Source organism: Caenorhabditis remanei, chromosome IV, assembly GCF_010183535.1.
Source record: "Caenorhabditis remanei strain PX506 chromosome IV, whole genome shotgun sequence".
Classification (NCBI taxonomy): Eukaryota; Metazoa; Nematoda; class Chromadorea; order Rhabditida; family Rhabditidae; genus Caenorhabditis; species Caenorhabditis remanei.
This window is the reverse complement of record NC_071331.1, coordinates 7,449,306-7,550,493: the sequence shown is the minus strand read 5'-3', so window position 1 is coordinate 7,550,493 and position 101,188 is coordinate 7,449,306. Positions and strand designations below refer to the sequence as shown.

At 38.3% G+C, this 101,188-nt stretch overlaps 16 protein-coding genes across 16 annotated transcripts; 9 read left to right on the top strand and 7 right to left on the bottom strand.

The window, feature by feature from the left end:
* Positions 1-793: 793 nt before the first annotated feature.
* GCK72_012744 (uncharacterized protein) lies at positions 794-6,335 on the bottom strand (the record flags this gene model as incomplete). Its single annotated transcript, XM_053729365.1, has 5 exons — positions 794-844; positions 939-1,151; positions 4,056-4,181; positions 4,230-4,474; positions 5,990-6,335. The coding sequence occupies 5 exons, from the start codon at positions 6,333-6,335 to the stop codon at positions 794-796; spliced, it is 981 nt and encodes a 326-aa protein (XP_053584137.1).
* An 11,815-nt stretch (positions 6,336-18,150) lies between these two features.
* On the bottom strand, positions 18,151-19,854 carry GCK72_012743 (uncharacterized protein; the record flags this gene model as incomplete). Its single annotated transcript, XM_053729364.1, has 3 exons — positions 18,151-18,347; positions 18,396-19,285; positions 19,778-19,854. The coding sequence occupies 3 exons, from the start codon at positions 19,852-19,854 to the stop codon at positions 18,151-18,153; spliced, it is 1,164 nt and encodes a 387-aa protein (XP_053584136.1).
* Positions 19,855-29,411: 9,557 nt separating this feature from the next.
* Positions 29,412-35,537, bottom strand: GCK72_012742 (uncharacterized protein; the record flags this gene model as incomplete). The annotated part of the gene is made up of 5 exons (XM_053729363.1): positions 29,412-29,456; positions 29,556-29,768; positions 31,724-31,849; positions 31,898-32,142; positions 35,192-35,537. The coding sequence occupies 5 exons, from the start codon at positions 35,535-35,537 to the stop codon at positions 29,412-29,414; spliced, it is 975 nt and encodes a 324-aa protein (XP_053584135.1).
* A 5,202-nt stretch (positions 35,538-40,739) lies between these two features.
* GCK72_012741 (uncharacterized protein) lies at positions 40,740-41,307 on the bottom strand (the record flags this gene model as incomplete). Its single annotated transcript, XM_053729362.1, has 2 exons — positions 40,740-40,801; positions 40,962-41,307. 2 exons carry the CDS (start codon positions 41,305-41,307, stop codon positions 40,740-40,742), a joined length of 408 nt encoding a protein of 135 aa, XP_053584134.1.
* Positions 41,308-44,724: 3,417 nt separating this feature from the next.
* GCK72_012740 (uncharacterized protein) lies at positions 44,725-45,504 on the bottom strand (the record flags this gene model as incomplete). The annotated part of the gene is made up of 1 exon (XM_003096042.2): positions 44,725-45,504. One exon carries the CDS (start codon positions 45,502-45,504, stop codon positions 44,725-44,727), a length of 780 nt encoding a protein of 259 aa, XP_003096090.2.
* Positions 45,505-51,595: 6,091 nt separating this feature from the next.
* Positions 51,596-55,632, top strand: GCK72_012739 (uncharacterized protein; the record flags this gene model as incomplete). The annotated part of the gene is made up of 4 exons (XM_003097383.2): positions 51,596-51,661; positions 51,834-52,093; positions 52,228-52,336; positions 55,075-55,632. 4 exons carry the CDS (start codon positions 51,596-51,598, stop codon positions 55,630-55,632), a joined length of 993 nt encoding a protein of 330 aa, XP_003097431.2.
* A 3,163-nt stretch (positions 55,633-58,795) lies between these two features.
* Positions 58,796-59,182, top strand: GCK72_012738 (uncharacterized protein; the record flags this gene model as incomplete). Its single annotated transcript, XM_053729361.1, has 1 exon — positions 58,796-59,182. One exon carries the CDS (start codon positions 58,796-58,798, stop codon positions 59,180-59,182), a length of 387 nt encoding a protein of 128 aa, XP_053584133.1.
* A 2,305-nt stretch (positions 59,183-61,487) lies between these two features.
* Positions 61,488-62,912, top strand: GCK72_012737 (uncharacterized protein; the record flags this gene model as incomplete). The annotated part of the gene is made up of 3 exons (XM_053729360.1): positions 61,488-61,520; positions 62,663-62,805; positions 62,849-62,912. The coding sequence occupies 3 exons, from the start codon at positions 61,488-61,490 to the stop codon at positions 62,910-62,912; spliced, it is 240 nt and encodes a 79-aa protein (XP_053584132.1).
* Positions 62,913-63,147: 235 nt separating this feature from the next.
* GCK72_012736 (uncharacterized protein) lies at positions 63,148-68,147 on the top strand (the record flags this gene model as incomplete). Its single annotated transcript, XM_053729359.1, has 7 exons — positions 63,148-63,309; positions 63,362-63,463; positions 66,759-66,924; positions 66,973-67,167; positions 67,219-67,343; positions 67,882-68,021; positions 68,069-68,147. The coding sequence occupies 7 exons, from the start codon at positions 63,148-63,150 to the stop codon at positions 68,145-68,147; spliced, it is 969 nt and encodes a 322-aa protein (XP_053584131.1).
* A 292-nt stretch (positions 68,148-68,439) lies between these two features.
* Positions 68,440-70,262, top strand: GCK72_012735 (uncharacterized protein; the record flags this gene model as incomplete). Its single annotated transcript, XM_053729358.1, has 6 exons — positions 68,440-68,565; positions 69,091-69,279; positions 69,565-69,709; positions 69,756-69,874; positions 70,010-70,152; positions 70,199-70,262. 6 exons carry the CDS (start codon positions 68,440-68,442, stop codon positions 70,260-70,262), a joined length of 786 nt encoding a protein of 261 aa, XP_053584130.1.
* Positions 70,263-71,868: 1,606 nt separating this feature from the next.
* GCK72_012734 (uncharacterized protein) lies at positions 71,869-74,723 on the top strand (the record flags this gene model as incomplete). Its single annotated transcript, XM_053729357.1, has 6 exons — positions 71,869-71,940; positions 73,169-73,220; positions 73,305-73,393; positions 74,041-74,350; positions 74,407-74,525; positions 74,577-74,723. The coding sequence occupies 6 exons, from the start codon at positions 71,869-71,871 to the stop codon at positions 74,721-74,723; spliced, it is 789 nt and encodes a 262-aa protein (XP_053584129.1).
* Positions 74,724-78,379: 3,656 nt separating this feature from the next.
* Positions 78,380-82,276, top strand: GCK72_012733 (uncharacterized protein; the record flags this gene model as incomplete). Its single annotated transcript, XM_003097415.2, has 7 exons — positions 78,380-78,640; positions 79,430-79,575; positions 79,627-79,708; positions 80,832-81,028; positions 81,736-81,860; positions 81,973-82,043; positions 82,118-82,276. The coding sequence occupies 7 exons, from the start codon at positions 78,380-78,382 to the stop codon at positions 82,274-82,276; spliced, it is 1,041 nt and encodes a 346-aa protein (XP_003097463.2).
* Positions 82,277-84,052: 1,776 nt separating this feature from the next.
* GCK72_012732 (uncharacterized protein) lies at positions 84,053-84,963 on the top strand (the record flags this gene model as incomplete). The annotated part of the gene is made up of 2 exons (XM_003097373.2): positions 84,053-84,531; positions 84,858-84,963. The coding sequence occupies 2 exons, from the start codon at positions 84,053-84,055 to the stop codon at positions 84,961-84,963; spliced, it is 585 nt and encodes a 194-aa protein (XP_003097421.2).
* A 1,055-nt stretch (positions 84,964-86,018) lies between these two features.
* GCK72_012731 (uncharacterized protein) lies at positions 86,019-86,536 on the top strand (the record flags this gene model as incomplete). Its single annotated transcript, XM_053729356.1, has 2 exons — positions 86,019-86,383; positions 86,440-86,536. 2 exons carry the CDS (start codon positions 86,019-86,021, stop codon positions 86,534-86,536), a joined length of 462 nt encoding a protein of 153 aa, XP_053584128.1.
* Positions 86,537-86,598: 62 nt separating this feature from the next.
* On the bottom strand, positions 86,599-88,274 carry GCK72_012730 (uncharacterized protein; the record flags this gene model as incomplete). Its single annotated transcript, XM_053729355.1, has 3 exons — positions 86,599-86,874; positions 87,424-87,907; positions 88,231-88,274. The coding sequence occupies 3 exons, from the start codon at positions 88,272-88,274 to the stop codon at positions 86,599-86,601; spliced, it is 804 nt and encodes a 267-aa protein (XP_053584127.1).
* A 2,605-nt stretch (positions 88,275-90,879) lies between these two features.
* Positions 90,880-94,263, bottom strand: GCK72_012729 (uncharacterized protein; the record flags this gene model as incomplete). Its single annotated transcript, XM_053729354.1, has 5 exons — positions 90,880-91,025; positions 91,080-91,257; positions 93,708-93,777; positions 93,893-94,030; positions 94,211-94,263. 5 exons carry the CDS (start codon positions 94,261-94,263, stop codon positions 90,880-90,882), a joined length of 585 nt encoding a protein of 194 aa, XP_053584126.1.
* Between the last annotated feature and the right edge of the window lie 6,925 nt (positions 94,264-101,188).

Sequence of the window (101,188 nt, the reverse complement as noted above, 5' to 3'; positions counted from 1 at the left end):
GAGAAGTAATATTTATTCATCTGTTTAAGGCTTCCATTCGGTTCAATTTTGGCATATTCGACGACAATTTTTTGAAAAAGACGTCGGCTGAAAATTGACACTTTTCCAGACGAAAATGATAAAAATGAAAGAAATTAGGAATAATTGAAACAGAGTTAGTACTTCCAAAAATTCTTGATACCAAGTTTTGCTCATAGTGCAATTTTCGTATGACATAGCGCACTTTTCACAAATTGAATTTCTAACGTAAACCGTTTCTGGCATAATTGTTTGTTCGATGTAGTAATAATTGTCAGTTATTGAATTACTGTTTTCCTAATCAATTAAATGTTTATAAATCTCTCAAAAAACACTGAACAGAAATACAAGTCTTGTTATTTCGATTTTCAAAAATCACGGGAAATCAGTCAAATTTTTCATAATGAATCATGTTTTGACCTCATTTTTATTGCACTTTTCACAAATTGAAATGCGTACCGGTCGGCTCGGTCGGTCGGCGGTCGGGCCCATCCCGGCCGAACCGAATATATGCCGTGGTCCCGTTAGAATATATTCATGTCCCCTAAGATTTTTTGGTTCCTAATGGTAACTGTACTGATGTGAGACAATGTCACTTGTACGAGAGCAACATGAAACCACGTCCAATAACTTGTTATGCATTAAAGTTTATTAGTGAAAGAAGCGAAACATAATTTTTGTGAAATAAGTTCAACTGTTACAGTAAAAACTTTTATTAATTGAATGCAAAGCAAAAGTAGTTCATTTATTGGGATCGGTAAAAATTGCAACTGAATCAGATTCTTGATTGTGAAACAGTTTTGACGGTGCTGCCATCTTCGACTTTCTGAAAAGCGGCAAACATTAGGATACTATTGAATTGAAACATTTCTCAGTTAGTTTATGAATTTATCGAAACAGTAAATTTTCCTCTCACTCACCTGTGACAATACTCCAAACACAATCTTCTTGTATTCCCTTCTGATTGTGCTATTCATTGTCATATAAATGACAGCTGGACATGCGTGATTAAATGCCCAACATATTTGTGCGAATATGAGAACTGGTGGGGACGGGGTGACATAGACAAGAGCATTGTAGACAAGAGCAACTCCCGTATTCCAGAAACAGATGATAGAGCATTGAATGAAGATCTGAAAGTATGTAGGTTAAAATTTTTTCGGGGTTTCAAAAAAAAAACTAGAAACTGAGCTACCTCCAGTTTTTTTGTGCTATTACGGAAGTAGGACTAATTCGATGTTTAATAAATTTGTCAACTATACAAGTCATTACTGTTCCAGTAAGATGAGATTCAGAAATTGATTGACATTTATTCTAGTGGCCCAATTTTTATAATTTGTATTCTAGCTAATATTTAGTTTTCATTTTTCAATGGAAAAAGAGCGCAGAATTAACCAACTGACTATTTAACACATCTATATTTTATATAAATCGAAAACAGAAAAAATCGATTATATCTTGAAGCTGTAAATTTTCGCTAATTATCTGTTCCCATTAAAATAACAATTTTTAAATCAAAAGATAGGTCCTCTGTCGTTCATATTACTAATATCCAGCAAATTCAGCTTCAAATGAAACATATCTGATACAGTAAATTTTATTGATAATGAGCATAGTTAAAATAATTTTCACTCGTCAGTTATTATTCCCAACAGAAAGAATTTCCAACAATCAATCTCTGCGAAAATTCTACTCTACGTGAATATCAGAATAGTGAAATTACGAGAAACTGACCTACCTCATTTTTTTGTCGATATTTGGAAGAAGGAAAAACTCGGTATTTCAATGGACAACAGAGTGTTCATGACACCAATTTTGGGCATCGTACAAAACATTACTGTTTCAGTAAGATGAGATTCTTTCGACACTTCGTAATTGATTGGTACGTTTCTTTATTCATCTACATAAATCGAAAACAGAAAAAAAGGTTACATATTGATGCTCTCAATTTCAGAAAATCACATGTTTCCATCAAAAAAAAATTTTTATACCAAAATATATGTATGTTCTCTGGAGTCTAATGTCATATAAAAAAATCTGTTTCAAAAAAAAATTTTCTGTTACATTTTTTTTCTGTTTTTCCAATTAGATCACACTTAGGGTAGTGAAATTCTACTTAAATTTTTGGTGTTCTTATTCGCGGCACTATTGTTTCAGTCAGCACAATGACGTGTTTTACCATAGTTACGTAGCAGTATTTGTTGGTTATAGTTTCAATACAGTGTTAACGACACTCGAAATATTTAGTTACTGTGAAAAAATAAAGTTTGGCCAAGGATTTTCAACTTTAGGCATGACAAGTATTAGGGTCACCTCACTATTTGGAAAAGAGAATTAAATAAATTTGTGAACTACTAGTTTTTTTCAGTAAGAAGAGATTCTGCCGCGACTCCGTTACAGAAGTTGATAGGAGCAAACAGGCAAAACCCGATTTCCATAATTTGCATTCTAGCTGATAGTTACCATTTTTTAATGAGAGGGATCACAGAATTAACCAATTGACGATTTAACACATCTCTATTTCATCTGAATCGAAAACAGAAACAATCGACTACATCTGTCAATTTCAGAGCACTTCAAAATAACAATTTTTAATGCCACACAATTGGTCCTATGTCATACTAATGTCAAGCAAATTCAGCTTTTTAAAAAACTTTTCTGCTACAGTGAATTTTAATTTGATAATGATTATAGCTAAAATAATTTTCAATGGCCACCAGAACGAATTCCCAACAATCAATATGTGTTACATGTTTAACTGTCATTAAGTTTCATATAAAACACTAGTTAGATCAGTGAAATTCTATTTAATTTTTTGAAGTTTTTTACTAAGCATTACTGTTTCAGTCAGCACAATGATGTGATTTCCATTGTTACGTAGCAGTATTTGTTGATTACAGTTCAGTGATAATGCTACTGGAAATATTTAGTTAACATTCAACGAAGGCGGAACGTTTAGAGACATTTTTATAAGACAATTTTATTTAAAATTTCGCTGTTAAGAGCTTCGAAAATGGTTATGCTTGCGTTAAACTTTGTTGTTTTTTTAAATGAGACTGATAGCTTTGCTGAAAAAAAACTTCAACAACTATCAATAAATTCGAGACGGCGAGCGAACAAATTTTTCAAGCTGATATATTAGACGAGCAAATTCGTTACAACTGCGCCCCGCCGCAAACGAGAGAGTATCGGCGAGAGACGCAGATTTTTTTCTCGCGCCAACAATTATTTTCACAGTTTTTGACCTATTTTCATTATTTTTCGAAAGTTTTTATGTAATTTGTTCTTAAAAACAGCGAAAATAGGTCAAAAATGGTAAAAAAATTTGTTCGCGCGAGAAAAAATTCTGCGTCTCTCACCGATACTCTCTCGTTTGCGGTGGGGCGCAGTTGTAAGAGGGGGTGGGCCGCTAATACTCTAGACAGAAAGAGGAAGGCGGAATAAAAATTTTTCAGCGGAAAGTGGAAGGTGAAATTTAGGATTAACCAACAACACTTGTCATTTTTATCTAAATCGAAAACAGAAAAAAACCGATATTACATCTTGAAGCTGTCAATTTCAGCGAATTACGTGTTTCCGTCAAAATAACAAGTTTCAATTCCAGAGGATAGATTCTCTATGGACTAAGGTCGTACTAATGTCAAGCAAAATCAGTTTTTCAAATAAAACATTTCTGCTACAGTAAATTTTCATTTGATAAGAATCATAGTTGAAATAATTGTCGTTGGTCAGCTGTATTAATTAATTACTTCCAATAGAAAGACATGTTTGACAGACATTCAGTTCCAAAAACACTAGTTAGATTAGTGAAATTCTACTCGATTTTTTGAAGTTTTTTACTCGCAGTAAAAATGTTTCAGTCAGCACAATGACGTGTTTTACCGTAGTTACGTAGCAGTATTTATTAGTTACAGTTTCAATACAGTGATAATGCTACTCGAATTATTATGTTACCATTAGACATGCTACAGTGTCATGTATGTATACTCCTTGACACTTTTCCCCAATAGAATCTGTTTCCGCCAGAATGCACTCACCGCTCTCGATGCCTTTGATTTTTGTCCTTGTGCCAATTTTTTGACCATGAAGAAATAAATAGAGAACAATGTGAAAATACAAGCAAGGAAGATCCAGTTATTATAGGATTGGATTGGGTTCTCGTACTGAAATCTAGGTATTTAATTTCTGATGAAAGGTAACCAATGTTTTACCATTTTATCCGCTGCTGTACTTGGAAATTCCTCCGACAAAGGACTTGCGATCCATGCCATTATAGCAGAATTGTAGCATACTGTCGGTGTGAAAACATACATAAAAGATCCATAAGAGAAAATGAAGACGATGGAGGAGTAGGCGAGTTTCTTCTCGATAGCATCTGCATACTCACGGAATGCAATACTTATGACACGGTTGGCAAACAGGGATACGGTAGCGGCACACGCCATGCACCATGTTACTGGAAAATACGGGTACAGTAACGTTTCATATAACGTTATTTCCGGAAAACAGTACTATAATAACTAGATGTTTATCAGATATGACACTAAAGTTTTAGGGTGAGTTAGAAACCAATGATATTTTTAAATACAGTTTCAAAATAATATCAAAAAGGGACATGAAATGATGTTCTTCAATGTTGATGAAGCCGATATTTTTTCCAAATCAAATGAGTTTTACATAGTCATGATGTATCATTTTGGTCCTAGCACTTACACCTTACACAAACATTTCCGCTGAACATGTATGCACAGGTGAGGACTGAAATTAAACGCGCTCCGCTCGACTTGGAGGCAAATTCAAATTTTAATCTTTTCAATTCGCAGTTTCGTTGTGACATTTTGATACGCGGCTTAATCGACTTCTGTTTTAACATATTTATGTCAGTTTTCTCGCATTATTGGTTAGTGTCGTGGGTCTTTCAAAGATCAATTTCACAAAAAAAGATTAAAGTTTTTAAATACATAGATTATTTTTAAATTTACGCTAAAATTTTTACTGATTTGAGCAGAGCGCGGTTGATTTTAGTACTACCTGTCAGAACCATGTTCCAGAGTTGCATGGAAGTAAACTCGGAAGTTAGACGGAAGTGAGTTTTATTTCGACAATATTAAACGAACAGCAAAAATATGAAGTGAATGCGATGATGGCATTACTACCTTTCGAGCATAGAAAATTCCAACATTTTACTTATCCCCTACCAGTAGACCTGAAAAAGTCTTCACTTCCGACTTCCGACTTCCGAGATATTCCGGGTTTCAAAATCAGCTCTTTTTTCAAGTCTACTGGTAGGGAATAAGTAAAATGTTGAAATTTTTAATGCTCGAAGGGTAGTAATACCATCAATACAACGTATTCACTTCATATTTTTGCAGTTCGTTTTATATTGTCGACTTCCGAGTTTAATTCCATTCAACTCTGCCATGTACGTAGTGAGCCACACGAAAAGAAAATGTATTTAAGGTAGAGATGAAACACTGTTTTGAAACAAGGTAATTATCACAAAGTTTTTAGCATTTGCTGCGTTTGCTAATATCGGTAGTTCGCAAATAGGAAGTAAATTTTTTCGCAAGTATTCAAAAACTCAAAAAGGAAAGATTGTAAAGTTCACGGAAATCAGAGGAAATCAGATTTTGGCCTATTTTCTGTCGTTCTAGACCATTTTTTCATATATTTCTGTAATATATCTCTTCATAAATTTCACAGTTATGGAATGGCGTAAGTAGGAAGTAACTTTCCCTCTCCAGATGTCGGAAGTTGGAGTTTGGATGCCGGAATTCCATGCAACTTTGGTACACACAGGTACTTCCAAAGTGAGAAGTGGTTTGGTGCGTTATAAAATTTCAACGCCTGTCAATTGTCAGTACTTTGTCAATATACAAATTTTCCGCTGTTTCATGTTTTCTTTAATCGTATCACAATTTTTAACTGACATTTCCCACAATTCCCAGAAGAAGTCCATTTCGTCACTTACCCAGCGCAATCCCACCAGCCAAATAAGTGAACGTCGGGTACATACAGAAAACCGATCCAAGAATAAGCAGTGGTCCAGTAATCAAACAACTGCAACACGTGGCACTCATATCAATTGAGATGAGTACGACAATGATTTTATAGCAGGCATGTTTGATTAAGTTGGTCTTGAAAATGATGTAGACAATAGGCAAGTAGATCAACTCAATGCAAGTTCCAAAAATAAGCAATGGGTTTCCAAGCCATGGACGTTTGACTCCAGTTGCCTCCCATTCTTCGAAGGACTTCCAGGAGCAATTGTAGTATGGAATAGCCTCGACACTACCGTACTCGATGAGACGATTCATTGCATTCTTTTTTTGGAGAAAAGAGAGTTTTATATGTATTCTGATGTGCGTCAACACCTCACTCGTCATCTTTTTCTAGACAATTGTTTCTTTGTTTTATTGTCTTAATGTTAGGTAATGTTTTTTGCTAGAAACGGCATCGGATTAGGTTTTAGGAATGCGGGGATTAGGTTGGATTTCTTATAAAGCATAGACAAATGATGATTTCTGGTTAGGAGGGGGTATAGAATAAAAGGCAATACAGTATGAACATAACACAATTCGAAGTAAAGAATTCTTATTTTTTATTTTTCATTCTGAGGATTAGCCGTCATGTTTATATTGAGTTATAATTTTTTTAGGTAATCCGTTTGTTTTATTTTGGGTTTGTATATCAGGATTCGAAGATGCTCTAGGTGAAGGGGAATTTTTTGATTTTACATGTCAATCAAATTTTGTATTAAAAAATTTCTGAAATATTTGAAAAAGAAATTCTGCAAATCCTATTACATATATTATTTCCCAACTTGATCCGAATGTTTCAACATTATCATAAAACATATGTTTTTTCGAACAGTTGATATTTGAACAAAACCATTTTTTAAGCTTGAGGGAAAACGCCTTCCGCTTTCCTCCGAAAAGTTTTATTCCTTCCGCCATTTCAAAAACTACATTCCGCTCAATTCTGATCAAAAATCAAATATGATACTCTAAAACTGAATTCCAATGAGTGCTCAAGATGAAGGTGAACGTATTGATGCATTCCATCCAAAGTTTGTATGAATAAATTTCTGAAGAGAAACAACCAATGCTATTATTTCACAACTTGCTCAGAATGTTTCACCATTATCATGAAACCGAATAATTTTTTCGAATAGTTGATTCGACGTACTCTCACGTACGTATTTTAAATAAATAAATAAATAAATGTCAGAAAACATTTTTAAAGTATACCAACTGTTCCAGTTAATGCGTTCCGGGTTGAGCGAAATACCGCGTTCCACCGAAAAATTTTTTGATCCGTTTTCCCATACTTGAAACAAGCCGGGCCATGAAGAAAATTTTCAAGGCTTTTTTCGTGTTTTTATTCTGGGGATTTGTCGTCATTTTTATATTGAGATATAATTTTCTTTGGAAAATCCGTTTTCGTGTCTGTATATCTCGAATCGGAGATGCTCAAGAGGAACTTTGATATACTGATGCATGCCATCCAAGTTTTGTATTAAAACATTTCTGAAATGGAAAGCAGTTATTTCCCGACTAGTTCCTAATGTTTCAACATTATCATAAAACCGAATACTTTTCCAAACAGTTGATTTGAGGGTAGAACTTAATGAATTCTTTCGTTTTCAAGTATATCAATAGTTTCAGTTATTCCGTTCAGGGTTGAGCGGGATGTTCAAAGTGAGGGGAACTTATTAAAGGTGGACTAAGGTCAACTCTGATATTTTCATAGAATAATGTATGAGTACCTGTGAGTTCATTTTCATACCGAAAGAATTTAAAAAATCGGTCTGGAGCCCGCTGAGAGCGATCGCCGGTGAGTTTGGGCATTTCGGTGGCCTAGAAATTCGACTTCGGCCATGTTGAATTTTTCAAATTTTATCGCTATTTTTGGTCATTTTTGTTGTTTTCTTTCAATAATTTCGAAAGTGAACGGCAAAAATTGATAGAATTATTACAAAAATGTTAGAAAAAACGAAGAAAACTCGAAAAAACAACATTTTCGAAAAAGTTCTAGAATGTTCCATGGCCACAGAAATGCCCAAACTGTTTTGCCGCTCGTTCTCCGCGGGGAATGAACCGAATTGAAAAATTCTTGAAATATGAAGATGAACTCAATGAAATGAACAAATGAACATACGACTGAACTCGAATTGCTGAGCCATACCGCCAATTTTCACCGGCCAGCGAAATGCCCAAACTCACCGGCGATCGCTCTCAGCGGGTTCCAGACCGATTTTAAAAAATTTTTCGGTATGAAAATGAGCTTACAGGTACTCATACATTATTCTATGAAAATATCAGAGTTGACCTTAGTCCACCTTTAATACATGCCAACCAAATTTTGTATAAATAAATTTCTGAAGAGGGAAATCAAATCACATCAATTCACAACTTGCTATTATTTTAATCCGTTTTCCACTTTCCGTCTTCCGCCATTTCAAAAATACCGCATTCCGCTCAACTCTGATCAAAAATCGAAGATGATACTCTGAAATTAAATTCCAATGAGTGCTCAAGGTAAAGCTGAACTTATTGATCTATGCCAACTAAATTTTGTATTTAATAAATTTTTGAAGAGGGAAATTGAAACCTATTATTTCACAACTTGTTCTCAATGTTTCAACATTATCCTGAAACCGAATACTTTTACGAACTTTTACCAGTTAATGCGTTACGGGTTGAGCGAAATACCGCGTTCCACCGAAAATTTTTTAAAGCCGTTTTCCCATACTTGAAACTGGCCGGGCCATGAAGAAAATTTTGTGATTAGCAAGGAAGTATAAATTCCCCTACTAATTACAAGTCAAGCGTGTTAGATTACTAGAGTGAGAGAGAGTGAGTGACGAGAGGAATAGAGACGAAAGAAAGACGAGGCAAGAATGAACGGAAGGAAAAAACCGAGGAAGACGACGAGGACGAACCGAGGAGTCGACGAAGACAGAACGGAGAGAATAAAGAAGAATAAATGTGAATAAATGATGTAATTTTAGTTGGGCCTAAACTGTGAGAGAAGACCTTTAAACGACGGAAGGAACCTGAAATGAGAGAACAGAAGAAAACAAAAGATAGGGTGACTATAAGATTTATTGAAGGTTAAAGATTTAGACAACCAATTGGTTGCCGGGATTATGGTGAAATTGGTGTAATTTTAGGGACAGTCATTTGCCACTGTTTTTAGTGGACTTGTGATATTTCTAATGAGGCAGGGGAAGGGAATTACAGAGAGAGTGGGTGAAAATAAAGTGAATTATATTAAAGCAAAAAAGGATGGATAAATCATGAGGAAAAAGGACCGGAAACCAAGTCCTTGCCGCAACGCCATCATTTCGAAAATCCCTCGCAGTCGAACGCTCCACATGGAGAGAGTGAGGAGACGGCAGACAAAACGAGCGCAGCAGAGCGCGGATGCAGCAGACGGAGACGAAACCAGGGAAAGGGACGACGGGGAATCTGAAAGGGGGATTAGAAGAATAGAGACTTTGCTCTTTTATGTTTTCAGATAGATTATAGTGTTTAAGAGATATTACGTTAGATTCCGACTTGTGGAATCAATAGATTTCACAACACTCCCCGCCCCGGGAAAAGTTCCGAGTAACTGTGTTAGTCGGAACTCGAGTCGTGACGGTAACGTTTCACTCCTTCCTTCGCTTTTCTTGAAGGCATGATCCGAGTGGTCTTGGGGTTATTGGTCCTTGAGGACTTGACGGTAGATTCCTTTGGATCTGGGATGCTGGTAGGTTCTGTTTGTGTGTCTGTGTCGTCTTCGATTTCTAGCGGAATCAGTTGGTTGACAGCTCTGTCTTTGTTGGACCCGTTTACAGACACAGTGACTGAGCGAATGTTGGGATGTTCGCCTTTTATGGCTGTAATTCGACCGAGAGGCCATCTGTGTCTTGGGATGAAGTCTTCATTAATGAGCACGATTTGTCCGATTTTTGGGGGGGTGATACTGTATCGGTTCTTTTTTGTTGCACTCTCACGCAGGAGTAATAGATATGATGAAGACCAGATTTTCCATAGTTTATTCAGAGTTTCGTCTAGTTTCAGAAGGTGTTGGCGGGTTTCAGCTTCTGTAGTGGTCATGGTTGGGTCGTAGACGGGGTCTCCGTTATTATTATCGGTGTCGTTTGGGACATCTAAGAGAACTGATGGTAGAAGAAAGTCGATCGGGCGAAGCACCGGTACGTCATCTTTTTCGGATGGGTTTCTGATCAAGGGGCGAGAGTTTATGACTCCTTCTACTCGTTTCAAAGTGTAATGGAGTTCTGGGAACGTGTAGGTTAGTTTTCCCAGTACTTTTCTGAATTGGCTTTTTGCGGTTCCGACTACTCGTTCATAGATTCCACCCATCCATGGTGATAGTGGTGTAATATGCTTGAACGAGATGTCGTGTCTAGCTAGAAAGCAGATCATTTCAGGGTCAGCGGAAAAATCCTGCATATCTTTCTCGAGGATGTTTTGTCCCAGTTTGAACGCTTGAGCGTTATCAGAATATAGATAGTTTGGGACTCCACGTTGTCCGAAAATGGCTTTAAGCGCCCCGATATAACTTCTGGTTGAGCTATCTGCGCAAAGTTCGAGGTGTGTGCACCTAGTCGTTAGACATGTGTAAATGAGTACATAAGCTTTCTCCTGTGTATCAAATTGGGAGATTTTGTACTTTAATGGACCAAAATAGTCGAGTCCCACTTTTGAGAATGGTGTTGATGGCATCGTTCTGTTCTTGTTGAGAGTGGATGTGTATGGATAGTGGAAAGGGAGTCCTTTGACCTTTTTGCAGGATACGCATTTGGAGATAACTGTTCTGGCCAGTCTTCCGTCCGATCTAATCCAGTATTTGGTTCTGATCGCCATCTGTAGATATTGTGTTGGTAAGTGTGCGTTTTGAAGGTGAATTTCCTGTGCGAGTAGTGTAGCTAGTTTATGCTCGGAATGAACCAGGATCGGTTGGCTGGCTTCCATAGGAATGTTCGGAGAGGAGAAATGTCTCTGTGTTCTCCATAAACCGTCTTGAGACTGGAACGGTTTTAGATTATCTTTGAATCTCCAGTTTCTGCTTTTGGCTTCCTTGTAGTGTTCTTGGAAGATGGCTAGTCTTGCGATTCTTCGTCTTTGCACTTCTCTTTCGGTTCTGTTTACGATGTTATCGCAATCTTTGTATTCTCTGAGGAGTGGGTTCTCTGGTGTCTTTGTGTTGAGAGATTTCGTAATGAACTTCAGGATAGTATTCGTGATGTTTGTCAGCGAACTGAGCGAGTTTGTATAATCGTAAGGTACGAAAGACTGATAGTTTGTTGTCACATTTGTACTCTTCTTCTCCTGAATAGTTACCATGAATACTTCGGTTTCCGTCATAATTATATTTTGAGCGACTTTGTTCATTTTTTCTTTCTTTTTCCTTCTGATGGTCGTATTTTTTGGTTTTGGTTTCAGTTCTTTTTCGAACATTTCTTCAGCGTCGGATGAGTATTGCAATTCTCCTTCTAGCTGAGTTTCCCACGTGGTTCTGTCTTCTTTCAGAAGGGTTGGTCCCGTGAACCATAGTGTGGAATTTTGCAGATCTGTGGTGTTCATTCCCCGTGTGGCTAGATCTGCTGGGTTTTGGTCGGTTGCTACGTGATGAAAGGAGACTTCGATCTTCATTTCTTTGAGTTCGGCTTCGATCATATGCACTGAGGTTACGCGATTATGTACCCACTGTTTAATCTGTTCCTTTGTTAGGATCCATGACAACGCGATTGTGGAGTCGCTGAAAACGTCTAGTTTTGACGGTTTTTCGTCGTCTGATAGCTCTTTGATAAGACTCAGGGAATGTTTCATTCCGATTTCCACTGCTAGTGTTTCTAGTCGTGGGATTGTCCATTCAGATCCGCTACTCGGTCTTACTTTTGACTTTGCACCGATTAGAGTGGATTCGGCACTTCCATTTTCCGATCGGTATAGCAGATATACTGCGTTTCCGTAAGTGTGTTTCGACGCGTCACAGAACACTGCCATTTCTGGTTTCTGATTTGGGGAGTAGTTGCTTCTCAATTGTCTTGGAATTTCGATGGTTTTGTGTTTGTATAGTTCTTTGATTTTACGCCATTCGATATTGAGTTTGTCGGAAAGAGATTCTTTCCAGTCGAGTCCGTCATTCCAGATGAGCTGTACAAATCTCTTTATTTGGACTTGTAGTGGGGCAGTGTAACCCATGGGGTCGTAGAGTTTTGCGAGAAACGACGCGACGTCTCGTTTTGTCATTTTCTTTTCTGGTGGTTCTGGGATTAGGATATTAATCGTGTCCGTCTCTAAATTCCAGATGTATCCTAGGAATTTGACTTTGTTTGATTCGGCTCGATCAGCTTCCGGAATTTCTTGCATTGTTGGGTAGTGATTCGTTGCGATTTCTCGTACGTGCATTCCCATCTCCCGGAATTGCTTTTGTACTGCAAGCACTTTTGGTAGTACTTCATCTGGATTATTTGTGGTGATCATCAGATTATCGACATATAAATTTTGCTCGATTTCTTTGCTGAGTATCGTAGCTGCTAGGAGCAGATAATGACGGATTGTGGCTGCCAGGAGAAAGGGTGAGCATTTCATCCCGAATGGAATTCTAGTGAATCTGAATTCTACCAGATTGTCTCCTGATGGCGGTTTATTGATATCCTTGATCCATAGCCATTTTGTGGCGTTACGGTCTTTCTCTTGTAACCTGATCTGGTGGAAAGCACGAGCGATATCTCCGACTGCCGGGTATTTCTTTTCTCGGTGACGTAATAAAATACCAGGAGCGGTTTTCAACATATTAGGTCCTTCGTAGAGGCAGTCGTTTAGCGACAGTGTGTCTCGTTGTTTCGAGCTCGAGTCACCGACGATTCTGACTTTGGTGTTGGTCGAGTTTTCCTTGAACACCGCGTTTTGTGGGGCAAAGTACTCCGGACCCTGACTCTTCATCTCTGGAGTTACTTTTTCGATAATTCCAGCTTCGAGCTGTTCTTCGATGATTCGATGGTATGCTTTTAATAATTCTGGATTTCGTCTCAACTTCTCGATAAGACAGGTTAGTCTTTTGTAAGCGAGAGATTTGTTGTTTCCCATGCGGTCTTGTTTACCGTTCCATGGTAAGGCGACGTATAGTAATCCGTCTTCTCCGATGATGATTTCTTTCTCGAAGAGTTGTAAGAGGTATTCTTGTGTGAGATACTCTGATTCGAGCATCGTGGCTGATTCGATCCCACAGTTCTCTGTTTGCCAGAGCTGAAGAATAAGATTTGTGAGTTCGTCATCGCTGTCCGTTCCGTATTTTTGACTCATTAGAACATTGATTGAAGGTGGATGTGAATCTTCGAGAGTTGACACTCCAGTCGGTATCATATTTTGATCCATTACTGGGCAGTGTTTGGCATTTGGGAATGTCATGGAAGCGAACGGACCAAGTTCGATGTATTTGCCTGATGGTAGGCAGATTCTTTGGGAACCGCGGATAAAGTGTGGTAAAATATCATTTCCGAGGATCATATCCATTCGAGTGTTATCGTAATCTTCGTTTGGAGTTACGTGTTTGTAGTTGATTTTCATATTTCTCAGAGTCTGTTTATCAGCTGTGGAAAAATTCGGTTTGCGATATTTTGTGTTGGGTAGGTTTGGGATTCCTGCTACGTAGGTGTTAAACTCGATGGAATCACCGACAAATGTAATTTGATAAATGTTACAGGGACTGTTTGAAGAGCCTGTTACTCCGGCTAGTGATAGTTGGATGTTTTGGACTGTTTTAAGTCCGAGTCGTTTTGCAGATCTTTCAGAGATTAGAGAAATGGCTGCACCGGTATCGACGAGTGCCAGAATTTTCTCATTTTCAGTTGTAGATAAGAGGGTGAAGGGTAGTCTGATGTCCTGTGACGAGGACGGTAAATTTGTTGGATGGAAGGTTTTGTTTTGTATTGTTTCGACAATATGGTTGATGGCTACTGTGGCATCTGTCTCTTCATAGTTGTCATAGAGGTTTAGTAATGAGAAATTTTCTTGGGTGTTTGATTCTGGTGTGTTAGTCTTGTCTTCTTCTTTTTCTGACTCGTCTGCTGTTTCTGAGTCATAGTCTTCATCTGATTCTGAATCCGAAGAGTTTGGTTGCGATGAGTTTTGGTTTGACGGTGTATTTTCTGTTTCAGATTCTGATGTGGATGTTTCTAGTGTTAATAGTTTATTGACTTTAGCTGACAGGCATGATATGGTTGAGTTGTGAGTTTGTGGCTCTTCTTTCGGTTTTTGGGGTGATATGGGTGATGCGATTTGTATTATTTGTTGATTTTGATTGATTTGGGTGGAGGATGTAAAGTTACTGTGAAACGAATTATTGTTGTTGTTGACTAAGAAAAAACTGGATATCGATGGGTTTTGGGGCGTTTGTTGGGAAATTGCGGTAGTCTCGGAAGAACTCTTTCAGCTTGCACGCTGCTGTGTTGTGTCGTCCGTTACAGTAGTAACAGCTTGTCTCGGATCTACAGTAATTGAGAGAATGTTTTCCTCTACAATTGGTGCACAATCGGTTCTCTTCCAGGTATTTCCTGACGTTAGAGCTGCTCTTAGGGCACTGCAGTAGACGGTGACCGGGGCCACAGAGTGGGCACACGTGATCAGTTGCATAAGATTTTGGGAACGTGTATCTGATCTTTTCGATGTTTGGTCCGTTTCCGATGTTAAAAAGGTATGGTTTTTTTGAATTCTCGATGCGTGTGTTTAGCGCTTCATCGATTGTCATTTGATGTTCTTCGGAGTGCCCTGGGCAGTCTGGTGTTCCGTCTGGGATGAAGGTTGGTTTATCCGAGTCTTGTTGACTTCTTGGTCCTTGACTGGGGGCACCGTTCATGTCAAATTTTTTGAACCGAGTACTGTTTTCTGGATCCGGCTTATGAGTCGGGGCCGTATGTTGAGACTGGTTCTGAGTGTATGGGTTTACGTTTATATCGGCATTTTTGTTCTGTGTATACGGAGATTGAAATTTTTTATTTTGATGACTCGCGGATCCATTTTGACTCTGATTTTGAGACGAGTTCTTGAATGGACTGTTTCCGTATGCTTTGTGGTTAGTGTTATGTGTTTTTTCTCTTTTGCCGTTAAAGGCGAAGACATCTGATTCCTGGGTGTCAGCTTCGTGTTCCTGGGAACTATCAATAGCATCGTCATCTGATTCGGTTACTGTGGATACTGTATTAATGCTTATTTTTTCTGTATGAAGTTTCGGTTTTGTTTCTGGACAGAGTCCTGTCAGTTCTTCATCAGCTAGCATTTCACTGAGAAACGAATCTGCTTTTTCGAACACGTATTCAGGTGTGATCGTTCTATTTTCTCTTCTTACTGCGCATCGTTGTCGTACTGGGTACGGCATCTTTGCCAGCAGGGATAATGTGTGGTGGTATGTGAAGAAGTCTGGGTCGGCTTCGTGAATGCGATCGTAAAGTTGCCTCGCTACGCAGAGGTGGTGGGTGAAGTTCGCTGAACTGTCCGATGGTACTCTCACGTTTTCGAGTTCTCTTGCGAGACTGGTGACGCTCACCTGATCCATGTAAAATTTGTCTAAGCTCTGGAATGTCGCTCGGATTGCTTTTGTTGCATCCGTTACGAGAGACCGATGTACAGCGGCTTGTCCAGTAACCTTTTCGAGTAGAATGTCTCTGGCAATATCGAGATCGGTGTCTCCTAGCGTTACTATTTTGTTGAATAGTGTTCGGAATTTGGGGTAATATGACTTGTCTCCAGAGAATGGTGTGCAGCGTCGGAAATGGTCGAGCAGTTGTAAACTCTGTGCGCTGCTCATGTATCTTGGAGCTCTGTTTCGTTCTTCTTGAACGGATTCTTCATCGGAATCTTTTCTGTGTCTTTGGTTTTCGTTCGGTTTGTATTGTGATGGTTTCTTCTTTGGTTCCGGTAGGAAGCTCTCGTGTAATGACTGAGCTCTTTCCGGTTTTGGAGTTGATGTCGCGGTTGGAGTGTGATTTTCCGCTGAATTGGAGTTCATGTGTAGTCTCAGTTCCATTTCTTTCTCCCGTAGTTGCCTTTCGGCCTCTTCATTTTTTAACTGACGGAGAGGACAGTTGTGATAGGTGTGAAGGAGGGATGTGCACTCCATGCACCTGTTTGTGTTCACACAGTATCTTCTGAGTGTGTCCTTATCCACCGTGCAGGTGGAGAGATGATGTCTTCCTTCACAGAGTTCGCACGTGGTTGGTCTCTGTTGTCTTATTGCTGCTTCAATGTTTTTGTTCACTTCCGAGTCTACCTGTTGGTTTGACTCACTAGAGAAACGTTGAGAGCTTTGGGGAATTTGTTGTTGATTTGGGTAATACTCATTATTATAATTTCTTGATCGTGATAGATTGTTTTCTGTATTCTGAGTCTTCCGAGCATCTTGAGAGTTTCCTCTGTATGCCGCGTGCTCAGGATGTTGAGCATATTCGGTGGTGTTTGGATATCTTGGTGCTTGGTGTGATTGATGGGTATTGTAGTTTGTAGTGTTATCGAAAAGGTGTTGTACTTGTGGATTGCGGAAGTTTGTATTGAAGTACGTGTCCGAGATTTTTTCGGATGCTCTGATATTTCCTTGGTTATGGATGTTTCCTTCCGTATTCATAAGTATTGGTGTTTCTGGTATCTGGTGTGGCTGAGTGTGGGTCGAATTATACCCCTTATGGGTATTTGGTTCTGGTTGTGGTGTATGGTTTGGGTGATTAGGTGGGCTGGTGATATGGTGAGTAGGTGGGCTGGTGGATGGTGTGGGTGATACAGAGCTAAGAGGTTGTGATACCTCTTCCTCCTCTTCTTGGAGTGTGGACTCCTCGAAGGAACGTTCCATCTCTTCCAGAATTTCTTCTGTTGAAGGTGGAACGCTGACATTCAGTTGATATGTTACAAGATAGTCAGTCAGGATTGTAAGAAGATCGACTACGATTCCTTTCTTTTCGTGTAAGATTGGAGCGTAGCTCTCGACTAGTGCTAATCCTAACGATTCGACTTCTTTCGGGTCGGTTCCCGACTCGGAAGCTGCCGACTTAGCCTTAGTGACCTTATTTCCTAAGAGAACTGGGAGCTCACCGATCTGTTGCAGCATCCTTTGCAGGGAATCCGCGATACGAGGCGCATGGACGTGATCGACGGCGTGCTGTTGGCAGTTTTCTGACGCTTCTTGGTCGCGAATGACTTTCTGATCTCGTTGCCATAGACGTGCGCCATTGATGACCGTGTCGAGTTGTTTGTCGAAGGAGGTTACATAACTCTGGATCGTTCCGATCCTCTGTCTCGCGGAGCGAGGAGGAGGGGCGGAGCGATTGGGAGCCATGATGGAGAGAGAGCACGAAAAAACTGTTGAGATTCTGAAAATATATAGATTAGAAGGGAGGGAGGTCTTGACGACCGAACGAGAAGAGGGAGAAGAGAAAAGGGAGAAAACGAAACACAGCGGTGTAGAGACATAGAGGTTTTGCATCACAGAGTAGCAGTCGTCAGGTATCAACAGTTCGTATCTCGAGTTACGGTGGATTGTGTCAAGATTTATCCCTTCTGCGCAGAAGGGCTAATGAGAGAGAGTTGCCTAAGGTTTCGTGGCGTCGACTCCACAAACCCTTGTCTCTCTGCATAGTGTATCTTGTTGGTGTTATCCTTTAACTATTGGTAGCTGATTCTACTTTTTACCGGGGGGCGTCCATGGGCGGGAGAGGCCCAAGCATATAAAAATTAGACATCCTTTGCAGGAGCGGTCTAGTGAACCATAAGAAAAAAAAACTTGTTGACGAAGTGTTCAACTTTTTGAGTTTATTTCTAAACCTCGACATAATAATATAACATAAAGTTAGTAGTCCCTCAGGGAGGTTGAGCCTCATACGGTGATCTACTAACAGTATTAACAGGTTTGAGTGGATATGAGTGGGGGATGACACATAGTATGTTACCGGTACTGGTATATGAGATACTAGAAGGGGGGAGGGGAAGATGAAGAATGATTTAGAGGGAGAGAGAAATAAGAATAAGAAGATAGTTAACTAAGGAGAAGGACTGAACATATTAAACTAAAGATAAAAGGGATAAGTTAAAGGATAGATGGGAAGATGTGAAGGGTAACTAGGGAGTAGATTTAATATTGGGTGTAACATCCGTACGGCTGCTGGGGAGTTGGATTGAATCCTTGTGGATTCGGTTGCTGGAATTGTTGATGATGTTGTTGTTGATACATCATCGGTTGTGGCATCATTTGCTGCTGTGGTACTCGAGGCATGGCGAAGACCGGTTGAGCAGGTTGATGTGGCTGTTGGTAGTATTGTTGGCTTGGAGCTGAAATTGTATCTATGTTTTTTCTGATTTGTTATTTAACTCGTTTACCTTGGAATTGCGGAAGTTGTTGCTGTTGTTGCATCTGCTGTTGTGGTTGCTGTTGTTGATGCATCTGCTGCGGGGCAGTTTGTTGTTGTTGCACTTGCTGAGATGGTTGAGGTTGCTCTGACTTCGCCGGTGTTTCCATCATTTTTGCTCGTCGCTCCCTCTCCTTTTTGTCTCTCTGTCTCTTGACAAAGATTTCATCGTAGAGACATACGATCGGTAGATGGTAGCATGATGGTGGGCTCTGCCGGTCCTGACATTTTGTACATGTCTTGACTGAGTTAGGGCATTGACTTCTTCCAGAGCATCCCAGCTGTGCACATTTGAGACACCGTCCCTTTTTTTTGAACTCGTTGAGCTTGCTCAGTGCAGTCGGGAAGAGGGCGCAGTCGTTCATGACGTGGGCACCGTCACATAGGGTACAGATGGTAGAGTCTTCTGGTCTCGATGCTGGTTTGACTCCAGTTTCAGAAGGTGACATGCTTTTGGCGATCTTTGACGGTCCAGCTCCTTCTTGAAGAGGCGGTTTGCGTTTGAGAGAAGCCAACATAATCTCGATGTGACTGATTCTTGTCAATACCAGTGCGTGATTGGCTGCGGTGATGGTATCCGTTCGCACTCGAGTTTCCAGAATTTCCACATCTTCTTTTAAGCTGGCGATCTCTTCCTCTGACTGAGCAAGACGTGCCGTGACCTCATCGACTGTAGACGCCGTGAGGGACAGAGCGCCTTCGATCGACTTGATGTGTGTTCCATGATTATCGAGTTGCTTCGACATCTTGGCGACTTCATCTTGTCGTTTCTTATCCTTTTTGCTCAGTTTTGGAGTCACTTCGGTGTCTGTCGAAGCGTTCTTTGGCTCCTCCTTGGACTCATCGGTTTTGGATGGGCTTCTGTAAATCAAGGTGGTTTGATTATGTATGATTTGGTGAATGCTGCTGTGCTCTTTATCAGCAGTTATGTACGATTGAGGTTATAAGTAACTAAGACACATAGAGAGAAAGAGAAACTAAGAGAGTACAGACATAAAGAGATAATGAGAGGGACTAAGAGAGTATAGGGAAAAGGAGGGTAGACTGAAACTGGTGTAACATAGTTTTAAGCTATTCTGAGAGTAAGCACCTGTCTGGTGTGTATGTATGTGAATAATATTTAGAAGGATGTGATATATGGTTAATGATATGATTTAAGTAATGAATTACTTGGGTTGTTGCGTTGTGATCGTCAGGTTTTAGTATTATACGTCACTAGTAAGTGATGTGATTCAACGATAACTAGATTTACGAGTCTATCTTATCATTATCTAGCCGATTATGTGATTATTTATTATTTCTATTATACTGGTTACAGTATTTATATTTCTAGTACCGAAATGAAATACTTACATTTCAGCATTTTCCTTTTCGGCTTGATGCTGTTCGGTTTCCGGTTTCACCGGTGATGATGTCGTTGACGTTGACATTGTCCGAAGATGTTGAATAGGAAGTACGAATATAAGCAGTGAGAAGCGGATTGGGGAGGAACGACGAGAAAACGAGTCGTATAGATGATGAGAATTCTCTGTAAAGAGAAAAAAGGAATATGAAATGTTTTTTGACCTTCGAAATTGGTGCGAAATTTTAGGATTTGAGCGCCTTACTGTACGGGTCTCGCCGCGAAATGTTAATGCCGCATGACTATAGGGCGTGCGCCTTTGAAGAGGAGTTGCGTGTTTTGTACACTTGTGCGTCGATCGTGGTAATGAGGAGCGTGTGGGCCACGCACCGATATCATCCGAATTATTGATTAATAAACAAGGCGAAGGAATGTCTTACATCTTAATGTAAGACTTAGGTATATAACTCGCGATACGAGATAAGTAAATAAATATAAATATAACACTGGCTTATAGCCTTTATTATTCTGAATATAAATCAAATTACGAACTGTTAAAATGAAATGAAGTCATGAGTGCTTAAGGTGAAGGCTATAAAGGAAACGAGATAGATAAGATTCGAATATGATGAATTTTGGGTATAATTTAGTATGTATAATGAAAGTTCAGCGTTAATCAAGATGACAAAGTTAAATTAGACAGATTTAGATATTGTTCGCCTTTCCATTTCTTGTTGCCGATGTTTCGTCGTACGGTTGATACACCGGTTTGTGCCCGTTATACGGCGGCAATGCTTGCCGGATCATCACTTTCCTTCCTTCCATGTCTATAACGTATTGTGCTTGGAGTGCTGCTCTTTGGCTCTCTCGGTTTTTGTATGTAATAAACATAAAATCAGGAGTTGGGAATCTTGCAGACGGACGGTGATGATAACCGACAATTTCTCCGAATTCCGAGAGTATTGATATGATTTTACTCACTTCGAGATTCGTACGTACGTGTACTGGGAAGGTTTCACTATCGATTCGGTGAATCTGGATTCTTTTGATCGCTCCTGTTTTCATTTCGATGATTTGTTTTTTTGATCTCTTCTCCGTTTTCAGTCGCGTTCCGAATCTTTTCTCGTTTCTTACTAAGTTTTCCAGATGTGCTTGGAGAATTTCTGCGAATTCATACCATTTTGAGTATTTGGTTTTAGGTCTCTCGAGGAATTCGAAGAATTGGCGTAGTCGGAACGTATTTCCCGTTGTTTTAGTCTGTAATTACTAGTTATTTTGGATGAAAACACTCGGTATGTTTACCTGGAATTGCGCCTCTGATGCCATCGCCAAGTCGTACTTTTGCATCGTTACACGGAAGATCGCACTTTCCAATTCTGTTTGTGGAATCCAGGTTGATTGTGGCACCGGCTCATTGTACGCTAGTCCGAAGCGGAAGAATCTGGCAAGCCATTGGATTCTTTCTTCGACGAATTCTTCTCTCTTTATTTTTTCGTCGCACGACATTGCTAGTCCTTCTAAGCCATAACGAATCGCTTCGTCTTTTATCGTTTTGATGTCATCCGTCGCTTGTGGTAGGTCTACGAAACCGTTTCGATGGTAATTTAGAATCAGTTGAAATTTATCCGGATTACCTCCTGGGATATCGAGGATCATCGTTTCACATCTTGTTTCGTCGTTGACTTCGATGAGCCTCTTTAAGACTCCTTCTTGTCGCAACAAGTATTCCTTTTTCGTGGTGAAAGTTCTCTTATCGATTAGCAGTCGCATTTCATCAGTACGACGGTCGTGATATGTTTCGACTTTCATTTTGAGTTCTGATGCGAGACGGTGCTTTCGGCTCACTTGTCGATGATTCGTCGCTCGGACGATTTCGTTTCCTTCCTTGGTTCTTGATTTATCGAAGGTTTTGTGATGGTGATCCCAAGTGGTATTTGTTGTCGAGGGCGTGATGATTCAATCCGTTGCTAATGTAGCTTTCCGTATGGCACCAACGATGAGTGATTCGATTTGCAGAATCTTCGAGGACCGGGAATGAAATTCGGATTTTGTCACGAACGTAGCCGAGAACTGATGTCGATTTATCGCCTGAATAAGAGAAATTGTCTTTCAACACGTCAGCTTGCTCATAACATAACGGTAAATTTTTTCTAATAGTGCTTACCCTGAGTACGATTCCTTTTTTGGTGCTTTCAGACTTCTTGAGTTTTGACTTCTCTTGTTGTCTATGTGTTCGACATCGACTCGAGTTGTTGCCTGAAATATTGTTCGTATATCTAGATATATTATCTTCGATTATTTGCTAATAAACGTAGCGGAAGGATATGTAACGGTAGTATGATTGCGAGAAACAGAGAGATTTTAGGTGAAGGTAACGTTTTAACGCGATGGTGATGATGAAGTATCGATTTTTTGCGATGATGCAATTTTTTCGTTTAAAGGTGGTTTTCGTCGGTGAGGACGGTTCAGTGGTTATTTCGGGTTCGTAATAAAGGAGATGCACCATTTTGTGATTAGCAAGGAAGTATAAATTCCCATACTAATTACAAGTCAAGCGTGTTAGATTACTAGAGTGAGAGAGAGTGAGTGACGAGAGGAATAGAGACGAAAGAAAGACGAGGCAAGAATGAACGGAAGGAAAAAACCGAGGAAGACGACGAGGACGAACCGAGGAGTCGACGAAGACAGAACGGAGAGAATAAAGAAGAATAAATGTGAATAAATGATGTAATTTTAGTTGGGCCTAAACTGTGAGAGAAGACCTTTAAACGACGGAAGGAACCTGAAATGAGAGAACAGAAGAAAACAAAAGATAGCGTGACTATAAGATTTATTGAAGGTTAAAGATTTAGACAACCAATTGGTTGCCGGGATTATGGTGAAATTGGTGTAATTTTAGGGACAGTCATTTGCCACTGTTTTTAGTGGACTTGTGATATTTCTAATGAGGCAGGGGAAGGGAATTACAGAGAGAGTGGGTGAAAATAAAGTGAATTATATTAAAGCAAAAAAGGATGGATAAATCATGAGGAAAAAGGACCGGAAACCAAGTCCTTGCCGCAACGCCATCATTTCGAAAATCCCTCGCAGTCGAACGCTCCACATGGAGAGAGTGAGGAGACGGCAGACAAAACGAGCGCAGCAGAGCGCGGATGCAGCAGACGGAGACGAAACCAGGGAAAGGGACGACGGGGAATCTGAAAGGGGGATTAGAAGAATAGAGACTTTGCTCTTTTATGTTTTCAGATAGATTATAGTGTTTAAGAGATATTACGTTAGATTCCGACTTGTGGAATCAATAGATTTCACAACAAGGCCCTTTTCGTGTTTTTATTCTGGGGATTTGCCGTCATGTTTTTATTTTTAGGTACATTTTTTAGGTAATCCGTTTGTTTTATTTTGGGTTTGTATGTCAGGAATCGAAGATGGTTAAGGGTGAAATGATTATACTGATGCATGCCATCCAAATTTTGTATTAAAACATTTCTGAAATGGAATTATTTTTATTCAAGAAAACCAATTGTATTATTACACAACTTGCATCTGATGTTTCAACATTATCATAAGACCGAATACTTTTTCGAGCAGTTCTTTCTGCGCCAGAACGAAATTACGCCATCCGCTACCACCGAAAATTATTTATTCCGCTTTTTGTTTTCCGCCTTCCGACATTTCAAAAAAACCGCGTTCCGCTCAACTCTGATCAAAAATCGAAGATGATACTCTGAAATTCAATTCCAATGATTGCTCAATTTGAAGGTGAATGTATTGAAGTCAACCAAAATTGAATAAAAACCATCTGAAGTCTGAAGAGAAACCTCCAATGGTATCATTTTATATTTTGTTCCTAACGTTTCAAGATTATTATAAAATCGAATAGTTTTTCAAAAAGTTGATCCAGCGGTTGCCATAAACCCTCTCTTTTTCAAGTATACCAACAGTTTCAGTTATTCCGTTCAGAGTTGAGCGAAATTCTGTCTTCCGCTTTCCGCTTTCCGCCATTTCAAAAACCGCATTTCGCTCAATTCTGAACAAAAATCGAAGATGATACTCTGAAATTAAATTCCAATGAGTGCTCAAGATGAAGGTGAACTTATTGACCTATGCCAACTAAATGTTGTATTAAATAAATTTCTGAAAAGAGAAGTCCAAAACTATTATTTCACAACTTGTTCCGAGTGTTTCAACATTATCCTGAAACCGAATACTTTTAAGAACAGTTGATTCGATGTCAGAAAACATTTTAAAAGTATACCAACTATTCCAGTTAATGCGTTCCGGGTTGAGCGAAATACCGTGTCCCACCGAAAAATGTTTCGATCCGTTTTTCCATACTTGAAACAAGCCGGGCCATGAAGAAAATTTTCAAGGCCCTTTTCGTGCTTTTATACTGAGGATTTGTCGTCTTGTTTTTATTTAGGTATATTTTTTAGGTAATCCGTTCCATTTATTTTGGTGTTTTGTATGTCAGGAATCGAAGATGTTTAAGGATAAAATGAATATACTGATGCATGTCATCCAAGTTTTGTATTAAACCATTTCTGAAAAGGAAAGCTATTATTTCCCGACTAATTCCTAATGTTTCAACATTATTGTGAAACCTAATACTTTTTAGAGCAGTTGATTCTGCAGTTACCATGAACTCATTCTTCTTCAAGTATACCAACAGCTTCAATTAATGCGTTCAGGGTTGAACGAAATTTACGCCTTCTGCCTTCCGCTTTCCACCGAAAACTTTTCTATTTCGTTTCCGCAATTTCAAAAACCGCATTCCGCCTAATGTTTCAACATTATCATGAAACCGAATACTTTTCAAACAGTTGATTCTGCGCCAATTTCCATTAGTGTTCAAGATGAATGTGAACGTATTTATGAATGCCAACCAAATATTGTATGAAAAACTCTGAATTTCCCAACTTGTTCCTAATGTTTCAACATTATCATAAAACCGAATACTTTTCCAAACAGTTGATTGAAAGGTAGACCGGAATTTTTTCGTTTTCAAGTATACCAATAGTTTCAGTTATTCCGTTCAGGGTTGAGCGGGATGTTCAAGGTGAGGGGAACTTATGATCGAAGATGATACTATGAAATTGAAATTCAATGAATGTTCAAGGTGAAGGCGAATGTATTAATTTAAAAATTTCTGACATGGAAAAATATTATTTCACAACTTGTTCCGAATGTTTCAACATTATCATAAAACCAAACATCTTTTCGAACAGCGGAAGACAGAAATCTTTATTTTTAAAGTATATCAACAGTTCTAATTATTGCGTTCTGGGTTGAGCGGGATTGCGCTTTCCGCTGTTTCAAAAACCGCATTCCGCTCAATTCTGATCAAAAACCGAAGATGGTACTCTGAAATCGAAATTCAGTGGGTGCTCAAATTGAAGCTGCATGACATCCAAATTTTGTATTAAAAATTTCTGAAAATTAGAGAAAGAATTCTGACGATTTTATTATTTCAAAACTAATTCCTAATGTTTCATCATTATTGTGAAACATAATACTTTTTCGAACAGTTGATTCACAGTTTACCACGAACAGTTTCTTTCTTTTTCTTTTTCAAGTACACCAACAGTTCCAGTTATTGCGTTCAGGGTTGAGCAAAATTCCGTCGAAAAAAATTAAATTTCATTCCATCTTCCGAGATTGCAAAAACCGGATCCCTGCTTTCATTAGCCTTGAAACAGTTATTCCAGTTCTGAAAACCGTTATCTTTCTTTTCTTTTTCCCACAGATTATTTGAAAACATAGTCACTGATCAAGTAGTGAATGTTAAAAACTTGAATTTCAATTTTAGTGTTATTGACTTCATTAGAAAACCCTACAAATACATAAATTTGATATTCTTTGTCTGTTTCAATTACTACATAAAAAATTTACCAAAATTTTAAAAATTACTGCTGAACTGAGTTCAAATTCCACGTTTTTTTCAGTAACTTTCAATACAAACCGCGACGCGGACGCAATGCGACTCGAAAAATTCAAATCTTTTCGTTATGAACCTTACGCCTTGCACTGCTGTGATTCTGTAATACGATAATTGAATACATAAATAAACTATTAAACCACATCATCACTCCAGAAATTACACATATGACTACTAAAACTGATATGAAACATAATTTGATAACTGAATATTTGGTTTATCACAGAAGGAGTAATTACTTATATTGCACGCTCACACAATTTCATGGAAAATCTGTAACAGTAACAAACGAAATATCAATATTTTTCAGTAAGAATTTTGAATGTTTCAACTGATTTATGAATTGAGTGAAGAATAGGATCGGATTATTACAATGTCCATTCTCAAATTAAAGAAAGTTTACGAAAAAATTTAATATGTGTACTGTGTAGTTATCAACTTCACAATTGTATCTCTCAAATTCACACATCTCGGCTACTTTCCGCTACAGTTGTGCAGCATTAACGCAGCAGTTATTCGTAGAGTTTACTCCTGCTGCGTCAGAGGCGCGCAAGTGTTGCATGAATGCTGCACAGTTGATGCATCAGTGCTGCCGGCGTGCTGCATGCGCTCATTACTTCTCGTTTCTAATCAGTATAGTTAATTTGTGAACAGAATAACAGAAATAACTATTAATATTTATTTTAAGAATATAAAATTTAAAAAAATAAAAGCAAAAACAAAAAACTTAGAAACGTCATTGAAATTCCATGTTGACCGACAGTCGGTGAAGTTTCCAAGTTCCTTATATCTGTAGACGTCCGGTGCCCCAAGCTCATCGACTCTAGAACTGAAAAAGAATATTTCAATGAAATTCGGTTGGGAAACAACTCACATTTTTATATCATCTCTTACTGAAAACGCATCGAAAGTCCAAGTTTTTTATCGAATAGGCGAATTATGTCGATCAGCTGCTCTCTCTGAATCGTTTCTGCCATCCAGAGACATTCTTCTTCTGAAAAATAATATTTTCAAAAAATAGAGTAAAAATAAGTCGGAAAAATGATAAAACTTGTCAAATAGACAATAAATAATCATTGGAAAAAATGGAAAAATGCAGCCAAACTCCAATTTGCATTGGAGCAAATATACAGTTGCTGCGCGACTGCTGTGAGATTGTTGCACAACTGTTGCATGCCCCAAAAACAAGGGAACCATCAGTCGCAACGACGTGAAAGCTGTGTAACTGTTGCATATGTTCTGATTTTTCCTAATTGCTGTGGAACTGTTGCAATCTTGTCGCGTAACTGTTGCAAAAGCTGTAAATGCTGCGTAACTGTTGCAGGAAGTAGCCGAGTGGTAAGAACATTTATTAAAACGAACAATTTTTCAGATTCAAACATAATGAATTGGTTCGAATACTGTTTGTAATGTGCAAATATTTTGTTGTTTTGGTAAACAGTAATTCAAAAACTAACAATGATTACTATATTGAAAAATCGATTCTACCATAAACGGTTTCCGTCTCCTTAAAATAAGAAGTCAGAGATCATTAAATGAACCACTGCAGCATTAATTCATTATCATTACCATATGAAACCGTTAAAAAAGGAGACCATTTCAAAATTGGATCCGAAACTTGAATAACAATACTCGGAATACTGTTTCTGCCTTTCCATTAATACTGTTGGTACTCTGATCTCACTATTTGGTAGTACAAATGATTTTAGTCAGACTGGTGTACACGAGTTTCTGAAATATACTGTTTCTGACTCCCAACTTTTGGAAGAATGGATTGTAGATAATGTTAATAAAAAAATTCTCTTTTATGAATTTATTCTAGACAATTTGATTTTTTTCAATAAAAATGGAAAAATGACACCGTTTTCAAGTATTTTTATTTGGATGAACAGATATAAACGTAGTCCCAACAATTATTTTACGATTAGTGAACAATCTCACTAAAAATTACGAGAATTTCGCTTTGACTCCTCTCAAATATTTTTTAGAATTTTTCATTTCTATTCATTTCTTCTACTTTTCAAATTTTAATAAATACTCAACCAAGTATGGTTCCTCAACGTGACCTCTTCCTATCTCCCATTTTTTGAATTTCATGAAACTTTAAATTTCCAACACCAACTTGACACGTTCCCGATTAAAACTAAACCAGAGCAAAAATCAAAATAGAGATTAGAATCGACGAATACATAGAATCAGTTCTCAATTCTATGAGTTTTAAAATTGGTCGTTCAATTTCCCAATAGCGCAATATATGGTGAGTTCCTGGAGAACCATGGGAGTTTTGTTCAAAGTACATAGAGCAGTGTACGGAGATGAACTTCAGAAGATAATCTCAGAAAATAACTCATTCTGCCAATTTCAGGTATAGTGGCTAATGGTCAGAGGTGTCGGGAAGAAACAATTCCTTATCCGGAAGTCAAAAGTCGGAGGTCGGAATTCCCAACAACACTGCGTTGTTGGGAATTTCGACCTCCGACTCACAGCTTGAATCATGGTACCTAGTACGTAGATCACGCATATGACGTGCTCTCGTTTCAGAGAATTTCTACTTATAATTGAAGGACCACATTCTTAAAAATAACGTTTCAGCTCATGCTTAATACATTTTAATATTTTCTTTCAGTAATCCATTATCGATTACAAGTGGATATGTTGCAGTATAAACTTTTGAAACGGTAAGATTTTCGCTACGATTGTTAACAGTATCTGCTTCATCAGGCTCTGATTTTAATCATACAGTCATCTCTACAAATATGTATGTACTTTTTATTTTTTCGAAGCTGGAAAAGAGACGTGGTTTTTTCAAATGAGATATCGAGCTCCTGTTCGAGCCCCTCACATTCGTTTCTCATTTCCATCTAGATATAGAAAATTGAGAAATACTGTTTCTGTTTTTCTAAAATGACGAGAATGAAAGAAATTAGGAATAAATGGAACAGAGTTAGTACTTCCAACGATTCTTGATATCAAGTTTCGGTTATAGTGCAATTTTCGCATGGCATAATTTTCAACGCACTTTTCACAAGTTGAAATTTGTGAAAAAATAAAATAAATTTAAACTTCCGTCGATAAATACGCAAACACTACAAGCACAAATGCGGTCCTCGGTCGGACGGCGCGCGGCGATCTCTAAATTTTTATTTCAAAGAGACATAAACCGTTTCTGGCATAATTGTTTGTTCGATATAGTAATGATTGTCAGTCATTGAATTACTGTTTTCCTAATCAATTAAATTTTTATAAATCTCTCAAAAAACACTGAACAGAAATACAAGTCTAGTTATTTCGGAGAATACAATTCTTGTTATTTCGATTTTCAAAAATCACGCGAAATCCGTCAAAATTTTCATAATGAATCATGTTTTGACCTCATTTTTATTGCACTTTTGACAAATTGAAACGCGCACCGGTCGGCTCGGTCGGTCGGCGGTCGGACCCATACCGACCGGACCGTATATTAGCCTTGGTCCCGTTAGAATATATTTTTGTCCCCTGATATTTTTTTTTCGTTCTTGACCCTACTGCTGTGAGACAAAATCACTTGCACAGTTGCAATTGGTGCAGTTCCAATAACTTGTTATGCATTAAAGTTTATTTGTGATAGAAACGAAATATAATTTTTGTGAAATAAGTTCAGCTGTTACACTAAAAACTTTTATTAATTGTATGCAATGCAAAATAGTTTGTGCAGTGAAAACACGAGGGGTTCAGATTCTTGAAACAGTTTTCACGGTGCTGCTATCCTCGACTTTCTGAAAAAAAACAGAATACAATTGCAATTGAACTGAAACACTTCTCAATTGATTTATTAATTTATCAAAACAATAAATTTTCATCTATCCCCCACTCACCTGTGACAATACTCCAAACACAATCTTCTTGTATTCCCTTCTGATTGTGCTATTCATTGTCATATAAATGACAGCTGGACATGCGTGATTAAATGCCCAACATATTTGTGCGAATATGAGAACTGGTGGGGACGGGGTAACATAGACAAGAGCATTGTAGACGAGAGCAACTCCCGTGTTCCAGAAACAGATGATCGAGCATTGAATGAAGATCTGAAAGTATGTAGGTTAAAATTTTTTCGGGGTTTCGAAAAAAACTAGAAACTGATAGTGAGCTACCTCAATTTTTGTGCTATTATGGAAGAAGGAATAATTCGGTATTTCAGTACCTATTAGAGTGACACTATTTGAAGGAGACAACTCAATAAATATTGTCAACTATACAAGTCATTACTGCTCCAGTAAGATGAGATTCTGGAAACGGAAATTAATATAATCCGATTCCCATAATTTGCATTCCGGCTGCGTTCAATTTTTTTTTCTTAGAGGGATTATAATATTAATCAACTGACAAACACATTCCTTATTCATCAAAATCGAAAAAAGAAAAAACGGTTACATCTTGAACCTGTCAATGTCAGACAACCACTTGTTTCCGTCAAAAAACAATATTTAAAGCCAAAAGATATGTACATAGATACTCTGTGGTCTAAATGATCGTACTAATATCCCTTTGAAAAAAAACATTTCTGCTACAGTTAATTTTCATTTGATACGGATCATATTTGAATTGCATGTATCGCAGGAGCCAGTTATTACTTTTTTTACATGTTTGTTTCAAATAAAACACTAGCTAGATTAGTGAAATTCTACTTAATTTTTTGATGTTTTTACTCCCAGTACAAATGTTTCAGTCAGCACAATGACGTGTTTTACCATAGTTACGTAGCAGTATTTGTTGGTTACAGTTTCAGTACAGTGTTAATGACACTCGAAATATTTCGTTATTGTGAAAAAAATAAAGTTTGGCCAAGGATTTTCAACTTTAGCCACGACAAGTATTAGGGTCACCTCACTATTTGCTAAGGAAATTAAATAAATTTGTGAACTACGAGTTATTTCAGTAAGAAGAGATTCTGCCGCGACTCCGTTACAGAAGTTGATAGGAGCAAACAGGCAAAACCCGATTCCCATAATTTGCATTCTAGCTGATAGTTTTCATTGGGGTGATAATATAATTAGCCAACTGACTAACACATCTCTTTTTTCATCTAATTGTAAATCTAGAACCGAAAAAAGGTAACATCTTGATGCTGCCATTTTTAATGCCAAACAATTTGACCATACTAATGTGAAGCAAATTCAGCTTCAAATGGAACATTTCTGCTACAGTAAATTTTCAGTTGATCATGATCATAGTTGAAATAATCCGCATTTGTCGGTAGGAGACAGTAATTATTCCTATTAGGAAAAATTTCTAACAATCAATCTGTGTTAAATGTTTGACTCATATTAAGTTTCCAATAAACACTAGTTAGAATAACGAAATTTTTAAGGCCACTGTAATGCCAGCCCAATGACGTGTCTTACGATAATTACGTAGCAGTATTTATTGATTACACTTTCAATACAGAGATAATGCTACTGGAAATATTTAGTTATCATTCAACGACGGCACTTTTAGAGGCATTATTATAAGACGATTAAAAAAAAATTCGCTAAGAAGTTAAGAGCTCCGAAAATGGTTATGCTAGCGTTAAACTTCGTTGTTTTTGAAATGAAACTGATAGCTTTGCTGAAAAAAAACTTCAACAACTATCAGTAAATTCGAGTAGGCGAACAAATTTTTCTTTTTCATCTAAACATAAAACAGAAAAAAATCGATTACATCCTGATGCTGCCAATGTCAGAGAACCACTTGTTTCCGTCAAAAAACAATATTTAAAGCCAAAAGATATGTAGATACTCTGTGGTCTGAAAAAAACATTTCTGCTACAGTAAATGTTCATTTGATACGGATCATAGTTGAAATAATTTGCATGTGTCGGCAGGAGTCAGTTATTACTTTCTTTTTACGTTTGACTGACATTAAGTTTCAAATAAGACAATAGCTAGATTAGTGAAGTTCTATTTAATTTTTTAAAGTATTTTACTCGCAGTAAAAATGTTTCAGTCAGCACAATGACACTTTTCCCCAATAGAATCTGTTTCCGCCAGAATACACTCACCGCTCTCGATGCCTTTGATTTTTGTCCTTGTGCCAATTTTTTGACCATGAAGAAATAAATAGAGAACAATGTGAAAATACAAGCAAGGAAGATCCAGTTATTATAGGATTGGATTGGGTTCTCGTACTGAAATCTAGGTATTTATATTCTGATAAAAGTCAACTAATGTTTTACCATTTTGTCTGCTGCTGCACTTGGAAATTCCTCCGACAAAGGATTTGCGATCCATGCCATTATAGCAGAATTGTAGCATACTGTCGGTGTGAAAACATACATGAAAGCTCCATAAGAGAAGATGAAGACTATGGAGGAGTAGGCGAGTTTCTTCTCGATAGCATCTGCATACTCACGGAATGCAATACTTATGACACGGTTGGCGAACAGGGATACGGTAGCGGCACACGCCATGCACCATGTTACTGAAAAATGGAGGATGGAGGAGAGTGTATTAGAATACGGTTACAGTTACATTTCATAAAATTTTATTTGCGGAAAACAGTGTTTGTAGATTTGTGTCAAATGAGAAGACTAGTTTCTCAACCACACAGGGTCATAGAAAGTCCAAATGAAGCATCTGCGCTACAGTAAAAATTATCGCGAAATTAAAAAAGAATGTTAACTCTTTTTTTTGTGCGAAGTTTAATCTAAAATAACAAGACAGTTTTCAAAATTTGAAAAATTTAACTCCCTGTTGTTCGTAAACGTTATAAAACGAGACTATCCTGCCAAGAGGTGTGCAAACGCGTTTCATTTGACTTACGGTTTTGCCGGAAACTAATTTGAATTTGTATTGACCACCCTATGGAATGAATCAGATAGGACATTAACATTTTGGGATGAATCAGAAACCGAAGATATTTTCAATCACACTTTCAATATAATATCAAAAAGTGACTTCAAATGATGTTCTTCAATGAAAGGAGGATTGATGCTCCCATTTGGACCAGTTTTCGACCGACCCGGCCGATCGCCGACCTGCGCAATTCTTTCTGTCTGCATGCGCCATATTCAACGACAATTTTTGAAAAAGAAATCGGCTGAAAACTGACAGAAATTCTGAAATTTGTGAAAAAACTAAAATTCACGCACAAATGCGGACCTCGGTCTGCTCGGTGGTCGGTCGGCGATCGGACATGTTCCGACCGGCCCAAATGGAAGCCTTGGTGAAGACACCTGGTTATATTTTTCTACAAACGTTCAAGCTTCCCTTTTTTCAATAAACATTATTAGAACATCTAGGATATTTCAATTTCATCAGTTGTCATTAGCATGTTCTTCACGTTTTGTAAACGAACAGAGCGTACTTATTTGTTAGTGAACTACACAATAAGAAAATCTAGTTATGGTATAGATGAAACACTGTTTCAAAACTAATCAGATACTTATTCGTATGTTTGCTAACTGGAAAATTAGCATTTATTGAAAGGAAAACACATGTATTACCCATTTGGTGGCTGACCGCTCAAAGTTTGGCCCGAGGACGCTTGTGAAGTACGGTTTTGCTGTTTCATGTTTTCTTTAATAGTGTCACAAATTTTAGAACTGACAATAATACAAGTATCAGAGCTACTCCATATTCCACTTACCCAGCACAATTCCACTAGTCAAATAACCTATATATTTTACTAGATTATCTATTTTGTAATTTTTATTTACCAGTCGGTTCACGTCGCCTAACGGCGACTAAACCTCCTTTTCTACACCACCCTTCTGGGTGTTACAGCGCCTATGGAACTTCTCAAACGGTTGAGACTATCGAAGTCTAAGAATCTCTGCTTTTCTGGAACGATTTCGATTCATTACTCTTTTTCTTTTTCTAAATCTGGGGGAGAGAATTTTTTTTCATGTCCTCGAATGGGTTCGAACAAACTAACTACAGACAACATTGCCTAACTTGTCAGATCTTGCCGGATCTTTCCTGAACGCGAAGAGCTTCTTGGCGTGTCGACTTCCGAATGAGGGGCTGGTAATAGGCCGTCGTTAGCCCGTTGGCGGTCGTTTAGCCGCGTCCGTTCGCCACTCGCATACCTGCGCTCAGTCGTCGCTCGTCCGTAATTGGGACTTGTCGGTCTACCTGTGCTGGGAAGAACGCCGCGACTAAAGAAGAGACGACGCTTTCTCGATCGTCTCTCCCTTTTCCCGCTGTCAATTCCCCTCTGCTTTATCAGTGTTTTTGGCTCAGAAGACGTCACTTTGGGAGTTTGGAAGAAAAGTAAGACGGGTATCGCGAGAAAATTTTGAAAATTTCTGATTTTTTTGTCCAACTTTGAAGGAATGTGGGCCCATTTGGATCAACAATGGATCCATCACCTGTGTCCTGAAAACTGCCCGTGTCTAATTGTGTTACCGATCAATCTGGAAGGAAAGGAAACGTTTTTAATCCTCGATTTTTTCTTAATCTGATGATAACAAAAAATCTTTCTCGTCGTTTCTTTTTAGAAACCGATTCGTTTATTTGTGACGTTGATCTCACTGGAAACAGACGGCACGTTCGGATACATCACTTTTTCGAATCTATCATCAAAAAAAACCAAAAAATATTTTCTCGCCCCCGGGATCGAACTAAAAACTAACTGTAGTCAACGTTGCATAACTTGCCAGATCGGAAGCGGCGACACGCCGTCCACAACCACGCTGCCGACGGAAAATGCATGCCGGAGAAAGGAAAGAAATGACGAAGTTGAGGCCGACAGTTTCACGCCACTTTTTCCGATTTTCATTCCCCTGTGCTTTATCAGTTTTTCTGGCTCAGAAGACGTAATTTTGAGAATTTTGGAGAAAGAAAAAGACGGGAATTGCGAGGGGAAAATTTCTGATTTTTTGGTCCAAGTTCGAAGAAAATCGGTTCAGTAGGAAGGGCGGTAGGGTCGGCGACATACACACATACACACAGAATCTGGTGTTTGTTAATAGTAAAGATTTCGATAATAAGATCTATTACTATTTCCGACTTGGGGCTATTGTACATATTTCTTTTTACAAAGGATAGACATGCAGTGAAAGTATATGCAGTGAAGCACACGAAAAGGAAATATATTTATGGTGGAGATGAAACACTGTTTCAAAACTAGGCAATAATCAGAAAGCAACTTGCCTATTTGCTGTGCTTCTAATTTCTGGTATTTGAGAATGATATCGACAGTACCGTTTCTTGAAAGATACACACATGTAGTACTTATCCCCCAGTGGCTCACCGCTCACGTTAGCCCGAAGACGAGCTGTGCGTCTCTTTGCGACTAGCGTACTTTAAAACATTTCACGGGTAAAGTACGGTAAGAGCAGCTCAGCCACCGCCAAATGGGTAATACCTACAAAGTGAGAAATGGTTAGAAGTGTCATAAAACTTTGTGTAATTTGTCAGTTCAAAAACTCCGCAAATTTCCCGCTGTTTCATATTTTCTTTAATCGTATCACAATTTTTAACTGACAATTCCCACAATTCCCTGAAGAAGTCCATATTCCACTTACCCAGCGCAATCCCACCAGCCAAATAAGTGAACGTCGGGTACATACAGAAAACCGATCCAAGAATAAGCAGTGGTCCAGTAATCAAACAACTGCAACACGTGGCACTCATATCAATTGAGATGAGTACGACGATAATTTTATAGCAGGCATGTTTGATTAAGTTAGTCTTGAAAATGATATAGACAATAGGCAAGTAGATCAACTCAATGCAAGTTCCAAAAATAAGCAATGGGTATCCAAGCCAAGGACGTTTGACTCCAGTTGCCTCCCATTCTTCGAAGGACTTCCAGGAGCAATTGTAGTATGGAATAGCCTCGACACTACCGTACTCGATGAGACGATTCATTTTAGGGTTTTTTGTGAGAAAATAGGGTTTTTATATGTATTCTGATGTGCGTCAACACCTCACTCGTCATCTTTTTCTAGACAATTGTTTCTTTGTTTTAAATCTTAATGTTAGGTAATGTTTTTGCTAGAAACGGCTTCGGATTAGGTTTTAGGGATGGAGGATTAGGTTGGATTTCTCATAAGGCATAGACAAATAATGATTTCTGGTTATGAGGGGGCATAGAATTAAAGGCTATACAGTATGAACATAACACAAATTAAAAAGAAGAATTCCTATTTTCGTGTTTTTATTCTGGGGATTTGCCGTCATGTTTTTATTTAGGTATATTTTTTTTTAGGTAATCTTTCGTTTTATTTTGGGTTTGTATATCGAGAATCGAAGAGGGTAAAACGAATATACTGATGCATGCCATCCAAATTTTGTGTTAAAACTAGCGTCCCGAGCCTAACGGCTCGCTCCGCCAGACTCGGCTGCGCCTCGAGCCCAGTGCTTAGCAAGTTTTACATTCAAAAGTTGGTTTTTAATAAGTGGCAAGTGAAAGCTGACTTTATTACCAAGAATTTAAGCCTCTGAGTTCGAAACAATGAAGTTGATTCCGCAATTTTTCATGTGTTCGATCGAAAACCCGGCATTTTTCTTCGACTTAGTGTTGAAAACGCGATCATGGAGGGCGTCCGGTTTCGTTATTTTTGATTAGACTTTTTTGCTCTATTCCAGTTTAGATGTCCTTTGAATCTTCCAACGTCCCTTGAAATTCCAAAATATAGTTGTGAATATTTAGACGTTCGATAAAACATTTAAACGTCCGAAAAAAATATTCAGACGTCCCTTGAACACTTTCAGTGATTATTACTGTTGGGACGTTTAAATATTTTTTGGGACGTCAAAACGTTTTTTGGAACGTCTAAATATTCACAACTATATTTTGGAATTTCAAGGGACGTTTCAAAAATATTTGAGTTTGAAAGGACGTTTAAGTGTTTCAAGGGACGCCAAGTGTTTTTTGGGACGTTCGAGTTTTTAAACGACATCTAAACTGGAATAGAGCCGACTTTTTGATTCCAATAGATTTCGAAAGATTTAGATCGGTGTCAAAAACTCAATTGAGTAAACCTTGTTCCCCGGACAGGAAACCGAGTGAATCTCATTTCACCAAAAACAGCAAAATTCGAGTTACTGAAAGTTTTACCGACTAATTTCCTTTCCGGCCGCACATTTTCCATAAAAATTGAAGACTTCACCGATACCTCTATTACTCAGATACCTTCCGGAGTTCCTCAAGGCTCAGTCTCTGGCCCTCTCCTCTTCCTCATATTTATAAACGATTTACTTCTTGATCTCGCACACATCCCCTCCCTACAGGTCTCCGCATTTGCCGATGACATAAAAATTTATTCCTCCAACCCTTTTGCGGTCCAAAAAGGCATAGATCTTATTGAAACCTGGGCATCCTCTAACTCTCTTCCTCTTGCCCATACGAAAACATCTCTCCTTCGACTTGGATCAAAAAACATTTCATTCCCCTACTTCATTGCTGGTCAACCTATCGAAACCTCCAAATCTGTTCGGGATCTCGGTCTCATCACAGATTCAACCTTGAAATTTAAATCCCACATCAACAAGACTATCGCTTCCGCCCTCCTACGTACTAAACAACTTTTGAAATCCTTCAAATCAACCTCTCCACAATTTTACATTTTCCTTTTCAATTGCTATGTTTTACCCATTATTGAATATTGTTCTGTAGTATACTCACCCCCTCCTGCTTCTAAATTATCGTTATCGCTAGAAACTCCTCTCCGATTCTTCACCAGGAAAATCTTTCAACGATGTAACATAACTTATTCCTCCTATTCCGATCGTCTAGCCCAACTTAATCTTTTCTCATTGCGCCATCGTAGACTCAAAGCCCAACTTCTCCTTCTTTATAAATTTCTAAGCGGTACCTCATACTTCCCTCACCTAGATTCGTACATCCGGTTTTCCTCCTCCACCCGTCGCCCTATGAATCTTATTTGTATTAAACCCAAGTGCTCTGACTTTTTTTCTCACACCATCCCCATCTGGAATGCCATTACCTCCCAAACTTCATATTTTCTCTCTCCTTCCGAGTTCTATACCCTAATCTCATCCAGTATTACACGCTATTAGAGCTTATTCTTTACTCCCAAACCACCTTTCCCGCACTACCATCTTTCTATTTATACCCCTCATACCGGTCATTCTTTCATTTGTTGCCCCACATCTCTCACTTTAACCCACCCTTTGAATGGTCTCGTGAGGGACTCATTCTCAGCCTCTCGCCCCATTTACTGATGATTTTCGATAGAATAAATACAAATACAAATACAAATACAAATGATTTTCGAAAAAGTAAAAAAAACCTTGAGATTTAAAATTCCATTATCCATTCCGTCACGTGAATTTTACGTCATTTTTACATTTGCTCATTTTTTGAGGTTATTTTAGTTTAACTCGAAGCCATCAGATCCGATTTGAAATCTGATTTTTTAGCCATCTTCCCCGTGCCAAGTTACATAATTGTACCAAATTCCAAAACTGTCGGTTTAATACAACTCGAGTTATGAAAAGAAAAGTGAAAAATTCGAGAAAAAAAGTTGAGCTCACATTTTTATGGCTGTAAATCTTATTTTTCCAGATACCTAAATAATTTTTACATGTCTCGATAGCCAGATGTTCAGAGATCTTAAGTCCAGAAAATCCCACAGAAATGTTCAAAGCTGGCGCGGTACGAAATAGAAAACGGCTAAAATCGTGAATTTCTCAAGCCATTTATTTTAGAGGAAAAAGTTGCTTTCGGTTTTGTGCCCATAACTTTGCACTGAATACTTCGAACACACCCCCTCCGAGTCGCCACATCCGTATTAACTTTTGAAGTAAATTAAAAAAAGAATTTTTTCAAAATCTCAACAACGAAAAAAGTTATTCAAAAAATGACTGCACCTCAAATTTTTTGACAGAATTATCGACATTTTTGGCGAAGCTCCGCCTACCGAAATCGGCATCCTCATACCAACGTGATTTAAAGAGAGGGGGTGACTAGCGTCCCCCGCCTCCCGGCGGGCTCCGCTAGAAGGGGCTTCGCCCCTTGCGCAGTGCTCAGCAAGCTTTGAATCAGATCGCTACGACCATTTTGAAGCAAGTTATGAGCGTTTTTCTATTTTATGTGACCCAAGCAAACAGAATTTCATTAGCTTTCGAATGGTAGTAAAATGAAGGTTCTACGACAATTTTGAGCCGAGTTAAATAAAACAAAAAAATTAGACCAGCCAGAAACTCGAACCAAAAACCTCCCCAGCGACGCACAACAACACTACCACTGAGCCACACACTCGCTGGTGTGTCTCCACCCAGATGGCGTTTACGTGGTGGGAAGACGCACGCTTGCTTCGACTCGACCAGTCGTCTCCTTTCGAAAATGTTCTCCAAAGTTTGGGGCCGTATAACTCGGGTCAAAATCAATATTTTTCAAATCTGTTTTTTTCACCCCCTAGATAATTTTCCTGGCTAACACATATCAAAAAACCATATTAGCCGGACAGAAGACACTCCAGAGCTAAGCGATATAAGCGAAAAACACGTTTTCTCCACAGCTCAGCTCCCACTGGACCGTTTTGGCTGAAACTTGATATTCCATTAGATAATTCCGATTTGTCCAACATATCAACAAATCAGAACAACTTTAGTACAAAAATTTTTCAGGACAGCCAAAACAGTCCGGTGTAGGCCGACTACAGCAAGGCGTTTTTTTCTGTTTTTCTGCAGTCCACCGGCCATACCGGACGGGGGGTGATTCAAATTAGGAATTTGACGTAAAAAAGTGATTTCTCGTCGAACAATACGTCTAGTAACCAAGTTATATTAAAAACTATTGGGTAGAACTCGAGATAATCGAGGTGAAGCAAAAAAGTCGAAAAATAAAAAAATCGAAAATTCTCTCAAAATAAAAAGTTGCCTCCATTCTATCGATTATAACTCGTTTAGAAATATGGAATCTCAAAAAGGGGGTTCTTAATAAAAGATTGCCCCGAAAATTTGCAATCGATTAAAAAAATAAAATCAAAATTTCATCGAGAATCGGAAAAGTTATTATTGGCTCAAGTTGCGGACAAAAAAGTTGACATTTTTAGTCGTTTTTTTCGCCGAATTTTGAGCATAACTCTGCTCTTTTTCACTCCAGAAATATGGAATTTGGCAAAAAGCAAGAAAAAGTTATTAGCTAAGAAGCTTTGAAAAAATTATTGAAAAATATAAAGTTTGAACAAAGTTACACTGGCAAAAGTGAAAAACAAAATTATCTACACGCGCTTAAGCCCCGCCCACTTTTTTTCCCCGCGCCATACCTACTACCCATTGGGAAAGAAGGTGGTGGACATTTCTGAAATGGAATTATTTTTATTCAAGAAAACCAATTGTATTATTTCCCAACTTGATCCTAATGTTTCAACATTTTCATAAAACATATGTTTTTTTCGAACAGTTGATTTGAGCAATCAAATGGTAGGACAATTTTTCAAGGTTGATGAAAAACGCATTCCGCTTTTCTCCGGAAAGTTTTATTCCGCCTTCCGCCATTTCGAAAACCGCATTTCGCTCAATTCTCATCAAAAATCGAAGATGAGACTCTGAAATTGAATTCTAATGAGTGCTCATGATGAAGGTGAACTTATTGATCTGTGCCAACTAAATTTTGTATTAAATACATTTCTCAAGGTGAAAATCGAAACCTATTATTTCACAACTTGTTCCGAGTGTTTCAACATTTTCATGAAACCGAGAAATTTTTCGAGCAGTTGATTCGATGTCAGAAAACATTTTTAAAGTATACCAACTGTTCCAGTTAATGCGTTCCGGGTTGAGCGAAATACCGCGTTCCACCGAAAAATTTTTTGATCCGTTTTCCCCTAATTGAAGCATGCCGGGCCATGAAGAAAATATATGCAGTGAAGCACACGAAAAGGAAATATATTTATGGTGGAGATGAAACACTGTTTCAAAACTAGGCAATAATCAGAAAGCAACTTGCCTATTTGCTGTGCTTCTAATTTCTGGTATTTGAGAATGATATCGACAGTACCGTTTCTTGAAAGATACACACATGTAGTACTTATCCCCCAGTGGCTCACCGCTCACGTTAGCCCGAAGACGAGCTGTGCGTCTCTTTGCGACTAGCGTACTTTAAAACATTTCACGGGTAAAGTACGGTAAGAGCAGCTCAGCCACCGCCAAATGGGTAATACCTACAAAGTGAGAAATGGTTAGAAGTGTCATAAAACTTTGTGTAATTTGTCAGTACAAAAACTCCGCAAATTTCCCGCTGTTTCATATTTTCTTTAATCGTATCACAATTTTTAACTGACAATTCCCACAATTCCCTGAAGAAGTCCATATTCCACTTACCCAGCGCAATCCCACCAGCCAAATAAGTGAACGTCGGGTACATACAGAAAACCGATCCAAGAATAAGCAGTGGTCCAGTAATCAAACAACTGCAACACGTGGCACTCATATCAATTGAGATGAGTACGACGATAATTTTATAGCAGGCATGTTTGATTAAGTTAGTCTTGAAAATGATATAGACAATAGGCAAGTAGATCAACTCAATGCAAGTTCCAAAAATAAGCAATGGGTATCCAAGCCAAGGACGTTTGACTCCAGTTGCCTCCCATTCTTCGAAGGACTTCCAGGAGCAATTGTAGTATGGAATAGCCTCGACACTACCGTACTCGATGAGACGATTCATTTTAGGGTTTTTTGTGAGAAAATAGGGTTTTTATATGTATTCTGATGTGCGTCAACACCTCACTCGTCATCTTTTTCTAGACAATTGTTTCTTTGTTTTAAATCTTAATGTTAGGTAATGTTTTTGCTAGAAACGGCTTCGGATTAGGTTTTAGGGTATGGAGGATTAGGTTGGATTTCTCATAAGGCATAGACAAATAATGATTTCTGGTTATGAGGGGGCATAGAATTAAAGGCTATACAGTATGAACATAACACAAATTAAAAAGAAGAATTCCTATTTTCGTGTTTTTATTCTGGGGATTTGCCGTCATGTTTTTATTTAGGTATATTTTTTTTTAGGTAATCTTTCGTTTTATTTTGGGTTTGTATATCGAGAATCGAAGAGGGTAAAACGAATATACTGATGCATGCCATCCAAATTTTGTGTTAAAACTAGCGTCCCGAGCCTAACGGCTCGCTCCGCCAGACTCGGCTGCGCCTCGAGCCCAGTGCTTAGCAAGTTTTACATTCAAAAGTTGGTTTTTAATAAGTGGCAAGTGAAAGCTGACTTTATTACCAAGAATTTAAGCCTCTGAGTTCGAAACAATGAAGTTGATTCCGCAATTTTTCATGTGTTCGATCGAAAACCCGGCATTTTTCTTCGACTTAGTGTTGAAAACGCGATCATGGAGGGCGTCCGGTTTCGTTATTTTTGATTAGACTTTTTTGCTCTATTCCAGTTTAGATGTCCTTTGAATCTTCCAACGTCCCTTGAAATTCCAAAATATAGTTGTGAATATTTAGACGTTCGATAAAACATTTAAACGTCCGAAAAAAATATTCAGACGTCCCTTGAACACTTTCAGTGATTATTACTGTTGGGACGTTTAAATATTTTTTGGGACGTCAAAACGTTTTTTGGAACGTCTAAATATTCACAACTATATTTTGGAATTTCAAGGGACGTTTCAAAAATATTTGAGTTTGAAAGGACGTTTAAGTGTTTCAAGGGACGCCAAGTGTTTTTTGGGACGTTCGAGTTTTTAAACGACATCTAAACTGGAATAGAGCCGACTTTTTGATTCCAATAGATTTCGAAAGATTTAGATCGGTGTCAAAAACTCAATTGAGTAAACCTTGTTCCCCGGACAGGAAACCGAGTGAATCTCATTTCACCAAAAACAGCAAAATTCGAGTTACTGAAAGTTTTACCGACTAATTTCCTTTCCGGCCGCACATTTTCCATAAAAATTGAAGACTTCACCGATACCTCTATTACTCAGATACCTTCCGGAGTTCCTCAAGGCTCAGTCTCTGGCCCTCTCCTCTTCCTCATATTTATAAACGATTTACTTCTTGATCTCGCACACATCCCCTCCCTACAGGTCTCCGCATTTGCCGATGACATAAAAATTTATTCCTCCAACCCTTTTGCGGTCCAAAAAGGCATAGATCTTATTGAAACCTGGGCATCCTCTAACTCTCTTCCTCTTGCCCATACGAAAACATCTCTCCTTCGACTTGGATCAAAAAACATTTCATTCCCCTACTTCATTGCTGGTCAACCTATCGAAACCTCCAAATCTGTTCGGGATCTCGGTCTCATCACAGATTCAACCTTGAAATTTAAATCCCACATCAACAAGACTATCGCTTCCGCCCTCCTACGTACTAAACAACTTTTGAAATCCTTCAAATCAACCTCTCCACAATTTTACATTTTCCTTTTCAATTGCTATGTTTTACCCATTATTGAATATTGTTCTGTAGTATACTCACCCCCTCCTGCTTCTAAATTATCGTTATCGCTAGAAACTCCTCTCCGATTCTTCACCAGGAAAATCTTTCAACGATGTAACATAACTTATTCCTCCTATTCCGATCGTCTAGCCCAACTTAATCTTTTCTCATTGCGCCATCGTAGACTCAAAGCCCAACTTCTCCTTCTTTATAAATTTCTAAGCGGTACCTCATACTTCCCTCACCTAGATTCGTACATCCGGTTTTCCTCCTCCACCCGTCGCCCTATGAATCTTATTTGTATTAAACCCAAGTGCTCTGACTTTTTTTCTCACACCATCCCCATCTGGAATGCCATTACCTCCCAAACTTCATATTTTCTCTCTCCTTCCGAGTTCTATACCCTAATCTCATCCAGTATTACACGCTATTAGAGCTTATTCTTTACTCCCAAACCACCTTTCCCGCACTACCATCTTTCTATTTATACCCCTCATACCGGTCATTCTTTCATTTGTTGCCCCACATCTCTCACTTTAACCCACCCTTTGAATGGTCTCGTGAGGGACTCATTCTCAGCCTCTCGCCCCATTTACTGATGATTTTCGATAGAATAAATACAAATACAAATACAAATACAAATGATTTTCGAAAAAGTAAAAAAAACCTTGAGATTTAAAATTCCATTATCCATTCCGTCACGTGAATTTTACGTCATTTTTACATTTGCTCATTTTTTGAGGTTATTTTAGTTTAACTCGAAGCCATCAGATCCGATTTGAAATCTGATTTTTTAGCCATCTTCCCCGTGCCAAGTTACATAATTGTACCAAATTCCAAAACTGTCGGTTTAATACAACTCGAGTTATGAAAAGAAAAGTGAAAAATTCGAGAAAAAAAGTTGAGCTCACATTTTTATGGCTGTAAATCTTATTTTTCCAGATACCTAAATAATTTTTACATGTCTCGATAGCCAGATGTTCAGAGATCTTAAGTCCAGAAAATCCCACAGAAATGTTCAAAGCTGGCGCGGTACGAAATAGAAAACGGCTAAAATCGTGAATTTCTCAAGCCATTTATTTTAGAGGAAAAAGTTGCTTTCGGTTTTGTGCCCATAACTTTGCACTGAATACTTCGAACACACCCCCTCCGAGTCGCCACATCCGTATTAACTTTTGAAGTAAATTAAAAAAAGAATTTTTTCAAAATCTCAACAACGAAAAAAGTTATTCAAAAAATGACTGCACCTCAAATTTTTTGACAGAATTATCGACATTTTTGGCGAAGCTCCGCCTACCGAAATCGGCATCCTCATACCAACGTGATTTAAAGAGAGGGGGTGACTAGCTTCCCCCGCCTGCCGGCGGGCTCCGCTAGGTGGGGCTTCGCCCCACGCGCAGTGCCCAGCAAGCTTTAAAATCTGGAAGCTCTACGACCATTTTGAAGCAAGTTATGAGTGATTTTGTATTTTATGTGACCCAAGCAAAGAGGAGTTCATTAGCTTTCGAATGGTAGTAAAACCAAATCTGTACGACAATTTTGAGCCGAGTTATAAAGATTTGAAGTTAAGAGGCTGGGGCGCCGCGAGGCGCAAAGTTTCTGAAGTTTATCAGTGGGCTATAACCCGGTGGGGACACATCTGAGTGCCATTATGGCGATACAGTAAATCTACCACCCTGTGGGGACACATGTAACGTTATGGTGAGAAGGTGAGATCCTGGGTAAGAATCCACCCTTCTAACGAGTCAAGCGACATCAGGTGACGGATATCTGAATCCTGGGTCAGAATCCACCATTCTAAGGAGTCAAGCGACATCAGGTGACGGATATCTGAATCCCGGGTCAGAATCCACCCTTCTAACGAGTCAAGCGACATCAGGTGACGGATATCTGAATCCTGGGTCAGAATCCACCATTCTAAGGAGTCAAGCGACATCAGGTGACGGATATCTGAATCCTGGGTAAGAATCCACCCTTCTAACGAGTCAAGCGACATCAGGTGACGGATATCTGAATCCCGGGTCAGAATCCACCCTTCTAAGGAGTCAAGCGACATGAGGTGACGGATATCTGAATCCCGGGTCAGAATCCACCCTTCTAAGGAGTCAAGCGACATGAGGTGACGGATATCTGAATCCCGGGTCAGAATCCACCCTTCTAAGGAGTCAAGCGACATCAGGTGACGGATATCTGAATCCCGGGTCAGAATCCACCCTTCTAAGGAGTCAAGCGACATCAGGTAACGGATAGTTGAATCCTGGGTCAGAATCCACCCTTCTAAGGTGTCAAAGGACATCAGGTAACGGATATCTGAATCCCGGGTCAGAATCCACCCTTCTAACGAGTCAAAGGACATCAGGTAACGGATAGTTGAATTCCGGGTCAGAATCCACCCTTCTAAGGTGTCAAAGGACATCAGGTGACGGATATCTGAATCCCGGGTCAGAATCCACCCTTCTAAGGTGTCAAAGGACATCAGGTGACGGATATCTGAATCCCGGGTCAGAATCCACCCTTCTAACGAGTCAAAGGACATCAGGTAACGGATAGTTGAATTCCGGGTCAGAATCCACCCTTCTAAGGTGTCAAAGGACATCAGGTGACGGATATCTGAATCCTGGGTCAGAATCCACCCTTTCCCTTTGTCGCTCAAACAGTTTGCAAGAAAAAGTAGGTCAAAAGTTCATCACCGGTTATGGTCCCCTTCCCAGAACAACCAAAATTCAAATATTCTTCCCATATCCCCGATAAGAATGCGATAAGAGTGCCGAAGGGCAGTAGGTCAGGTCACCCTCCCACAGAAAAAACGCAAATAAGGCCTATTTGCACTTTGAAGCGAATTATGGCGATTTGAAAGTTTGAGCCAGTGTATCTCGGCTCAAAATCAATATTTTTTGAAAATCTTTTTTTTATCCATTAGATAATTTCAAAAACAATAACATATCCAAAATTCAGAACAATTCCACCAAAACCACCTAAGAAAAAAGGGGCAAACGCGCCCCAGCTCGAAAACCCAGTGCAAAAGCTGTTTTCTCCACAGCTCAGCTCCCACCGGGCCGATTTGGCTGAAACTTATATATTCCATTAGATAATTTTGAGTTGACCAACATATCTAAAAAGCAAAACTTTTTTAGTTGAAAAAATTTTCAGTGCGGGCCAAAAACCCCTAAAAAACATGAAAAAAATGCCTCCTGAAAATTTTTTTCACTAAAAGTATTACAAATTTTATATCAGTTTGTTCAGATTTTCTTTTTACATCATATATTTTTGTCAGAACCAAAAAATTCCAAAAACTACGCGCGCTACAGGCGCCGGAAGAAATCCGGGGAATTTCGGGTTACTGTAGTTTTTTTCGGTTTCCCCGCATACCACCGGCCGTAGCGGGCGGGGGGTGTCTCAAAACACAAATCTGACGTGAAAAAGTGATTACCCGTTCACTTTTACGTATATATACCAAGTTTTAAAAAAATCTGTCAGATGGAACTCGAGATCAAAGGAAGAAAGTGAAAAAAATCGGAAAATTTCAAAAATTTCAATTTTTTCACTTTCCACTCTGTAAAATTTTTTTAAAAAGAGGTATCGAGATAATTCTTTTTTCTCCACTTAGCCACGTTTTTTCTCTATGTAGTCATATAAAAATCATGATTTATCACCCATAACTAAGCCCACAACAAAAATCGAAAGTCAAAAAAACACTAAAAAACACAAACTTTTCAAGCCAAAAAAAATGACTTTCACTTATCACTTCACCACTAAGTTGTCAGTAAAGATAATATTACGAAACTTTCCAGGAATGACGGGACAGTGAAGCCCGAATAGCCAAAAAAAGAAATAGGTGAAAAGCTGAAAAACGGGCAAAGTTATTAACGATGCGAAAAGGGGGACATTTTAGCTAGTGTGCGCGAAAAAAAACCGACACGTGCGCCTTTAAAAAAAAGTACCACCCCATACCTAGTGGGGTTAGAGGAAGAAGTGGGCAGACTAGCGTCCCCCGCCTCCCGGCGGGCTCCGCTAGAAGGGGCTTCGCCCCTTGCGCAGTGCTCAGCAAGCTTTGAATCAGATCGCTACGACCATTTTGAAGCAAGTTATGAGCGTTTTTCTATTTTATGTGACCCAAGCAAACAGAATTTCATTAGCTTTCGAATGGTAGTAAAATGAAGGTTCTACGACAATTTTGAGCCGAGTTAAATAAAACAAAAAAATTAGACCAGCCAGAAACTCGAACCAAAAACCTCCCCAGCGACGCACAACAACACTACCACTGAGCCACACACTCGCTGGTGTGTCTCCACCCAGATGGCGTTTACGTGGTGGGAAGACGCACGCTTGCTTCGACTCGACCAGTCGTCTCCTTTCGAAAATGTTCTCCAAAGTTTGGGGCCGTATAACTCGGGTCAAAATCAATATTTTTCAAATCTGTTTTTTTCACCCCCTAGATAATTTTCCTGGCTAACACATATCAAAAAACCATATTAGCCGGACAGAAGACACTCCAGAGCTAAGCGATATAAGCGAAAAACACGTTTTCTCCACAGCTCAGCTCCCACTGGACCGTTTTGGCTGAAACTTGATATTCCATTAGATAATTCCGATTTGTCCAACATATCAACAAATCAGAACAACTTTAGTACAAAAATTTTTCAGGACAGCCAAAACAGTCCGGTGTAGGCCGACTACAGCAAGGCGTTTTTTTCTGTTTTTCTGCAGTCCACCGGCCATACCGGACGGGGGGTGATTCAAATTAGGAATTTGACGTAAAAAAGTGATTTCTCGTCGAACAATACGTCTAGTAACCAAGTTATATTAAAAACTATTGGGTAGAACTCGAGATAATCGAGGTGAAGCAAAAAAGTCGAAAAATAAAAAAATCGAAAATTCTCTCAAAATAAAAAGTTGCCTCCATTCTATCGATTATAACTCGTTTAGAAATATGGAATCTCAAAAAGGGGGTTCTTAATAAAAGATTGCCCCGAAAATTTGCAATCGATTAAAAAAATAAAATCAAAATTTCATCGAGAATCGGAAAAGTTATTATTGGCTCAAGTTGCGGACAAAAAAGTTGACATTTTTAGTCGTTTTTTTCGCCGAATTTTGAGCATAACTCTGCTCTTTTTCACTCCAGAAATATGGAATTTGGCAAAAAGCAAGAAAAAGTTATTAGCTTCCGAGTGTTTCAACATTTCCATAAAACCGAATAATTTTTCGAAAAGTTGATACTGCTGTTATGTCCTTAGGTGGCGGGAGAAGGTAATTATAAAACTATTTATTTACATGGTGAGAATCAACAACTAAGAGTTCTCTACGTCTTATATAGGCAGATCTTCTTGCCACGTGTGACATCAGGGTTATACGTTCACTAGGCTAGGCCATTGCTAGTTCACGCCACAACAACTGCGATTACCATGAATCCTTTTTTTATTCAGTATACAAACAGTTTCAATTAATACTTTCAGCGAAATTCCGACTTCCACTTTCTGTCTTTCGATTTCAACCGAAAAAGTTTTATTCAGCTTTCCGCTTTCCGCTTTCCGCCGTCCGCCATTTCAAAAACCGCCTTCCGCTCAATTCTGATCGAAGATCGAAGATGATACTATGAAATTGAAATTCAATGAATGTTCAAGGTGAAGGTGAATCTATTAATTTAAAAATTTCTGACATGGAAAAATATTATTTCACAACTTGTTCCGAATGTTTCAACATTATCATAAAACCGAACATTTTTTCGAACAGTTGATTCATCGGAAGACTGAAATCTTTATTTTTAAAGTATGCCAACACTTGTAATTATTGCGTTCTGGGTTGAGCGGGATAGCGCTTACCGCTGTTTCAAAAACTGCATTCCGCTCAAATCTGATAAAAAATCGAAGATGATACTCTCAAATCGAAATTCAGTGAGTGCTCAAATTGAAGGTGAAGTGATGCATGACGTCCAAATTTTGCATTAAAAATTTCTGAACATTTGAAAAAGAATACTGACGGTTTTATTATTTCAAAACTAACTCTTAATGTTTCAACATTATCGTGAAACCGAATACTTTTTCGAACAGTTGATTCACAGTTTACCACGAACAGTTTCTTTCTTTTTTTTCAAGTACACCAGCAGTTCCAGTTATTGCATTCTGGGTTGAGCAAAATTCCGCTGAAAAAGTTTCAACTTCATTCCGTTTTCCGAGATTGCAAAAACCGCATCCCTGCTTTCATTAGCCTTGAAACAATGATTCCAGTTTTGAAAACCGTTATCTTTCTTTTCTTTTTCCCACAGATTATCTGAAAACATAGTCACTGATCAAGTAGTGAATGTTAAAAACTTGAATTACAATTTTAGTGTTATTGACTTCATTAGAAAACCCTACAAATACATAAATTTGATATTCTCTGTCTGTTTCAATTACTACATAAAAAATTAACCAAAATTTTAAAAATTACTGCTGAACCGAGTTCAAATTCCACGTTTAATTGTCGTAACTTTCAATACAAACCGCAACGCGGACGCAATGCGACTCAGAAAAATTCAAATCTTTTCGTTACGAACCTTACGCCTTGCACTGCTGTAATTCTGTAATACGATAATTGAATACATAAATAAATTATGAAACTAGTACACACATCATCCCTTTAGAAATCCCACATAAGACTACTAATACTGATATGAAACATAATTTGATAACTGAATATTTGGTTTATCACAGAAGGAGTAATTACTTATATTGCACGCTTACACAATTTCATGGAAAATCTGTAACAGTAACAAACGAAATACCAATATTTGTTAATAAGAATGTTAAATGTTTCAACTGATTTATGAATTGAGTGAAAGAGGGGGATCGATTAATTATTTAGTCCATTCTCAAATTAAAGAACGAATGTAATATGTGTAGTAATTTGCAGTGTCACAATTGTTATCAACTTCACAATTGCATCTGTCAACTTCACACTTGTCTGAAACTGTAATAAAAAATAAAGTTCTCTACATTAATAAATAAGTAATATTTGCGGTAAACTAATGATTACTGGGTTCTATTCGGATTTTTTGAATACATTTTCTGGACGATGACAAGGCCATAGACGAACTCTTGCAACCAATCCCAAATTTTCTAAAGCTGAGTTTCGAAACTGTATTTTTCAGGAGCTTTAGAAGAAATAACTGAACGGAAGTTTTAATATCAAAATTTATGTTTTCCTTCAGTTATAATGGCTCAATAAAAAATAAAACATCTAACAATTAATAACCAATTTTTCCTGTTTCATTCAAAAAAAATGTTTAAACTGTGTACAGATTTTAAATATTATTAACAGAAATCAACCTATAAACATAGAAAAATAAATGCCGGCTACAACATACAGTGGGAAATTAGTGAAGTTGCAGTGTCAGACACCCATAAAAAGTACATTCCAAATAATAAAAAAAATGACCAACTCACCAGAGAAAAGTGGATACTTTGACACGGACAGAAAATTGGAATCGTGAAGTTAAATAGAAAACTCAAAATGACTATTTGAAATCGAAAACAATTATATATTTTTTTCTGTTATTAAATCGTATTGAATCAGACCTTATGTGACAAATCCCAATTATTGGTTTCCAAATTTTGTCACTTATTCTGTCTCTAGAAGGCCGTCGGTAATGTGCCGAGGGGGATGGGAATATGCGCCCAATTTATAGTTCCTTTATTGGTGGTTCAGTTAATGGAAATATCCCAAATGTACTGATAACGCGTGTCATTAATAACCGATTTATGTATTTAAGGGTTAAAAATTATGACCCGAGTGGGACTGCATTAAAAACCTTATCGATTATTTCCTTTTGGAATTAACATAAAAGGGGAGAAAGGAGTTGACCAGGTATTTGAGAAAATGCTCTGGAGATTTCGAGGAAATTAGAGAATCGAGGAATCATACAGAGAGGCAGCAGCTAGGAGCTCAACAACCTATTCTTAAACAAGATAACATTAGAGAATGTTATGTGAAAAAAAAACACCAGACGAGAACTTGGAAATCAGGAATACTGACTACTTTCCATGATACTTCCAATACATCTGAATTAAAATGATAAAAACATAAATATGCTGTTTCACTTGCATAATACTTTGTATCTCCAAAAAGACTTACATTACGAGGACCGAAATAACACACCTGGGCATTACGTTTCAAAATCACGTCAATTGTGAATCTAGATGTAAGATTTCAATTAAAGGAAGACTTCCCCAAAAATTATTTTAAGCAGTTCTCTGTTTCTTACTCCCTTCAAAGCAATCTGAAATTTTTTAAGAATTTAATACACGACCACCAAAAAACCAGAAGCACAAAACTTCATGTCTTCTCATTTCCCAATTTTGTGTCTTTGACTCATTCCCCTCTCTCCGTCTCTCTCGTCGCCCCGCTCTCTATTTTTGTGACTCCTCACAAATGTGGACACAATGTTTTCTGCCGTGAGAGACGTCTATATGTTGTTTACTCTCGTCTCTTGGCGACCACTTTTTGATCGCTATATAAAGTGACTAGAGAATGGAGTAGAGTCTACATAATTTTTTGGTTTTTCTGAAAAATTTTTTCTGAAATTCTGAAAAATGCCTTCTGGAACTGCTGCTGATGGTAGAAAGCGTCAATTTCATTCGGGGACTCATGCTCTTCAGGTAAATTTGTTTTATGGGGCTTTTACGAAACTGGTACGATAGCAGTTTTTCAAAATTTACCTTACCCATATGAGAAACTTGTAACAGTGCTGTTTCAAAATTTTAGTAACTTCTAGTCAGTTAGATTTTAATTGATCTTCATTCTTCTTTTTCTTTATACAACAAATTTCAGGCCCTCGAAGGAATCGACCTCAAAGGAAAAACCATTGCAATCACCGGAACAACATCTGGAATCGGAGTCGACACTGCGAAATCTCTTGTTCTCAAAGGAGCCCATGTCGTAATGCTCAACAGAAATCTCGTGGAGTCCGAGAAACAAAAAAGAGCATTTATTGAAGAGAAACCGAATGCTCAGATTGATATCGTTCAGTGTGATTTGAATTCATTGGCTTCAGTCAAGAAAGCGGCTGCGACTTATTTGGAGAAACAGTGGTAAGTCTTTGGAAGAAATTTAAAAAATAAGGATACAGATTTGGTAGAAACTGTTTAGTTGTTTTCTGTTTCACCAATGTATCAAACGTGTTTAACGATTTCAGATATTTTAATAGGGACGTATTATCTTCCAGGCCCCTTCACGGTCTCATTCTCAACGCTGGAGTCATGGGACCAGCCACTAAAATGACATCTGATGGATTTGAAGCGCACTTTGGAATCAATCATGTCGCACATTTTATTGTGAGTTTACAGTTTTATTAGCTCGCTACAGTTCTTACAACTGCGCTCCACCGAAATGCTCTTGAAAAATGCCTCTCAATTTCGCACACAGTTTTCTTTGGTTTCTGTAGAGCGCGGTTGCCAGAAGCGTGCCGTGCTAATACGTCAGGCTCGAAAGTGTTAACCATGTATAGTTGGCCATTCTGAACTAACTGCAGACCAGTTCAATTAAATACTAAATTTTCAAACTAAGCTTAATTCCCTTTAGAAAAAATTAATGTGGGATATTAAAGGTGGACTAAACTCAACTCTGATATTCTCATAGAATAATGTATGAGTACCTGTGAGTTCATTTTCATACCGAAAAAATTTCAGAAATCGGTCTGGAACCCGCTGAGAGCGATCGCCGGTGAGTTTGGGCATTTCGGTGGCCTAGAAATTCGACGTCGGCCATGTTGAATTTTTCAAATTTTAACGCTATTTTCGCTCATTTTTGTTGTTTTCTTTCAATAATTTTGAAAGTAAACGACAAAAATTGATAGAATTATTACAAAAATGTTAGAAAAAACGAAGAAAACTCAAAAAAAACAACATTTTCGAAAAAGTTCTAGAATGTTCCACGCCCACAGAAATGCCCAAACTGTTTTGCCGCTCGTTCTTCGCAGGGAATGAACCGAATTGAAAAATTCTTGAAATATGAAGATGAACTCACGGAAATGAACAAATGAACATACGACTGAACTCGAATTGCTGAGCCATACCGCCAATTTTCACCGGCCAGCGAAATGCCCAAACTCACCGGCGATCGCTCTCAGCGGGTTCCAGACCGATTTTTAAAATTTTTTCAGTATGAAAATGAACTCACAGGTACTCATACATTGTTTTATGAAAATATCAGAGTTGACCTTAGTCCACCTTTAAACTCAATGAAAACTTGGGTGAATCTCAACACACTATTCGAAGTTGCTTATCTCATATTTTTGAAACTGAATCGAAGAGTACACACAACGTTAAACTTGTCTTGTACGACTACAGCTGATGTGGGATAACAAACAAAACGAAAAAAAATCTGTGTATTTCAACAAACTACTCAAAGTTGCCTATCTCATAATTTTGAAACAGAACCAGAAAGTGTTTAAAAAAGTGAACTTTTAACAATTACAGTTTCAGATGGATATTATTTTCTATCTTGAACTACTTTTTTCAATTAATAGTACACCAGTGTTAGTACCCAGATTCGAATATTTTAAGGAAAATTTCAAATGTCTGTTTGGGAGTTTAAATTTTTGTTTGGCGGAATATATTGGATCATCATTACTAATAGTGTTCCGATTCGTGAGACGATTCTCGCAATTCTCGCTGTTTCTCGCACTCGCATTACTCGCATTTTATATTTTAGTCTTGCGTGAATGCGAGAATATTTTCATTTTTGCAAATGCTCGCATATTTCTCGCCTCGCAAATGCTCGTTCTCGCACGTGATCGCATTTTCTAATGCTCGCGTGATGATCGCAAAAAATATTGCGAGACTCGCGAGTCTCGCAATCGTACGTGAACTACAGTACGTTTCACTGTTTTCCTCTGTTTTTGATAATAATAATCATTTTAAAAAAAGGAACGTGGGCGAAGTTATTCATTTCCTTCTCTTGGGACGTCATGGGGAGGTTATTGAAATGTTTGGTGGGCTGTCATGAGAACCCAGAACGCTAGAACAGAATGAAAACGTTTTATGTAAGCGAGTACGTAGAATTCAATGAACACAGTTTCAATTTACCTGAAGAACAAGTCAGGATGAAAATTGTGATGAAACCTTGAACTTGATAAATCGAGATATTCAAGCTTTTATGTGCCCGACTCAGTAAAACTTTGCCTTTTCTCTTGAGAATTACTGTAGGCAATGCGAATATGCCCTACGGCGAATTTTTGTTTTTTTGATTGCGCGTTCCCCGTGCAAGGTGCTGTGTTATAAACTTTTCAAAATCCAAAAAAAAAATATTGGCCTAATTTACCAAAAACTTCAAAATATGTCCAAAAATGTTTTTTTCTAATAAACGGCCGAAAATATTCCCTGACGTTTGAAAAATACTGTGATTTAACTCAACCCAATTAAATTAGTTTTTCGGACAATTTACGTGACTTCAAAGTTTCCGTTTTGGTACTCACGAAACCCTGAATAACTTATTTCATGAAATCGTTTTGCAAGATTGGAATGCATATTTGAAATCAGTGCAAAATTTCCGATCTAGTGATATCTGTCTCGACCCATAAATCCATCTCGACTCGGGATTCTTCTCTACTAAGAATAAATGCTATTTTCAAATGCGAGTCTCGCGAGTCTCGCAATTTTTTGCGATCATCACGCGAGAATTTGAAAAATGCGATCATCTGCGAGAACGAGAAATGAAAGAACGAGAAAATGCGAGAACGAGAATATTCTCGCATTCACGCCAACAAAAACATAAAATGCGAGTACTGCGTGTGCGAGAAATGCTAGATTTCTCGCGCTCGGCGAGCATTGCTGATCGCTTGTCGGAACACTAATTACTAATGATTCATTAGAATTTTCAGAAATTTTCGAAATTGAAGATGCCTTGAAGCAGTAACTTTTAAATATTTTACATTCGACTTTTCGGAAACCTTCTGAAACATGACTGATTAATGCTCAAATATATACAGTTTCATGAAGCTGAGATCTTCCGTAATTTCACAGCTTCAAAGTTCTGAAGGCTTTAATTAGACAACTATCAAAAACATTTTCAGCTTGTCCAAGCGCTCCTCCCAGTGCTCCGTTCATCCGCTCCATCTCGTCTTGTCATTGTCACCTCCGCTCTTCACAGTCATTCATGTGTCAAACCGAACTCTCCAATGGAACAAAAACTAGCAACTCTCTGCCCGAAAGACGCTTCCAAAATGTATCTCCATCTCTACTCGTGCTCGAAAATGTGCAACATGTTGGTGGCTTTTAAAGTGCATCGCGATGAGTTTTCCAATGGAATCAGTACGTATTCAGTGCACCCGGGATCTGGAGTCAGAACAGATCTTCACAGAGACAATGGACTTTCGAAAGTGATCGGCTTCCTCTCCACTCCAATCACTAAAAATGCGAGTCAAGGAGCAGCGACGAGTGTGTATTGTGTTGCTCACCCGGAGGTTAAGGAAGTTTCTGGAAAGTATTGGGAGTCGTGTTGGGATGATGAGAAGAATTTGGATAAGAAAGTGGCAAGAGATGAGGAACTTCAAGATGCATTGTGGAAGAGGACAGAGGAGTTGATTGCGGAATGGGAGAGAACTGGAAAAGCGAATGGAAAGGCGAAGTGATAAGGAGTCGCAAGAGGGGAAAGAGATAACAAATAATGTGATCTTTTGATTTGTGATAACAAAAACTAATAAGCGAACAAGTTAATCATAATTTATACTGTAATAAAGTTATTATATTTTGAAAACATTTGAACGAGCACATCGGTAGTTCCAAATTAAAAACACAGGTGTGAATCGTTTGAAACTCAAATGAAAATCTACACAAACACACTAATTTAGGAATTACTTGAAACAGTATAATACGTCATCACTAAATATTGTCTTGATCGAAGCGAATTCAAATTTTATTTCCTTACGTAGTTGTAGTGTACCTATTGATACAGTAGCGAGCATAAGTGAGGGCAGATTCATACTTTCATTTGTAACTCTGTTGAATTCAGTCCGTTTTGCATAAATTTTTTTGGCAGATAGCTGAAACATTCAGCAATGCAAAAATGAGTTTTTTGAAGAAACTGTCATTTCTAATTTTATCGATAATCGATTTTTCCTGACCGTGATTTGAAAATTCGGAAAAAACAACTTTTTATTTTTTTTTGGAGTGATTGAGTTTTTTTGTTTCAAAATGTTGGAAACAGTCTAAATAGACAACAAATTATGTTGAATTGGTTTCTTAAACTCTGACCATCGTGCTAGAGCTCCAGAAGTCAAAAGTCGCGCCATGAAAATCATCATAAATCATCAACAAATCATTCAAATTAACCGAAACATGAACCAAAAGACGTGTTTTGAGTTTTTTTTTGTTGATTTCAAAGGAGCGCGGCTGATTTTACAACTCATTTCTAGACCCGTGTCCTTGATACATTTGGGAACTGCTGAATATCACAAGTAAAATTAGAAACTTCCCAGAATCAAAGCGAGTGTAACGGTGTAAAGAAGAAAAGTTTGGAAGTGAGGACAGCAATAATACCAAAAATTGAGCAGCGTTAAAAACTCGGGTTATAAAATAGACATGGTACTAATCGTTCGAGAACCACAAACCGGACAGACGCACTAAATTTGGAATTATTTGAAACATTATAAAAATCTGGCATCACTACATAAATATTGTTCCGATTTTTCTTTCAGATAAGCGGGTCCAAATTTTTCTTCCTTGCATAATTAGAATCCTACCTAACAAACGATGCACCTTAATCGTTTTATAAAAAGTTTGAGAAACTGAAGATTTTTTCTGTGAGCTGATATGTTTTGAACCCAAACTACCAGTGACAGAGTATCAGAGATTGATAAAAAAAAACTCCCCACATTTTTCGAACTTGATAAACATCTCGTAAAATTTTACTGTTATCCGTAATATAAAAACAGTATCCTGGCAACATTCGGGTACTGCTGAACATTTACAAGTTAGTTTACTTGCTAGTAAAATTAGAAACTTATTTGTTTCAAAACGGGTGTATTGGTGTAAAGAAGAACAGTTCGGAAGTTAGATTTAGGTATTTTCATCATTACAAATTCTTAAACTCCTCCGTTTCATAACGTCCGGAAATTTTCCGGTAGCTTTCCAAATATAATTTTGCCAGCTGACCCAAGCTTCACCAAATTTTTGCTACGAAGTCAGAAACCTTATCAGTATCTTTAAGAAATCTTTTCAGCACTATATCGTCAATTATAAAAACTATGAGTGTTTCGTGTTTTGAAACTTCAAAGATACTTTACCTTCAAAGATACGTTGATTCTTTATCAACTTTTCAAAAAAACGTCTGCAAAACCTTCAACTCTAGTTCAAACATATACAACAAAAGAAACAGAAGTACCACATCTTTACTATTAACAAACACCAGATTCTGTATGTTTGTTTGTGTGTCGCCGATCCTACCGCCCTCCCTACTGAACCGATTTTCTTCGAATTTGGACCAAAAGATCAGAAATTTTCTCTTAATGATGCCCGTCTTTTTCTTTTTTCAAAATTCTCAAAATGACGCCTTCTGAGCCAAAAACATCTTTACTATTAACAAACACCAGATTCTGTATGTTTGTTTGTGTGTCGCCGATCCTACCGCCCTCCCTACTGAACCGATTTTCTTCGAATTTGGACCAAAAGATCAGAAATTTTCTCTTAATGATGCCCGTCTTTTTCTTTTTTCAAAATTCTCAAAATGACGCCTTCTGAGCCAAAAACACTGATAAAGCATGGGGAATGAAAAACGGAAAAAGTGGCGTGAAACTGTCGGCCTAAGCGTCGTCATTTCTTTCTTTTCATCGGCCTGCATTTTCCGTGGCCGCATTGTTAGGGTTGACGTGTCGCCGCGTCCGATCTGGCAAGTTATGCGTCGTTGACTACAGTTAGTTTTAAGTTCGATCCCGGGTGACTAGAAAAGTTTTTTGCATTTTTGTTGATAGGTTCGGAAAAGTAGAAGTTTCCGAACATGTCGTTTGTTTCCAGTGAGATCTACGTCACAAACAAATACGGACCGTTACCAAAAAAGGGACGGCGACACACATTTTTTTTAATCATCGGATTCAGAAAAGATTGAGGTCTTAAAACGTTTCGTTTACTTCCAGGTTGATAGGTATCACAAATAGGTACGGGCAGTTTTCTGGACACAGGTGATGGATCCATATGGGTCAACATTAGAAAAAAGCATTGATAGCCATTTTGGCCAGCATTTCCCTTCTTCTCATCACTGTTTTCGCTTCGCCCATTTTTTAAATATGACGAGCGGAAGTTGCGTGAAGTCTTGACATGGGCCACGTAAAACCCGTTTTTTTCAACCGCTGATAACTATAATTTTTCTTTTCCCTTAATGGCGCCACTTTCTCCAACTGCTACTATTCTAGCAGAAAATTCACTGGATGCTCATGGTGCTGCTTCTCCTGTTCCGGGTGATAGCTCCTCCACTTTGGACTCTGTTCCACGGCTTCGTGATCGACCGACCTTCGGGTCGAATGGTCTAAATCTGATGAGTACAGAAAAAATAGATAATGGTGTGTTCCATCGATCAGAATCAGATGGGAGAGTGGAGCTCGGAGGAATTGATGGGGTTGAGGACACAACACAGAGATCAGCAAAGAAAAAAACTTAATGGAATTGACGGGATCAAGGGTGCTCAGCTGATGACACAGGAGCCGGCGAGAAACGTCGACAAAAATGAGACGTCGGGCATTGCTTTCCGGCACCCAAGGTTGTCAGGATCTTCATTACCTTTGAGGTTAAAAATTTTGGCAAATGATACATCAGTCCGACATTTTCTGCAGTCTGACACTGAGCAGTCGACAGTCAAACTATAACAGAACCAACACCAAGCGAATGGAAATCAGCAGGAAAAATGAGTCCGAAGATCAAACGAGATCTAGACGGACTTCAATGATTTCCCAGACTGTTATCAGACGATCAGAAGTTCCCGATGATGTGACGGCGGAAAGAACGAGAACCAACACCATCAGAGCATCTGTAACTCGAGCAAAAGAGAGGAGCAGACCGCATCGAGTTCGGAAGTCGACACGTCAACGAGCTGTTTCTCGAGTAGGTGCTACTGATGCACAACCAGATCCTCACTACATGGGAAGGATGGATCAAGTCAATAAAATTTCGACTTTCAAATGGTGTAGGTGAATGCGTTTAGGAATCCGATCTGGCACGTTGGGCAAAGTTGACTGTAGTTAGTTGGATTGGTCCCATGTGGGGGTGGAAGATTTTCTCTTATTGCCAGATTTAGAAGAAGTATAGGAGTAAGGGATTGAAATCGTATCAGAAAAGTAGAGATTTTTAATTGTCCTTTCCGGAACGGACTGCTCACAGCTAAAAGACTACTAACAAGTTAAGAAAAATATTACAATCCATAAGTTTGAGAGAATTCTGAGACCTCGATAGTCTTAACCGTTTGGTAAGCGCCGCAGGCGCTGTAACAACCGGAAGGGTGGTGTAGTAAAGGAGGTTTAGTCGCCGTTAGGCGACGTGAACCGACTGGTTAATATGACATTTGACTTGACAGCAATAAACTCTCGCCACGTGTTTGGTGCACTGAAAAGGTACCCCAATATCCACTTTCGATTGTATTTTTTTGTTTTCATTGATTGGAAAATCACGTTTGTCAACCGGGTAGAACTGGACTGACGGTTTCTCTTCAATAACTTTTTTTTAAATCGTATCAAGTTGATTGATGGCTCAAAATATACGTATCTAACCTGTTCATGGTTGTAGCTCCTGAGATTTTTTTTGGGAAATTGATTTTATTTAATGGATTACAATACAATTGAAAATATTTTCCTCGTGAGCAAGTTTATCATTTCAAGCATTTGTTGTGCCCTATACGTTATAACTGAAACAGCCTAAAATATATGGTAGCAAAGAAACAACCACGTGCTGAATCATTGGATATTTATCAGTGTCAAAACAGGTGATGTAAAGAAAAGAGTTTCGTAGTGTCATCTGCATTTTCTTTGCCGAGATTGTATTACTTTCACACCTAGACATGGTTTCGAATTTTCATGTTTTTGAATTTGAATGGGAAATCACACATGTCAACAGGGCCAAGCCGAGCCGACGGTTTTTCTTGAACTTATCTCAAAAAAATTGTTTCGTGATGCTCAAAAGATAGATATTTTGAGCCAATACAACCTTCTTTTGAAAAAAAAGAGTATTCAAGAAGACCTGGTTGACAAGAATGTGGAAAATAAAAGTTTAATTTAGCTCTGCAGCGATCATCATTTCAAACATTTGTTCTGCTCTATACATTATAATTGAAACAGCTTAAAAATTATGATGGCAAAGAAACAACTACGTGCCATCACTCCCCCCATTTCCAACAAACCACTTCACGCAACACCTCCTCCAAAAGAGTTTCCATGACTCCAGAAATAAAATTTCCCTCCAAAAAAGCTGCATACTCGCATGAAATTGCACATTTTCCACACGGACACCATGTACACACTATTTCTGGCTTCTCTTCTCCTAATACTTCCCACTTCTGCAGATTACTCCATGATAGAGGTATACGGTCTCCCTTTATCTTTCAGTGGCGTCAATACTGAAACTACTCTGGCCTGGAGACAGTGCATCGAGTCTTGTTGGGAAAATCCAGAGTGTGTTCTGAGTTTATTTGTAGAACAGTTATTAAAATGAGAATGAACAGTTTTTAGCTAGCATCCAGGACAAAAAGTAGCGAATGTCAATGGTTTCCTCATGAAAATATCACACAAGTTGAAAAAACCACAGCGGCAAAAAAGAGTGTTGTGGCGTTCAAGGTATGCATGTTGGTCTGTCTGTGACTCCACATGTCTTTCAAATTTTCAGAGATGAGACAGGCCGGGCCTGGATGCCGTAGAAAAATTGAATCTCGAAAAAGGTCTCGAAATGAAAATAAGACTGAGCATGATGTCTTGTCCCTTGATAAACTTACCTTGTGAAACATAACATTTTTTCGATTAACACCACCTCCAGCACTTGCCTCACAGGTGCCAATCCTCCAACTTTTTCCAATGACATGGCTTTAGGATTAGGCACTATTTATTTCTGGGATACAAGTGCAATATCAGTGTGTTACAACTATACAATCACTTTTAAGAATGAATCTGGAAATTTGCTCTTGTCAGTAAGTGCTGTCAAGTCATATTCGTGTGGGCTCACTACCCAATACGGAAATTTTAGATATACGATGCTTTGAAAAAAATAATTACAGCCACAACCGCGTGCCCATCGATATTTTTGTTCATCCAAAGAACGAATTCTCTTGATTGGTGTTTCATTATAATGGCTACTTACATTGAAGTCACTAATCAAGAGGCAGCTGATGGATGTCCAACGTTTAATAACACTATTTAGACGGGAGCGACTACGGTGAAGGAGTTTGAATTGGTGAAGTTATCATTGATTTCAAAAAGAAAAAATTTCAATTCGAGTGATTTGGTGGTGAGAGTTGATGGGAAACGTTCAAGCAACGCCAGGAACTGCGGTTTGTAAAAGTGCGAAGGAAAGACGGTAGAAAAATTGATGTGATCTGGATGGTGTTGTTGAAACACTATCGTTGAAACGGAGTAAAACTAAACAGTGAAGTTTAAGACTGATAGTGAGCCTTCCTGAAAAAATGAATTTGGAAAAAATCTAAATCAAATGTACCATATTCGGAATAAAACTGGTGATATAGTGATATAAAGAAATCATGGCTGAAGAACTATTATTGTTCCATAAGATCAACTTCACATGCGTATTATGAAACACGAGTAATATATTTTACAGTTTTAAGTTATGAATAATTCAAGAAAATTGTGGAAACATGCTTATGCTGTTGTGATTGAACGGATTTTTCCAGTCGACCTATTTGATAAGTATTCAAAAAGATTTTAATTAACTCATGGTTATCACGTCCTATAAATGTTTTCTTCCTGGAAGCTATGTTAATATTATTTATTTCGGTAAGCCATGCACGACAACATGTTTGGAAGTAATTTAAACAAACGGACAACCATTCGTCACTGTTTCAAGAACTTCCTGTACAATGTTAGACCATTTTCCAATTGTAGATTATGAACCATGTCCTGATGATGACGGTTGACCAAAACGTTGACAAAATTGAATAAATATTGTGCTCTACGTTTTAACACAAAGTCGGATCGAAAGATTGCTAGTGTTCCACAACAGTATTTTATGTGAGCAGTATGAAACAGAACTTGTTGAGAATTAGATGAAAGTGTTGAAACATTGATATTGCTAGTTAAAGCACTATTAAAAGCGTGAAGTATCTCCGGGAATCTTTCTGAAAAGTTAAAATTATATTTAAATTTAACGTTTATTTTTCGTATCTCTCTTTAAAAACCGTGACGCGCACGCAATGCAACTCGGGAAAAATTCTAATATTTTCGTTTCGGACCTTACTCCTGTGGATACTGTTTCACACAAGTCATTTTTATATTATTATCATATTCAAAACAATGTGAGATTGCATCCCGCATTGTTAAATCTAGCATAAAACCGTGAAAAAAGTTCAGTATGTCTTTTCACCAAAACCCTTTAAAAACCTGCTTCAAATTCTCTATTTACCGAGAGTCACTTTACTCAAAGCGTTTTCTTGATTTATTTTAGACTAAATAATTCCAGGGTTTCACATTCAACGACCCTTCTGCTGCCACATTAAGTGCATACACCTGGGCTACAAGTCCCGCCGCCAGAGCAACATCCTCTTCAGATTGTATAGTTTTGATAATGAATGGAAACAACCCAATTGTTGCGGATGTTCAGAGGTATAAAGATTTGTCTGAAATCTCAAACATTTTGAATTTTCAGTTGTAACACCGACACAACTCTTCCGGCTAAATCTTATCTTTGTGGGAGGGGCGCATGGGCTTGATAATAATAATTATTATTCTGTACATACTAAACTACAAATAAAACGTCACTCTACAAAAAAATACATTCGTTGATTCTTGAAATATAGCATGTCGTTATTCTCGATGAAATATTGGAAACAAAACCTTATATGTCATCTTTTTCAAGTGGATTATTCTTTTGCAACTATTGACTTTTGATTTTTTGACTTCATTTCTACACGTACGAATTCTTTTTTTGAGCTTAAGAAGAAATAAATGAAGTTTCTACTATTTCTCGCCTCGCTGCTTCTCGTGGTGGATTCTGTAATGGTTGTGGTGAATGGGAAACCCGACCCGTCTTCCAAAGCAAACCAAAATCCCAACGCTACAACTTGGGAGAAATGTGTGAAATACTGTTCCGAGGAGGTCACATGTTTGGTATGTGATAATCAGGAATATTATTCCGACAAGAAAAATAAAACTAATTCAGTTGGCATACGACAACGAGGGAAAATGTGAGTGGTTCCAACATGAAAACATCACAAAAGTCAAGCAGACTACTGTATTGGAAGAGGAGAAGGTGGCGTTTAAGGTGAGTAATTATTCATGTTTCTGAAAAGTGAGATAAGGGATGTTGTTCGCGTTATGTAGTTATTGGTTGCGAAGTTCTTTTTATGAGGGAAAACTCCAATTGAGAAAGGGACTCTCTATAGGTTCAAGAGCTGAGAAAATCAGGTGATGAGCATAATTAATTGTCGTAAACGTAATTAACTGTCGTATTTGTAATTTGCCTAGACTGTACTCTTATTTTTTAACGAGTTTTCATGAAGAGGTCGAAACGGAAATTTTTATTGTCAACAATGAGATCAGTTTGCATAGCTATGAATGACTTTTGAAAACAAAAGACAGTATAATTTTTTTAAACTTCTGCCTTTTAGAGAACCAGTCGGTTCACGTCGCCTAACGGCGACTAAACCTCCTTTACTACACCACCCTTCCGGTTGTTACAGCGCCTGCGGCGCTTACCAAACGGTTAAGACTATCGAGGTCTCAGAATTCTCTCAAACTTATGGATTGTAATATTTTTCTTAACTTGTTAGTAGTCTTTTAGCTGTGAGCAGTCCGTTCCGGAAAGGACAATTAAAAATCTCTACTTTTCTGATACGATTTCAATCCCTTACTCCTATACTTCTTCTAAATCTGGCAATAAGAGAAAATCTTCCACCCCCACATGGGACCAATCCAACTAACTACAGTCAACTTTGCCCAACGTGCCAGATCGGATTCCTAAACGCATTCACCTACACCATTTGAAAGTCGAAATTTTATTGACTTGATCCATCCTTCCCATGTAGTGAGGATCTGGTTGTGCATCAGTAGCACCTACTCGAGAAACAGCTCGTTGACGTGTCGACTTCCGAACTCGATGCGGTCTGCTCCTCTCTTTTGCTCGAGTTACAGATGCTCTGATGGTGTTGGTTCTCGTTCTTTCCGCCGTCACATCATCGGGAACTTCTGATCGTCTGATAACAGTCTGGGAAATCATTGAAGTCCGTCTAGATCTCGTTTGATCTTCGGACTCATTTTTCCTGCTGATTTCCATTCGCTTGGTGTTGGTTCTGTTATAGTTTGACTGTCGACTGCTCAGTGTCAGACTGCAGAAAATGTCGGACTGATGTATCATTTGCCAAAATTTTTAACCTCAAAGGTAATGAAGATCCTGACAACCTTGGGTGCCGGAAAGCAATGCCCGACGTCTCATTTTTGTCGACGTTTCTCGCCGGCTCCTGTGTCATCAGCTGAGCACCCTTGATCCCGTCAATTCCATTAAGTTTTTTTCTTTGCTGATCTCTGTGTTGTGTCCTCAACCCCATCAATTCCTCCGAGCTCCACTCTCCCATCTGATTCTGATCGATGGAACACACCATTATCTATTTTTTCTGTACTCATCAGATTTAGACCATTCGACCCGAAGGTCGGTCGATCACGAAGCCGTGGAACAGAGTCCAAAGTGGAGGAGCTATCACCCGGAACAGGAGAAGCAGCACCATGAGCATCCAGTGAATTTTCTGCTAGAATAGTAGCAGTTGGAGAAAGTGGCGCCATTAAGGGAAAAGAAAAATTATAGTTATCAGCGGTTGAAAAAAACGGGTTTTACGTGGCCCATGTCAAGACTTCACGCAACTTCCGCTCGTCATATTTAAAAAATGGGCGAAGCGAAAACAGTGATGAGAAGAAGGGAAATGCTGGCCAAAATGGCTATCAATGCTTTTTTCTAATGTTGACCCATATGGATCCATCACCTGTGTCCAGAAAACTGCCCGTACCTATTTGTGATACCTATCAACCTGGAAGTAAACGAAACGTTTTAAGACCTCAATCTTTTCTGAATCCGATGATTAAAAAAAATGTGTGTCGCCGTCCCTTTTTTGGTAACGGTCCGTATTTGTTTGTGACGTAGATCTCACTGGAAACAAACGACATGTTCGGAAACTTCTACTTTTCCGAACCTATCAACAAAAATGCAAAAAACTTTTCTAGTCACCCGGGATCGAACTTAAAACTAACTGTAGTCAACGACGCATAACTTGCCAGATCGGACGCGGCGACACGTCAACCCTAACAATGCGGCCACGGAAAATGCAGGCCGATGAAAAGAAAGAAATGACGACGCTTAGGCCGACAGTTTCACGCCACTTTTTCCGTTTTTCATTCCCCATGCTTTATCAGTGTTTTTGGCTCAGAAGGCGTCATTTTGAGAATTTTGAAAAAAGAAAAAGACGGGCATCATTAAGAGAAAATTTCTGATCTTTTGGTCCAAATTCGAAGAAAATCGGTTCAGTAGGGAGGGCGGTAGGATCGGCGACACACAAACAAACATACAGAATCTGGTGTTTGTTAATAGTAAAGATTATTATAATGACGTCATGATTTGCTTTTCTTGAAGTATTTGAATATTCAGCGAGAAATTCGTATTTATTCAAACAGCATTTTTCTCAAATTATCTACAAAATAATATCAACCGTTCTTCGTCTACCATCAAAAGCCATGAATGAAACATACTTTTTCTTTGTTGAGCTTACGATTCGTGCGGTTTCACGCATGTTTCTTAGAAGTAATATAAAGAATAGTTTTTTCAATTTCGTTTTTTTATATTCATATTTCGCCCAGAGAACATTTTGATTTGAAAGCCAGACGTCAGCTAGAAAGGTACTCGCTCAGACTCTTGTTACTGGCCAGGAACTGAGCATTCGATTAGTGGTACCTGCTCAGCAGAGTTGTCCGGAATACGGATTCCTGACTCCGAAATTTCGGAATTCCGGGTTTTTTCAGCATTCCGGTTCCGGATTCCATATTCCGGTTTTTTGAGTTTCCGGAATCCAGGAGTTGAAATTTATAATTTTTTTGAGTTTAAAAGACAACTATAGTACTTTTTTCCGGTTTTGATCCTAAAAAGTAGTTTTAAACTTTATTCATCATTAAAAATACTCGAAAAAATGATTTGGCCTTGCAAATTTATCGAATCATTCCGAATTCCGGATTCCGGAATTCCGGGTTTTTTTTCGGTATTCTAATTCCGGATTCCGGATTCCGGAGTTCGAAAATTTGATTCCGGTTCCAGATTCCGTATTCCGGAAAATGTAAAATCTCATTCCGGTTCCGGATTCCGGATTCCGGAAACTGAAAAATGGCATTCCGTACAACTCTGCTGCTCAGCCGCTTTAGTAGTGATGTCAAGAACTCTTCTAATATGATAAGCCATGAATGAAACGGATTTTTTTCCAGAACAAAAATTCTGACACTCTTGCCTGAAGGTAACAGAAAAACATTTTTTAACTGCATTTAATAAAGTTTTGAAGCAGAAAGATTTAATCCAACTCTTCCAGGTGAACAATTTCTCCACCTCTTCCTGCCCATCAGGACTCAATCCTCCGACTTTCGACAACCAAGATGCCCACGGTGTTCTTCTTATTCCGGGGGAATACGATAATCCAAATCGAGTCAATTACACAATCAAGTACACTGCCGGAACTTGGGAGTTTTCTTATTTCGGTCAGATTTTATTGGTTTAAAAAGAAAAGAAGAAAAAAAAGATTCCAGAGCAATACGCGTGTCCGACTGATTTCTTTGTTCTTCTGCAACGAGAAAATATCCAGTGGTGCATGTCAGTGGAAGTTAGCACGGACAGACCATTCACCTCATTCAGTTATGATGCTGCTGTGACGACTTGTGACAATCAGAATGGTTCGGTTTTAACCGGGGCAACAAATGCAGCCGAAATGGAGAAGATTAAGAGTTAGTTGCTTCTAAATCGGAAATTGTAAAGAAAAACTTTGAAATTTTCAGCAATGCTTTCAAATTTACTTAGTTGGCGCGCGGTGCCAAATGAATCCTTTGCGCTGCGACTCGATGGGAAGAGGACGTCGGCTTGCCAGGCAACGCCAAAAACGGCTAGTTGTATGACTGAACAGGTAGGGAAGTTCAAGAACCAGAATTCGCATAATCCTGCTGAAATATGATGTTTCTAATACAGATATCAAACAAATGCTAATATTGTTTGGAATTTGGGAGTGGATTTTTGGATTCCATAAACTTATCATTCTGTAAAAAAACGGCGTTTCTGACATAGAAGAATCCATTCGGTCCGGTCGGGATCGGTACGACCGTCGGCCGACCACCGACCGACCGCCGACCGACCGCCAACCGACCGAGGTCCGCATTTGTGCGTGAAGTGTGTGCATTACATTTTTTCACAAATTTTAGAATTTTCCGAATTTTTGCCATTCTTGTCCGGAAAAATATCAGTTTTCAGCCGATTTCAATTTCAAAAAATTTCGTCAAATATGGCGTATGCAGACAGTTGGTCAGATCGGTCTAAAATTGGACCGAATGGGAGCCTTATGAGGACTTGAGCCAACGCCTTGAGGATTTTCAATTCGGGCCCTGTCAATCGTATCTCTCCTAATCTATTATAAATATACGTGTCCAAATCAATATTCAATTTCCCAGGGTTTCACCTTCATGGACCCCAACGCCCAATTGGATTACTACACCTGGGCGACTAATGCAGGAGCCAGAACTTCTAGTGGAGATGACTGTCTTGTTCTGAAGGCGGAGCTTGACAAGCCAATGGTCGTTGATGTGCAAAGGTTACTTTCCAAAGTTTTAGACAACGATCGACTTTTTTCGTTTTCAGCTGCACTTCTTACACTCAATTCCCCGCCTACACGGTTTTATGTGGAGTTGAAGCGTGGAATTATAGAACAGGAAAATAATTGAAATGTTTTGCATGAAGAAAATGACAATGTGAAATAAAAACTGTTATTGAGAATTAATTTATTCTGATGTTATATATGTGAAAAATTCATTGACATTAACAACATTTCACAAAGATCTCGAACATTTTTAAAAAGTTGTGTTTCTCGGAGCAACACTTCCTAGTAACCAAACTTTGCGCTTTCCTTTACTTTTATTTCGTTTTAGTTCTGAAGTTTTTCCTTTCTAAACATTGTCACAATGTTGTGTATAATCCTTTTGGCATTCACCTTACCCCTATCATCTTCGTTCATGGAGAAAGTAGTGATCGTGTGGGGAAAACCAGAAAGCTATGATGTGTGTACGTCTCGAAATGATTTGAAGTGGATGGATTGTATTAAATTTTGCAAGGAGTCAGTTGCGATTCCATTGTGTGCGGTAAGATTTGTTTTTCAAAAATGGAGCGAGGGCTCGACTAGGCGCGTCAGAACCAGAGTTGAGCGGATCTGGTATTTGAAATTGCGGATGTCGGTAGGCGAAAGGCAGAATAGAACATTTTTGGGCGGAAAACGAAATTTAAAAATTTCTGCGGAAAGAAGAAGGCGGAAGAAAAAAGTGCCAAAAAGCGGAAAACGGAACAAAATGCCTTTTTTTAGACGATTTTGAGCATAATTTGTTATAAAACGCTCCTAAAAAAGGTTATATTTGTATTAAATTTAGTTTTTTTGGTAAAAATTGATAGGCGGAAGGAAAAAAGTGGCGGAAAGCGCAAGGTGGATGGCGGAAGGCGGAAGGAGGAATTCCCTTCAAAAACGTAGGGGCTGGTCACCATAGTTGTCCGGAATTCCGGATTTTTTTCCTTCCAATTCCGGAAATTGAAAAATGGCCATCCGTGCAACTATGCTGGTCACGTGCCTGGCTCTGATCCCCTGAAATGGCCTTGAATAAATAATTGTTTTCCAGCTCGCAGCCACTGACTATAAAGATATGTGCTACTTCTGTCCTTATGAGGGAGTTACCTCGGTAACTCCAGGAATTGCTGATGAAAGAAACAAAGTTGCCTTTCGAATCATGGTAAACTTGTTCAACTTTAGCACGTTGAAGTTTTGGATTCAGGTCGACACTACTTCATTAGACTACTGCCCCAGCGGGGTAAACCCTCCGACTTTCGATAATGTTAAAGCTTCTGTGAGATTTATTTTATAATTTACCACCAAAACTTTTTTATTCTAATAATTATTTCCTAGGCGGACATCACACCTTACAATGCGACAGATAGCGATTCTCCGCAGTATATTTATTTTTATACTGTTTTGTATAGCAATTCAATCTGGTCTATCATCTACTTGCGTTAGTTGGCCTTCTTTTAAACCATCTTCTCATAACAACAATGTTCCAGCAATTCCACGATGCCCCCCAAACTTTGTTTTCGTTCAGCGAGAGTCCCATGGATGGTGTATTACTTTAATTCAGACATCTCCTCCTTTAAACTATGCTGCAGCTGTTCAGGGAGCTGTCGACAACTGTGGAAAAGGGATTTTGAGCGGTGTGACGAGTCAATGGGAAATGGATATTGTTGTTTGTAAGTGACAAAGGGGTGAATATGGATAAATCTTGTACATTTTAAGATCAAGGCGGGAAAATTTATGCCAATTTACAAAATATGTCCTTCTACATACGAATGGATGGAAAGAGAACAGCTGAATGTGAGGCTACACCAACTACCGAGGAATGTATGAGTGTACAGGTGAAGACGGTTTCAGGGATTTAATAAATATGGCAGTGAAACAAAATTTTAATATCAATTTGATTTTATCAAAAGAATATCAAAAGATTTTCTGACTTAAAATATCGAAAGACTTGTCCAAAAACGGAATTCCAGGGATTCGACACAATGGACAAAGACGTGACGTCATTCCAATTCTATGACTGGATCACTGATTCTTCTGCTGGTGCAACTACTGGAAAACAATGTATTGTTACAGTTTTTGACGGTGTCAATAATGGGAAACAAGACTTTGGAGAGTATGTTTGTTGTATGTACTCCCTGATACTTACTGAACTTTTTCAGGTGTGGAGACACGACGTCACTGCCAGTATATGCGTTTGTTTGTGGACTGGAACCGGTTGCGTGATTCTTTGTTTTTGTGAAGTTAAAATAAATTCTCATGTTTTTTTAAATGTTCTGAACTCCATATTATCCATATTATTGCATCTTCGGATTTTGACAATGGCATGAAACAGAATGTCGTGAAGAGTTTTGAGACAGCATTTGATAGAGTTTTCACTTTGTGAAATTTCATACACTGTTTCAGAACATTGAGAGTATCGACGCTAGGTTACGTTAATTCCTGGAGAGCTTTCGTAAGTTCCAATATAAATTGACGACCAAAGGAAACCCACCAATTATCGGTTAAAATACCAAATCTTCAAACAGCAACTTTGAAACATAAATAAAAATTCGTCAATTATAAAATCTTATCGCGGCATTAAAATTTGTGTCTCCACTGTAGATAATTGGAATAGTTCATAAAAAGATGCTGCCAGTTTTTGAATGACACCGTTTGATAAACAATTATTATATTTGTGCAATATCAAAGAAATAATGCACATATTATCACTGTTTCAATTATGTGAAAAAATCAAAACCCAAACTTGGTAGTTATTGATTCCGCAGTAATTGGGATTGTATTCTTGTTGGTAGTGTCCGGATAATATGGTATTTAGTACCTTCAGTTCATTTTTCACTAATACATGTACTTTTTGAAACTGTTAATTTGAATAGCTTATTATCAAACTTTTGATGAACATCATTTCAGCACTAATGATAGAGAACTTTAATATGGAACGGAGTGGTTTTCAAGCATTAATCAATATGATTGTTCAGTTCCCTCACTATGCGGATACGTTTTGGAGAAAATGAAGACTTTGAGCAAACGAAAAAACAAATTGATACGGAGATTATTGACTTTCTAAATTGTACAAAACGGACCTCCCTGTTCTTAGTGAACGTCTGCTCGGGCCAGGTTGCCCTCTTCTTAATGTGTATTTACTTTGCGAGGACCTTACTGTTGGCCTTAATGACGTGGCAATGGAGGACTGACCTCTACCTCTCCCACACGGTATCCGCAGGAATAATAGTAGTGCGATTAGCCACGTCAGTAAGGTCCTCGCAAAATGAGTACAAATTAAGAGGAGGTCAACCTCTCATAGGGGGTAGTCTGTTGCCAAAGCAATCGGTCTGAGCGGATGGTATACAATAACGTTCCTAGTCAGTGTAAATAAATGACGAAATCAGTTTAAACTGATAGTCATTCATACTATTCACGTCAACTAGTCGAAAGGAAATGATTATCGATATAGTCATAATCATTTTGGAAATGACGAAAACGATAGTCGATTCAGCTGTTTCGTCAAAACTTTTAAAAAATAGTCGAAATAGTATGAACGTAAATAGCCGAAACGTGAGTATTTAGAGCAGAAAAAAGGAAGAATGTCAGAAAATTTTTAAAATGAAAACTCATTTTCTCAGTCATTTGCGTCGTTTTAATAGTTGTTTTTGTATCGGAATCAATCATTTACGTCGTTTTGATAGTTGTTTTTTCATTTCCGATAGTCAAATTACACTGTGTTTTTTAAATTATGATATTTTGCTTATCATTTTGCGTCATTAATCGCGTGACGAAAAATGACTAACTAATGATTAGGAACTCTAGTATACAAGATACAACTTTCAGAATTATGAAAAACCGTCCCAAGTCGTTGTTCCATGAAACTGCAAAATTCGTTGCTCTTTACATGGATACGGACGTGGTAAGTTAATTCTGGATAATGCTGAAATCTCACGCATCAATAAGTCTAGACTACAACTCTACTTCCGCTGCCCATTGTTCTGGACTGTTCACAGAAGTCAGACACTTAGAATCAGGGATCCCAATGTTCGGTCGGACAAGTTTGAATTGGATGGTACTATCTACAGACTGGGAGTGATTACCCAGTACACAAATGAGCCAAATCCCAACTTGGTAACTTCGAGAAACTCTAGAGGAGGATTGCAATCGGATGTTGATGTCTACGGTCTACCAATTATGATACTAAACGAGACCAGGAATATGCCTAATAATTATTTCTTATTTCGGAAATCCTACATACTTAAAAATCACAGAGGTTCAATATTGTGGATAAAAATGTTCAAAACCTGGATGCATAAATCAAATGTAAAACTCTAGTTTCTTATTAACATCTGTGTGATTCTTTATTTCTATGAAATTAAAAAATCTTTGCTTGGTCATAGTCGAATTCTACGTAATCAATAAAATGTTTATTTTTTTATAAACTTGACTCGCAAAATTACCCACATTGTTACAGCTTCGGATTTTGGCAATGGCATGAAACAGAATTTGGTGTAGATTTTCTTTTGAATTTTATTTACAGTTGCAGAACTTTGTGATATCGAAGTTAGGTCTTTATTAATAGTGAAACAACGAAAGATTCAAACATCAACTTTGAAATATTAATGACAACCTTGTCTAGAATCAAAATTCTTATCGTGGCAATTTGTGTCTCCACTGTATATAATCGTGATAGTTGATAAAAAGAAACAACCGGCTGCAAGTGACACCGTTCGATAAACTTATCACTCTGCTCGGTCAATTACTTTTCTGTTACTTTTAGTTTGCTTTCCACATGCTTTCCCCTCTGACGTCGTTTTCTTTACCCTCTCCCTTAGTAACCGTCTGTCAGAGCATATTTCTTTTATTTTGAAATGTATTCCAATTTCGGAGCCCCAAGCTTTTCATTTTGAACTTTTTGCTTCCAATGTCGCCGTTTCTATTTTTTCTCCTTCTCATCGATTTGACATCCAATAGTGAAGGAACTACTCAAAAAATGATAGAGGTTTGGGGGAGACCAGAGAGTCTCTCCAAATGTGTGGCCCAACCTGACTTGACTTGGAATTTGTGTGTGCCAACCTGTTTCTCAACAGAGAGTTGTGTGGTAATTTCTGGTAATTGCTACTTACATGAAGCTGGTCTGATTTCAGATGGCTGTTCTAGATAACACTGAGACATGTTACACTTGTGGATTCAGTGATGGTATGTCCAGCAAACAAAAAGAGAGGATAAGGCGAAGGTGGCGTTTAAAGTGAAGGTGAGCAGTATTGAGCCAAGAAGTTTTAGCAAAGTTCGTGATGCAGGTGGATGAAAGTTTAGTGGACAAGTGCCCAGCAGGAGAGAACCCACCAACTTTTGATGGCGTGATGGCGGAGGTGAGTTGAATGATGAAGGTAATCAAAGACGGTTCAGTATTCTTGATTGAATTCAATCACATTTTTGTGAACTCGATGAAACTGCAAAATAATCGACGTTTCGCAACCACAGCGCATTTGCATATTTGTTGAGTGTACCGAAGAGCTAGGGAACATATTTGAAAACAATTAATTAGAAGAAAAAGTTATCTCGTTTTTTGACCAAGCTAGGTTAAACTATTGCCAGTTATGGTTGTGAATGTTTTAGTTTCGAAATTTCGCAGTTGCGAAACGTTGCAGTTGCGAAACGTCGCAGTTGCGAAACGTCGCAGTTGCGAAACGTCGCAGTTACGAAACGTCATGGACCGTGCATTTACATGTTCACTCTCCCCGAAGGTGTCCGCGTCGCCGCATGGTCCAACACAAATAGTCAGCCAGTTACGAAATGCGGACCGTCTAAGCGCCTGCGCGAGGACTTCAAAAGCTGGCTACGGACGTATGTGTGCGTCATATACGGTTCTTTATAAGCTTGTCCGGCAGTCGTGTCCTTGAAATCCGTTGATTAGAACGATTAAACATAAAGAACAGAAATTCCTATATATCAGAATATAAAGAAACGGCATACTTTTCAGTGTCAGTTGACATTCACAGTCAGACACCTTTTACAGGGTGACGCTTCCACAACGACTCCTGATGGCATGATTCAAAACTACACCATAGCTTACACTGGCACCGGATGGAAGTTTTCAGTTTTCTGTAAGCGTGAAAATTTGGTGTTTAAGGAAAAATGTTTCTACAGCTATGAAGAGATGCAAAGAAGACTTTTCTTCTATAGAAGACCAAGCATCGATTGGTGTATTGCGGTGGGCTACACACAGTACATCAACAGTTCCTACTCTCAGTCCTCAATTTTCTGCAAAAAATACAATTTGGAATTCAGTGGTGTGGCTAGTGCTGCTGAAGTGGAACGGCTCGTTTGTAAGTGGATTTATTTATGTGATACTAGGTTTGATCTCAAAAAATTTTTAATTCAGATCAACTCAATGCTCTTAGAAAACGGTTAAATGTACGTATCTTGAACGCGTTTGTAGACGCTCAGAGGACCACGGAATGTCAGGCAACGCCTACAACTAAGAAATGTATGAGTATAGAAGTAAGCATAACTTTTTTTTCAAGAAATCTTATATCTCGAAATTTTTAACAGGGATTCACTACTACGGATAAAAGTGTTCAAAACCTAGATGCCTATCAGTTTATGACAGATGCATCTGCTGGTGCGACAACTGGGAAACAATGTATGGTGATGATGGGAGATGTTGTGAACGATGGGAAAATTGATTTTGTGGAGTGAGTTGTGTACTACAGTACCATGCAGTAAGATATACAACTAGGCAGTTTTCAGTTGAAAATTACCGACTTTGAAAGGGTGTTACGGTATCACTGATTGTCCCACAAAATAAATTATGAATAAACCATACAGAACAAAGATAGAGCTTTATTTTTGTAGTTGATGACTTTTGTGTACGCTTACTCCCTAAAGAGTTACATAGCGATAAAGTAATTTCTCCCTCAAATCGACCAATTGCAGTGCAAAATAGAGTGATTTTTGAGCTGTCTCCTTAAAATGATCATAACTCTTTGGGGAGTGTCCGTACAAAAAAGTTTTAAACTACAAAAATAAAGGTGTACCTTTGTTCTGTATGGTTTATACATAATTTACATTGTGGGACAATCAGTGGTACCGTCTCAAAGTTGCTCACATTGAACTGAAAAGTCCAAATTGGATATCTTGCTGCAGGGTATTGTCAATGTAATGGTATTCCAATTTCATATGTGTTTAAGCGTTTTCAGTGAAGCCGAATTTCTGATTTTCAGATGCGAATCCAACTTTCCTTTTCCAATTTGGGGAATGCTATGTGGTCACAAAGCTTTTTCATAAATATCGTTCACTCTTGAAAATCGAAAATAAATCATTATTTCATTCACAAACATTACATAAATCAATGTTGAACTTTAGTTTCTTATTCATTTTAAACAAAAAAGTTGAACTTGATCAAAATTTGAGCTTTCACACGGGCCGCATAAAAGAACACTATAAATCAACGTCAGTAGTCATGAGAGATGAAATAAATGTCAATCGGAAAGTTTATGTATCACAGGAGAAACTTTTCTGCCTGGAAAAGTCAACATTTCTTTGGGAAAAATTTTCGTGAATTTTTTGAATAGCCGAATTCTCAAACTTTCTTGAAATTTAGAGCTTATTTTCTCGTAATGTGCATGCTAGTTCAATTTTTTCGTTACTATTTTTCAAACTTGTCAACGGACCAAAACGGCTCGACACAGGTTGTTGTAACTCGCTTCAAATTGAATTTCATGAGCTGAAAAGTATACCAAAATGTAGATTTCGTCGAGATCTATGGATGTGACCTAATAAAAACCGGATGGCTCGTCGTTAATGTACCGCTGGCCGGGCTATAATGATTTTTTTTTTGAAATTTTTTCGTTTTTCGGCATTTAATCCCCGGTCTCCGGTACATTAACGACTAGCTATTCGGCCCGTATAGCCCTGTCATAGAACTCCCAGTTGACAAGTATGTTCATGAGAAGGAAACGAATAAATACGGATCCATTAGAATTCATTCAGTTGTTGAAACTGTGAAGAAGCTGCGGGAGAAAGCTTTCTGCTTCGAAAAGTCAGCATTACTTTGGGAAACATTTTCGTGACTAATGGCGACATTGATCACTTGTGCTCAAACTTACTTGAAATTTTGAGAATTTTCTCGTAATGTGCATGCTAGTTTAATTTTTTCGTTACTATTTTTCATACTTGCCAACCGGGTCATAGGTCTTGGTCAAATCTATATTTGTAACCTAACTCGGACCCGCCGTACATTAACGACTAGTCATCCTTTGGGATATTTTTCAGCTCCTGAAACTCAAGTTGAAGCAAGTTACGCGCCTGGCAGGTTGATAAGTATACTATTTCCAAACATTTAAAGTTAAAGATTTCAGCAAGCAATATGGAGAGGACTTCCCTTGAACTCAGTGCGATTGCCAAGAGAGGTATTACTCTTACCACTAATCGTAACGTATTCACGTTACTTTGCTATAATTATCTGAAACTATAAAAACATAATAAGATTTTTAAATAATTGGTATTGGTTTTCAAAATACTTCGATTATTGAAAAGTGTTTAATGTTTCCAAAATGTCTTAAGAACACAGCTTTAAAGTAACTAATATTTAAGAATTCTACAGCTGTATCTCTTTTGAAAACTACAAAATTTTCGTTGTTAATGATAATTCAAACACCCATATTTAAGGAAATCAAAAAGTTCGATGAGCAAACAACTTTTATTTTTTCTTCTCGAGAACGTCATTATTATTGAAGCCGATAATTATGGGAAGCAGACATTTCGAATATTCAAGAGATTAAAGTTTTAGTTTTTCTAATCTAGATCATATGGTGTTGAAAGATATTATTTCAGTTTTTCTAAAGTTTCAGAGTTGCTTTCAAAAGGGCCATGTTGAAAACTTTTAGTAATCAAAAAACCTACCAATCAAAAAACTTGCAGATTTTTAACTTAATTGTAAATCGAGAAACAGTAGATGTTTTGTTTCTAAAAACGTTTTCCGTTTTACGTTTTTGCGCCTGAAAAAATAGATATTTGTCAAAAAAAGATAGCAGTTAGTTTTTTGAAGCGAATAACACTGATTCAGATAGATGACCTTCTGTTATTGTGTTTTGATTGAAACAGAAAAATTACTTTAACATTTTTGCTATTTTTAGGAAAAAATACTTGCTGTTTCTCATACTTTTTAATAATTAGATCTGACTCGACACAGAATTGGGTCAGAAAATCAGTATAAAAACAGTTGTAACCTATCAAAGTGACCAAAAATTCATTCTTGCGGTGCATTTTTTGAGCGTAAAAATGATTTTCTTTATTTATTTGCTCTGATTTCTTTTTTATGATCACCAGAGCTGTCAAAAATTGGAACATAGTCTCTTAAATAGGCTGTCCAAACAAAATTTGTAATGTGACTTATAAATATATTCAGCAGCTTGAAAGCACGGATCGTGTAAAAATTTCTAATTTCCTACAACCCTGATGACATCTAACTAAGTAAGAAGCTTCTCCCTTTCCCCCAAAAGTTATGTTACCAAAAAAAAAATGGTTTCCCTATTCTTTAATCTAAATGCCAAAAAAGTTAAATCAGTCCTCTGTACCCGTTTGCCCACTATTTGTTATCGGTTCATGAACTCGTGGCGGGGGTGTTAAAGGCGCACGGAATTTATTTTTTCGCGGATTGGTCTTGTAGTTGAAAAATATCAAATGTCCGGTTTTCGAGCTTTGTATGTCTGAAAAGAACAGCAAACAATATTTTCCTCTTCAAAACCATTTCGATACAATTAGAAGCGCCTTTAACATGCCCCCGCAAGTGCTCACGTACCGATAATATAAGTACATTATTAGGCCCCGGTTTTTATGGCTTTGACTTTATACTAAATTATTTACAGGTGACTTGAACTCCCCATTGGAACAATCGCAGACAACAGGCAAGTTATTCAAAACAAAAATATATGTGTGTTCTGAAATTCTTGAGCTCCTACAACTTCCTCGTGCCATTCCGGTTATATTTGATTAGAAATTCCTTTTTTCTCCCTCCATATGCAATAATTTTTCCATAAGTGTTTAACATGCCTTTTTCGTTTTATTTGAGTCAAGGAAGTTTTTCAAAGAACACGACCAAAAAACCTTCTGGAAATATGTATACCAGGTGTTTTTTTTTGTTCTAGACATTTTAATGAATTGGTCAGTCTGAAAATAAGGAAGTTTTACTTAAGAATCGTGAAACCATCAAAGTTTTTTATTGAAAAATTTTTAATAACTGGGTGAAGTGGTAAACATTTTTTCTCTGTTTTCAAAACTTTTCATATTTCTTCAGTCTTCGTTTTCATTTGTTTGACAGAACGTGTTTTTTTTTTAATTTTCCAGTTACCCCCATGCTCTACACCAATCAAACCGCTTCTGAACTTGACGGATACCGATGCACGTCTTCTGGAATATTCGAGGCGCAGACTTCGATTTGGATGAAAATCAATTTCGTGTTCACGTTTCCTCTGATTTTCATCACGTTTTACACGAGTATTTTCGCGTATCGACGACTGAAATATAGGAATGTCTATTCCAGTGGAACACAGTTTATACTGTATGCGGTCTTGTTCAATGCGAATTTGAATCAACTGGTTTATTGTGTGATTAGAGTGAGTTAAGAATTAAAGTGGGACTAGAAACATTTTTTGTTTTTTTTTGTTTTTCACAATTTTTTTCTGTTTTCGATTCTTTTCTAAAAGCCAGATTTTTACTGAACTTTGTTAGGAAGAGTTGGTGGAAATATCGGAATTAGGAAGTGTTTCGAAAGATCTTTTTGGAAATCCCGAAAAAATCTATGAATATGTAGTAGAAACTAATAATTCTGTAAGTTTTGACACAGATGGGACGTTTTGGCACCGGCACGTTGGTTTTGCTTCTTTCGATTCCGCACAAAATATTTTTTATCATCCTGAACATATTTGAAATTTTGGAAATTTTGGAACCAAAGTTTTTCCGCAAAAACTTCCCAAAAATCGGAAATTATCCGGCAAAAACAGTTCAAAAAATGACGGAATTTCCGATTTCCGTTCCGCACATTCCTCCGATGAGTGTTGTTAGAAACATGATCGATATTTGGGTTGGTCAAAAGACTTGACTACAAATGCTCACGGTTCCAAAATGAGCTTTGTGACCTTTTCCAACTATTTGTGTCAGTTTGACATTTCGAAAAAACCCAATAAAAACGAAAATTAGGTCAACTGGCACCTTTCTCAAAGCGTTAGTCAAAAACTGTTGGGTTGCGAAGCGTCATGGTTACGGAATTGACAGTTGCAAACTGTACCAGTGGCCAGAGATATAAACAACTACTGTTCCGAAATATCAATATATCCACATGCTATCTATAACATAGATCCCATCTTGGAAATTGCCACTTTTGAAATTTCAGCTAATAATTTCAGATCCGCCACCTCTTCCAAATCATCAACTACTCCTCCGACCCGTGTCTTATTGAATTCCACAGTACCGAATGTTTCTATGACAACAGTCTCTACATGTTCAGCAACTATTTTGCCACATGGCTAGTTTGCTCGTTGACTTTCGATCGGTGTGTTTATGACAAATCCAAGAATAGAAAAATATGAATAATGTCATTCAGATTTTTGGCCTTTTATGCGAGAAAATTATATGTTGAGCAGGAGAAATCGAAGAGAATTGCAATGATGTTGGTTGCCGGCGCGGTGAGTTTTTGGGGAACATACGAGTAATATGGAGTTTTAATGGAAACCATTAAAAAATGGAAATTCCCAAAACTTTTATGAGAATAGTGAAACATTCATTAAATTTTTTATAACAGCATACAATTAATACAATTTTTCTCAAGTGAAAGTTTAGGAACCAAGTGAAACAGTAGTTTGGATATCATGTACTCGTGTTCTAGCGACCTCAATTTTTAAAGAATAAATTAGAGCACAACTTAATTTTTGTACATAGTTAACAGCTTTTTGGTGCAAGTTATTTCTGAAAAAGTACGTACATATGACTAACTTTGGAAAAATCTGTACCGGCTCGTAACTCGCGCCAAAATGAATATTATGAGCTGAAAAATATACCAAAATGTAGAACTCGGCAAGTTCTATGTCCGTGACTCACTACGGGCCGGATGTATATTCGTCAATATGCCGCGGGCCGGGCTAGAATGGCTTTTTTGCCCATTTTTGCGTTTTTCGGCACTTTTTCCTGGCCCGCGGCACATTAACGAATAGCCATCCGACCCGTAGTAGGTCACGGGCATAGAACTCGTCGAGATCTATATTTTGGTATATTTTTCAGCTCATAATATTCATTTTGACGCGAGTTACGAGCCGGCCCGTGTCGGCCCGTTTGAGCCCGGTTGACAAGTATGCTTAGAATTGCTTATGCACAAAAAAAATTATGGATATCATAACATTGAAAATCTAAATTAGAACTAACCGATCTGAAACAGAAATCATCCGATTGGAATTCTTGTTAATTCCCAAGCCGGCTTCAAAAAAGGAGCCAATTTTTTTCAAAATTGTTTTTGACATTTTTTCAAATTTTCACCAAAATTTTAATATTTTTGATGATTTTTCAAAATTTCTCCTGATTCTGAATTATAGACTGATTCATAGTCAAAAATGTGACTTTTTCGCAAAAAAATGTTTTAATTCGAAAATTTTGAAGTTTGGCGTCAATTGGATCTTCGGGCTTCATTTTGCATACTAGTTTCGGCCCGGTGAATACGATGTAATCTCTCTTTCCACTAAAATGTTTCGTGAAGTATATCTTAATCAATTGTGGTACAACAGTGAAATAATTCTAAAAAACCGCTATTGTTTACAGATCCTCTTCACCCTCATCGGCCACGCTCTCATCTACTTTGGAGTAAACCGTGCTGGATATGTGCCCTCTTGCCAATACCCACCACACCTTGCATTGAATGGATTTGCGATTATGACTAACCTGAAAATCATGTTCACAATTGCGAATTGTGTAGTCATTGTGGTTTTGCTGTTTTTGATCATAAGAAAGGATAGGATGTGAGGAGAAGATTTATATGAGCTGGGGGGTTTTCCAAGAGAAAATGTCTGTTACAAGAAGTTTGCTTCATTTTATTCGTATTGTAAAATTACTGTGCTTTTTCATTAGTACATAAAATCACAACTAACAGATATACAGTACCAGTAAGATATACGATTTGACTATTTTCGGTTGAAAATTACCAAATTTGAGAGCGTGTTACGGTATCACTGATTATCTTACAAAGTAAATTATGTATAAACCTTACAGAACAAAGGTTTTTGATGAATCATATAGATCACATGTAGAGCTTTATTTTTGTAGTTGACAACTTTTTTGTACGGACACTCCCTAGCAAGTTACATATTGACAAAGTAATTTCTCTTCAAATCGTCCCATTTCAGTGCAAAATTGAGTGATTTTTGAGTTTCCTCCTTAAAATGACCATAACTCTCTAGGGAGTGCTCGTACAAAAAAGTTGTCAACTACAAAAATGAAGCTCTACCTTTGTTCTGTACGGTTTATACATAATTTATTTTGTTGGACAATCAGTGATACCGTAACACCCTCTCAAGCTTGGTCACTTTCAACTAAAGTAGGTCCAAATCTTACTGCACGGTAGATAAAGAGTTCAAGTTTCCAAAATATCTCTGTCCCAACTATGAAATATAGAAACCCTAACTTGAAATGTATCAATATTTCTTCCGATAAACTAGCGAACTTTCAGAATCCGTCAATCTGTATACGATACCAATACAAGATACAGCTCATACGAAAACGTGCTCACCACAAAATCAGTGTTGATCATTGCAGTAGCTCAACTGTTCTTCTCGTGTCTTTCTTCAGTGGCAGGTAAGAGAAAGGATAGTTAAGATCTGAGAAAACAAAAGGAACTGCAAGTTTGTAAATTTTTAATACTTATCACTTTTTAGAAAATGCAAAAATTATTAATTCTTGTTTTCAGTGACCATAGTTCGAACCTTTGAAGCTGGAATGTCAGAATACACATACCATATTTTGACACAATATGTCACGGTGAGTTTTTTTTTGTTTTCAATTACCATTTTTCTTTATTAAATCTATTCTTTAAGTCTTCCATCTCATTACAGGGTCTCCTCTACGGCAACCTGTCCATCCCAATACTGATCTACTTAAAAACCACTCAATGTGTGCAGCTTCGACATCGAAGAATCTCGAAAATGACGAAGCAACCGGACGTATTGGAGAGTCGAATGTTGTCGTTGAAGAATATGTGGGAGAAAGAATAAATTGGTTTATCTTAATTCATAAATAAAGAAAAACGTGTTTCAAAGAGAACATGAAATTTCTTGTTTGATGGGTTTTTGTGTTTTATGGTCTTAATATTTTATTCCTATTAGTTTCATGGCACCCGGTACGAATTTTATCTAACAGTAAAGAAGTGTCCGGAACGCTATAACAACAGACGAAAGAGGCAATTTTCGCGTTGCACATTTTGAATTAATGAACGGACTATACATAAAAAATTTTCTAGAAATAAATTAATTTATCGAAACAGTTTTTTTTTCCCAAATTAAAAAAAATTCTGTTCCCTTTTCTCATAATGCGTTCTCCATGTTCCCCATAGATTCAGACACTTCGACATGTCATACGGTACTTTGTAAATTTTTTCATCGAATCAGTGACTAAAATGAACAACCGATCAAATTGAGTTCGGTTAGAAACATCATTTTCGAAAATGAATTGAATAGAGCTTATCAACCATGGAAAACGGTGTCACTTTATAAAACAATGTTTCAAAACTATGTTTTTTTGCCAAACGAATGTATAATACAATTTAATGAAATCTATAAGACAATACGAAATCTTTTATTATTTTTCTAACAAGAATATAAAAATTCTTTAACTCAGAACATCTGTTCACTTTTTTTCATAAATTTTTTACAGTCTCCTATTTCTCATTACTAAATGAAGCTGGATCTATTAGTTCTGGTATGATGGAAGACCACATTTAACGTAAAAGCAAAACAGAAAAAAATCAGGATGAATTACATGGGAAAGCGGAGCAAATCTAAGTAGATCGTCTCTGTCAGAGGAAAACAATGTCTTTATAGGGAATTGCGGGGGTTATACATGACATGTGAAAGTGTATTTTATAACATTTTTCCTTATTCACGAGCATCAAGAAATTCATTATTGTAAATCTCATTTTAGCGTTGGAATGACAGCAGGTTTCCCCTTTTTTTGCATTTTTCGACATGCTTTTGTAGAAAATAGGAACATAACTGTCAAACAAAGAGGAGGAATGTAGAAAAATGGGAAAACCGTATGTAAAATGGGATAATTTTTGTAGTTCGTGAGTAAAGATAAGTATGTATTGAAATACACTTTTACATGTCATAAATTATTGACCATCCAAACTATTTTTCAACATGTCAACCTACTAGAAAACATTTTGAAAGTGTAGAAAATAATTCTGGTGGTTTTAACTACGCGATATGTCGTTCCAATTCACGGCCACCATTGATTCTCAAAACGCCTGATAAAAAGTAATACGCATATCACTTTTTTATAAAATTTTCTAGTTGAGGGGAATAACCAATGCTGAAATCTGTTCAAAAATTTGCTTTTAATGCATTTCAGTTTCACAAGTTTTGCTTCACCAGACCATCTAACTTTAACTACTGATTGTACCACTGATTATTCAGAACTTGTCGAGATCTACATTCTTATTGTTTTATGTGTATACTTTTCAAATAAGAGTCAGTTACTCTCTTACTGAACGCCAACTATGCTGAAAATTTCAGTTTCAAATATTTTGTTTCAATATGTGATCCAGTGAGAATATAATACCGATGGAGATGAAGCGATATCTGCTTTCTTTAAAAGTTGTTTACATACAACCAACTGACTACTGAACAAGATTTCATGAATCACCAACAAATGATGTTATCCGTTGACCCAATTTCCCCCAACAACTGTTGTTTACCCCACCTTCTGGCTCTTTGGCATTTGAAAAGCCAGCCCAGATTTCTTTTCATTCTTCAACTCTTTCTTGTCAGAAAATGATTATATTCTTCGTTTTTGCTTTTCTTCTACTCCCAACTATCCACTGTAGCAGTGATGACCATTCTCCACTTGCTAAAAACTTTACTCGAAACTTATACGCTGCCATCATAAACGATGCCCGTCATGAATACTCAATTGGTCTCCAAATCGCCAATATGCAAGAAATCCGCTACGACATTGAACTCGAACAGGAGGCAAAGACATTCTTAAAGTGTGAAGATATCAAGCACACCTCGAATTATCGAGTGTTCTTCCTGGAAAAGAGACTGCAAACTCAATTTTTGAGTGAGCCTGATGCCAGATTGATTATGAGGAACAAGACAAAGTTGCTGGAAAACGAGGATTTCAAGAAGAATGCAGAGTTCCTTCATCCTCTTCAAGCTGGCGTCGGATGTGTCGATTTGCTTTCAAAGTGTCCATTCCCTGGGAAGCAGCTGTTGAACGAGGCTGGAGTGGTCTGTTTGTTTGGTCCCAAGTGAGTTTAGAAGGGGGTTTCTAATAAATGTAAAAAAAAGACAAGGTACACTTCTTACAACCGCGTTTCGAAGAAAATTGTGTGCGAAATTAAGAAACTCAAAGAAAAAGAGACATGTTTCGGTGCACCGGTGGATCGCGGTTGTAGGATTGTTAGTAAATGTCACTAATTGTATATTTTTGTTAAAAGTTACTTGAAACATTAATTTGTCAACTTTTGGAGAATTTCAAATGTTTCAAATAGGAATTATTAAATTGTTGATCTGAATTGATGTTGTTCACATCATTGACTATTTCAAATTTCTCATTACTCAAATGTTTTTCCAGAAACACTGATCCAATCTCCGAATTCAAATATGGAAAACCGAGATCCCAATGCGCGAATGGGAAAGCCGATAGTGGGCTGTGCCGTCGACCATTTACATACAACTAGTACTAATAATTTGAAATAAACTTGTTTTGAATAAAAGATATTGCATACAGAGTATTCTGCTAAACTTTGTGGAAAATAATCTTTGATTTTCAGGAATTTCCGATTTCGGACTCTTCCTGTATTACTGGTGAGGCTCTGGAATAATTTTTCTGTGGTTTTTGAAACAGGTTTTATAAGAAGAACTTTCGAGCATACAGTTATGGATATCTGCTCAGTGAAAATATTTAGGCTTTCCATCCGGACGGGCGTTTCTGCGGGCGGCCCTCGCCCGCCCGGCCGCGACCCGCCCGTGCCTGCCCTAGCCCGCCCTAGGGTAGACTGGCGTGACAAAGTTTGTCTCTTTAATTTATTTTTTGCACAGTTTCAATAGTATTTTGTCAAAAAAAACCTATAGCACTGTCTTCCTAATTAAAAAAAAGAAAACAAAAAAATTTGCAGCGGTGGGGTGAAGAAAGGAGTGTGTCACGCAAAGAAAAGAGAGCCGGTGGGGCCGCCTTAGGGCGGGTCGGGCGGGCATTTCGCCGCCCGGATGGAAAGCCTAAAAATATTACCCATTCGCCGGTGGCTGACTGCTTGCTCACAGTTCGGCCCGGGACGTGGTGTGGGTCCCGTTGCGAATACCGTACTTTTAAAACTTTTTACTGGTAAAGTACGGTAGAAGGCAGCCATAAAACGAAATTTCGCAACGAGACACACACCTTATTCCCTGGTTGAACTATGAGCGAGCTGTCAGCCACTGGCGAATGGGTAATGAAACATTGTTAGAGATTTTGTGGCATTGACCTGGTCCAAAAATATCTTCAGATAAGATAAGATAAGATAAGATAAGATAAGATAAGATAACATCATATTGGACCACAGACACACAACCGGCCACATTTCTCCTTCGCCGCCCTCTAACATCAGTTTTCTACTTTTTGATTAAATTCCTACTAGTCTGACTCTCGACTATGATATTTACGTTTACAATCGCTCTACTTCTTCTTTCAAACTCCTCGGAGTCAAATGGTCAAAAGGCAATGTCAAAAAGTGAAAGAAGATCTACATTCGTTGCAATGATGAACGATGCACGGTACGAATGGTCGATAGGTCTCCAAATTGCTAATATGCGGGAGCTCTCCTATGACATCGAACTCGAGCAAGAAGCAAAAACTTTTTTGAAATGTGATGATATAGAGCACGGCTACAATTATCGTGTCCAACTGCTCTCTCCTGGATACTTCCCACCAATCTTACCATGGCCGGATGCCAGATCGATCAAACAAAATGAAACCGCGTTGTTGAATGACAAAAGTTTCAAGTTGCGAGCTGAATTCCTTCATCCCAATCAAACGAAAATCGGCTGCGTCGATTTGATTTCGTACTGCCCTATTCCTGGAGAAGACCGCAATGCTGCTGTAGTTTGTTTATTTGGTCCAGCGTGAGTTTTTGTGCATTTAAGATTCATTATTCCATCCATAACTAAGCTATTTCCAGAAACACTGACCCGATTCCAGCATGGATACTAGGAAAACCGATGTCACGTTGCCAAGACTCTGTGAAATCGGATAGCGGTCTGTGCAGACAACGTTAAATTGTATAGTTTTTGATTATTAATTTGTTATGCAACAATTTCAAATGAAATTCATTATAAATTCAGAAAACACTTATCGCAAAATTAACACTTCGAATTCCATTATTAGTTGCAGTCATGGAACTCTCCTTCTGCCCTTTGGAAACTCCAAAACAGAAATTCCATTGGGGTGGAAGGAAAATGAAGTAACTGATTGGGGAGATGATAGTGGTCAAGGTGAATAGGATAGAGGGAAGGTACTGTACGTGGATTGGGTTGAGGATGGTGAAATGCATAGCGAAGAAGAGGACTGTTCCAGTGAGAATGAGGATGGGGATGGAGGATTGGAGATGCGCGGTCTGGAATTTCAGAGTTATGTATGTACATAGATGGTTTCGATTAGTAGAATACGCGTTTGATGGGCTGATCAGATAAGTAAAAATGAACCAGATTGTATCAAGAATTTGGAACAGTACTTATTTTTCTAACTACAGTACCATGCAAAAAGATACGATCTTTGGCTGTTTTCTGTTGAAAAGAACCAACTTTGAGAGGGTGTTACGGTATCACTAATTGTCCTACAAAGGGAATTAAATATAAACCATACAGATCAAAAATATAGCTTCATTTTTGTGGCTGACAACTTTTTTGTACGGACACTCCCTAGAGAGTTATGGTCATTTTAAGACAACAGCACAAAAATCGCCCTATTTTGCACTGAAATTGGCCGATTTGAGGGAGAAATTACTTGGTCAAAACGTAACTCTCTAGGGAGTGCTCGTATATAAAAGTTGCCAACTACAAAAATTAAGTTCTTTGCAGGGACCATCAAATAAGTAAAAATGTACAAGATTGTATCAGGAATTTGTAACAGTTAAAATTTTTTAACTAACTGGTATTTGGCTCACCTCTAGTAGCTTCCGATGAAAAACGAATGCATTTTTCGACAGCCTCGCGGTATTTTTCCTCATGAACACCACCAAATTATATCGAACCAACAAATAAAAAGCAAACACCAACACTGAAGATATCCCCAACAGTACCAAAACCGCCCAGCTTGACTTCTCTACCACCCATCCTGCCATCACCTGATCGCTAGGCTTCGAGAATATTTTCGGTGCTTTTGAAATCTTATTTTCAGCGAACATGTTGATCCATATCACACTGTGGATTAGGTTTGGCAAATAGCAGGCTACAGCAGCGAATATCACTTTTTGAGTGGGGGGAGCAGTCCGATGAAGGATGCAGTAACGGAAGAAATAGGAAAATACGAGCCAGATGAGGTTGTGTTGGAGAAAACTGATAAATAGGATGTGTCCCGAGAAACAGGAAATATGGGAAGTGCAACACCCTCTTGAAATAATAAGAATGGTGTCTCCAGTGCTGAGAAATCTGAAATTAGGAGGATGACTAGTAGAAAAAAAAATCCAAAAAAGAGTTGCCTGCTGCTGGAATCGAACCAGCGTCGCCACGGCCACAACGTGGAGTACTAACCACTATACTAAGCAGGCCGAAAATTTAGGTCACCAGTGGCACTTATGAAAGTCGGTAGTTGAGATTTTGATATGACGCTGCTCCCCTCTTTTCTAAACGCCTCGGCGAGCCACATCTGACTATGGTCTCGTGGTGTAGTGGTTATCACATCTGTCTAACACACAGAAGGTCGGTGGTTCGAGCCCGCCCGAGATCAGTTAATCTTTTGTTTTTATCCTTACCTTTCTAACAGTAATCCACTAGTGCCTGCAGCCAAAATATCCATTACTGCTTTCACAGAAATGACTACAGAACAACATGTCATTATCTTCTTTCTTTTTACGAACAGAATAAAAATTAGAATAATATTCAAAACAACTCCAAGAAAAGAAATTGTGAATTGAAGTATAAAATATCGCATTTCTAGAATAATCCAACTGTTTGGGGAGGCATCTGATAATAAAAAGTGTCTCTCTTCGAACTGTCCTATACCGGAAATTGGGTGGAGGAGTGGAGTCGGAAGTGTACAACATACCGAAAACCAATAATGAAAAGAACAGGGAACAGTCAACGTTTTCTTATTACTTTTTTAAACTAGTGGTAAAAAGGGTAAATTCTCCGGAACTAGTGCTCGCGAGGATGAAAAAAACAAAAAAAACGAACTGATCTCGGGCGGGCTCGAACCACCGACCTTCTGTGTGTTAGACAGATGTGATAACCACTACACAGGTAAAACGGGGAAGCCGAGAAATGGGGTGATCGGCAGCCCGGGGGAGACCTGCCAGGGAACAACTGGCAGTTCAAACCCCGGGCTGCCGGCAGCCTGCCTTTGGGCTGCTGGCGGTTCAAAATTTGGGCAGCACCTACCCCCTATTATTGGTATTATACTTCGTTCTGAATACGATTTCTACCTAATTAGTCCTATATTTAGTTATCAATGTGTTTTAATGTAGTATTGTAATTCCTTCATCGTTCATTTTCCCATATTCTCCGGACTTGTGATTTTTTTTCGATTTTCACTCAATCTCTTTCACTTGAAAACAAGTTACGGCTGATAAACAGAGATGTTTTTAACTAATTTTCTTTTTGAAACGATAACCTACCGACTTACCTCATTTCCAACTGAAAACATATTAATTTCGTTTCAATAAGAAATTTAGCGAAACAACCCCATTTTCATTTAAAGGTGTTTGAAAACCGACTTCCGCCACAAGGCCCAAAAAATAAGAATTTTCAACCGATTTTCATTTCGGAGCAGTTAAAACTTACTTACTTACCTTTTTATCCACCTGAAATCATATATTAGACTGTTCCGAAATGAAAATCGAAAGGAAACTATTTTGATTTTCGAAAAGCCGATTTTCGTTGCCAAAGTCCAAATTTTGTTTCGAAAATAGCTTCCGACAATTTTCAATAGATACATTTAACTTTTCTCTACATTTTGTAACTTGTTTTCAGTGAAAAAACTCGAGTTTAAGCGAAATACGCTTCGAAAATGGGAAAAAATAGTGTCGGCGAATAAAATAAATGTGATGTGGATTTACGGTAAACAACACGCTCGGCCGGGATACCGGAGTGTCGTTGCGCTTTACAGCAGAGACTTCACTGCTTCGCTGGCTGTGAGTCAATTACTTATTAAAAAACAGATTTTAAAGCGAATTTTCACAGAAAACACAAAAAAATCAGAGAAAGAACAGAGAAATAACAGATTGTTTCGAAAAAAAAAACTTTTCTACAAGTGTCGGAAAACATAGAGTAGTTTCATTGTTTTAACACTTATCAAAATTTCAGAAGTGTAACTGGAAACGTTATGTTGATTCATGAGTCATTTAGCACTCTGGCTAAGATTTTCTAACAGTGGGAATTTGGAAAAACTAAAAAGAATTGAAAGTGACAGTGTATAATTTACCGTAACACCTCTAATGAGGTGTCCACAAAGAACTATGTTCAACGCGGTATATCTTTTTCCTTAAAGGAGATATCAAAAAGTTGCCAACAGACAAAACATAGCTGAATACTTATAAAATATTTCTTCAGTTGGAAAAAATGTGATAGCTCATGAAGCAGTTGAGATATTGAGCTCCAAACTCTTCCTACTGGGAGCACCTATATTATAGGTATTACTGTATTTAATCTTGTTATCCTAATCTACATTCTATGAAAACGTTATCTTCTTATCTCTTTTCTTCACTCTATCGGAAATCTGATTACAAGAACTTGTTAAAATCACTATAGACATACACCCTGAACCACCATTCGGCCGCCACTGGCCTGCCAACAAGCAACCACTGACCAACCCGCGGTTCTTCAGCCGCCGTTCAGCCGCCAATCAGCCACTTTATCAAAATTATTAAATTTTTAGAAATAAAGACTGTCATTAGACTAGAAAGGATTCTGAGGTATCGTACATAAATTTTTTTCCACAAAAGTTGCGGTTTTCTATAGAACTCTAACAATTTTTACTTTGGACCACTTTTGGACTGTTTGCGGTCTGCCGGCCACCAGTCGGCAACCCTTCAGCTGTTCGCGGTTTTTCGGCTGCCGACCGGCCATCCTTCGCCTGTTTGCGGTTCTCAAGCCGCCGACCACCCCATTTCTCGGCATCCCCGTTTTACCTGTGTACACCACGAGACCACGGGAAAATGGAGGTCACCGAGGCGTTTAGAAGAGAGAGGGAGCAGCGCCATATCAATAATTCAACTGCAGACCTTCATAAGAGCCACTGGTGACCTCAAATTTCGGCCTGCTTAGTATAGTGGTTAGTACTCCACGTTGTGGCCGTGGCGACGCTGGTTCGATTCCAGCAGCAGGCAACTCTTTTTGGTTTTTTCGCATTGAAGATCAGATCAATCGGTTAATTTTTTTGTGTTATTGAGAATCACATTCAATGTTTATTCAGATGAAATTCTATTGAAAGACATGAATATCTCATTATTTCCTTCTGTTCTCACTTCCACTTCTGACGCCATCGCCACGTCATTTTGTTCTTGTTCAGCATCAATGTTTGGTTGGATTTTGTGACTGAGACAGAAGAGTTCTGAAAACAAAACGTGTTCTTTTGAAACTGAACATGTCTCAAAAAAAAACTCACTGAAAACAAAACATCGGTAGTGCTTGATGACGTAGATGACCGCTAACGGGTCGAGTACAGGGTAGATCACAAAAGTTATACCAGCTATATTGGAGAAAAGTCCAAGTTCTATGTTGAAAATAGGAAAAATGAAGTAGATAAGTGATGGGAAGTACAGGAATATGCATGGTACTGTGCTCTGAAAATCTGAAATTCGATGAACTAGAAAAACAAAAAAGAAATGCCTGCTGCTGGAATCGAACCAGCGTCGCCACGGCCACAACGTGGAGTACTAACCACTACACAGGTAAAACGGGGATGCCGAGAAATGGGGTGATCGGCAGCTTGAGAGCCGCAAACAGGCGAAGAATGGTCGGTCGGCAGCCGAAAAACCGCGAATTGCTGAAGGGTGGCCGACTGGTGGCTGGCAAGCCGCAAACAGCCCAAAAGTGGTCCAAAGTAAAAATTGTTCGAATTCTATAGAAACTCGCAACTTTTGTGGAAAAAAATTTGTGTACGATACCTCAGAATCCTTTCTAGTCTAATGACAGTCTTTATTTCTAAAAATTTAATAATTTTGATAAAGTGGCTGACTGGTGGCTGAACGGCGGCTGAAGAACCGCGGGTTGGTCAGCGGTGGTTCGTTGGCAGGCCTGTGGCGGCCGAATGGTGGTTCAAGGTGTATGCCTATAGTGATTTTAACAAGTTCTTGTAATCTGGTTTCTGACAGAGTGATGAAAAGAGTTAAGATAAAATGTTTTTCATAGAATCTAGATTAGGATAACAAGATTAAATACAGTAATACATACCTCTAATAGAAGTGCTCCCAGTAGGAAGAGTTTGGAGCTCAATATCTCAACTCCCTCATGAGCTATCAAATTTTTTCCAACTGAAGAAAAATTTTATAAGTATTCAGCTATATTTTGTCTGTTGACAACTTTTTGATATCTCTTTTAAGGAAAAATATATACGGCGTTGAACATAGTTCTTTGTGGACACCTCACTAGAGGTGTTACGGTAAATTATACACTGTCACTTACAATTCTTTTTAGTTTTGCCAAATTCCCAATGTTAGAAAATCTTAGCCAGAGTGCTAAATGACTCATGAATCAACATAACGTTTCCAGTTACACTTCTGGAATCTTGATAAGTGTTAGAACAATGGAACTACTCTCTGCTTTCCGACACTTGTAGAAAAGTGTTTCTTTTTTCGAAATGATCTGTTCTTTCTCTGATTTTTTGTGTTTTCTGTTAAAAATTCGCTTCAAAATCTGTTCTGTAACAACCAACTGACTCACTGCCATGCGTGAAGCCTTTACTGGAAAGCGCAACGACACTCCGGTATCCCGGCCGAGCGTGTTGTTTACCGTAAATCCACATCACATTTTTTTTTCGCCGGCAGTCATTTTTTTCCCATTTTCGAAGCGTATTTCGCTTAAACTCGAGTTTTTTCACTGAAAACAAGTTACAAAATGTAGAGAAAAGTTAAATTTATCTATTGAAAACTGTCGGAAGCTATTTTCGAAACAAAATTTGGACTTTCGCAACGAAAAACGGCTTTTCGAAAATCAAAATAGAGTTTCCTTTCGATTTTCATTTCGGAACAGTCTAATATATGATTTCAGGTGGATAAAAAGGTAAGTATGTAAGTTTGAACTGCTCCGAAATGAAAATCGGTTGAAAATTCTTATTTTTGGGCCTTGTGGCGGAAGTCGGTTTTCAAACACCTTTAAATGAAAATGGGGTTGTTTCGCTAAATTTCTTATTGAAACGAAGTTAATATTTTTCAGTTGGAAATGAGGTAGGCCAGTAAGTTATCGTTTCGAAAAGAAAATTAGTCAAAAATAACAGTCGTAACTTGTTTTTATGAAAAAAGATTGAGTGAAAATCGGAAAAATCACAAGTCCGGAGAATATGGGAAAATGAACGAAGAAGGAATTACAATACTACATTAAAACACATTGTTAACTAAGTATAGGACTAATAAAGTAGAAATCGTATTCAGAACGAAGTATAATACCAATAATAGGGGGTAGGTGCTGCCCAAATTTTGAATCGCCAGCAGCTCAAAGGCAGGCTGCCGGCGGCCCGGGGTTTGAACTGCGGGTTGTTCCCGTTTGAACCTCCTCCGGGCTGCCGATCACCCATTTCTCGGCATCCCCGTTTTACCTGTGTATACTAAGCAGGCCAAAATTTGAGGTCACCAGTGGCTCTTATGAGGGTAGGTAGTTATCTTTTTGAGATGACGCTGCTCCCCTTCTCTTCTAAACGCCTCGGTGACCTGCATTTTCCGGTGGTCTCGTGGTGTAGTGGTTATCACATCTGTCTAACACACAGAAGGTCGGTGGTTCGAGCCCGCCCGAGATCAGTCCTATTTTTGTTTTTTTTGCAGTTCCTACCTGAATCAAAAGCGCCTGAAAAAGTTCCTTCTGCAATTGCATATGATTCGACAGCTGGGCAGTCGTTTTCGATATCCGTCTATAAGTGCGAATCCCGCAATAAAAAATGACAGAGACAGGTGTTACAGATAGTATTAAAAGGAAGAGACACTTAAGAGAGCACCAGTCTAGAATAATTTCACCTGTTGAGCTGTCTCTAGTCTGAAATTTGGAGGGTTATGAGAGAGAAAGCGTGGGAGAGTTGACTCACGTAATAGGTCATACGAGAATAGTAGACAGTTGAGTTCTCCGGGAGCTCGAATGTGGAGAATAAGGATTCTCTGAAATAAAAATTTTGAAAACATTCTGTTTCAAAAAGTTCACATTTTCATGCAAAATATTTTTTAGCGGTTTTTTTTTCCATTTAGCTCTGGTAGCCCACTGTTATCCACTTACCTAAACCCGTCCACTCTTGCTCCTTCCATTAGATATCCACAAATGAAAGCTATAATTCCAAAGCATATCGAGATAGAGATCATTGCGGCATACCATAACGACATTCTCCATGAATTGAATAGGCATATATTTGGGTTTCTGAAAAAATTTGGGAAAAACCGAATATTTCTGAATACCATTTCTAAAACAGGCTCGTTGGAGCAGTAAGATTTTTTAAAATGTTCTGAAAATGAACCATGAGAATTTTCTGAATTCTAAGTCACTAAATTGAAATCTTTGTGAAACATCCATTCAATTCATTTACAACATCTAACTCACTTCGTCATTGCAAAATATCTATAAACGAATTGAACGGCCAACGCGACAAACATCATGCAATTGGATGAACACACGAGACCTGCAAAAGTTTTTTAGTCTGGAATTTTTAGGAAGTGTGATCTACGAGTCAGACTTGTGATAAACATTATTTAAATGCGAGTAATAGTTGATTGTTTAATCAAGGAACCAGAAACAGGACATTTACTGAGGAGGAATACGTTTCTTTATAACTATTCTGAAACAGATATTTTGAGGAAGACCAAGTTGATTTTCAAATTTTCATACTTGACAAGGTCTGGCCCGGCCCGCCCGAGAAGGTCCGGGCCGGGCCTTGGAAAATTTTTGAAAGCCCGGCCCGGCTTCCAAAAATGAACCCTTTTTCCAAAATTTTTTTTCGAAATTTTTTTCAGTTTTTCATAGAAAATGTGAACACTTCTGATATTTTTTCAGAATTTCCTCTGATTCTAAATGATAGTCGAACCCTGACTTTTTCGCGAAAACAATTTTCAAAAAGTTCGAAAAATTTGAAATGTTCACTTTGGCGCCGAAATACCCGGGCCGGGCCTTGATTTTGCTGACAAGGCCCGAGTCTTGACACGAATGGAAATTTTCATAACCTTCTGAAACACTATCCGAATTCACTGTTGTGACCGTTTTATAAATACTTGTGTTTTAGGAATAGTACCGTTTCTTCCATAGTCATGGAGAGTCGCACTGCCGCAACAAATTTTTATTAGCACGACACACTTCTTACAACCGCGCTCTACCGAAACCGAAGAAGATTGTGTGCAAAATTGAGAGACTCAGAGAAAAATAGACATTTTTCAAGGGCACTTCGGTGCAGCGCAGTTGTAAGAATTGTGCCGAGCTAAAACACAGTATTTTTTCAGCCACAGAGACAGAAACTGTTTAGACACACCTCCCTGGACACTTGTTACTTTCAGAAAACAGCATTTAATTAATTTTCACAAAATGTGTGTTATTTTCTGTTAGCGAGGTCTGTACGTCATTGTGCTCATTAAACAAGTCTTGTTGTTTATGGTTTTGAGAAAAAAACTAATTAAGCGAGATAAGAAAATTTTCACAATGCTCGTAGTTTTGTTTAGAGAAAACAAGAAAAAAATAACCACCGTGGGAAAACTTGAGGTACAGGTAATATTGAGAAGTTGACAAACACGCTCTATTGAAAATTCCACACTGTTTTTACAGTAACTCATTTCGAAGAATTACTGGAGCTCAATAACATCTTCAAATTTAAAAATATTTTGAAACATTTATTGAAAGTTTGTTTTGAAAGAAGTGTTCTGTGATAATGACTTTTCCTTACCGTGAGATCCTCACGGTTTCAAGTAAAAATTAATTTTTACAGTAGGATTAGCGAACGTTTGATGGGTGAAATAATTGACGTTCAGAAATAAAGTGATAATCGAGAACCAAGTACTTTGATATGTGAAAAATGCCATTAGATATCGATAATTACCGAAAGTTTTCGGCGATTTATTGAATATACAAAAGAGGAGAAGAAGGTTGTTTGGGATAGCAAGAGCCACTGATACAACTTCGACAATACTTGAAATTTCCAGCCATAACGAGCCAAGCATTGTAGACGGATAGAGATTTGATATGTATTGTATCTTTGAGCAGAAATTTTGCTGTTATATAGAAATTTTATGAAAACATGATATAAAATTTCAGGTGGAACCGCACTTCGTTCTCAGGGGAGTCTGTAATAAAGGGGAGGGGTGCTCACAAGATTGAGATACATTCTGTTATAGAAATTAGGCTCTACATCCTCTGGGTAGCTGTGACATTCTTTTCAGATGTGGCTAGACATGTTTGTCAGAAGATTATTTAGAGCAGAAATGTACAAAGAACGGGGAAATTCGCTTCCGTTTGAGTCAGCAGTGACGGCTTTCTTTCTTCAATAGGAAATTATTCACCTGTTGAAGAAGGAAATGGTTGCAAACCTGTTGAAGACTCGAAAATCTTACCGACCGCTTGCCTGTGTATAACTTATCAGAGGACGTACACTAGATACCCCATTAGAAGAAAATAAAACTCTGATGAATATTTTGAATTTCATGCCAGATAGTAATGTTTTAACGTTCTTTCTGTTACTAAACAGATAAGAAAATTGAATCATCAAAGGGATCATTATAATGTCAAGAATGGAAACCATAAATGCAAAACTACCAATTGCATGTATCCTTGAAATTAACAGAGGCGTGTAAAACTAAAGTTTCTTTTTTGCGAAAAAGTTTGTTTTCTTAAACATACCAACTTTAACGCCACAATACAACACGTTTGCAAGAAAATATTAGGTTGTCCCATAAGTTTTCGAACATTAGTGAAATCAAATTTATTCAAAGCCAGATTATTACAAAAATCAAATATAGTGACCACCTTTATCCACGACTGTTTGCCATTTAGTAGGCAGAGATGCAATACCTTTCCGCCAAAACTCAGGCTGCTCCGAGTGAAAATACTTCTTCAACCATTACTCGACCTCTGACTTTGTTTTGAAGTCCTGGCCTTCAAGAGATCGATGCATGTCGCTGAACAGATGGTAATCCGGAGGAGCGAGGTCAGGGCTGTACGGAGGGTGAGCAAGGACTGTCCAGTAGAATGTAGCCAGAAGAGACTTGGTCGTCTTTGCGGTGTGTGGTCTTGCGTTGTCATGGAGGTAGTGGACTCTGTTGCCGTGTAGAGGGGAGGTTTTCAGTTTGGACTTCACCTTTTGTAATTGAGAAGAATAGTAGTCGGCGGTGATAGTTTTCCCCTCGGGAAGCAGTTCCCAATAAAGCACTCCATGAACAGACCACCAGACGGAGATCAATGTTTTCTTAGGGTGTAACTCCTGTTTGACGACATCCTCTGGCTGTTTATCAGCATCAACCCACTGGGCTCTCCTGTGGTGGTTTTCGTATAAGACCCACTTCTCGTCCGACGTAACCAAATGATCCAGCCAGTTGAAATTAGGATGATGGGTTAGAAGTTGCAGCGACATGTCCACTCGGCGCTCAAGATCAAAGTTAGATAATTTGTGTGGTATCCGTCTTCCAATTTTTTACATTGCCAAGAGCTCCCAGTCCTCTTTCTACCGCAGAGTGAGTAGACCCCATTACTGTTGCCAGTTCACGAATGGATTGAAGTGGGTCACTTTCCACTACCTCCCGTAACTTGTCAATGAAGAACTCCACTGGTCTTCCAGAACGTGCTTCTTCGGCCAAAAAAAAATCATTATTTTTGAAACGATGGACCCAACGGCTATTTGTCTGCCGTTGAGGGGCATCATCCTTATAAACTCCAACCATACGTTCTTCAATCTCAGTGATTTTGGAGTTAGATAGAAATAAAAATAAAATCACATGACGAATATGAAGTCGGTCGGGGACAACGATTGGTGCCGCGTTCATTGAGAGGAGGCAGCCAGAAGAAATGAATGATATTGTCAATACACCCGACGTCTTATATAATGGAAAACATGCACTATTTGGTTTGATTCTTCATCTCTGTCCTATAGCAAAACACCAAAACTATGTTCGAAAACTTATGGGACAACCTAATATACAGTTGTGGTCTGTATTTTTGTGCAGTAGGCGTATAAGAATATTTCCGAATGCTGATCATAATTGGAATATAGAGAAAGGAAGATGAAAGCAATAGAATGTTGCAAAAGAAGAACATGACCTATAATTATATTAAAAATCAACTGGAAATCATTTTCAATTATACCACAAAAACGGTAAAACCGCAAGGGACACATTTGAAACCATAAAATACACCCAGAATATCAAACCCGAGAAATGCAATATATAGATACCGAATATTGCCAAAAATCTTGTCCTGAACTGCTACTAAATGTTTCTCAATGGATTGGAAAAAACACATTAAAACTCGTTGGATAGCCAGAAGAGAAATCAAGACATGCAATCTTCACTATTAACAAACACCAGATTCTGTATGTTTGTTTGTCTGTCGCCGATCCTACCGCCCTTCCTACTGAACCGATTTTCTTCAAAGTTGGACCAAAAGATCAGAAATTTTCTCTTAATGATGCCCGTCTTTTTCTTTTTTCAAAATTCTCAAAATGACGTCTTCTGAGACAGAAACACTGATAAAGAATATAGGAATCGACAGCGGAAAAAGCGGGAGAGACGGGCGAAGAAGCGTCGCCTTTTCTTTCCTCGCCCGGCCCGCTTTCCCCATCGGCCGTATGGTTAAGGTGGGTGCGTCGCCGCGTCCGATCTGGCAAGTTAAGCAACGTTGACTACAGTTAGTTGGTTCGGACCTATGTGGGGACATGGAAATTTTTTTTGTTATCGCAGATTCAGAAAAAATAGAGGATGCGGAACGCGTCGTTACTCTCCAAATTGATCCACGTCATAAAAATGTTTCTATCAACGTTTCCATCACTGCGTCGTGAACTTCTTGAAAAGAGAGGAACTCAGACATGACTCCCTCCTTCTCTGCGAACATTCCACCGTCGCGGGTGATTGAGTGGTTAGAGTGGATGCCGGGCGTCAGAGTGGTGCCAGTTCGCCCCGGTTAGTGTCAAATTCCTTTTTGTATTCATACGACTCCGGGAAACTTTAGCGGAGCGTCTCAGAATTTTCAGAATCCTTTCAGAATCCTTTACGCTAACACATCAAAAAACAGTCTAATATCACGAAGGCTCAAAATAGAGGCACAATAGCTGGAAACTGAAAATTTCTATTTGTTTTTCAGACGAATTCATTGATATTAAACACAGTTTTTTTTCTTCGTTTCCTATTTTTCAATAGCTCCGCCTACTTCACGTGTTAAACATAGTGATAAGCGGAAGTCGTGAATAGTCCAGACATGGGATCACGTAAAACGTGAGATTTTAAACCACTGATAACTATTATTTTTCTCCCCCCTTATGTCGTCACTCTCGCCAACACCTGCTGCTGCTGCTGCTCCTGTCGACAATCCACTCGATGTTCATGTTCCTGATGTTGCTGCTCCGCTTCCCGACGATGGCCCCTCCACCTCTGACGCTGCTCCTCAGGACGCAGATTCTCCGGCATCTATGCCGAATGATCTACTCCTGCTGGATGTAGTGGAAGAGAATGATAGTGTGGACTATCGTTCGGAATCTGAAAAAAGCGTTGAGCTCGGAGGAATCGATGGGATTGAAGACACCCAGCTAATGACTCAGGAGTCTGTGAGGAAACGAGATAAGAAGAAGGTATGTCTCTTTTCTTCCAATGCATGCACAAATGGGTGATGACTTCAGATGAAAAAAGCAGCCGACGCAAATCGAGTTGCAGTCAAACGACAAGCAGAGAGCCAAGACGATCGGGAACACCGTCTGAAACTCGCAGCTGATGCAAAAGCAGTTCTACGATCCGAACAGTCTGAAGCGGAGAAGTCGTATATAAATAGACGCCAATCCATAAGGACAACGACCAAACGGAGTCAAGAATCTGAAGAACAGAAAACGAGTAGATGTGCTGCAATTGCGACCCGTGCAGCAGCAAAGCGGTCGGAGGAGTCTGATGACGTCGTAAAGGAAAGAAGGTCATCAACCAGGATTCGAAATGCTGTCAGTCGAGCAAAAGAGACGGTCAGACAACGAGTTCTTCGAAACGCTGCTGATCGAGTCCGAAAATCAACGCGCCAAGGAGCTCTTCTCGGAATAGCTGCTACTGATGCACAGCCAGATGCCCACTACATCGGAAGGATGGATCAAGTTTGTCCACATTGCGAGGCGCTATACTTCAAAGCTGAGTTTGACTTTCAAATATGTAATTCATCTTGGAAAAGTTGAATTTGATTCTTCTTTTTCGAATGATGTCTAGCTTCTCTAGAATAAGATTCTGAACGTTCGAAATTCGACGCTGAAATTTTAGAGTCTCATTCTGAATTCATAGACTTCCTGTGATCATTGTGATTGATTCTTAATTTCAGAAGAAACCACAAAACAAGGAGTATTCACGGCGTGCTGTTCTTCTGGAGCGATTCGACTCGAAAATCAGAATAGGCTGCCGTCCTTCCTCACCAAGCTCTACGTGACTCCGATTGAAGAAGAGGCCAATGATGACGATGAGAAGAAGAAGTTAAGAGCCGACGCGAAGAACTTTCGAGAGAATATACGTCAGTATAACAACTCAACAGCAATGGCTTGCATGAAGGCTGAAGTGAAGTTGCCCCGCGGAGGTCCTTATACATATTGTGTCCACAAACAAGTTCGTACTAATATTCTGATTCTGAATATAATAGTTCAGATAGCTCCTTATTATATTAGTTTCTTCCAGGTGTACCACCTGCTAGGAGATCTTCATCCAGCTCCAGGAGAGCCACATAACTTTGCCCAAATCTTCATAATTGATACGGAGCAAGCTGCTGCTGAGTTGGCCGGTCGAGAGATGAATTCTTCGTGTTCAAAAGAAATATTCGGAAAGCTGATCGATATTCTGAAACAACATCATCCGCATGCTAAATCGTTCAAGATGATGTTCGAAGTCGAAAAAGAAGAAAAAGAGAAAGCTGCTTTGGAAAAAAGGCCGGAAAGAACTGTCAAGATGACGTTCCAGATCAGAAGTCAAGACGACCAGAGAAGGTAAATCTTGAAATATAAAAACTTTTCCGTACTTGAAATTTTCAGATATCAGAATCCAACTGCGGATGAAATCGCAGTCGTTTACGTCGGAGATGAAGAGGAAATTCCTGGAAAGCGAGGTTTAACGATTCATCAGAAGAGTGGGCAGCTCCAATCCCTCCACGTCATCGACCCAAACTGCGATCCGATGACGTATCCTCTTCTTTTTCCAAAGGGCCAGATGGGATGGCATCCAAAAATTCCGTACGCCAGGAAGAAAGGAAACAGAGTCAATGTCACGATGCGAGAATTCTACGCTTTCAATCTTCATGTCCGGAAGACGTTCCGCCCACTTTTTCGAGCTGGAAAACTTATGCAACAATATGTGGTGGACGTCTGGAGCCGTGTGGAGC